Genomic DNA, 124,900 nt, shown 5'->3' on the forward strand with positions numbered 1-124,900 from the left:
AAAATATATCTCTATTAAAAAATACCCAGCCCCAGACTTCCTGGCTGACCCAGTGTAAACCACCTGCTGCTGCACACACATTATTTCCTCTATTTGAAAAAAGCAAAAATACTATCAGGGGTGCTCTGGCAGCACCTTGTTTCCCACTGACTTTGTCTCTCGGGGGTAGCCAGGCTGCGCTTACCAACGTGAAATAGAGACATTAAACAAATAACAAAACCAGGCCCTCAATCTACTGTTGCAGCACACAGAAGTACAACTGGTAGACTTCCTCTCCCCTCAGCCATGGCCTTCTTTGATGGCTGCTCACTAGTTTGAAACAACCTCCTCCCTAACATACATCCAAGTCCACCCATGGCGTCCTTTGGAGGAGGCTGAAAACACTTTTCTTCTTTTTTCCCTATGTATTTGTTACTGGACTGGGCGGAGTGTTGGGAGGGGTAGGGGTGTTCACTAGGATTTTTTTATGCTGGATAGTCAGTGATTGGCTTTCTCCTTGTAATCTGAATGTCATGGGGATAGAGCACTTTCAGAACAGAAACCACTATCATCCTTGTTAGCTGAGAAGGCAGAAGTACTTTCCACAGACAATTTCATTTTCTCTCTACCTCTGTAACTCGGCTCTCCCATTCTCCTCTACCATCCATACCTTTGGCAGTACCCTTCACCCACTCTCCTCCTCCTTCCACATCTTCTATGTCTGTAAATCTGCCATTCATTAACTCAGCAGCACTCCCCATTGCCTCCATCTGTGCTGAAATCCTTATCTGTGCCTCTCAGTTGGTCTCCTGCATCATGATCTCCATAAGTTTTCCCCCCTCCCCACTCCTAGATCATAGCATGTGCAAAACGTTGCTTCCTGTCTTCTCACAGGTATAAAAAAGTCTGCTCAGATCAACCTCCCCCTCAGACAACACCACTAATTTCCCCTGGCATTTTTTGTGTTTTGGTTTTATTGTGTCATGATTTTTTTGAATGCATGGGATTGGCATCGCTGTAATGAAAGAACCATGGCCCACTCCCGGATGATGATACGAGAAGGATTATTGCTGGCTGGAAATGTCATGCTTCAAGATTAATGGTGCATTCTCTTTCGTATCACTTCCTCTTTTCCCTTCTTAGCATCAGCCATTACAAATTCCATTTCTGGTGAAAGAGTTTTAATCATGCGAAGAGTCGCCGAAAGTGAAAGTGCTTGAACGTTTTATTTATACTCCCCTCAGCGCAAAAGCACCGGTCGGTTCAGAGCTTGATTTGAGATCCTAAAAGGCCTTAACATCTGCTTGTACCCAGCTGGAAATGCAGAGAACAAGAGGCTGGCTGTCTACAGTACATCACTCACTATTCTGCACAGGATTAAAAGAACACTCAGTGCCCCTGCCTTTGTGACTCAGTTTAGCAGTAATTCTTCCAGGACTAGGGTCAAGTGGCGCTTGATGGGTGGCTGAAGGTTCTATTAGATAAGACAGTTGGGACTGGACTGTCTTCCACATGCACAATTATTCTTCTGTGCTCTTTAACAAGAGGATGTTCAAAAGATAAGGCCCAGATTGAGGGTGCCTTTGTGTATCATGAGGTAAATACAGTGGTTGTCATAGGAGAGCATCAGTATGCTTGAAAAGATCTTACAATCTGCATGGTGGTTTTAATAAAGGGAAATTCATGGTGAACTTCAAACGTTTGGATTTTTTTTTTTAATTACATTTTTAAATTGTGGTTACGATACAGGAAAAAAAAGGGGTAGGTCTGACCTTCGCATGAACGAATGTGGCAGGGAATGCAAGGAACTTTCCCGCCCGTGCCTGTGTGTCCTGCAGAAGGGCCAGAGGTGACCATAATCACTGTGCTTCAGGGTGCACAGGAACTGCAAACCCCTTGGGGTGGAAATTGTCCTTGCAGCAGACAGCACAGGGCTATGAAAGCACCGTGACCCCTGAAGATAGCCAGTCATAAGGGAGAGCATGCTACACCCTCTAAAAGCATAGCGCAGGGCACCTGCATCACTGATGTTGGATAGCCAAGGAAAGCCCTCTGCTAGGGAGGCACAATCTCTCCTGTGATCCCACCATGGCATTGCTCCCAGCTCACACCAGGGACTAAATGCTACAGTCTGGCCCTCTGTATATTACCTTGCTCACTTCCATTTGTCCCCACATTCCTCCTGCATTACATTCTCCTTCCCAGCCCATCTCTGATGGCTCACAGGGATAATGAGCGAGAGAACTGGAGGCTAAAGCAGATGCTAACAGAGCGATTTCTATCCCTGTATTTGCTTAACGCCCTGCTCTTGCTAATGGGTAAGTAATGCAGGGATCAAGGGGTTACTGAACAGTGGATCTAGGCTCTGTTCTGCTGAGCTGCAATGCACTTCTTCACTCAAAAGCACTGTCAGGTGCTGGGTTTATCAGAGCTGGCAATCTGCCACCACTTTTGTTCCTACAAAAGGGTTTTGCTTTATTGGCTTAAAAAACAAAAGACAAATTTACATTGTCCTTTACAAGTTCTTTTCTGCTTTAGTCTTATTGGTGTATGAGAAAAATCTGGAGTCTGGTTCTCTCAAGTGATCTCTGATAAGCTCCATTTGGAACTCCTGCTACTTTAGGGAGTATGGGAGAAGGAGGGGAATCACATTAGTTCTTCATCTAGACCTTTCCCGTTGCCATGTCCTCTGCTGTTTTCAAACAGGTCTAGTGCTGTATGGTCCTCTCTTGGACGGCTCTCCTGCCGTCTTCACGTTCTCCTCTGAGACCTTATCATCACTAGATTTTTGCTTAAAATTTCCCACTGTAGACATTACAAGTAGAAGCACAAATGTAGACAGGGAACCAGTAGCTGCTGGTGTTTTAACCACTGTATTATCTAGCTCTGCTTTAAACTAGGTGGACACAGTAGGTAATATTCCAGCAGCCGTCTATAATAGGTCTCCCACCATTGCCCATAAGAAGAGCCATACTGGGTCTGACGAATGGTCCATCTAGCCCAGTGTCCTGTTTTCTCACAGTGGCCAATGACAAGTGCTTCAGAGGGAATGAACAGAACAGGTAATCATCAAGTGATCCATTCTGTCGCCCATTCCCAGCTTCTGGCAAACAGCAATCCCTGCCCATCCTGGCGAATAGCCATTGATGGACCTATCCTCCATGAACTTAACTACTTCTTTTTTGAACCCCATTATAGTCTTGGTCTTCACAACATCCTCTGCTAAGGAGTTTCACTGCGTTGTGTGAAGAAATACTTCCTTTTGTTTATTTTAAACCTGCTACCTGTGAATTTCATTTGGTGACACCCTAGTTGTCGTGTTATGAGAAGGAGTAAATAACACTTCCTTATTTACTTTCTCCACACTAGTCATGATTTTATAGACCTCTATCATAACCCCTCTTAGTCGTCTCTTTTCCAAGATGAAAAGTCCTAGTTTTATTAATCTCTCCTCATATGGATTATGGAGAAATTAATACCCCTAGTAATACCCTTAGTACTTATTACTCATACCCCTAGTAATTTTTGTTGCCCTTTTCTGTACCTTTTCCATTTCCAGTGTATCTTTTTTGAGATGGGGTGACCAGATCTGCAGGCTGTATTCAAGATGTGGGCGTACCATGGATTTATAAAGAGGCAATGTGATATTTTCTGTCTTATTATCTATCCCTTTGCTAATGATTCCCAACATTGTATTAGTTTTTTGATTGCCGCTGCACATTGAGTGGATGTTTTCAGAGAACTATCCACAATGACTCCAGTGACCAGGTTACTTTCTGTAGCAGATTTGCAACTGTGGTGACAGTTATAACAGAATTAAGAGTATATGATCACAGTCCTTTGAAGAAAAATTGACACACATGGGACCCAGAGGTGGATGTGAGCAGGTTCAATTTTCTGAAACTTCTCTAAAGGCCCTACTAGTTTCTGCAGAATTTAAGCAGAATACACAAGGCCATGGCAACAGTGTACAGTTAGCATTCAGACTTATGCATTCAGACTTATTCAGTCTTATGCTCAGTCCTCTAGGTCTCTCTTTGTTCTATCTATTGCAGGTGTGTGTGTAAAGGTGTGTATTGAGAGACAAATACACACCCTGCTAGGCCTTGTAACTTTCAAGTGCAACATTTCATACAGCAGTAAAACTGGATAAGTTATTTGTGTGACCTTTATTCTGTTCTGAAATCTTGATTTCCTCAAATGCATATGTAATTTTATCAAATAGTTTTGCTGAACAATTTTCAGCCTGTGTGCTGTTAGTGAACTCTTAGTTTATTTTAATTTATACGAAAGCATATAAGAGCACTTTGCTCTAGCATTCAGTTTAATTATTTACTGCTCTATTTTCAGTGTGTTTTTGATCACTTAAGTGACGTGCTCTATTTTTTGCTCTTGGCTTTTGGATGACTGAAGCTTTTAAAATAGGAGAATAACCATTACTGAATAATAAATACTTTCGTTCAGGTCTAACTAACCTTCCATGAGGTGGAATTGTACAGTGGATAGGGGGTTGGTGTGGAAGCAGGGAGACGTGAGTTCTAGCCCCAGCTCTGCTACTGACCTCTTGTGAAGTAACTTGCCCAAGGTCACACTTTTCTGTGCCTCATTTTTTCCACCTGTAAAATGGGGATAATGGTTTTCTTCCTTTTCTAAAATGGTTTGACATCTACAGATTAAAAATGCTGTGTGTGAACATGAGAGAGACAAGGTGGGTGAGGTATACCTTTTATTGGACCAACTTCTGCTGGTGAGAGAGACAAGCTTTTGAGCTTCCACAGAGCAATTCTTCAGGTCTGGGAAAGCTACTCAGAGTGTCACAGCTAAATACAAGGGGGAACAGATTGTTTAGTATAAGTAATTATCAAATATTTCAAGGGACAATTCAAGGTGAAGTGGCCCATTAACACCCTCCAGTAATAGGAGGGAAAGGAAGGAAGAGAAAGCCAGCTGGGAAGCGAGGTTGTTGGTGGGTTATAGATTGTTGTAATAAATCATAAATCTAGTGTCTCTATTTAGTCAGTGATTTTTAGTGTAGAGCAAAGTTATGAATTTAAGCTGCCAGGCTTGTATTTTGAAAGTGTTGTGCAGGTTTCGTTTGAGGATGAGGACTGATAGGTTAGATATAAAGTTATCACTTTGTGAAAGATGTTTACCCACAGGTGATGGGGAGTTTTTATCTCTTATCATTTTCCTGTGTGAGTTCATCGAGAGTGTAGTGATTGTCTGGTTCACCCACATAGTTGTTGTTGGGGCATTTAGTACACAGAACGAGGTACACCACGTTGTGATAGGCATGTGTAGGACCCATGGATCTTGAAAGGTGTGTGCTGGGGCATGATGATCATTGTAACAATGGCGATATGTCTGCAGGCTTTGCATCTATTGTTCTGGCAGGGTCTGGTGCTGCTTTGAATTGGTGTATCCTGGTCTGTGGAGAGCTTGCATCTGATGATCAACTTGGAGAGGCTGGGGGATTGTTTGAAAGCCAAAGTAGGAGGTTTAGGAGAGATTTCTTTCAGGATGGGGTATCCATATAAAGGACGGCCATTCCCCGAACATTCGTGTGAACAAAAAAAAACCAATCTCATAAAGGTTTGCAAATTAAAAGAGGGTGAGAAAATGGTAGAATTAAGCAAACCCTGCTCTCCACTATCACAAGTAACCCGATCATACAATCCCACTCTTGAATTTGTACAGCTCTCTCTTAAAGCTAATTCATTTGTTTGCCCCCACAACTCCCATTGGGAAGCTGTTTCAGAGCCTCACTTCTCTGATGTTTAGAAACCTTTTTCTAATTTCCAACTTGAATTTGTTCGTGGCCAGTTTATCCCCATTTGTTCTTGTGCCAATATTGTCCTTTAGCTTCAATAGTTATTCCCTCCATGGTGTATTTACAGAGAGCAATCATATCTCTTGCCTTCATTTTGCTAGGATAACAAAACTAGCGCTTCCAGTTTCTTTTCATAAGATAGCCCCAATTTCCCAAATCATCATAGTAGCTCTTCTCTGCACCTGTTCCAGTTTTAATTAATCCTTGAGAAACTCCACTAGTAACCTCCCACTAGCGCGATAGTTCATCTTTCAGCACAACCCATTCCTTTTTGCCCTTTAACTAGTTCCTTACCCACCTAACAACCGAACACTTGATTCCCGTTGGAGGGAGGGGGGTTCCTGACTGTGGATTGCAAGCCCCCTGGAGGGGCGGTGTTTAGGACACGCCACTCTCATTGATAGCATCTTCCTTGGCTAGCTTAGATGGCTTCCTGCCTACTGTGCTGGCTTTTGTATATTCCATTCTAAGGCACCTATCTCCCTCCATTCATTGTATAGGGATCTGAGGCACTTAACTTGGGAGGCGTGGATCACAGTGTTGTTCCCATGCTTTCCTAGGCACCCCCGGGTACATCTGCACTGCAAAAATAAAGCCATGGCAGTGAGTCTCAGAGACCGGATATACAGAATCAGACTCACAGGGCTTGCCCCATGGCGCTAAAAATGACAGCGTAGATATTCCTAATCTGGCTCCAGATCAGGCTCTGTAAGCAGTGAAGGGGGGTGGATCTCAGAGCCCAAGCTACAGATATTTTTAGTGCCATAGCATAAGCCCGAGTCTGTGAACCCAGGCGCTCAGACTGCCTACCACGTTTTGTTTGTTTGTTTTTGCAGCGTAGATGTACTCTTAAAGTCCCGTTGTGGATCTGGGTCTCTTTCCTTACCACATCTGATATGAAAGAAAAATGTAAAACTATCTCCATAAATGGAAAGGGCAAAATCTTAGTGTTTGCAAAAAAAATAAATATTACGTGGAAAAAAAACACCAACTAAAAAAACACCACCATGCAGTGGGATGGCTGAGATCTTAATGACACCCAATAAAGCTTGGGAATTCAGTGTTGGGATTCCCACTGCAGCTATGAGTTGACTCTCTTCCACGTATTTAATATTTTCTGGGACTATGTAACTTTTCTCCTTTAAGACAAAGGACAGGTGCCGTGTAGTGGAGGTGCTACTACAAGAAAAACAAAGAGTGAGTGAAACAGAGGGTTCTGCAATGTGTTGGTGATTCAGTAGGTGTTAGTCTTCTTTCTGACTCACTAGTGAACCACTGCAATAGCATAGCATTAGGCAAAAACCTTGTATGTTCTGCAACAAGCTGTACCTAACTTCTACAGAAAAGTATCTCTGGAGTCTGTTGCACTGACTGACTGAGCAGCTGACTAAAAATGTAATTGCAGTTTCTTTCAAAATTAAAAATGGAGGGATTTAATGTTAAAGAATTGAAAATAAATAATATGCTTGGTACAGTCCCTGTGTTATTGATACTAAATTCAATTAATTTTGATACTCCTACATTTTCAGTTTTCTATATCCTGCAGATTTTTGTATTGACAACTCATAATTGCATCACAGATGTTGTCAAAGGGAAAGCTACAGGTTTTGGCAACTGAAAAGATGTGGGAAGTAGTTAGCAGGGTGCTTCTGCAAAAATCATCCTCAGTGCAATAGTGAACAATGCTGATATTTTAATAGTCATCTTTAAGTTTCACAGTTAACACCCATGGCCCACACCTTTGAGAGCGATTGTTTCAGGCTAGCTATAGACTCTGGTAGGCAACAAGGTATAGCTCTGTGCTCAGTTCACATTTTCAAGGGTGTTGGAGATTTTCTGCAACCATGAGGGCTAGAAATATTTTTAAATGAAAATATAGACCATGAAGCAGAATTCTACGGCAATGAGTAGATGCTTCAGCAAATTCTGCAGCAATAGAACACACAGGCTATGGATTTTGGAGGTGACATCTTTTGAATGTAATGTCCAATTCTGGTCCTAAGTTCTTGTGATCATTAGAAATTCCTTCACACATTTCAAAAGGATAAGGATATTAGCTGGTGTCTCCAGAAAGAGTTTCCTAAACTTTTCTTAGTGTACCCAACCAGTAGTTTATTTGTGAAATATCTATGGGTGGAGGTGCAATGAATGTGTGACAGACTGGTACCAGTAAGAGAGTGATTCTATTTCTTGGCCCAGATCTTATGAGATGGATCTTATGAATCCTTCATGGCCTTTTTAAAAAAAACCAAGTTCTTTGCTATTTATATTGACTTTTCAGGGTGGATTGATTTAAATCAGCAACTGAAATCATGATTTAAATCAGCAAGTGGAAAGCCTCAATTTAAATAATCAATTTTAGTTAACATTTCCATTTGTACTTCAGTTATTGTCTAAAGAAATGTGCATTCTCATTGGTTGATATGACCACTAAAACATGTTGATTTTACCACTAAATAGAGCCTATACTCTGAATTTTGTACATCTTTCTGCTACCTAAGAGGACACGCTATAACTATATATGTTTATTTAAGCAATTATATAGATTAATATTTTCAGATTCTTATTAATTGTACATTTTTAGTATGTTAGAAAATGGTGAATGATATATTGCTTATTTACTAGATAATTAACTTTTTGCTCATGATCTGGGTCAAACTATATTAGGATGGTAACTGGAGTTTAAACAAACACACACACAACAGCATATAAAATGTATTTTTTAAAAACAAACAAACCTTAAATGTTTTGGATACATAAACTTCTCTTATCAAAACATGTTTCCTGATTATAACTAAATTATAATAAGTCTAGGCCTTAACATATTTGCATTAAATTCAGATTTCATTTTAAACAGTTTTATTTTTAAAAAGAAAAACTTATTATAATTTAAATAACAAAATAAAAAAATTGGTTTTAAATAAAACACTGATTTTTTAAAATTAAAAATATAATTGATTTTTTATCCACCCTGCTTTTCTGCTAACCCATTAATTTATGCATTGAAAGGAACTGATATGGTGTGATACATAATTATAAAATGGCCAAAATGAGCCACTTATTAATTATGATGTTCATTAGCTTACCTGGACTCCTATGGTGAGCAAACTGTAATTTATAATGTGCTATTACGTTATTACTCAATATATTGTGCAACAACTCTATTTAAGAAAGCATGAGTAATCCACTAGTAAACAGTAATTATTCTAATTTAATTCAAATAGATCTGGGCCAAACTTGGAACTCAGGTGAGCTCAGATCTCATGTGGTTCCTATTCCTTCTTGTATCTTGTAGTTATTACATACTTTATACCTTAAATTCCATGTCAGTATCCATGCTTAGCCAGAATAGGATGTCTAGGGCTCTGCTAGTGAATCCCTTAGCATGTCTGACCCCTGGTGTATGGCCCTGTGACATAGTGCCGTATCTGCAGGATTCCATTCTATGCAGCAATTTTGTCTCTACAGACAATACATTTTTATGCTTTTTCCATTGGTTATCCATCTAGAACAGGGGTTCTCAAACTTTTTTTGCTGGGACCCCCTTTGAAAATATTTCAGGCTGTGATGACCCACCCCAAAAGTGATGATCCCCCTTCCCCACCCCATGCCATGCCAACCTTACTTCTGTGCTGCTGCTAGGGATGGTGCTGCCTTCAGAGCTGGGCACCCGGCCAGCAACTGCTGCTCTCCAGAGACCCAACTCTGTAGGGCTCGGGCTATCAGTTGGAGCCCCAGCATGTGTGGGGCCCTCCTATAATAACCTCATGTTCCCCTGCGGGTTCATGACCCCCGGTTTGAGAACCCCTGATCTAGAGTTACCCTCTCAATCTTTTGTTGGGTCATTTTATAATTCTTGGCTGAGCTTGTAAAATTTCCTTTCAGAAATGGGCAGCAGCTGAGTCCTATTTAGTTCATATCTCTGACCCCGCAGCTCCATGCTTTTATTATTATAGATACCGTTGAGAGGATGTATAAGCAGCTTCTTTTCAGGTCTGCGCTAACCTTTAATAAGAACTGTTACACTTGCTGAAGCGCAGTCACCATTAAGGCCACAGTGGTTTCTGTAACAAAGATTCCCATGATTTGTTTCTATTTTACAATATATAACCCATAAACATATTGTGATTGAATCCCTTTAGGAATCATATAGTTCGGTCTGACAGCTCCACTAATTAGTGAATATGCAGTTATACTCTTCTCTTGCTCTGCCAGGAGGGGAAAGCGCCTAGGCAGTTGGAAGGACAGGGTGCCGAGGCTCAATGTGGTGCCTGGGAAGAATGGAGCAGTTGGAGGCTTTTCACCATCCCTTTCAACTCCGAGATCAAAGAACTGTTAAAGTAGGTCAGGCAGAGAGGCCCTTGCCCACAGCTTCCTGCTCCTTCAAGCAGTATCTCCTGCTGACTCCCAGATGGACCAGAATGTGCCCAACAGCTGTCCCCACAGCAGGCTCCTGGAAGACTGAGGGATGAGTATTTCCCTGCGTGCTAATGGAAGGGGCCCTAAGTGAGCTGGGGGCACCTGCATCAGTGTTGCAATCCAGTCTCAGGCTATTTCCTCTTAGCCCTAAAGCCCAGCACCTGGAGTCCTGTGGTGATGTGCAAATCCCTGCTTTTGTTCACCCAACATTTACATCTCTAGCCCAGAGAAAAGCTTGAAGCCTGACCCCCGGGGTGGGCAGGCTCCAAAACCAGCGGGACTGGGCTTTTAGTATATCTATATTTCAAAAAGCCTGGGATTTCCAACCCTGATCTCATGGTTTTTTGGAGGCCAGAGCCAGGCTCTGTGAACTCTTGGGGGACTGAAGGCTGCAATAGGATAGGGCCTCTCTCCTCAGAGTCCCAACCCGCCCCAGGGGGAGCTGCCCCACTCGGGGGGTCCCGGCCAGCTCAGCCCCCTGGGGAGTCGCCCCCCACTTGGGGGGTCCCGGCCAGCTCTGCCCCATGGGGAACGAAGGGGAGGGGGTGGCTAGCCTCGCCCCATGCAGAGCCCCCCCCGCCCCGCGGGGTCCCGGCCATGGGACCGAGGGCCGAGCTGGGAAGGGACCAGAGGCGCCTCAGCCGGCCCCGGGGAGGGAGGGAGCCAGCGAGGCTCGGCGAGGCTCGGCTCCCCGCACCGCCGGTAGGTGGCCGGGGCAGGCGGGTCACATGACCCCCGGTCGCTGCTGCTGCTGCTGCTGCTGCTGCTGCCACAGAAGCAGAAGTGGGAGCCTCGGAGAGTCCCAGCCACCGACCGGCCTGGCAGCGCCGGAGGCACCGGCCCCGGCCCCCTTGGCGCTCCCGCCGCCTCCAGCGCAGCGCAGCGCCGCGCACCGGCCGGGGAGGCTCCCGGGGCTGCAGCGCCCCGCGCCCAGGTGAGCCGGGGGGGCGGGCAGGCGCCGCTCGCCGCCGGGGTCGTGGTCGGGGCTGGGGGCTGGAGGTGGGCGCGCTGCTCCGGCCGGCAGCTGTCCGCCGGCCGGCACCTGTCCGTCCCCCCCCCCCCCCCCGGGCGGGGGCCGCGCTGTGGCCGGGGCTGGGCTCGCCAGCCCCTGGCAGCTGGGCTGGGGCCGGAGGCGCGGAGCTCGCTGCTGCGAAAAGAAGGAAGGAAACCCTGCGGGCAGCTCCGGGCGCCTCTCCCAGCCCGCGCTCCGGCTCCTGGCCCGGCCGGCTCCCTGTGTGTCTTCGCCCTGCCTCGTGGTCCTGCGGTTGGTACGGGAAGGGCCTTCGGGGCTGCTCCCCCCCCGTCACCTCTGGCTGGCCTCAGGCTGTCAAGCCCCCCCCCCCCCTCGTCGCCGCTGTGGTCCGCTATAACCTGTGCTGAGAGCGGTGCCCGCTTGTGCTTGGCGCTGTACACACCCAGCTAGGAACAGTTCCAGGCCCAAGGGGCGCGTGCAGTCTTTGCCAAGAAAGACAAAGCAGGGGCGTATAGAGTCTGTGACTGAGCTGGGCATTGAACGCAAGTCTAGTCCCCAATCCACTAGGCTATATCCCTTCCTCTTCCCACAGTGGGATGTGGGCAGACAATTCACATGATGGGGGGTCCTGCACACACCACATCGGGGGACTGGAAATGTACTGTATAACCTCACTAATTTGAACTAAAGGCTAGCAAAACATTGCAAATAACTGAGAACAACCATAATGCAACATAAGATATACAACCTTTATTTATTAGGATAATTACCATTTAATTCAAATTACAATTCAACATAGGGTTAATAGAGATTTTACAAATGGGGACTTCAGGCACACAAATATTAAGTGATGTGCCTGAGGTCATAGATCTCTTGATTGTGCCACCAGACCATCCTTTCTGCCCCACCTAGGATGCCTGGAAAGCTCCTCACATATCATGGGTGCAACTACAAGAAATAATTTTCGGAATAAATGCAGCAGCATCTCAGTAACCTACATGTTATAATTTGTCTTTAGTGCAATTTTTTCTCTCCTCCTGTTTCTCAGCAAAGATCTATTAACAGGTAGGTGTGGAGCGGTCTTGGGATACAACAAAGTTGTCTTTATAAGTTATGAAGCACTATAATGAAGTATAGTAACTAAAGTTACTAACTAAAGTTACAATTGTAAAGTTACAATTGTCCTAATTAATAAATAATTCTCAGAAATTTTAGGAGTGGAAATTTATTAAGACCAATGTACCATATACATTGAAAAGTGTACAAAATGTCACCCTTATTAGCCAACTTCCTGTATTAATAGTCTGTCCCAAAGCATCCCTCAAATGAAATAAATGTAATTCTTTAATTTGTCAGGTTTCACCTTACAGCTAATGTTTGTCCCTCTGAAAGATGGATCAGATCTGTGTTTTGTTAGATTCTCAAGAAAATGATATTCATTTAGATGTCAGGCATTGGCTGTATATAATTCAGTGGAGCATTAAAAAAAACTGAACATCTAAAAGTTATTTTTTAAAGATTCAGTGCTACAGATCTGAATTATGGCCTGATTGATGTTCATGCAATTCTTAATTTTGGGTGGGGGAGGGGGAAGAAGGGAGAGACTGAGAACAGCACTGCATGTTTGAAAGTCAAACTCAGATCAAGGATTTCCTTTGATTTCTTCTCCCCAGGCATTGCCGTTATCTTCTATTATTGGAAGGCATTGTAACAGAAGGGGTTATGGCTAGATGGTTGGATATGAATCCACAATAATTTCATGAATGAATTATGTGATTAGTCCTATAGAGACAAAAAGGTCGATAGCACTTTTGGCTAACCCCTACCCACACAGTGACCTGCATAGGTAATTTGTCATTGTTCCCTGGGGATTGTCCTATACAACTCCCATTAGAGTTAATAGAAGAATTTAATAGGAATAAATGGGTACAGAACACCATAAACTTCCATAGCGCTTTGCAGAACATGGGCTAAGACATGGTTCCTGCTCCAGGGAGCTTAGCATCTAACGTAAAATGGGATAACGGTGCAGGGCAGAGATCATTAGCCTCTTCATCAGTGCACAGTAGGAAGGATTCAGTGAAGAAGTGGAATTTAAGAAGGGATTTGAAAGAGAAGGGTGACGACAGCAGAGAACTCTGAGAAGGTTGGGAGATGTGAAAGGAGTGGATAATGAGATGGTGAAAAGAAAGTAAGTAATGAGAGGGAGGGAGGGAGATCTATTAGTAAAGAGCAGGTCAGGACACAGTGATTGAGGGTAGTTAGGTTAAAGAAGGTTACAGAAGGGAATTGAGAAGCAGGAGAGTCAGACTGGTTATCAACATGGAAACTGAAACTGCTCAAATGAAGGGTGGTGGACTGAGGAGAGAGGAAGAGAACCAGAAGAGATTCTGAAGCTGGTGGTTGAAGCTTCTCCGAAGGGCTTTAAGACCTTCCTGCTCCTGGGTTCTGGTTGAGGGGGATGGTCAAGAAAGCTGTGGTGGTGGCAACCACTGCTCCTTGTGTGAAAATTAAACCACTTCCTCCTTTGCTCGTGGATGAAAGAGTTGGCTCCACAGTGCCCATTGTGTGCAGGGTTCTGCACCAGGGTGAGATGTAACCATGACTATAATTAGTTCACGGCTGCAGTGATGTGCAGGAGACTGAGACATGGAAGCTTGTTGTTATTTATGAGCGTTGTAGCATGTGCATTGGGACTCTTGTGTCTCAGTGATCTCCTCGCTTGATGGCCGTTGTGCACAGAAATGTGTGCCGTCTGTCACCTCAGTACGAGAGGAGGAGACCACGTGGAGATGTAAGTTCCGCGTGGTCTGCTGAGACTACTCAAAGGAGTCCAAATTCTGGTGATTTGACTGAGATTTGGTCCCTTTAGTGATGCTTCTGGAGCACCCTGTAAAGAAAATGATTCGCTGAAGGATTCAAAGCTTATTTCTCATCTTTTGGGATCAATGAGGTGCCCCTTAGTGAAAAAAAAAAAAAAAAAAAAAAAAAAAAAGGACCTGCAGACACTATTATGTGGTGTAGAAGGACCCAGGACACGCTTCTTTTGGAAAAGCTTACTGACAACACAGAAGTGGGCTCCAGTGTTTACAATACAATTAGGCCAAGTCTACACTAGAAACATTTATATGTCTATATGTACTGGTATAGCTATACTGGCAAGCTCTCTTGTTGTTGACACAGCTGGTAAAAAAGTTCTTTTGCTAGGATAGCTTATACTGGTTTGGCTAGTGAAATAAGTTACAGCAACAAAAGCATTTCTGTGCCTGTGTAACTGCATTACACTAGGGCTTTTGTTGGTATAGAAATGTTGCAAACAAATCACACTTCTGACTGACATTCCTATACCAGCAAAAGTTTCTAGTGCATACCTAGACTTAGAATTTAAACAAATAATCCCTTGTATTTAGCTCATTTCTTGATTATTTGTAACAGGTTTCTTTATTATAAGATAGGCACAATCTTCTCTCGTGCACGTGTGCATCTCTTTTTAGTTACAGATGCTTTCTCCTTTTGGTCACAGGCTCTTGGTCTTGGACTTCTCTTATACGGTTTTCTCTCCCACGTCTTCTCTGTTGTTTCTGGGGAGAATCAAATCTTATACTACATAAAATATAATTTTGAGCCTCCTGCATAGTGCTGCAGATAATATTTTAAAGATACATATCCACATGTGTAACTGTGTGGGCATGCAAGTCAAGGATCATGTGGATTTACTCTACCTTTGCCTGCTTGCAATTCTAGCTTTCCTGCATACATCTCAGGGATGGGGAGAGCATTTGTTCACATACTGTTATAAATTTGGGCCAGAATGACCTTAGCTTGCCTTATGCTACTGTGGAACATTAGATAACACTATCTAGGAGGAGGAAGTCATTATCGTTGCATTGTTCATGAAGCGGAGGAGTTTTTGTTTTGTTGTTTAGAATCTGAGATCATATTTCACTGAATGCTAAAGCTGCCCCACCCACCTGATTGTTCTGAGTCTTCTACACTGGGTCACTGATCCCTCCCCCAGCAAAACACATTTCTTCTTGGAAACCTCACAGACTAGGTAGGACTGTTGTCAAGCTTAGCTATGAGACTGTATGCTTGCACGTGAAGGGCAGTGATTTATGTTGATCTTCTTTCAACACGGATCCATTTTTTTGTAAATCAAAGGAAATAACTTTACTTTGTTTTTATTTAAATATTAAATTTGTTCCCTTCTTTCCTTCCCTTTTTCAGCAGATCTGGAACATATCAGTTTGATGAAATTTGATTTAAAAAAATGTCCAGAAAGACCACAGACTATGGAGCGCTGCCGGAATATGAGAGGAGCCAGATCAAAAGGACTCTGGAGCTGGGAACGGTTATGACGGTGTTCAGTCTCAAGAAGTTTACTCCAGAAAGGAGGACCATCCAAGTCATAATGGAAACCAGGCAGGTGGCCTGGAGCAAGACAGCTGACAAGATAGAAGGTTTCTGTGAGTATTATCAAGGCATACCAGAATTCGGAGTTTATTACTGATAAATGTTATTGACAAAGGCTCATTTAAATCAGCATTTGGCAGTTTAATTATGCTCTTGGGTGAAAAGACGCAAACTTTAAAAATTTCATTTTGTGAGCCTTCTCGGTTTACTGTAAGGTAGACCAAATGTCTTCTACAATTCATTAGTTAAGCAGTTTGCGCTGCTGAAGGCTAACTTACTGCTATTGTGAGGCTTTCCTTCCTAGAGGCTTTTTGTCAAAGGCTAAAGATTCAGATCCTGATTTTGCAACCTTACTCATACATAAGAAGGGCTAACTTGCACAAGTAAAAGTTGTAGGATCAGGCTATTAGTACTTACTAAAAAAACCAAACACAACCAAATTTAAAACATACTGTGAAGAAACTTAATGCACAAGGTCTTGGGTTGGGAGTCTGTTTTTTTAGAGAGTCCAGTTTGGATGAACTGGGGAGGCTGGGTTGGGAAAGCCCATTTACAAACTTTGTGGTTGTTTGTCTTTACCTATAACTCATTAACATTTTTAAAAATAAATGTTTGCAGATTATAATTTTATACTAAGAGTCAGCGTCTCAGGTTATTTTCAATTCTGAGCCATTTCACTACGAGAAGGGGGAAAGATTCTGGGTATCAATGGCAAACTGGAATCATCTGTTAATTTGTATGTCTTGCAGTCTCGTTGGAAGGGTATATAGGCCTGAAATGCAACCCTATATTAAATTTTACTAGGTGTGTTAGAGGTATGTTTCCTTAGTATGAAAGCTTTGTTGCCATACTCTGTGTTTAAAAAAAAAAAAAAATTCTCTATACATGGATCTCTTAGTCTTCACAATAAAATCAAATCACAATTAAAAAAATACAAACTGGACAACAAAAATAAAACAAAAAATGAAACTATCCAATAAAACCTATGTAGGGATCTGAAAAAAAAGGACAAAAAAATCATAGAAATGTAGGGCTGGAAGGGGCCTTGAGAAGTCAAGTCTGGCTCCTGAGCTGCGGCAGGACTAAGTATACCTAGACCAGCGGTTCTCAACCGGTGGTACGCCGAAGAAGGCTGGGTGATACGTGAGCCGTACTGCGCCGCCGAATCCGCCGCTGGAAGTGCCCTCCCACCCACCCTCGCGAAACCCTGCCGCCGAAAAGGGGCAAACGGCGGAAGGGTTTCGGCGGAGGGCATTGTTTCCCCCATGTAACCCACTGCCGCCGAAAGTCCCCCGCCACCGCGAAACCCCGCCGCCGCCGCCGCCGAAAGTCCCCCCCCCCTTTTTTTCCCGAGTGGTACTCAGGAAAAAAAGGTTGAGAACCGCTGACATAGACCATCCCTGACAGGTGTATGTGTAACCAGTTCTTATCAACCTGCTTTGGAAACCTACTCCAGAGCTTAACTTCCCTAACAATTAGAAAGTTTTCCTAATATTTTATTGCATCTCTCTTGCTGCAGATTAAGCCCATTACTTCTTGTCTACCTTCAGTGGACATGAAGAATAATTGATCCTTTTTATAACAGCCTTTAACATATTTGAAGGCTTATCAGGTCTCCTCTCAAGTCTTCTTTTCTCAAGACTAAACATGCCCAACTTATAAAATCTTTCTTTGTGTCAGGTTTTGTAATCCTTTTATCACTTTTGTTGCTCATCTCTGGACTCTCCAATTTGTCCACTTTTTTCCTAAGGTGTGGTGCCCAGAATTGGACACAGTACTCCAGCTGAGGTCTCATCAGTGCTAAGTACAGCAGAACAATTGCCTTCCAAGTCTTACGTAGGACACTACTGATAATACACCCCAGAATGATATTAGCCTTTTTTGCAACCACATCACATTGTTGACTTTTATTCAATTTGTGATCCTCTGTGCCTCCCAGGTCCTTTTCAGCAGTACGACCACCTAGCCAGTTATTCCTATTTTGTAGCTATGCATTTGATTTTTCTTTCCGAAGTGAAGTACTTTGTACTTGTCTTTATTGAATTTCATCTTGGTGATTTCAGACCAATTCACTAATTTGTCAAGGTTGTTTTGGATTCTAATCCTGTCCTCCAAAGTAATAGCAACCTCTCACAGGTTGGTATCGTCCATGGATTTTATAAGCATACTCTGTACTCCATTATCCAAGTCATTAATGAAAATGTTGACTTATACCATACCCAAGACTGACCCCTGCGGGACTCAACTAAATACATCCTCTCAGTTTGACAGCAAACCATTGAGCAAACTACTCTTTGAGTATGGTCTTTCAACCAGTTATCCACCCATTTTATAGTAATTTTATCTAGAGCATATTTCCCTAGTTTATTTATGAGAATGTCATGTGGGATTATGGCAAAAGCCTTACTAAAATCAAGCTATATCATGTCTACTGCTTCCTCTCATCCGCTAGGAATGAGTAACCCTATCAAAGAAGGAAATTGTGTTGGTTTGGCACGATTTGTTCTTGACAATTCCATGCTGGCTATTCCTTATAACCCTCTTGTCCTCTAGGTGCTTACAGATTGATATTTGTTCCAATATCTTTCCAGGTATCTAAGTTAGACTGCCTGGTCTGTAATGCTATAGGTCTTGCTTATTTCCCTTTTTAAAGATAGGTAATATGTTTGCCCATATCCAGTCCTCTGGGTCTTCACTTGTCTTCCATGAGTTCTCAAAGATAATTCCTCTTGGAGACCGTTGCGATTGCAGTCATTTCTGGGTAACAGTCTGTCTGTCTTTGAACTGCACTTAATTTCCAGCCTAATGCAAGTGGTTGTTCCTGGATAAATAACTTTGGATGGAGATACTTGTCTGGTTCCAGAAGAAGTGATCTGGGGAAGCCTAGAGACCTTGGGCCTTACAGATGGTAGCAAATGGGTATAGCCAGAGACTAGACAATCTCCATTTTCAAAGTCCTCCACTGCACTGTGGGATTTGCCATCCTGTTTTAAACTTAAAACCCTCCTTTACCAGCATGACTGGACAAGCATTTCATATAGAGAGCATCAACGACTTAAAAGTCACTGTGTACAAAGGAGATTTTTTTTTTTTGACAAAAATAGTCCTCTGTGAAACCTTTCTCTACGTTTCTTTGACTCAGAGTTGCAGATTATTCATATTCTCTTGGAAGGAAGTGCTGTATCAATGAAAGATCACTGGGTTGGATTTACAGATGAAGTAAATCAAGTAAATTCCTTGACTTCAACAGAGCCACACGGATTTAGAGCAGCTGAGAATCTGGCTCTATGTATTTGGCCGATGCATTACCCCCAGTGGAAATGAGACTGCTGCTTCAAATGTCTTTGGGACTAAGAATACTTATTTATTTAGGGCTGGAGCCTGACTTTACAATCCAGCCTGAATAAGGGATAGCAAGTTGAAGTCTTGTTCCTGCTTCCCCTTGCTCGAGGGGGAGGAAGAGGAAGTAATGTGCCCCAGCGCCTCTGACACAATTTACTTCCCACTCTGCCTATCTGTGTTTACACTGCTGAGTGGCTTGTTGACAGAAGAAGCAAACATCAGCCCTGACATGTTTGCTATCAATCCCCTTTTGGACCTGAAGAATGTCTAGCTTTAGCGCTGTGGCATCTGAGGTGAATCTAAGGAAATCTAGATTGTGTAAGAGGATCAAAATAGATTTTACTATGTGTACTAGAAAGTCCAAAACCTTTGGCAAATGCACAGTGGCGGGCATGCGCAGTTTTCCAGCTCTGCCGAAATTGAGATAGCAGCTTGCTTGCTTTCCTTTGTGGCTGCATTTTCTGTTGCAGAGGTGTAAGAGAGCTGTCTTCCAGTTGCAAGGTGAGAGGTTGTTGATAAGGAAACAAGACTCTCCATGTCCCAGGCTGCTTGGCTGATTTTAATGTGTGCCTTAAAGGTTTTTGGTGCTGATTCAAATGCTCACAGACACCTTCTTCGGCAGTGGAAACTGGATTTTCCTGTCTAACAGAGGCAGAGTCAATTCCCACCAGCACATCAGGGTGAGCATCCTGAAAACCTGGGACAGGAGTTTGGGTGTTCTCTGTCACCTCCTCTTTTATACCTGGGGGGACAGTCATGTGTCTGCTCCCTTCCAGGCAAGCCAGCCGCACATTCCCTCTCAAAATCTGAGCATGGGACAGTCCTCCATGCCCTGCAGAGCGAGACTTGTCCCCAGTCCAGCTGCAACCTGCTGGCAGCTCACCTCAGGGACTGCTCTCTTGGTGACAGGGGCCATTCCCTTCCCCTCTGGTGGGCAGGAGCCAGCCTCAGCCCTCCCCCCACCAGGAGACACGCAGGCCTCCTCCACCGTAACTTCTGGGGGGTTCCGCCCCCATCTCCTGGGCTCTCAGCATGGTATTCCTGACCGCTGCAGGTCACCACTCTGATTGCCCATTTTTATGCAGTATTATATTTGATTTGCTCGATATCAGCGATATAAAAACTGCAGTAAATTCACTTCTTCAACTACTACTGTTTTACGATTAAAAGAATCGACCAGTGATTAAGAATTATAGTACTGCGCGATGCCCCAAGACCACACCGTCCCTCTCCTGCCTTTTGGAGCGCTGTGTCTCGTGCACACAGCGCTCCACGCGCTGCCGCCAGAGTACACAGATCTCGTGGCAGCGCGTCAGGCCGTGACATCTCGCGGCGTTGTACTCTCTGGCGGCAGCGCAGAGATCTCGCGGCAGCACGCGAGGCCACCAGAGAGTCCAAGGTCACGAGATCTCGCAGCAGCGCATGCTGCCACCAGGGGCCGGACCAAAAAGGTTGGTGGGCCGTATCTGGCCCGCGGGTTGGATGTTTGATACCCCTCTTCTAAGCCTTCACACTGTATTTGCACGGTAGCGAGGGACACACAGATCTTGCATCCTCCCACTACTTGGATCCATGCTTCCAGGCCATGTAATATGTGTCTCTCTAGGGCCCAGCCTGGCCTAACTAGAGAAAGTTGCGCTCCTGTGTCCCTCCATCCACAGCCTCCCTGCCGTTTATCTTGATATCTCTGAGAAACTCCTTACTACCCCCTGCACCCACAACCGCCACAAAGCTGGTCATGAAAATGGGGGGTGCCTCCTGGGCCTTCGGAGCTAGAATCACTGCATTCACTTGGGCTGGGGGGAGTGAACCCCTTTCAGCCCCCAGGCACTGATTTTTCAAATGCTCAGTGGAGTTGCAATTGTAACACCTTCTTGGACCCTCCTCTTTTATAGTGGAGCTATACTGGGTTTTTCTAGATGAGACAGGGCTCCTGGGGGGGCGATCGCTTGCCTTCCCAGCCCCCCTCCTTCTTCACAGGGATAAAATGAGATCCCCCTTTAGAACTGGGTTTCTGCCTCTCCCCCTGAGGCTTATGGCCCATAGACATCTGTGCCTGCTCAAAGGAATCTGCCATTGCGGCCATTTCTGTTCCCGATTTCAGATTCTTATCCCACAGGCTATTCCTTACATCATCCGTACGCATGCTCAGAAATCGCTCTTGCACTATGAGGTCAAAGAGCTGGTCGTATGTGTCAACCCCCTTTCCCTTGATTCACTTCTTCAATAAATCACATCATTTATAAGCATATTTGCTAAGAGTCATGCCTGTATCCCGCTCAAGATTCCTAAATTTCATTCTGTGCACCTCAGGTGTAATCTGAAATCTTTGCAGGACAGCCCTCTTGAATGCATCATACTTTAAAGCCTCCTCAATTGGCATCTCATTAAACACAGACAAAGCTTTGCCCGACGACTCTGATATGAGAGTGGGAACATTTTTCTGCACTGCATAAAGCTTTTCAAAAGTAGTGGAGTGCTCCTCGATGTAATCTGTCTCTTTGTAAGCAGGACACGGCTTATCAAAGCTGAGTGTTTTAAGTGTGGAAGATGATGCTGGAGACATAGGAACACCTGGGATGCTGCCGTGTCTGTCCATCATCTCCAGCTGGTATTTTCTCTCTCTCTTTGTCCTCCATGATTCTCTGGTGGGTTCTTTCTTCAGCTTCCCTAGTTTTCTGCTCTGCTGCTTTGGTTCTCTCTGTGGCCTCTTTAGCTGCAGCAAAAGTCAATTCTTGCTGTTTTAACTCCAAGGCATGCCTGTGAGCGACTTCCTCAGCTTCCTTGGCTGCAATTGCCTCTTGCTGCTTTGACTCCAAAGCACGGCTGTGTACAGCTTCCTCAGCTTCCTTGGCTGCAATTGCCACTTGCTGCTTTGACTCCAAAGCATGTCTGTGGGTGGCTTCCTCAGTTTCCCTGGCCTCAGCTGCTTCTTTAAGCTTCATTTCTGCTTGCCACTTTTGGATCCCATGTTCTCTCTCTTTCTCTTGAGCTTGTAGCTGAGCCAACTCCAGGTTTGCAGCTGCCTCATTGCCAGACATCTTTGTGTTTCCCTGGGCTTATTTCCCTCTCCTGAAATAAACAAACAGAAAATAACAAACTGGGATCTCCTCCTGACTGTTTTCAGCCATTGCACTTAAGGCTCACTTAAAATCACCAATACCAGCGTTCAAAGTGTGAACCTCTTTCAGAACAACAAGCAATGCATAGACCCTGTGCTCGCTGAGCCACTGTGACGTTCCCCCTGCATTCTGGACTGGTGTGTAGTTGTCACCCCAATTCTTCACTCCTGGGCCCCGACTTACCCCGCTTCACTGTGTGACCCACCCACTCCTGGGTAGGCCCACGCCCAGCCTCCTGCATTCCTCACGTAGCGAAGGAGTGGTCTGGCCAGCCACTCATGGGATAGTCCCCCAGCAAACACCCCAAGTCCCGGATGCAACCCCGGGAACTGCTGTCTTGCAGGGTTCAGTGCTGCACACTTGTTTGTCAATTTATCAAAGAAATTGATATGTCACTTGAAGTGAGGTCTCTGCACACACTCAATCCACACGCACTGTTTTAGATAAAGCAAACAAATAAGTTTATTGACTATAGAAAGATTTTAAGTGAATCTAAATCAGATTATTAATAAGTCAAGGAGTTAATCACAGTCAACTAAAAGATAACTCGCATCTTAACCTAAGATTAATATGTCAGTCTGTATTCAGCTTACCACACAGGCTGGTTGCGATGACCCTAGCAACCAGAGCCCCTCTCCCTGTGGGTAGATTCTCAGTCTTTGGTGTTGATTAGAAGATGGATTCCAGGGGAGACTCAAGAGACAAAGATGCCTCAGCTTTTGACAAGTTTCCCCAGCGCCCCCTGGGGTCAGGTGATCGGCCCTGTCCGACAGTGTGCATGATTTCTCGCACTTGGCCGGAGTGCTGACAGGTGCTTAGGCCAGTCCATTGTTCTTGTATGCATGCTTCTGCGGGGCGCAGAAACACAGCTTTGTGTTCATCTGCATCTGTTCCAACCATGTGAGAGACACAGTTGGGGATGTGACACAGCAGAGTTTCATATCTGTACGTATGTCTGACACTGCAGGAAACATGCTACCGTAACAATCATGTTCAGTGTGCCATGAGCATTCCCAAAACCCCTTTCATGGCATACTGTGCATCAGACGATACACAGTGACACTGCAAGGGAGAACATGAACGATATACAAATCACACCATAAGGGTGTACGTGGGGTACAGCGTGCCGCAGAGAGCTTTGCACAGCAGGTGCTGGGCACAGAGGATTGCATGAACTTATTACACTTAACACCAGCAGCATGTGCATCCGTATGTGGCAACGCAAAGTGTCATGCAAATAGCTGTCTGGGAGAAACAGATCTCACTAGCTGTGTTCACCTATGCTTGGGTTGTTTTTGGCCAGCTTCTACACAGAGAGAGGTTTTTTTATGTTTGTGCAGCACTGAGTTCCCCAAGATACAGAACGATGAGATGACCCTATCTGCAGAAATCGGCTGCACACTGATGGGCCTTCTTACCTAACTTTCAATAATCTCTTCCTTACAGTGCCTCAAATAGTCCTCCTGACACCTTAGAAACTGTAACACCTTCACCCATCTAGAATACCGTATGTGTATTGGTAATAAGCTACCAAACCTCTACGTCACTAATTCTAAACCATCCTACATCAGCAGTAACCAAAAGTTATTTACCCTCAGATGGCTGAAACTTTGCCCTTAAACTTTTTCCCATTGTGCTTAGATACTACACCCCAGCATTTGTAGTATGTGGGATCACCCACTATTCAGAAGCCTTCATGTAATTTTTATTTAACATTTTTGGTGACGCTATGCATATTGGGCTCCATCTTGTGTCCACCGAAGTCACTGGGAATCTTCTCATTGATTTCAGTAGGAGTATTGGTCCCATGTTTCTTCAGTGGGTTTGCACTGATGAGTTTTGCGGAAGAAGTGTGCTTTAAGGATAAATTTGAATGACTGTGTAGTCATTTTGGTGCAAGAGCACTGGACTGATCATCAGGAGGCTTGGGTTGTATTTCTAGCTCTGCCTCTGTGACTCTAGGCATGTTACTTAACCGCTCTGTGCCTCAGTTTCTCCGTCTGTAAAACAGAGATGATAATACGGCTGTTGTAAAGCATTTTGAGAGTAAAAACAGGAAAAGGGGAAGGAATTCTGGGTGTAAGTGACAGCATGTGAGAAGATGGAAAGAAATATTTTTGTGACAAAGATGCACCTTCCCGCTGGAATTTTTACTGGAAGTGCTCACTGGTCCTGAGCTCTGACATGAGCTCTGCTGGTAACACTGTCTTCAAGATAAGGAAGCTGATCTCATAAAGTCTCAATCCTTTAATCACTGCAGCAAAGCTGAAATAATGGTTGCTGTACGGTCTAGTCCAGAGAGGAAGGCTTGAAGTGACTGACATTGGGCTCATTAATTTGTTTCTTTAATTTGCATCAATAGTTTCTGTTTTGCCCATACCGTATTAGAGATGTTGGGGGTGCATCTGCAATGTTCTAACTCATGCAGACTTTGGTTAGCAATGCCTTGTTCATTATGTGGTTTCCTTACACTTCTGCTGTGTATTTGCAATGCCTAACAGGCCTTTAATTTAAGAGTATGTGTCTGGCTACCTTTGGACTGTATGAAAGATTGGAAATCTCTTCCCCCATGACTTTTCTCGTTCAAGTACATTTTTTGCTCCAGTCTCTTATATTGGTATAAAACGAAAACAGCCAGAGAGAGTAGCAGGCAGTTATTGTTGGTCTTCTCTATGCAAAGCCAGGGTTTCCTATGGTAATTATAATATTTTCATCTAAGTCTCTCTGATCAGATTGCAAACCCTATCTAATTTAGCCTCACAAATTTCCTGGTATTCTGATGTCCTTTTTACAGATGAGTAAACTAAGACCCAGAGAAGTTATGACTTGTTCAGTATCATGCAGCAAGCAACTCACAAGATCAGGACATTAAGAAACCAGTCCGTAACAGCCTTTTCATCCCTTAACTACAGTGAGCTGCTTCATGGAAAGCCTTTGAGAGAAAGTTTGTGGTGACTGGGTTCTGTTGGAGTCAGTGGAAGATTTGCAGTTTTCTGCAAACTTTTCTCTGAATTCCCACTGCTTTACTTCCAAATGGATGATTCACAGCCATAAGAACTTACACTCAGATGAGCTAATAGTGTCTCCATTGAATGTGAGAGAGCCTGTGTGTATGTGTGTCTGTGTGTGTGTGTTCAAAGATTTTAAAATAAGCTTCTTGCTGAAGGCAATATGGGGATTCTCTTAACTTTTTTTTATCTACTTGGCCATTTTGAGAGTGCTCCAATCCTCTGTAAAATGACTTCTGCAGTCTTTTTTTTAAAGAAAAAGGAAACTGACCTAGATTTTCAGTGTTTTTGATTTCTTACCATATTGTGGTAAAATCAAGTTAACTTTCAAATATGTGAGAATGTTTATAAAACTCGGACAGATCACACCTGTCTGTCAGGCAGTGGAGGAAAATTTGGGAAGGTTCCTTTTTTGCTAGCCCTTGGCAATAAATGCCAGTAGTTTGGCATTTACATATTATGGACTAATTCCTTCCCAGGTACGTCTGTCCATTTATCCGTCCATGTGTATTTCTCTCTCCCACTTGTCAAATTTGAAAATGACTTTGATTTTAAAGATATGCAAACTAGAGTGGGGGAAAAAAAAGATTAAAAAAAATAAATTGATTTAAAAAAAAATGAACTATTTTGAAGAAATTAACCTATTTAAAATTAAATTTGAAATTGACAAAGTATGTTGAGGCCTAAACTTATTATCATTTATTAAAATAATTTAAGTTAAGTACAAAAATATTAAGCAGCACATGTTTGCTGACAAGTTTTTTAAAAAAACTACTGAACTGGTGGAAGTCACTAGCTAAGCACTTGGAAGGGGCTAAACCAGCTTTTGACAGCAGCAGCCTCTTCTGCAGGTGCAGAGAGAATATTTTCTTCAGTTTGTTCAACTAGTTCAGTTCAATGATTAGTTCATTCAAAGATAGGAAACCAGCTGGCAGTTGAAAAATCACAAAAGCTTGTATTCCGTTTCCAATCTATGAATAAAAACTAGGTGTGAGAGGATGAGACCTTCTAGTTTTTTAAAATCTTAAAAGACATGGTGACCAGAAACAATCCGTTCAATTAATTAACTACAGGTAATACTTCCTTTGTTTAATAAATGCAAAACATGTTTTGATCAACTTTCTAGTCTGATGTATCCAGCACATTTAAGGGAGTTTTATTTAATAATAAAATTAAAATGCTGTTTTTGTGCATTTTAAATTAAATTTGAATTTCCATCCAAACAGAGCTTACAAATAAAAAAGAAATAAGAAAGCGATCAGTCACCATTTTCTGACATAATAAAAAAATGTAAAAATTAAGAGTATAAAGTTAGGCTGTATAATTACTTAAACAAATGTGTATAGATATAGTGTATTCTCCTGGTTAGCAAAAAGCAGCACCAAATTTGACGTAAAGGCTATATTTAATTGCAAATCAACATGTTTTAAAGGTTACCAACCAATGACAATCAACCTTCCTTTAGGAAAATAACTAAAAAGTACAAATGTAAAGCACGATTAAAACTGATAAATTAAATCAAGGTTTCCTGCTTGCTGAATTAAAATCAGTGATTTAAATTGCTTTGATTTAAATCAATCCACCCTGATCCAAATCCACTGAGCTTTCGTTTAGAAGCTGGCATGTCAGTAGCACTAGATACTAACTATTGAAAGAATGGTCCATAGGATCTCATTCTTTGAGAACTCTGAACGCCTGTTGGATCAGTTTAGGAATGGATGGAAGGGACTGAGGTAACAGGAAGGCTGGTTACAGTAGTCAAGGCAAGAGGTGATAAAGATACAGACAAGGATTTAAGAAGGTAGAGGAAGGGATGAAGTTTAAAGGAAGAAGTGATGGGACTTGGTGAGGGTCTGGTTGTGGAGTAGTGGGCAGAGATATCTGATGCACCCATGCATGGCTGAGCATTTCTTTCTGCATAGCCTTCTTCCAACCCTATGAACTGGAAACTGAATTTCTCATCTTCCTTCCAAAATCTCTCCCTTCCATCAATGTCAATAATTCCCTCGCCCTCCCTACAGCCCACGCTCACAATCTGCACATCAGATATCTCTGCCCATAATTGTTAAATTGGTCTCTGTCTCCCTCTGCAAACTTCTGTCACAATATGGCTGCTAGCACCACATCCAGCCCCTGCCAGCCCTCAGGTTCCGTGAGCTTGCCACAGACATGGGGCTTTGTTTTGCTATTGTGCAAATCTAAGCCCTTCATTAGCTAGCTGTCTGTGATCTGCATGAGAACTGGACTGACAGTAGAGCTCGCAAATGTCATTTGGAGTGGTATCTCCAGCTCTTCTTCCTCTTTCTCATAATCATTCTCTCTGTTAGTATCGTAGTAGCAGCTAGGGGCCTGAATCAGGGGCCCATTAGGCTAGGCACTTTACAAACACAAACACTAGAAAGATGGTTCTTGTCCCAAGGAGCTTATAATTGAGGTATAAGGTGGGGGGACCACAAGTCGATAAAACAAACAGATGCGGGGAGGCAAGATAGCAATGGGATGGTTATGAAGAGTCAGAACCTGTGGTCACAGCATGTTAGCTGTCAAACCATTGTCCGCTTTATTTTTTTTTGTAGGCCTCAGATCAGAGGGGAGTTTCAAAGAGAACAATGAAGTGGTTTTGCTAATGGTCTTTATTTTTTCTGCAATTGTTGTTTTTCTTAAAAGATTAAATACTTGTGTTTGTAAGTGGCAGACGTGGACACCCAGAGGTCTCGCACAGATAATGGGCTAGCAGTGCTAAACACTGGAATGCAAACTGTCCGAATTAAGGCTTTTCATTCTGATGGTGTAGATGGCCTCAGAGTAGAGCATAAGAACCATTTCCTCTTTCTTCAGCCCAGCGTTACCTTGATGCACTGTGAGTGTATTGTGCTTGCTGCTGTCTCCTACTTCCATCATTTCTAGTGGAAAGAGGTGAAAAGTGCCACAGCCCAGAGGATATTTATTTTAGTGTAAACTGAAATAAAACACTTATTATTTAGCATAACCTCTCTCTGCTCAGTTTACTTATTTGTAAAAAGATTTTAGTATTCTAGCTAAAAAATCAGTCAGTCTATGGAGAACTCCTTCTACTTAGTTCTCCCCTTTCCAGTAGTGGCATGTAAATATGTCTGTGTAACACATGGCCTGTGTTTTCTGATTGCAGTTACCCTTCTCGCACGTTCAGGTATCAAACAGTTGGGGAAGCATTGTGGCCCAGCAGTTAGAGAACTGCACTAGGATCAGAAGACTTGTGGTCTATTCCTGGCTCTGCCACTGGCCTGCTGGGTGACTTTGGCAGGTGACGGCCCCGTTCTGTGCCTCAGTTTCCCTATTTGTAAGATGGGAATAATGATACTGATCTCCTTTGCAAAGCGCTTTGAGATCTACTGATGGGAATGCTTTATAGAAGGGCTTGGTATTATTATTTGTGCTTGTAAATTGGGTAGCTACATTCCCAGGTATCCGCTCTGCAACCATAAACCATATGGGTTTTTCTGAGAGAACAGACACAGATCTAGAAACTGGATTTTGGAAAATGTGGGCTTACGAGTTTGATTAAGTCACACAACAACCCTGTGAAGTATGTAAATAGGCACTATTCTACCCATGCAGTCCAGGAGCTTTGAGATTCCTCCTGCCTGACAAAGGGAAATCCACTGAATTCTTGTTTAAAACAACACCCCCCCCCCCAACTTCCTTTCTGGAGGATAGGTGGGATTTTCACGCTCCCTTACTGTATTTACAGAGGATGAATTAAGGCAGAGAATTAACCTGGCAAGTCAGTGGCAGAGACAGAAATAGAATCTGGGAGTCCTATTTTGCAGTTTCTGGCTCTGCTCCTTAGATTGCACTGCCTCTGTTCTCAGTCTCAAATTGGATTACATTGTACGGTAGGAAACTCTGCCTGTGAAACTTGTCTCTTGCAGTGTTTCACATCTTTAAGAGGATACTTGATTATCAAGGCTTGTCAGAGCTGGACTACACAGAGGCATTGCAGCTATAGTGTGATTGTCTAGATAGCCGCTGGCAGACTGGGCAGCCATCAGGGTTTGACAAGAGGAGTTTGTGACATAGATGCTGATACAGTCATATCTACAGTGCCAAAGACCGTGCCACTCTGGTTAGCAAGGGAGGTATTTCTTTTAAAGTATGATCTGTATGGCTCTTGAACTTTATGCTGTTGCGCAAAGTGTGTCTCTGAAACTGTAACTGTTTGTTAATTTTAGTTTGAGAATCTTTGTTAATGGCCTTCCAATGAGAGAACAGTTCAGTTTTGCACAACTCCCCAGCCTTCAGAGAGGGGTAAACATTTTTCAAAACACCTGTGAGTGCTATTTTCAAAGTGATGTAGCTGCCTAAGTCTCATTGAAAGTCACTGGGATTTTGCCTCCTCAGCATGTGAGTCGCTTTTGAAAATGTGACTTAGGCACCTAAGTCATTTTGAAAATTTTACTCAAGATCATCTTGCTGAAGGGAACTTGCTGTGTTGGTGGGAAACTCTCATCTTTTCCCCTTCATAAGAACTAATCTAAAGACCAAAAATAACGATTCACGTCACCTACCCTTTATGGAAAAAGTGGTGAATATTTTGCATTTTTTCCTGTTGAGAAGTGAAGGTTTTTATTGTGCTTAAACAATACAAGTGCTTCAGTTGGCTGAATTTTAGAGTTGATTATGTCAGTTTCTAGAAGTAACATTTATTTTCTTGGTCTTCAGAGCCTTGTCACTTTCTTTTAGCTGTCTGAATTTCCTTAGTTAGCATTGTATGCATACATGTGAAGTTTTACCACACTGAGCTCTTTAAAATTGCATTCCACCACTTCCTTTCTCTTGTATATTCTGAATGGCAAATATCGGTTTAACATTAGTCCACCTTAAAAAGTGAATTCACTTTTTGATCTGTATGAAGTTACTTTTCAAAGAGACATTAAAATTCACCTTTCCCCTCCCCTTTTGAAACTGATCTATTTCAGTTCTTACCCAAGGGACTTTTATGTGCTTTGGTGTAAGTATGTATACGTTTTTTCAGCTGGATATTTAGAGCTTGGTTTTTGTGGTAAAATTAACAGATGAACATATGTAGCCTTTAACTGCTCTATGATAATTTCTTCCCTTCAGCAGCTCATGTACTCTGTGTTTAATGCTAACTTACAAAGGCCAGACTTCCTGTTACGACCAGTCAGTGAAACAGGGACAGCGTTAAATGAACTTCAAAGCACTTCTGCACCATAAATGTGCCAGGCATCCACAGCTCCCGTTGACTTCAGTCAATATTTTATTCTCCAAAGCCCAGGATTCAATTTCTGTTAAATGTACATATAATTTATTTTTGTTTCATTGCTTGGGATTTAAATCCCCTCCTCCACCTTTATTTTTTGAGTATGTAAATGTTACAAAGTGGGAGGGAAACCATTATATGATGACGGTGACTTGGCTTTACAGTTTCAAACTCATGCCTTTTCACATTTACTGCTTCCTGATCTAAAAGATCCCAAACTGGAGAGGACTCTAAAAAGTTCAGTAAAATTTTGCTGAGCTGCCTAGTGAGAGGTCTTTAATTTCAAATGTTGTTACAGTTGGTAAAATGGTACTTGTCCTTATCATACGGTATGTGACAACTCCCGTGTGGCCTGAATTTGTTAAACTGTGGGTGTTAGCTATGCACCTCCCACTTGCATCAGTCAGTCACATGGCTCAATTCCCTGTCGTTGCTTTGGAACTTTAGCCCTGTGTGTCTTCTTCACTGAATCGTCTCAAATCCTTAGCCTTTGTAACTGTATTTCAAATAGTTTTGTGCCTTATAATTGTTTGTTAGTCTACTAGAGCATAGTACCTCTTATTACATTTCACTATGCTTGACTCTAGTTGTTTTCTGTACTGCGCGTACACCAAGGTGTGTGCGATTTCTGGAGGGTGTGCTGTCTGTAAGTGGCCGGGCCACCTTACTCTCTGATGAAAAACATTGCTTTGTGTTCACAGCCCTACACCATGTTCATGTTTTGAATAAAACAACAGCTGTACAATGGTGGCACACTTTGTCAGTGGCCATTTGATAGTTAAATCTTGGATTATGTGGAAGTGAGAATGGAGCCATTGTCTCTGTTAACCACAGCGAGGTGCATTTGCAAAAGGAAACGAAAAAGGCTTTTTCTTGTGGTGGGGGTTCATTTGCACACTTTCCTACATTGCAGAGTTCTGTGTGTCTGTCAGGTCAAGTCAGGTCTCTGCCCCCATCAAAGAAGAAACCCTCTCATTTTATAGTGCAAATGGCTGATTATATTTTCTGAAATCCATTTCTCAAATGCATGAGCAAAATTGTGGCTACAGGCAAAACCACCCTCTGTTCGTGGAAAAGAATAAAGATTTCTTGGTTCAAAAGTTAGGGGCTAAATATAGGGCAATGAACTTGAGCCCTGGCGCAGTGCGAGCTCTAGGAGGCATTGTGTATATAATCTGTGCAACACCTCTGTTACAATCCTCTTTACCCACTTCCTAGTGCATGGCCTTAGGCAAGTCTTAATTTCTATGCAACTCTCTGGTAGAGCTGGAACTGGAATTTGAGAGTTCCTGGCTGTCAGCCACATGCCTTGTCCACTGCACAACGAGTCAGCTCAGAGCCTGAAATAGTATGGTAACTGCAGGCGCTTTGGGATGCAGTTCGGACAAGTAGCCACTTGCACAAGTTGTCAGAATCGAGGATGTAACTGACTAGCCTCCCAGGGAAATCCTTTAATTCCCACAGAAATAGCCACCTGATGGAATGGATGACATGTAAACTAGAAGCCTGACATTCTGAAACAGGTTTAGGAGTTTCTGGCTGTTCAAACTGGCATGAGATTTACGAGAATCAAGTCTGAGCTTTTCTCTTTCTCACGTTGCTGGGTTTGAGTCTGTTGCTTTATGTGGTTGATTTTATGGTTATATATTTCCTTGGGATGTGTGCTAGTTGTCTTGTTCTGAGTGCTCATTTATGGACCAACGGGGAACCTGAAACTGAGGATCTAGCCCATGATTTTCAGCATTACAGTGCCCTAGAAAGAGCACTTTTCCCCCAGTGCATTGTCCCTGCTCACAATACAGGCCTTATGGGAAAGCCCTATAGCACTTAATACAAAAGGATAACCCTTCTATAGGGTGGCCTAGTTTTAATCATCAGAGAAAATGTAACAAAGAAAAATGTATCTTTATATAAAATTCAACAAAGTGGTTATAAAAGAGCCCTATGGAATGGTTATCCTTCTCTAGTCTAGAGTTTGTTTAGAATCCTATTGATTTCATCTCTGTTAAGTTCTATAGAATTTTTTTCTAAGAGAAATAAAGTATGATAATTCTAGGAACATGAAAGATACTGGATTTGAACTTTTGATAGGGAAGTTGACTTAAATCGTGCTCATTCTTTCTGTTCTCTCTCCCTCACAACCTCCTCCCCTCATGGTTGAGCTTAGGCCCAGATTTGTAAAGGTATTTAGGCATTGCTGTGCTCACTTAGTGCCTAAATCCCTTTTGAAAATGAGATGTAGACTCCTAAATCTGTTAGGCAGTGCAACAATGAGCAGAATGATGCCTTAATAATTTTTAAAAATCTGGTCCTAACCATTCAGCTACCTGTTCTAACAGGGTAATAAGTTTACTATCTGATTTGTCCTATAAATAAGTGAATTGTAGAGCACATCTGACTAGATCCTGAGGTGCCGCGTGGCTCTTCTTGTCTACACACAAAACTTGTTCCACTTTAACTATACAGATATAGTTAAAGCTGCATAACCCCCGGTAAGGGAAAGGGAATGAGCTATACTAGTGTAGGGCACCTTTATACCAGTATAACTACATTCATGTTAGGGGTTGTACCGGTATAACTATATTAGTAAAAAAAAAGTCACACCCCTAACCAAAATATGTCTCTGATCCCCTCCCCCCCCTCCGAGAGGAGGAGAGCATGAGTGAGGTATCTGGGTTATAATGCAGGGAAAGGAAGTGTGTGTATTCTGTAACGGAGGGAAGAAATTAAGCAAGTTTGTCTCTTTCTATGTCAGAGATCAGTATGGGGTAATAGTCACTCGAAACAGCAATTAGGGTTGGGAAATCTTTGTTTTTATCGCTGGGTTGTGTGTATGGTGATCAGCAGAGTTAAAGGCAAGTCAGAGTTCCCCCGAATCAATGGCTCATCAGGCTGACACGGTTAAGGCACATCCGTTTCATAGCTCACAGTACGCGTGGGAGCGATGTGGCCAGTATTGTGTCAGACTGCCTTTGGCCGCTCTAACCCGGGGGATCAAATACCCATTTGGCAATTGGGTGAATTGGAGGTGGCCTTTCACTGTGAGATCAAGCAAGACTTGAACCCACAACCTTCAAGACTGGAGGTGCGGAGGGGTGGCTGAGTTGTTAAGGCACTCAAGTAGAGTTACTGGGAAGCTGATAAATGTTTCCATGTTGGGTTATACTGTGAATTTAAATTTGATCTCTGCAGCCTGATGTGTCTTTCTCAAACTCCCTTTGAAATGCTTGGTGAGTTACACCAACATTTTCACATGGAGACACCTTAAGATCGTTACCTAAAATGGATCTGTACCTAAGTAAGAATTTCAGAGGGACTGAGCAGTCAGTGGGAGCTCGTCATAACTCAACACCTCTGCTATTCAGGCTACATATCTCAATGCCTAAATGTAGATTTAACTCTATGCACCCACATTTGAAAATTTTGGAAGGAGATTTTTCCCAGACTATTCTTACTGGGAGTCTGGGGATAGGGTCTGGGAGAAGGAGTGGTCACTTTATCTTGCAGATAAATATACGGGGGAAATAAAGCTCCTTACCGCAGGGACTCTTTGTTCCATGTTTGTACAGTACCTAGCACATTGGGGACTTGGTCAATGACTGCAGCTTTTAGATGCTACCTCAATACAAAATAATAATTTTCTTCCCCTCCTCCCTGTCCCCTCCAGTAATTTCATCTCTGGGATAAACAACACCAAATGGAGCAGTAAGTTAGGCCTGGGACAGTTGCTCACAGTAAGAAATTTCCAGGTATATGAATATTTGACCATCCAGGCTTTGCTGATCAACCTCATCCACTAGCTCAAACCAAACCACATCACCTAGAAATGAATCATCCCACAGAGCTTTAGAAAAAAGTGGTCAGCGCCTCCCCTCTTTATTTTTACAGTAACTTTTTCACTACATTTTGTATGTCATGATCTAGTAGCAACGAGGTGCTCTTTTAAAATACATTGTCTGTAACACTGAATTGTGAAAACATACAAACAGAAATCCCCCGTCAATTTCCTCTGACATGTATGGTTTGATAAACACATTTCAATACCAGCAGTGCAACCTTTTTTTTTTTTTTTTTTGGGCCGTCGCTCCTCATCCTGTAACCAGTAACTCTTGACCCATCAAAAGTAGGAAGAGCCATGTGTGCTTTCTGTCCAGTCTACAGGCAGAACGAAACCACTTCCTCAGTTTTCTAATAAATATCTTATCGTAAGAGTGCACATATTCTATTTCAGTGCTGCCTCACAAATGTTGTGCGGACCCATGCTGCAGAGTATGATAAGCAGAGGACTGACTCTAGACCACGTATCAGCACAATGTTCTCATTTCATCATTTTTTAAAGTGTATGTATCTATGCTCCGTGTGAAGGGATAGATCACTCAGCAGTGCTAAAGGTTCTATTAGAAGACAGAGACTTGTTTGGATCTGAGCAGAGGAAGGTTCATAAATATCTTAATAGTTACATTGGGGTTTAGGCAAAGAAAGTCCTGGAAACGTAAGTGTAAAGTTGTAGATTTTCCTGCAAAAACTTCTCAAATTCTGCAGACCAGAAAAGGTTTTAGTTGGTTTAATGGTGCAAAAAAAGTAACCTCAGCCGGTAGTGGAGTGTTGTACCTTCTGAATACCCCCAAACAGTTTGCCAGTCAAAAAGGGAACTCCACTCTCAAAGTAAATGACACTTGCAAAAGTGCACGGACAACTCTTCCTGTCAAGCCTACAGATTTTATACATAACTTGGTCAGTGGAGAGAAAGTGTCATGGTCACACACACGTTTTCACTGCATTCTTTTGCGTTTCTGCATAAAAGTCACCCTCGTCTCTCTCTCCCAATCTCCCCTGCCCCAGCCTTTAGGGCAGAAACACATTTAGGTAGTTCCCATAGCAGCAAGTCCAAGACTTCAGAATCATATACATTAATACATTACTACTACTAATAATTATTTTGACATTTTGTCTTCCTGCATTAGTCTCTGCTGGAATTATGTAAGCACAATTTGTACTGACGCATGTTGTTTTCCTTTCAGTGGATCTGATGGAAATAAAGGAAATTCGCCCTGGGAAAAATGCAAAGGATTTTGAACGCGGGAAAGCAACACAGAGTAAAGAGCATTGCTTCACTATTTTGTACGGTACCCAGTTTGTTCTCAACACCTTAAGTTTAGCAGGTACTTCTTTTCTTTTTCTTTCTTCTTTAAACCTTAAACAGTAAACCCTCCAGACTAGGAATCTATAGCATTGTCAGAGCAGTAACGCAAAGCTTTAGGCTGTTTTCTTTTTCCCTGGCCCTCGTAACACACCCCAAGCATTTAAAACCAAAAGGGGGGGGGGGGCAAGAGAGTGAGCTTTTAGCCTTACTGCTCTTAATGCCTTTGAATTGTGGCATTGTAATTTTTGCTTTAAAATAACTTACTAGGTGAGATTCTTTTTTTCCTTGTGTTGTTTAAAATGATTATTTTCATGGCTTATTAGTGGGTCATTTTAGGTGTCTGAATTGTTACAAGCAGACTTGTGTCCTCCTTGACACCAGCTCTTTGTGTTTTAGGAAGATGAAATGCCTGTCACTTACTGCAAGGCACAGATCTGTAGGTGAGGTGCAGACAGCAAATACATAGTAAATCCCTACGTGAATGGTTCTGTTGATCCATTTCTTTATACCCTTCAGCTCCCTGACGCCTCTTTACAAGGAACATTATGGAGAGTCTTTTTTTATAAAGAACATATCTTTGATTCATTCACTCACATATAGCAGTGTAGAGCCTTTCCAGTTAAATATCTCAGGTGAGACTTTTTAACATCTGAGACCTGGGTGCGATCCTGGGCCCGTTGAAGTCAATGGAGGTTTTGCCATTGGCTTCACTGGGGCCGATATTTCACTCCTGGGCCACTGAAACCTGCCTGCGGTCACAAGTAAAAGTGAATGTAGGATCCGTAGCCTACCTCTTAGTGACCACATCAGAAAAAGCTATCACACAACTGGCAGGGTCAGTTTACTTAGGCCATGTCTACACTACAAAATTAAGTAACTTACGTTGGCATACGGCCGCCGCAGTAATTACATCGCTTGTACATGTCTGCACTTGGCTCCTTGTGTCGGCGGTGTGTGTCCTCGTCAGAAGTGCTTGTGTTGATTATACTGTCAATGTGGGGCACTGTGGGATGGCTTCTGAAAGCCAGTAACAGTTGATGTAAGCAACGCAGTGTCTACACTGAAGTTGTGTCATCCTAACTACATCTACCTTGACTCTACACTGCTCATGGAGGTGGGGTTAAGTCAGCGTAGTGGGAGCGAAATTTAAGTGTAGACACCTCCATGGTTAGGTCGACGCAAACCAGCTTATGTCGACCTAACTCTGTAGTGTAGACCAGATCCTAAGAGAGGCTCAGGACTGGAATAGGAGGTGAATTGCAGGCTCAAGTGCATTGTTTAGAGCTGTGCATGTTTAGATGATAAGGGGACATTAATTTAACTGAAAGGCAAGGAATAGAAAACTAATACAAGGAAATACTTTTATGCACAACACAATATTATGCTGTGAATCTCTTTAACACAAGATATCACTGAAGGCAAAAGCTTAGAAAGATTAAAAAATTGATATTTTTATGGAAAATGAGATAATCAAATTATTTTTAAAAAAGATTTAAAAAAACAGAGTCCTAACTAGAGTTTTGGATGTGATATAAACCCTCACGCTTCAGGGCATAAGACAGTTTCTAACCAATAGATATTACAAATAAAATTTTCTTTAAGAAGGGGATAACTACCTACTGAAGAGGTATTGAATCTTCCTTGGTACAGGAATACATGGACAGCTGGTTTCATATCGTATGGGAATTCCCTGGCCCTATGTTTAATCAAGCCAACATTGTCAGTTTCATGAGCATTAAATCTGCTTGCAAAGTTGTAATAAAAATTGAAGTAGTTTTTAAGATGTTCCTAGCAGAGTAGAGAAGTGACCAGTGTGTTGTAAGCATTATAACCCTAACAGCCAGAGAGATTTTTTTAAAATGTGGAAGTGATGTGCTCCCTAGCTGAGGTACTTTCCCAAGTGTGTAAGCAAACCCCATATTTATGCTTGTGAAATAATATGCAGTTAACTCTACAGAGGATTGGTGCACTCAAATGTGGGTTTTGCATGTGAAGGGGTATGCAAAATTTTGTGTGCTGAAAATTAATGGCAGCTGGTGAAAATTTGGAGATTTTAATTTAGAATAAACCCATAATGTCCCTGAAATTTCTGACTCTGCAGCATCACTTTAAATATAATTGTGTACTGAGCACTGTTGGCTGGTTTTTTTCCTTGCTTTTTTTCCTCAAAATCTAGCCTCTGCAGGTACTTGGAGAACACTGAGTACCAGGAGGTATGTTGCCATAACATTGAATCTCAGAACAACATGACTGGTATTTTCAATATCAGGAAAATCCTTTTCTTTGTTAAAGCACTTTTTCTTGTTTTGTGTGAACAATACAAAGTAACTGTTACTTAAGGGGGAATGGCAGCTTTCTTTATGGGCAGAATCGCTTTGGGATATTAGTTAGACTGGCAGTGGGTGGTGTCTGTCCTTCCCGAAAATGTAACCAATTGAAAAAGATTTCCACAGGGATCGGAAGCTGGGCTCTGGCTTCAGTTTTGGAAAATACAGCATTGTTTGAAGTATATTTTTTTAAAATAATCTGTATCTTTTGAAAGACTGTTTTTGTTTTAAAGGATATTGCAGAAACTGCTCAGGTTGGAGATACTAGCTGGAAAGAATTCTGCAGGAGTACAGTTTGGGTGGAAGGAAGCTCTGATGAATTTCTGAATTGGAATGTTATAATGCAGGGCTGTGCAAATTCTGCCCAACTGAGGGACAGCAAAGGCTGCACCTAATCTTCAGCATAAAAGAATAATTGTAGCCCACCTGCACCTTTAATAATACAAACCTGTGTCCCACAGGGATTGTAGCTCCCAGCATGCACTGCATGAACTTGATCTGACTAGTAGGCACTGAGATGATGTTGGATCATTACCAAAGTTGGCCTTTGGGCACCATGATGGGCAACCCCACAGCCCCTTCTGGTTTGTGGGTACTAGGAGTGTAAAGGCAAATTCATTTTGGAAAGAAATAAAATTTCTAGACATTGCCCTTCTTGAAAGTAGACTTGAAAATGTAAAGCATTTAGTAGGGATGAAAAGAACAGGCATCTGAGTTCTAATTCTTCCGCAGGAGTCTGAGGGAATTTAAAGACTCTTCCCCCAAATAGACCTTCTATGCAAGATAAATCAGTGAAGTTGACTTTCCTCCAAATCTGTAGTCTGGCATGGACTATGCATGGTGGTGTGGTTATGGCAGCTAGGATGAAGGATTTGTTTTGTAGGCCACTCAGAAACGTTAAGGGTTAGGGTTAGAGTGTTGCATGCTGGGATCTGTAGCATCCACAGGCCACATGTTCATTTTAAAGGAGAGGGTGGCTACAGCGTCTTCTAGTGTCCAACTCTGGGCTACATTCAGCCCATCACCTGCACTTTGGCAAACAGAAAGTGAAAAAGCAAAAATTCTACTGCATCACAGTGAGAACCTAGTTGTAGGTTTGCAGTATTTCTGCTGCAGCTTTGAAGCTTCTTATGTTCTGATGACCAAAGATTTGAAAGGAGATGTTTGGATAGGTTTAGTAGTTGTTCTTTTAAAATCCTTAAGAACGAGCATAGATTCTTTCCTTCGAACGTGGTGGATTGGCAGTGTAAAGCTCTGCCATGAGAGTATCAAAGAGAACGGGTAACCAACCCACTTCACACACACATCATAGATTGTGTCTGTTTTTTATTAATGTTTCTCACATTGTGTTAATCTTTGCAGCTGATTCCAAAGATGATGCTGATAAATGGCTGTGTGGCTTGAATATCTTGCATCAAGAGGTTATGAATGCTCCCACGCCTGCAATCACAGAGAGGTACGTGGAATTTTCCCCCTTTGTTTATGAGAGAGACTTACAACAGCTTGACGCTTCTTTGCAATTTGACAGAGAAAAACTGAAAAGACGTTTTCAAGGATAAAACAAATGGTGTCTGCCAATTACCTTAAGAGCAACCACTCTACAGACAACATGCTTTACTTAAAAAGTATGATCCAAATTCAGATCTTATAGAAGCATTTGCTACTTGATAGTCTTCTATGGGGTTATAGCTGCTTACACAGCAATGGATAAGGCTCTATGATTTGTTTTTGTTTGTTTGTTATATAAACTTACCTGATTCCAGATTTGGGTGCCAAAGAAAGTCTTTAAGAACCTCCTGGGAATGTCTGGTCTGTGTGTGTGTTGGCCTCTCAGAGGATTCAAGGGACCCAGAGTTTCTCAGGATCTCACATCTAGAACCTCTCCTTCCTTCTGTCCACCCAGCCCTGTACAGAGAATCCCCCTCTTCTCAACAGGCCCTGAGCTCCCTCCCAGACTCGACTTTTTCTCATCCCATTCACCTTTAGTTCATGGTGGTGGAAAGTCATGGCCTGCTACCCTGTCTTTCTTCACCTATTGTTTGTCCAAATTGCAGCTCAGGCATTGATGCCCTACCTATCTAAATTCAGTTTCAACTGGGAAAAAGTATTCTGCACTTCCTGTCTTTAGCTTTTGTGTGGTGTTGCTCTGTGCTGTTATACAGTTGCTGTGCATCATTCTAGAGGTGGCTGCATTTCAGCAAAGAAAAAGTGATTCCTGTGTAGACAGCGTATATGAGTTTTTTAATGAAATACTATGATTATTCTTTGGGATGAAAGATGCCTATATAAATAGATCTTCACTGTCAATATTGCTGACATCATTAAAGGGATGCTGACCCTAAAGTTGACATCTGTCAGATTTATGTTTTTTAATTTAAGATTGGTAAAAGATGAAAGAGATTAAGCGGATTTTCTTTTTCATTTTTACTTTATGCATTTGACCGTATTTGGGACCAGATCCTCAACTAGCGTCAATCAGTGTAACTCCATTGACTTAGTGGAACTATGCCAGTTTATGCCAGCTGAGAATCTTATTCTTTTGTGTCCAGTTATTTTCACTGTTTCCCCATATGTGTTGTTAGTCATTTCCCCTTGTTTAGATGGGCCTGTCACACAACAACAAGGGGAGAAAAACGTTTTTGTTCAGGAATAGGAAAATACTATTGTAAAACCACAAATATTAACAGGGGCAGATGCAGCACCTGAAAATACATGTTGTTCCTTTTTTAGAATGCGCTAGGTATCCAGTTTAAATGTTTCTGCTTACCTTACATCACTGATATTGTCATATTGAACAGGCTCCGTTTGTTTGTCCTTAATACTTAAAAAAAACTTCTCTGTTTTTTTTTAAAGCTGGCTGAGAAAGCAGATCTACTCTGTTGATCAGACTAGAAGGAACAGGTATGAATCTCACCCTTAAGTTTTGCTTAGTTTTCACGGTCCATTTTTCTACATTAAGTATTGGAGTGGAATTTAAAGTAACAAACGTTTCTTTGCATAAGAAAGGTGTGACCTACGTGAACATGTGAGTGTCCAGGACGCTGCACCTGCTCTTTTGTTGGGAATTTGTCTTCTCTTTTGTTATGGGGACATCAGGCATATGAAATTCACTGATGCATGTACATAGTGTAACAGAGAAGGAAATAACCAACATCATTTTGCTTTCAGCCCTTTCTTCATAACTAAATTATGATGGGTGTAGTTTTAGATGGGGCGAGAGAGGAGATACCTTCCCCCTTCCGCTTTCCAGCTTTCAGCTTCCCTCTCCCAGCAGCTCCTAGCTGCTTCCTTTGTAGAGGCTGTTGCCCCTTTGCTGATCAGTCCCAGAGGGTGGGACTCTGCTTTCCTGCCTAGGCTATGCCTCCAGCACTGCCTGAGAGGGCAAAGAAAGTGAGCTGGGGCACAGGCGGAATTGGCCAGGCAGCAGCAGTAACAATAGCCCTTCCTTCCCACAGTGAGTCAGAGCCTGGAGGAGGGGAGCATGACTAGGTGAGGGGACAGGAATCCTTGTAGGGTGAGGCAGGAACAAGGAAATCCATGGGGACAGTGTGAGGAGGGACAGAGAGACCAGTGGAGGGGGAGCATTGTGGAGATCCTGGGAGTGGGGTAGGCTGGGCATGGTGAACACAAGACAGTCCTTGGAAACAGAGGTGAGAGGAAGCCAGGGATCTTAGTTCAGAATTATTGAGGACTCTGGCACTGTCCCAGAGAGTTTGCAGTTATCACTTGCAAGGACTTGCTTTGATAAATGTAACTTGGTGAAACTGGCCTGGTTGTTTGCGATTGTCGTTCTGTTATGTGTCGGGGAGACCTAGGCTGATGAGTTATCTCAGGGTTCATGCTTCTCAACTGAGGAAGCTGCAGCATATTGTGACTATTGAGGTGACATATTTGGGTTCCTGTGAGAAATGGGAGCTACTCACTGCAGGCCAGTGTACAAAATGGCGTAGATTTTAGTCTTCAAAATCTCCCTTTATGGTGAGTGAGAGTGAAAGAGAATCCTTGCTTGTCTAGCCGAGGTGCTGTATAGCCTGTTGCTGTGCAGAGGATGCTGTCTTGCAATTCAGCTGCAAATTTCTCATTGGAGTTGATGTAAGTTGTACGATGCAATGAGAAGGAAATTAACCCACGGGTGCGAGGCATTGTAATGCAGCTCAGCTACCCTCCTTCTCCCAGCAGCATTCATGTTTGTACTTCCAGTTCAGTGCAGAAAATAACATTCATTTCCTCTCATTTATCCTTTTCCTAAGAGAAAAATAAAACATGTTCTCATTGTGTGAATGAAAACATGTTATTGCAGGAAACACCATTCTCCAAGCAATCTGTGGCACTGGGCAGCTGATTACGATACAAACCGAGAGACGGAAGGGTACGAACAGAATCGGGTTCCCAAGCACATGGGCTGAGAGATTTTAGATATCAGAGGCTGACTCGTTTAGGCTGGAGGGGAAAGATGAAGTGCCAACTGCACCATTCTTTACTGGATGCCAGCTCACGTCATTACACTTGGCACCTGCTCTGCTGCTGATGTGTTTCGATAAGAAAGCACCACAGCAGGGGAGAACCAGGAAAAAACGGAAAACCCTAAGGCAGAGAAGCGTTAGCGTATGCTACATCTGGTTAAGTGTTATGTTAGTTTCCATAGTTGTTTTAGCATTACAAGGTAACACAACTGATCCCCCTTGGATGATCTGTGCTGTACTGGGAGGTGATGGTGTTTTCACTTTACTCAGAGATGATTCTCACCTTTGGAAAACTCCAGCAAACAGATGAATGCTGCAGTTGATATTTTTTTAATTTATAATTTTTAATGAGTTAATTATAAAGCTGAGACTTCCAAGCTAGCCCAGCAGTGAAGCTTTGCTGTGTGTTTAGGGCCCTGGTTTAGGCCTTCACTTGTCTATCCAGAAGGAGCTGTTGGCAGGCAGTGTACTCAGCCCGTTGGGGTGCAAAGGGAGAAGTGCATGTTCTTAAAGGTCTGACAACAGGGCCAGGACCTTCCTGAGTTCTGATCTTCGCTCTGACACTGGCTCCCTCTTTGGCTTTGGCCAAATCTCTTAATTGTTCTCCTCAGTTTCCGTGTCTGCAAAATGATGCTGATGATGGGATGATGATACCTCACAGGGCAGCCTGTGCGGATGTATGTTTGTAAAACATTTTGAAGAGCAAAAGGGTTTCTTACAAGTGTTAATTGTTGTTTTTGCTCTCAGGTGACCATTTCTGGCCAGTGCTTGGAGTAACATTGGCATCTAAAAGGTCACAACAAAGGCCTAGAACATGAGGCCTTGGTACCCGTCTCTGCTCTGCCAGAGACACCTGTGTGACTATTTAGTCTCTGTGTGCCTCAGTATCTGCATCTGTAAATGGGGTTAACAGCACTGTTGTGAGGATCCATAAATTAAAGATTTTGAGGTGCTCTGATAATGTGGTAATGGGGCCATATAAGAGCCTAAGATACAAACAAAGGCTGAGATTGATGAGGGAAGTGGGAGATGTGAAACCCAACAGGAGGAGAAGGGAGTTATGCTTTTAAAAATGAATATTTACCCAGGTATGTGATGTTTATAAATCCCACACAATGCCTGCCTTTATGAGAGGAAGGGGATGCCAGCGCTAAGCATTTAGCCTTTGGGTATGTAGTGTTGTCTCAAGCATATAATAAATGTGTCTTGTTTAAAGAATCTCAGACAAGTGTTTTATTTCTCTCTCTTTCTGACGTTTATACCAGTGGTTCCCACCCTTTTGGAGTGAAAGCCCCACTAAGTTGACACTAGGTAAAACACACGCCCCACCCCTCTGCCCTGCCCCCTCACTGGCCATAAACACATATAACTCCTATAAACACATATAATGATAATAATAAAAACACTAAATTATATAAATAATAATAATACATTTCTCTTACCTGAGTAAGAAGCTAAGCCCCAGGCCCCATGTGGCCCCATCTCTCATGGACTGAGGGGGTGGCTGGCACGGAGCTCAGGGCGGGCTACTCCTCCACTTGGACTGGCATGGAACTCAAGAGGCTAAATGACCTCAATATGACTGATGCCTCACTGACCCCCTGTACTCTTTGGCATCCCGTCCCCCCAACGGGTCGTGCACCCCAGGTTGGGAACCATTGGTTTATACCATATTATGCCCACTCTATTTTATGACTTGACTCTCTGAGATACAGTTCATAGAGTCCAAGGTGAATATCACTTGGTAAGTTGATTCAGTGGTTAATTATCATTACTGTTGAAAATTTACGTCTTTTTTCCTGTCTGAATTTGTCTCCATTCAACTTCCGGCCCTTGGATCGTGTTGTACCTTTGCCTGTTAGACTGAAGAGCTTATTGTCAAATATTTGTTCCCCACTTGTAAGCAGTGATCAAGTCAGCCTTTAAACATCTCTTTGTTAAGCTATATAGATTGAGCTTCTTGAGCCTTTTATTGTGAGGAATATTTTCGCATCCTTTAATCATCCTTGAGGCTCTTCTGTAAACCCTCTCCGATTTATCCAGTTGTGAATTTTGAACACTAGAGCTGGACAGTGGGCATGGATGATGTTGTGTCTTCAAAGAAACTCCTCTTGAGTTACTCACATGGAAATTTTGTTTGAGTAGAGGAGCATGTCCAAGGGTTGCATAGCAGTCTTTCACCATTAAAAACCCACTATAATACCTTAATGAAGAGCAGTTGGAATTGAGATCTGAAGTTATCAAATGCTCTCCTAGATTGCACATTCCTAAAAATGTGTGTACAAATATTTGTTCCTGCATAATTGCAGAAATGCCTGCTTTGCACATGGAGAAGGACAGCTGTGCATACAAATTGGGCAAGTGCCAACTACCCATTTGTTTGTGTGTGCACAAACAGGTGCAGGCTGAGTTTTATGGGCTCCGGAACGGATATGCTAATTTTTTCTGATCACAAAAGTGGAGACTGGTTTAAGGCCAATTGAAAATTTGATCTTTTAGTTTTCAAAGCTTTGGGTTAAAGTCCAGCCCCCAGCCTCAGATAGTTATTGTAGTTTTTTTGTATCTTTAACTTTTACATTTGCCACCTACATGTCTTTAAAAGGATATTTATTTTTTTATAACAAGCTCAGAATGATTGTCAAACTCCCAAAGAAGTCAGTAGAAGGGTTTCCATAGACTTCTGTAACAGTTGGTTTGGAACTATGGACAGCGAATGTTTTAAAAATGTACCAATAATTTAACTTTTGTGTTTTTGAAAATATATGCTACTGGATAGTTGTTGATTGCATGGATACTAATAGAATGCAGTTTTTGCCTTCTTGTTTTTCAGTATCAGCCTTAGAGAACTGAAGACCATACTTCCCTTAGTAAACTTCAAAGTAGGCAGCATGAAGTTCTTGAAGGATAAATATGCGGTAATTATCCAAAGCACCTGATGTCCAATATTTGGTGAAATTTTGCATTGACACTTGCATACAGCATCTTGCCTGTGGCTTTTGCTTCTTATCATGTGAATTAATCTGATTTATCTCAGTTAATATCGGAGTTTAGGTTTGAATGTAATGTGGAAGAGTTTTTTAATTATCTTTATTACTGGTATTAATATTGCCCTATTGCCCAAAGTCAGTAATAGGCAGCTTGCCCTCTTGTCAACAGATGCATAGGAAGATCTGGTCCCTGCCTGTTTTAAAGCTAGAATTTGCATTCTGAATGAAGTGATACTTTCCGTTTCTAGTTAATGTGAACTACTGTTAATAACTTATGAGGCCCCTTTGCATTCCTGCAGGAAAGTTAAAGATCCTCTTATTTTTCCTGCTTTATACATCGCTATTCTCAAAGTCCCAAATTATAGTTACTGGTACTCTGGCTAATGAGGACTGAATGAGACATTCTTCAGAGTCTGCCAGCTGTCCTCTTAATTAACTAGATGAAAGTGGACAACTAGCTAACTGTCTGCTGGTACTGTGAGCCTGGGTAGTGGCCAGAGATGAAGGGCAGGAACAGTGTATTACAAACCAAGGTCCTATTGGTTCAATTAGTATGTTAATTTTTTCTTAAGAATTTAAGTAACCATCATGTCAAAGCAGTTGAAGTAGGAGTATGGTAGCCATATATGCCTTGGAAGAATATACCACCTGGAAAGGGACTGTCATGTTTGTTGCTGTACAAATGTAACCTAAGATAGTCCAAATACACTGTTTAATACCTTTCCCTCACAGGAAATAGGAGCTCCCAAGGAAGAACTTAGCTTTGAACAATTTCACGTGTTCTACAAGAAAATTATGTTTGAACAACAAAAATCGGTAAGCCCATTCATAGACAGCCAATCTACGTACTGTTATCCTGCTTAGCCAAAGGTGAATGCTGATCTCTCCCCACCGTCACCACCATAGAAAAACTCTCACTTGCAGTATTGTACTTGATGTGTCTGTGACAACCAGTGCCAATAACTGGATTCATAAAATAAGTAGATAAGACATTCGTGTTGCTTTTTGGGTGTTAAAAGGTGAAAGTGTCCATAGATGTAATGGGACTTTGTTTGTCATGTGAGTCTTTCTATCTGGTTTGTTGGATGTCCTTAGGTCCTGTGTGATGAATAAATATAAAGTGAAAAAGGATTTTATTTTTGCACAATTTCCTGATTTAATTTATCCCATATACCAAAAGATGTGCTTTAAATTATGTCAATGACATGTCATGATCACCAAATAATAACCACTGCCATTGTCACTCATGTCTGGTGATGATACGTGAATATGATTGGTGCACTGCATGACATGCTTGTGCCAGTCACTGGGATGTGTAAATGCCCTGGAATTATGCTAATGATTTATTTGATTAACTATTGGATCACTACTTCCAAATGTTCATTCCATCCAGGTTTCTGAAGTCAGTGGGACCTGTATGTGTTCAGCATCTCTGAAAATCAGGGCAGTTATTTAGGTTCCTCACTTTAAACACCCAAGTATGAAAATGTTGGCATAAATATCTGAATGCTAGTGTTTACACCCTGTTAATTGTGCCTGCCAATATATAGGACATTGTTAAAACTGAGGCTTTCTATCTTCAGTTGTACACCAGCATGGTTTGTTAGTAATTCCCTTTTTTTATCTTTACCATGATTATGCTTAATCTGCAATGTAGATCTATATGATGCTATTAAAAAGAACTACACGACTGAAGTAAGACTTCTTTGTTTAGCTAACCTTGATGGTATATTTTTTCATGATACTTCATTTAATCAGCTTAAACAGAAAAAAGTTACTTAAAAGGAAGACTGTAGCACAGTATAGTGAGGTTATCTGATTTCCTAGTTATCTGTCCACACCATGGGTGCGTCATTTAATGAAACTCCTCATCTTGCTTAACAACTGTTTATAGCTAGATTTCTCAAATGGTGCACTCTGCTGGTCCAACCTGGAGGCCATTTATTAGATTTTGTACCCAGGTGAATAAATATGATACAAGATAGGTATTTCCAGTTTTTCCAGACTATCTAGCAGGAAACTTGACTGCTTGTGTTAATTATGTGCATTAACAAAAAACAAATCTGGCTGTGAATTGTGTGCTTTACATGGAGAAGGCCTGAAGTGTAATTGCCACACATGACAGACTGTAGTTTCTTACCTTTCATTTTCTCTTGTTAACATAGCTTGTATAAAATGCACAAAGACATTTCTGTCCCTGCCAAAAGTTACCGATATTTCTGATGACTGTGTCTTTCTTTTTTTCTCCCCTCTTAAGATTCTTGATGAATTCAAAAAGGATTCTTCTGTGTTCATTCTTGGGTGAGATTTCCCGTTACTATAATTTTGTGCATGTGTGTTGTTTCTAATGCTGCATGACTTTGCATACCCAAATATTTCATGGAATCTGTCTATTAATATTTTAAATGATGTCACTGTTCTCTGTTATGATATTGTCCTTAGTGATGAGAGGTGGCATATCTTGTTGCTATGGTATTTGTTAAGGTGAATGAAAATTTTTCATATACCGTTTTATATGAATTTTAACATCTCACATTTTAAGACACTCTTCCTAAAATTCTGACTTCAGTGGAAGATTTCCTGAGTAAGGACAGAGTAAAAGTGGCATAAGGAAGCTGTTGGTAGTAGCCAAACCTTGCCCACAGATGGATGTCAGTCGGAGCTGCTCATGCTTAGTAGAGGACAGAAGTTGTTTCTGTGTCTTTTGATGGAGAAGTTTAATTTTCAACTGAAGAGGTGTGTGGTGCAGGGATTAGACAGGAGCAGGGAAGAATTCTGATCGCAAGTCATGTAATGTCATTGCATCTCAGTTTCCCTGTCTGTAAAATGGGTATAATATTTACTTAGAGGAGCTGAAAATTAACTGTACAGCATGTTGAAGAAGTACGGTGCTGCAGCGTAAAAGTGACAAGCATTGCTGCTATTATGTTTTTCTGACTGAAACTAGTTTATCATAACTTTGAATATTACATCTACAATTGTTTAAAACTTTTGAGAAGTTCCTTTAGAAATGGTCGCCTGTAATATAGGGCCAAATTATTTAGCTATATTGAGTAGAATTTATTGAACTCATTGGGACTGGTGGCATGACGTTTTGGTTTTCCATGTGAGATCATCCAATAAACATCCAGACGAAATGGCTTTTTTTTATGGCTATGCAAATAATTTACAATAATAATATTTCTGTAGTGCCATAATTAAGCCCCACAACATCCTTGTGAGGCAAGTCAGTATTGTTCCCACTTTACAAAAGGGTAAACAGAGAGAGGTTAAGTAACTTCCCCAGGGCTATATAGTGAGTCATGAAAGCTGGGAAAGAGAGCCCAGGAACTCTGATTCAGAGGCTTCTGATCCAGACATTAGTCAGCTGCTTGTGGGGCCTGATCAAAAGCCCATTAAAGATAATGGAAAGATCCGTCTCCCTCCCCCAACTTCAGTGGTCTTTGGATGAGGTCGTAAATCCATGTTCTGATTTATTCAGTTCTCTACCATGGTCCCGCTATGAGCCTGACTTAAATGGTATTTGATCTATATATATATTTTTTTTAATGCAACATTTCTTCTAAAATTTTTCCTTTTCCTCTGGTCTAGAAATACTGACCGTCCAGATGCTTCAGCAGTTCATTTGCATGACTTCCAGAGATTTCTGTTACACGAGCAGCAGGTGAGAAGCTTCTGAAACTCAGAATTCTTCCTCATCAAGGTTCACAGCATTATGTATTTTTCAGAGAATCACAGCCTGACATAAAGGATGACTAACGATAACTGGTATTGAACCTTGTAGGCTAAATCTGAGCATTGGCCTTAATTATTAAAGCGTGACCTTTTATTGAGCCACTGTTTTTCAACTGTGCAAAGAACAAAAAGGTGTGCAAATGGATTTTTCTGGCCTCTGCTGAGCTGCTAAGAAACAGAGATGGTTAGTGATGGACACCATGTAAATGTCAAGGATGACATCCTGGCCCCCTTGTGGCTAGCCACCATGTAAACGTGGGATGAAAACCTGGCTCTAGCCCCATTGTGGCTGGCCCAATGTAAATGTTTAGAGTGGTGTGCCAGCCCCATTGAAATCAAAGGGAGTTTTGCCATTGACTTGAAAAAGGCCAGAATTTCACTCGTGATGGATGCTCTCTTTGAAGAAGATGCCCTGTACTTGCAGGCAGTTGGGTTCAGTGATCTGGGGAGGAGCTCATCTTCATCTGTCACAGCTCTGATCTTGTTTCAGAGATAACATGGTTTAGTTTGACTGATAAGGTAATGAATGAATTCATTTAAAAAAGAAAAGAATTGTCAGGCCAAAGATGCACTAAGGAAAGAAAGCAGTTCATTTTTGAAACTGTCTGCTGTATAATATTGTGGATATTCTAATTCTTTGGAAAGCCTGGAGTCTTCTGTACGTTTAAGCTTTATGATGGTCCACAGTCACTACTGAACTCCAGGTTTGCAAATTTGTTTGAACATTCAAATCAAACACAGAAGTTTCTTGTTCCCATGCATTCCCTGCTTTGGAATACCTAATACCTTTTCTCCCTACAAAATGATGTTGAAAGAACATGAAGGTTGCAAAGTCAAGCACTGAAAAGATAGGAAAGACCAAAATGAAGATCACCTCTGTCTAAAGTAGGGCCAGGATTTCACCCATATGCTGAGTCCTCACCTGTGACAGCCTAACATTCAGACAGAGGGCATCTTTGATCCCTAAAACATCACACAGGCTTTTCTTCAGCTGGGAGAGACATTATCTTTTATTTTTAAATGATCATTTATTATTTGTATTTCTCTAGCTCCTACAAGCCCTAGTCCTGGACCAGGACTCTATTGTGCTTGACCTTGGACAACCACTTAATAAAAAGACATTCCTGAATATCCCTTGGGGAAAAAAACATGAGCCTAAATTACACTAGAAAAATTCAGTGAACTTAAACAGCTGGAGAGGTTTGTAAAACCTCCAAATGTGCTGGTTTCACCCACTGATAAGTATTGGTATTTGATCTTAGACACTGTAGTTTTAAATTCAGCAATAGCCTGAACCACCAATAGTCTTTCTTACTAGATGGGTTCATAAAAGCTGCAATCAGTTAACTGTAGCCAGTTAAGAATGGATTTAGTAAATCATCGCTGTGGGTGTTTGTCTTTCTCGTATTATATAATATATAATTTCATTCACAAAGCCTTATTACCCTTTTTGGTAATAAAGTAAAACAACTTAAATGATTAGCTTTTCTTATTTTGAAGGAGCCTTGGGCACAGGATCTCAGTAAAGTCCGAGAACGAATGACAAAATTTATAGATGACACTATGAGAGAAACTGCTGAGCCCTTCCTCTATGTGGATGAGGTGAGATATAATACTTTCTTATAGTTCTATATATTTCTAACTTTTTCTTCTAATTCCTTGACATTTAGTTTGCTGGCCAATCATGGGTTGTATCATGGGCTGGTCCACCTCCATTAGCAAGAGGGCAGTTCCTCTGAGTTCTGTGGTTACTGTTATATTCGTTTCTCTCTTCTGATCGCGTGCATTTAAATCCATTCTCCTTTTTTTATGTTTTAGTTTCTCACTTATCTTTTCTCAAAAGAAAACAGTGTTTGGGACGATAAATATGATGCAGTAGATGCTCAGGATATGAATAACCCTTTGTCCCATTACTGGATTTCTTCCTCTCACAACACGTAAGTTTCCAAAATCTTGATCCTCTCTTTCTGATCAGACAGACCTGGTGTATGTGAAGAGGAGAAAGTATTAGTTTAAGTTACTCAGATTGGATCCGTGAAGGCTTCCTGTGAAGTTACATCTGACAGGGCTTTTTAAAAAAGGCTTTAGAATGTTTTGGGGAGCACTGAGTTACAGTGTCAGAAAGCACAACCCCTTCCCTCTGCCCCCTCAACCCCGACCCCCGAAAAAAGAGCACAGGAAACTTTGTTGAAAGAATGTAGGCCAGAGGCTGAGTTCAGACTGCCGCAGTGAGCTTCCTGTAACTCCTTAATGCCAGAAGATGGGGTTTAAATGACTGAGGGTGCAAAATTGAAATGATTTCATGTTAATGAAGGAGTTTCCACCTCTCCCCGCACCAACAGTCCTGTTCAGTTAGCCTCATTGTGCCTGGGCAGTACAATGCCTAAAGGGTCAAATCCTGCCAGCCACATGTAATGGGACGTTGGCCTGAGACGGGGCTGCAGAATTTGGGTCCAAGTCCTCTGTCAGGAAATCCCCGTGGCATGTGTTATTTATCACTCCATTTCACTGTGGTCGATTGTATATAGAGATAGATAGTGATACTTTGACCATTCCTTGTACTATAGCATTTTAATCAGTTGGGCGTGCATCTGTGATAATAAACATCTAGAGAAGGTTGATGATAGTATTTTGAGCTTCTGTATTATCTACAGTTACAAAAGAAGCGTGTGGCAGTGCCTGGAATAGAACCCAGGCATCCTGGCTTCTAGGCTGCTTCTCAAACCAAGATAATATGTAACATAACTTGAACATGGTTGGATCATCTTGGCCTTGGGGAAACTGTCGTCCTCCTTTATGTGACCTGAAATGTACCGGAACTGCAGTGGTTGCGCTGAGCGAGGTGGGGAAAGAGCAGGCTGCTGGTGGGGGTGTGGATTCTGGTACAGATGAGAGCTCAGTAACTGTTCACACTGCGGAAAGGTGTGGTTCTGGGAAGAGTAAGCATGTAGCTAGCGCGTCTTGGATCAATACATTTCCACTGGTTAGGAACTAGCCTTTACCTGGTCTTTGTATGGGAGTCAAAGATTCCAGCAGTGGAGAGGGACCAGATGTGCTGCTACACATAGGCACATGGGAGCAGAATTAAGAGTAGCAACGTTCACTTTGATCTTCCTTATTCTGGGTTTATTGTACAACCAAAATGTAGCTTTTAAAGTGTTCTCTGTTTAATAACGTGGCTAAGCAATTACATTCTGGGGCCTGGCTTCCTGTTAGCCATTTTATTATTAAGAATCATGTTTGTTATGATAGTGCCTAAGGACCAAGCAAGAACGGGGCCCCATTGTGTTAGGTGCTGTACAGAGTATTAGATGATCTCTCTGTCCTGGACAGCTTACAGTCTGAATAGACAAGACACACACATGGTAAAGGAAGGAGTATAACACCAGTAGAGTGAGCAGTTTGACGGCAGCAAATGTCATGTTAGTGCCATGATTAATTTTTGGGGGGTGGGTTTACTTGGGGATCAGCTAGATGGAAACTGGCGTGAGAAGGTACAGGTCAAAGGAGAAGAGGGTAAGGGGGGCAGGTGTGGAGTGAAACTGAGGTGAAGAGACTGCTAAGGAGGGGTAAGGAAAGGGAGAGGACTGGAGCAAACAGCCAGTCAGCACAAGGCAGAGAAAGTCCGGTCAAAACTGTAGAAATTCTCTGCGTTGTAGTAAGGCTGTCAGTATTTGTCTTCTCTGAACTGTGGCATGGAAACTGTTAGGCCAGATACAAATCTGCCTGGTGGTTAATTTTCATACTTAAACAGTATGAAATGGTACAGGGTGCAACAGCAACATAACAGATTGGAACAGTCATTCACATGAATGGGAATGTTTATCATCTAACATTATTTTTTTTTAAAAGAAAAGAAGTGGAGAAAATATCCCAAGGAATTTAAATAACATAAACCATGGGGGGAAAATGGCTTGTGGAGTGTATGCAGACTTTCCCTTTCACTAGGCAGGTGCGCTGTTTGACCTGGCCTCGAGTTGGCGTTTGGAGAAGTTGTAGAGATGATGTTCTGCTCTCCAGAAAGCTGGCAAGGGGCAAGGAATGAACATGGCTTCTGGAACCTCTTGCTAACTGATCCATGCAGAGATGCTTTAGCATCTGGCTCAGAGGCGTCCACTCGCTTCGTAGAGAGTCAAAAATTCAACATTCAAAACTCCACAATAGAAAAAGATTCAACATTCAGAAGCTCTGCAATAGAATATATCGGACACATTTTAGAATTGTTGCCTTCCTTCTGAGGGTCTCTTTTTACTGTTCAGATACCTCACAGGAGACCAGCTTCGAAGTGAATCTTCCACGGAAGCTTATATCAGGTGCCTTCGAATGGGATGTCGATGTATAGAGCGTGAGTAACAAGCTTGTGGAATGGTTTGTGACAGGAACGCTTTTATTCACCTTTGCATAGCTTCTTCTGGTTGCTAGGCACAGCAAAACCAAAAATTGCTGTATTGTTTTTAACACAAGATTATTCCTCTCTTTTTGTTAAATAATATGCCAACTCCTAGAACCAGCATTCCTCAGAATTTCATTATTTTCCTGCTCACTTGCTCTTTTATTCATCTGCAGCACAAAATTCAAGCCGCTCTTTTAAGACCTGGTCCAGTGTGTACACCAGAAATGAAATGACCAGAGTTACCAAATTGTTTAAGTGTGCACCATAGTCCATCTATGATTGGGCTTTGCAGCAGATTGATTTAATTACACTGATGCATATGTTCTTTATGTAGACAAACCCACAATCCCGCTGGATTTTTATGTTTTGGTGTCACTTACATGATCTTTATCGGCCCAACTAACTTTTTTTTTTTTTAAAGTTAATTTCTCCATTACTGCGAGAAAGTGGCTTCTTCCGTTCTGCTCTTCTGCATCTTACAGTAGAGTTTGGCCAAAAACTCATGATAAGTTCAGTCTGGCCAAGCACTGCTCACTGATTCTTTGTGAGATTTGTTGCTATTGCCTTTCAAGCCTAATTACAGGAGCCCCTACTCTGCAGTTGTTTACTCTGGTAATTGGGAGTTTATCTTGAATAAGGACTTCAGGATTGGGATCAAGAAGACTTAACTGGACAAACTTTCAAAATCTCTCTTGGAGCAGCATGTTTACCATTTTGAACATTGCTAGAAACCAGTAAACCCAGAGTTCGACTGCCTAAAATCCTCCTTTTCTGTTCCTAGATGTGCAAGCTTTTAGAACTTCATATTGTACTTTTTATCACCATTACTTAAGGCAAACTTAATCCCCTCGGTGAGGGATGTAAATCTATCTAGCGGATCATTTTAATAGAACATAAAAGTATATGACTCGTATGAAATATTGGCGTGCTGGATGTGTGTTGTTTTCTGTATGTTGGAGTGATTTAAATGGCCTCTTATTTCTTCCATTGTCTGCACTAGTGGATTGCTGGGATGGTCCTGATGGGAAGCCGATCATTTATCACGGATGGACACGGACAACAAAAATCAAATTCGATGATGTGGTGCAGGCAATCAAGGATCACGCGTTTGTCAAATCTGAGTGGGTTTCGTTAATTTATAAACCTGGTTTAGAGGATTTTAGAGCTTTCCTTAGGAGAAAAGGAACCTTTCGGGTTTGGTTAATTGAAAAGGCCAAGATGCCTCTCTTTTCCCTAATGTGTTTTTGGTAAATCTCCAGGAGTTTTAGATCTTAATAAATCCTGTTTTCAAGAAAAGGTGCACAAATTGTCAGGATGCTGCTGGGACAGGCAGGAAATGCCCCAAGGGGCTCCTCATCTTCCTGCTTGAGACCTTGTCTGTAAAGATGAGTTTGGGGTGGTAAAACTTCAATAAATGTGATTTTTAAAGTATTAGAAGTGGAGAGCAAAGCCTCAGTGAAAGGGAAGCTCACCACCACTGTAGATGAGGTTGCAGCAGGGGAGATGAGGATCTCCTGGTCATGCTTCCTGCAGTGATAACATGGGCTGCAGCCGTGAGTCAGCTCTCCTAGTCTGGTCTTTCACTGAAACACCTTTAAAAGGAAAAGAGTTACCCGTTGGCAGGGAAGGGATAAGAAGCAGATGGGGCTGCAGTCTCCTTTACTCCTCACCATGCAAAGTAACTGGCTTTCCATCGAGGGGAGAACATATTGCATCCTCTTGAGGGTGGGACAGTGTAGGAGACCTAAGGGATGACATGGCTCCCAAAGCTCCCACAGGGGTTGTTGCTGTCTACGCGAGTCTGAGCCTGTACCCAGTTGCCACAATCTGGCACAGAGCCGTAGTTATTTTGATTGGAAACACTTGATGGAGCGGATGGGATTTGTGGAGCTCGATAAAAAAGACAAAGCATGCCTTAATATTCAGGTGTTCCAAGCCTGTTTGCTGCGATTGGCTTACTGAGCTGCATGCAGAGGCAATGCATGGGGGGACATGTGGGGTTATGTGCCCCCTGCCCCGATTTGCTGCTTGGCTTGTACTGAGCATGCTCGCACGAACTAAGCATGCTCAGTAACACCGCAGAAGCCAGCTGCTCTCACTCTGCCCCCTACTGTTGGCAGGCACAGGTTGTCTCTGGCTGCGTGGGTATCCTTTCAATAATTAGACATTCAGATAAGCATGTGTGGTATGCATAGGGGTCCCGGTGCTTCAGGGGGATCAAAACATCAGCCTGGTGAACGCCCGAGGAACGTACTGACACGTCATCAAGCTGCTCGTGAGTTTTTTGGTGGTGCCATCCAATCTGTGGACTTGCCTCAGAACTGCTCAGTCCTCCGTTTGCTTTGGATATTCCTCTCCCCTCTCCCCCTTTCCCTGTCTTTTTCAGAAGTAGATATTGAAGGCTGCCTTTGCCTTTCTGTTCTCTTCACCCAAGGTTCCCAGTGATCCTGTCAATTGAAGAGCACTGCAATGTGGAACAGCAGCGCTACATGGCCAAAGTATTCAAGGAGGTGTTTGGGAACCAGCTCCTAATGAAGCCCGTCGAAGTCAGTGCAGACCAGCTGCCGTCGCCAACCCAGCTGAAAGAAAAAATCATCATCAAGGCATGTTTCATTTCCTAAGAGTCCGCAGTGTGTTCTGGTAGTTAGAACTGGAGAGTGGGAGCCAGGACTCATAGAATCATAGAGTTGGAAGGGACCTCAGCAGGTCATCTAGTCCAACCCCCTGCTCAAAGCAGGACTAACCTCAGTTAAATAATCCCAGCGAGGGTTTTGTCAAGCCACAGCTTAAAAACCTCTAAAGATGGAGATTCCACCACCTCCCTAGGTAACCCATTCCAGTGCTTCACCACCCTCCTAGTGACAAACTTTTTCCTAATGTCCAACCTAGACCTCCCCCCCCTGCAACTTGACACCATTGTTCCTTGTTCTGTCATCTGCCACCACTGAGAACAGCCTAGCTCCATTCTCCCTTTAGGTAGTTGAAGGCCGCTATCAAATCCCCCCTCACTCATCTCTTCTGCAGACTAAAGAAGCCCAGTTCTCTCAGCCTCTCCTCATAAGTCATGTGCCCCAGAACACTTTTTTATTGCCCTCCCCTGGACTCTGTCCAGTTTGACCACATCCTTCCAAATGTGGCCTCACCAATACCTCACCAATTCCATCTTCATTCCTTCCTTGCCACATAAAAGTCATTTAATATTCTGTCTCATCTAATGAATTGCAGGCTCCTATCAGAGTAATTGCTTTTCCGTCTCCCTCCATTTGGTGCTTGCTGTCAGGTAGTTGGAGGAGCACTAGGCTTGTCTATATGGCGAGCTACTGCAAGGGTGTAAATCTATGGCACACCAGCATGCTGCACAGTCCTGGCCATGTGTGGACATTGCTACGGTGTAAGGTCAGGCCAGTGTGTGGTTCTCCTTGCATTATACCAGTGTCCAATGTGTGAGAAGCTGGTGCACTGTAGGTTCACACCCTGGCTTGCCGCGCACTAACTCACCACGTAGACAAACACTCAGGCTAAATTTGCAGTCAGTGCAGAAAACTCTGCCTAATGTTTAAGGCCGCATTTAGCCTTCACTCTCAAAGTACCAAACAAGGGAGGGACGCTCAAAAGGAGGGGTGCTTCAGATATTGGCAAGATGTGCCAAAGTGATGTGACCAGGCTTACATGTGATTTTTATTTCATGTTTTTAGCATAAAAAACTGGGACCAAAGGGAGACGTAGATGTGAACCCAGAAGAGAAGAAAGAGGAGAAAAAGCAACAGGGAGAACTCTACATGTGGGACACCATAGAGCAGGTATTATTTCCTGGATGTTTGTTACCAGGTTTGTTAATTGCTTTGGCCTCTGAGATTTAACTGAGCGTTCTCAACAGCAATAGGGAAAAATATTTGGTCCTCGCTGACCTGATATGAGTATGGAAAAGCCACTGCGTAAGGTGTTACATTGTTACATTCCTGTTTAATATTACAATTTATTGGTGGGGGTTAGTAGGTTTTATTTTTATCTCTTTAATTTCATGGGTTGGGCTGTCGTTTTATCTTGTTAAGCGTTCTAACACTTGCCTTACGTTCTAGAAATGGACTCGGCACTATTGTGCTATAGCGGATGAAAAGCTCTCATTTGGGGATGATATCGAACAGAGCACTGATGACAGTCCATTAAAGGTGATTATTGGTCTTTTTCTTGTTCATCAAGTTTATTCCTTTTACTGTAGCCTCTTAGTAAAAAGCTAGCTAAATGTATCTTAGTGTCATCATTAGGCTGGAGAAATTAAAATTCATCTAATTTGTTATCCTAAACTTATCCCAGAAATGAACACGTTTCCATCTTCCTCACTCCTGCTTTAAGCTAAATAGGGAATTCTGCCACTGTGGGTTTCTGAATAAAAAAGAAGAGGTGCAGTAAGGTTCTTTTCTGCTTACATGGAATAAGTTTAAAAGGAACTGTAATACAGAATGAAGTGGGGTTACTCACTTCACAGTTCAGTACTGTATTAAATACAACTCCGGTCTGGTTCGACTACTTTGTCATATACAATCTAAGGGAGTGTAATTCTTTTTTTTTATCTGCTGGCTAATGGGAATTACATGCTCACATCAAAAGAATAATAGAAGATTCTTCTCTCCCTTTAAATAAAACCAAAGGGAGGTGAGTTTTACATGAAGCTTTTTTAATGTTTAAGGTCAAATGCAACCTCTTAGGCTGCCTTTGCAATGTTTACAGATGCATTTGATTGCACTCACAAATCATTTGCACATACAATTGTTCAGTGGGGGAGGGATTGTCTGTACCAAATACTTGGGTGTACCTGCAAATGTCACTTACTGAAAATTTGAGTCTTTAATAAGCACCTTGATAATCCAGTTTTCAGCAAAACAAAGAGCAGATAAATTTAGGGTTAATGTTCAGTGTAGAGTTGTGTACAAGTCAGTGAAATGGCACGTGGGCAGTTATGTGCTGAAACAGGTGTGTGTAACAGCAATCAAATGCTGTATTGTGGGTATATACCTGTGCCAGAATATTGGTCCTCTTCTAGTACTAGACAAAAGATGATTCATCAAGTAATAATACATAACACAGCACACATTGGTTTTCTCTTTTTATGTGTGTTTATTTAGGAAGCATTTACAGGTTTAAAAATCCTTGTTATGTAAATATCAGAACTGAAATAGTCATCATTACAACAGCGACCTTTTGTTTATAGAGACATTACATAGGAATATAGTCATCAGATCTCCCTAACAGGGTGTTACCATAGTACAGAATGAGCATCATTATAACACCTTTGTCATGTAGTTTCTAGTGATTTTATTAAACTGAGTGAAATTTCTGTTTATGAATATTTAACGGACTACCAAATGCCTACCAAATGTTAATATTTTAGAAAATTAGACAGGTGTAATGCTTTGTTTGCTGGTGAATCTATTTTGCCGTGGTATTGAATAAAAAATAACCAAATATATTAAGTATTTTGTTTATTTTTCTGGGTATATAATTGGTTTGTTAATTTTTCCATAGCAACAACCTCTCATATTTTTTTATCCATTTCTCTATGGTTGGGCTGTCTTTTTTTCTTCCTAGTGAGAGATTACCAATAGCTATAAAGCTACTAGCAAATGAAAGGTTAATTCTTCATTTCCTTATGTGTGACCATTTCCACTAGAAAATCCCAGGAGAATTACCAAAGGATCATTTGGGAGTAAATATCCAACAGTGTGTGATATCTGGTTATGGATTGCATCCCAATACACTCTAGTGATTGGAGATATCCACCATATATGCATAAAATCTCGTTCTTCATCATACCTACTCCAGCATGTATCCCTATTCAACATTTGTTAACCTGACTGGTGTGAGGTACCATTGAAACAGTATCTTAAAGAAATTTTCTTTTATTGGTTGCTGGTCTTCTTTTACAGATCAAATCTCATTCCTCTGGGGTAATTTGTCTATCCAGATCCTTTTCCCAGTGTGTCACATATGGACATATTTTGGTTAGGAAAATTGTCTGCAAAGATTTATATGAATTCATTATAATTTTTTTTGACCAGATGTCATTGCTTCTATTTAAGTTACCTCTCTATATAAAAGAGTTTTTCTGGAAAGTTGAGAAGCATAATGCCTAACTTGAAAGTGTTGGTGCCTTGGGAGAGTGGACCATTAAAGTTAGCTTTGATCTCCAAATAAATTAGAAAAGTTTCTTACTGAACAGCTGGCCCAACTGTATGTATTCCATGGCTCTCCCAATCTTTAAAGCTTCTCTGATTTGACAACACGCCTCTGTCTGTAGCACTTGTCATCCAAAGGTCCCAAAGTGCTTTTCAGAGATGAGCAATTATTATTCCCATTTTACAGATGTGAAAGCTGAGGCACAGGGCTCAGTAATGCCTCAACCTGGCTTCCGCCTGTCAACATGCACTCTTTCACTACTAACATCTATATGCACAGTTCAGGCAGTCTGTTAACGGCACATGCAAGCCCCATCACCTCTTCTTGCAGGTTTTAATGCTGGGAGGGCATCATATGATTACTCAGGGCTGTATTTGCTAAAATCCTCTTGTCATAAAATGCTAAAGTAGAAGATGCTCTGATCTATAATGTTTTCTTTAAATTTCTGGCCTTAGAGCATAACTGCTTGCACAAGTCTAGGAAGGTGAAAAACTTTTGAACCCAAGTAACTTGAAAAGTGATCTGATTTACCTCAGTGCATGTTACAACCATCATAAAACCTCTCCATGCTGCGGAAGGGGCTGTCTGAAAAATGCTGACACAGAACTCTTTGAGGAGTATGAAGAATAGATGCACTACTGCCGTAACCTCCCACAGCTCATGCCCAATAGTTTGTTTGTAATTTGATAGCACGTTACACTCCAGATTTTAGACAAAAATTCCCCTTTTTTTTTAGGGTATTGAAAGTTCAAAGACGCTAGCACATTGACTTACCATTGTAGAAGTCCTTTTAACCGAGACAGAACCATGTGTTGTCATGGTAAAATAAAAGTTGTAAGCGGAAATTCTTCTTTTGTGATGTAGGAGGTGAAACGTACTGAGCTCCACTGTAATGAGAAATGGTTCCATGGGAAAATGAAAGAGGGGAGGACAACTGCTGAGAAACTTCTCCAGGAATATTGTGCTGAAATGGGTGGCAAGGATGGGACATTCCTAGTTAGGGAAAGTGAAACTTTCCCTAATGATTACACCCTGTCATTCTGGTATGGCTGGTTTTTTTGATACTGGTGTTGTTTATTTTCTTTACTACATTGCATAAGAATATATTTGTTAAAAAATACGATTTTACAGCTGCTCTGGGAGGAAATAGGAGCTGGGGTTTAGTGCAGTTGTGGAAAGATCACACTTTTTTGATTAAGGTGCAATTTAGTCTAACATTGCCAAGCATGACTGGGTTCCATTTGGAGTAATGTTCATTGATTAGAGTAGCTAATAGAAGTCTGATTGGTCTACTCTTCCATTCCTCTAAAGCTATATAGGAGCATGAAGGGTTTGTTACAATATTTCTTCAGTATGTGGGTGAAAATTGGATCTAATTTGCACTGGTGTAAATCATCAGTTTCCAATCTGAGCAGGTAGTTTTTTGAGTTCATTTGCCCTATCAGAGTTTGATCTTGTTGATAAATGAGGATGTACCTGGAGGGGAAAGAAAAAAAGATTTTGCCTAATTTCTCCCACCTTGGAGTATAAGTAACAGTATATCAGATCCATCTACTGGTGAGAGAACGGTCTGTGCTAATTCTACAGTGGTGCATATTGCTACATTTAAAACTTTGTGGGTTGAAAAGAACAACTCCCAACCATCTTTATTATTGTTTTCTAAAGAAACAACATGATTTGCTGCTTCTTTACAAATTCAAAAACTAGAGCTAACTAGGAACAGGTTAGAAAACATCCTAAACGTTCATCTTTATTAACAGTTGGGGTTTTTTTTATCCCTTTTTTGTCTCTTAAGGCGGTCAGGTAGGGTCCAGCATTGCCGTATCCGTTCTTACAGTGATGGAGATACCATGAAATATTACCTGACCGACAACCTCACCTTTGATAGCATCTATGATCTCATTCAACACTACAAGGAAGCCCACTTGCGATGTGCTGAGTTTGAACTGCGTCTGACGGATGCTGTGCCTAACCCCAAACCTCATGAAACTAAAGAGTAGGTACAGATGAAGGGAAGTGCTCAGGTCGTTATGTTAAAGGATGCTGTTTTTTGTTGTCATACATGGCCATGGATTTCATGCATTCAGGGACACGATGGTAGCAACTGTCATAGGAACAAACTTCATTGATTTCTAAGAACCTTAAAAGATTCAGGTTAGACTCTGGGCTTCATGGGGGTCTAATGGTAAAGCAGGTGCACGCTGGCAACTATATGAAATTCAAAGAAACAGTGAAAGCTATAATTCGCACAGAGGGTACCAAATCCTCCCTCTCCCTGTTCCCTTTCTCTGCTCATTGATTTAAAAAACTCAGCAAGTTGGGTTACGTGTTGAGTTGTTGATGATGGTCTGGCAACTAATATGCGTTATTTAGAATGTACTGCTCATGCACCACATGAACTGTTGGTCCATTGTTTGCTCTACTGATAGAAAAAGAAAGATTACTTTGTGTGCAAAGCTTATGTCCATGACTTTAGGTGATTCTGTGAGGTACTGCATACGCTTGGATACCTGTTGAAGTTAGTGTGAGTTGAGGGTTCCTTGTGGGATTCACTTGTTTTGTTTTTACACCAGTGGGTGCAGATCTGCAACTAGTGTAGATTGTCCTAGCTCCATTAGGGCAATTTACATCAGCTGTAGATTTGCCCTTGGTGTTCATGAAGAGCCAGATTCTAACATCATTACTCCCCTTGAGAGAGACAGAGGCTTGGTCTACAGAGTTAGGCGCATGAGGTATAAGGCAGCTTACGTCGACCTAATTATGTCAGTGTCTACGCTAGTATGCTGCTTCCGCCAAAGTAAGTGGCCTGCTGCACTGACATAACTCCACCTCCACAAGAGGCGCAGTGCTTGTGTCGGTGTAGTTAGGGTGACGTAGTGTCAGGGACTTACGTTGGCTGTTGGCTGTCATTCTTGTTAGTTTCACGGCTGTTGTTGTCTCTACTCCTCAGCCCCAGGCTGACAGCGAGAGCCATCCTGTTGTGAAATTGAGCCCGGCACCAGGCTCACAGCTAGCTCCCTGCCAGCTATCAGCTGCATGCCGGGCTCACAGCTGGAGTCCCCACCCTCCACCCCGGGGTGACAGGCTGAGCTCTGAGCCTCGCCCGGGGCTCAGTTTCACAGTGTGGAGCCTAAGGCTCCAGGTGTGAGCCCATGATTGTTACTATGAGCAGGAGGCAGCCATAAAATTGACAAAGTCAGTTTCACGACTGATAGGCCCTGAGCTGTGAAATTGGGCCTGCGTTGGGCTCATAGCTCGGGCTGTCGCCCCAGGGTGGGTTGGAGGCTCCAGCTGCGAGTCCCATGCAGCCATTGGTGCCCCATGCTTGGCTGTCAGTGACCCGCAGTGCCCATTTCAGTCGGCCAAAGCACTTCTGGTGAGGACGTGCACCACCAGCAGAAGGAGGGTTGTGTGGACTCCAACAGCCGATTCCATTACTGTGGTGGCTGTAGGTCGACCTGAATTAAGTCAACCTAATTTTGTAGCGTAGACAAGTCCAGAATTTGGTCCTAAGAAAATATTCCAATGTCTGCTGTTTTCCCCTAGCCCATATCTGGGCTCTTCCTTAAAATCTTCCTCTAAACTATGCTTCCAGTCTGACATTTGGTTATGAATAGATAAAGCAGCAGTCTCTGCCTCTGGTCTATGGAGACAAGTTGATTTATGTTATATTACTGTAAGCAGACAAGGTGTTCTGATGTTTTGCTGACGGTTTTACCCCAAAGAAGCTGATGTGTTACAGTGTTTTGCTTTAAGATGCTGTCGTGTGTGCCAGGATGAGGAAAATCTAATGTATAATTTATCTTGTAATGTCTGAGGCTATCATTCTAGTAACACCGCTAGTTATTCTTACCGAGTGACACTTTGACAAGCTTTGTAATCACTTGTCCATTTTCTTTCCCTCTGTTGTAGTTGGTACTACCGTAACCTGAGTCGAGGAGAAGCAGAAGATATGTTGATGCGAATTCCTCGGGATGGAGCCTTTCTTATTAGAAAGAGAGATGAGCCTGATTCATTTGCCATGACGTTCAGGTAAGAAAAGACAAACTTGGCTGTGCAACATGTAGAGCCATTCATGCTCTCTGGCTTTGAACATGAAAAACTTCCTGTTGTAGCTCTTTGCATGAATAAAACCTGAGTTTGCAGTTTAGGTAGTTAGCCATGCAGTTTCCTGATCTGCACACATAAGTGGATGCATGTGCAAAATATATGTGCATGTATTTAGTAGGTAATTTTGAGTGTGGCAAAAACCTTGGCCCAGGATATCTCATACGTAGTGACAAATATGCAGGCACTACTCCTGTGTGGACCCCTCTTGACTTTTGTGAAGCTGCATGCCAATACAGTGGTCTGCTTGGCAGTTCTCTGTGCCGGATTGGCACCATAGATCCCAGGTTGCTGGCCAGAGGAAACCTAGTTAAATTGCATAATAATCTGAGGTTCATTCATTCAGCATCTGTTACATTGTGCATCTTACTAAAAATGAAGCTGCCATCTATCTCCTGTTAAGTATCACTTGCCAGCAGTAGTTGCTTTATAACTACAGTTTCTCTTATTTAAATTAATGCGTGTTTATAAGAACTGTAATGTTCTCTATTGCAATTTTGAATCATACTAAGCTTCTTTAATCAAGCCAGTTAATGCTGTATACAACATTGCCTTGGAGAGCAGATATTTGCTGTCTTTTATTTATATACTTTGCATTGAAGATTTTCAGACTTCTCTAAGGCCAGAGTTAGCTCTGATTTCAATTTTTTCCTGTTGGGAGATAAGGTATTAAAGTCCATTGTGGATTCTGTATGGTAGTGTCCTTATGAAAACACTTCATAGGCAGAAAAGGTTGTAGGTTTGAAGAGTTTGTAGATATCCTCCAGGTATAGACAGGTGGTTGCATGGTGGTTTTTACAGTGGTTACCAAAAATTCAAAACTTGTGTTCAAGTGGATAAGAATTTTTCCTTTCAAAGTAGATTGCAGTGGCTATCAGGAGCCACTGTTTCTGGGGAGACTGCTTCTTGTCACTTCATAGTGATTAACGGTGACAGGCTTCCAAAGAGAATCTTAGTCCAGACAAATCCTTCTTGGCTAGAGCACTGGTGAAGTTGAGAGGAGTCTTGAATGAGCGAGTTAATGGGGAAATGAGAGCAGGAATAAATGAGGGTATTTCCAAGACTCCATAAATGGGAGATGGGTGAGACAATTCCTGAATATGTTCTATTTGTGAATTCAATGGGGGAGTCTGAAATTAATTTGGAGAAATGAGGCTATGGAAAAGTGGAGAACTTTTTTATGCATTTAATATGCATCGTGGGTAATGATTCAGTTCTCGGTAAGTGAGGTTTTTACTATGTTAGGCCCCAACGACTTTTAAAGTATCACAGCACCTGTACTAATTCCACAGAGCCGAGGGGAAAGTGAAGCACTTCCGAATTAAACAAGATGGCCGCCACTTTGTGCTGGGAACCTCTGCCTATTTTGAAAGCTTAATCGAACTGGTGACCTACTACGAAAAGCATCCGCTATATAGGAAAATGAAACTGCGTTACCCCGTGACTGAAGAACTGCTAGAGCGCTACAGCACGGCAAGTGATTACCTTTGCAATGAAGTGATGTAGTGAAAGATAAGCACCATTCTCCTCCATTGCAGGAGGAGAAGGAAGATAAAATGCCAAACCCTTTAAAAAAAAAAAAAAAAGTAACCACGTACATGAAAGCAGCTTTTAGCAGCTTAGTTTTCTTGTCTATTAAAGAAAACCATTGCTATAAACTAGGAGACCTGCACTAATTATGGAAGCAAAGCCATAGCACCGTAGTTCTAATACATGAACTTTAATTGCAGATGCTAGTTTTGTCAGTTCCACATAATAATTGCACTCAGCCTCTCAAAGTTCTTCACAAGCATTTAAGGAATTAAGTGACACTTCTCTGAGGTCTTATGGTCATTATGCTGTTTGAGCCAAAATAGGCACAAGCAGGTTAAATGACTTTTCCCAAGGCTACACAGTGAGTTCGTGATAGAAATGGGCATATCACAGGCATCTGGGTTACCAGCTCTGGTCAACCCCACACCTTTTGAATTGCTATTGTAGCAGCACATAAGGGTCCCTTGCTCTGCTAGAAACAGTCCTGTTGTAGATTTAAAATATAACTCTGTTTTTTCTTCCCCATTTTAGGAGAAAGATATTAATTCGCTCTATGATGTCAAGATGTATGTGGAGCCTAACGAAATAACCCCATCAGTGGTATGTTTATGTTCAAGTGATTTTTCAAACTAAACTTTCCTGTAGGTGCCTGACAAGATTTCAGAACATTTGTGTTGATTTTCCTGTTACAAATATTGAAAAGTGTGATTGAAAGTATTAATGTGGCTTGTGGGGGGAGGTAAAAATGCTAGAAGGGTGTAATTTTTCAGCCCATCCTCCAAAATTACAGCTGCACATTTTCTACGTACAAACCTGGTATTTACTCATGCAGATGTGAAATCGGGCACCTAGCTACTCACTATGGATAGCTGATCCTGATTTTGCAGGCATGTTTGTGTGGATGTGCCTGGAAACTTAGGGGCCCAACTGAAAATTCAACTCGAAAAGGCCAAAACTGCATGCAAATAAAACCCCACATACAAATCCAAAAATATGTGTGCAATTTTACACCTACATTTATGCACACAGTAATCATGGTTATACTTGCAAATCAAGGTTTTGCATGCATAGAAAGGTGGACAGTCTTGCACACTTTTTATACAGCAGTGAATTTTTTAAATCACTTTTATTCTGCCTTTTTTGAATATGCATTTGTTTACCATTTAAAACAAATGGCATGGTAAATATGTATTTAGCTGTAATTCTCACAAATGCCATTTAGGCTGTAAATGCACATTCAGCTCTTGTCTCCGTGACTAATGATTTTGTATTACCGTGAAAGAATTCAGTGGAAGTAAATTCAAGATAAGGAAATTGCTTGTCCTGATAGAAATTTGGGTTTCCTAGAGGAAATGTATTCTGTAGCATTGTTGATGAGGTTTTCAAGGGGATGTTATGGTGGATGTAAACCCTGAGAGAGAGCCTGCATCCAACCCTTGAGGCTCAGATTGTATCTGGGGTGTGTGTAAGCAGGGATGATAACTCACTGTTCTCTGTGTTGCATAACCATGGTGCAGCACCCACAAAGAAAATACTCTTTAGTGTAGCAATGGCTGGTGTTTGAAAAATACTGGTTAAACAGTGCCGCTCCCGTACGCCAGTAGATGTCACTCTGGAACCTTAGAGGTGAGCTTACCAAGCGTAATAAAGAAAAAGAGATGTCATTTTTTTTTTCTTCTGAGATGGATTTATTGATAATTTTGTGACCTGTCCCATTCTCTGACCCCCTTTTTTGTGTCTTTGAAAGCCTCAGAGAACAGTGAAAGCCATATATGACTATAAAGCTAAAAGAAGTGATGAACTGAGCTTCTGCAGAGGGGCCCTAATTCATAACGTCACAAAGGAAACGGGAGGCTGGTAAGGAGTGTTTCCTTGTAGAAGAGCTGCATGCGAGGGGGAAACGAATTCAGCTTTGTGCAGCGCCTCTTAAAATCTCTGCTTCTGACTCTGCTGCTGTTCCTGAGCCTTGTCTTTATACAACCACAAAGCCGATGAAGAGAGAAAATCCCCTTTTACTTTTCTCAGCTTCCCCCCCTTGACACACGTTCTTCCTGTCTGGCTTGTCAATGAGAAGCAGTGTAAGGTGTTTGGTAACCATCAAAGAGCTTTCGAGAGGAGTGACTCTCTACTGCTATGTGGCATCCAGAATTGAGTTCTAGGTCCAGTCTTTTGCTGTCTGGGCTGGCAGGGGCAGAGATCACTGCCTTTATCAGGAGGGAGTGACTTGCATTGCTTGGTAACTGCATTGTGGACGAGCCTGTAGTGGGGTTGATGGATATCTGAAAGGAGTCTCATCTGTCCCTAGGTAGTGGCGTTGCTATCCCTCGAGGGAAAGGGGTTTCTTTGTAGAGAAATGGACAGGAGAAAAATATTCCACTGGGAACAGTAAAACCTTTGATCTGTAGGAAGCCAGTGCTGCTCTCTGGATCGGCTAGCAGTGGTGGTTTGAAGTATGGCATGGCTTGATTTTTTGCTGCTGCCCACATTCTTTTGATGATCACCTTTTATTGCAGCCTCAGCACTCCCTTCACTGCCTTCTCCCACTCTCCTATCTGCACCTTCAGCCTGTGCTTGGTACAGCCTCCTTATCCCCAGTGTCTTGCCTCTTCCCTCTCCCCATTTACATCCCCCCTGAAAACCCTGCAGAAGTTAACCCTGTACCAACAATGTAACATCCCTTCTCTGCTTTGCACAACGCCCCTTGAAAACAAAAATGCTTTTAGATTATCTCCATCCTCTGAGTCTCCTCCCACAAGTGATTTTATTTCCTAGCTGGTTTATAAACTGAATGGAATACATAGGACTCTCGGTTTTTTTTAATGTCCTCTAGTTGTTTCCACAAGGCAATCAACCACGTAATAATGTTTAGTGCTGGAGGGGAAGCCTCTTAAGTCATTAACTGCAGTTTGCAATAGCTGCAATCCCTTTGAAATCACCTGTTACCACAGTTAATGATCTCTTTGTTAGAGCTTTTAGCTACTTCATCTCTTTGATTTTGGCAATAGCCAACTAGCAAACTGGTCTTGGGTATTAATGTCCCATTTCTTGAGGATCATTGCTTAATTAATGGTCTGTGTTTGAAGGTCTTCAGTTGTCTCTTCTTTTAATTTCAGGTGGCAAGGAGACTATGGAGAAAAAGTCCAACACTATTTTCCATCTAATTACGTTGAAGACATGTCAATTGTTAATTCTGCAGACCTTGAAAGCCAGGTGAGGAGTTCAGGGTTTAGCTGATGTCTTCCATTAGCATGACGCGCGCCTGTGTATACTGAGCCAGTTTCTCTCATTCCTGGGATTATAACGATATGTTGTGCATGATGCAGCCTTAGCATGGAGTAGAAAATTACAGGCCGTGTTCGCTGTCCTTGGGGCTGTTGCAGGCACAATTCTCTTCTGTCCTTGATGCCACTAGTGACGTTTTGCAGGGTTTCCATTATGGAACCGTATTTGGGAAGAATTGTTCACTGGGTGGGTTATGACGAGGCCATAGCAATTTCCTGCAGGCTCAAGATGAGCATGCATGGTCAGATTTTCAGATAGATGTGTGGAACAATTATGTACCCCACATATACCCCTAGCTTGCTTACATAGTTACTGCAGTGGTTTTTGCAAATGGGAAAACGGGGTGCACAAGTGCATCTAATTAGCTTTTTCACACCCTGTTACCCAGTGTTTGTACGCAACTGAGCCAGTTGGGCCTGCCAAAAGTGTGTGAAAATCTGTTTCAGAGTCTTGGACAAAGAGCAATTTAATTTAACAAAGGAAAGCAAAAGTCTGAGTAGGCAGTTATTTAATTGCATGAATCCTTTTGGGTTTTTAAAATAAAATGGTCACTGAACCTTCAGATCCATGTTGCCTTTGGGATGTATGTGGGGAAATGTATATGAACACGTTGGTCTTTCTGGTATTGTAAAGGGAAGCTTAAAAAATGAGCAATTACACCAGGGCAGTTGCTTTGGCCTCACAATTTCACAGTTTTAAACAAAATCGATTAATATAATGTAATATTATTTCTGAATTCAAGTGGCAAAAGTTTGCAAGTTGGAAAACAGTGAATTGGTTGAGCTGAAGACCCACAGATGAACAAGTTATTCCCAACCTCACTAGTCATCTTTCATCTGTAATGAGAGATTCTCGCACTAAAAATGTGTTTTTTAAACAGTGCCACTGGCAACTATTCAGTGAAATTGCGGGCAGGTATCAGTGGTTTGCTTTGTGCTTCATTTTTGTTATGCATCCTGTGACAACTCATTAAAACGGAAAAGAGTAAGCGAGTCAAATTAAACCCATTGTTTCTTCGCAGATTATTGAGGACAACCCTTTAGGATCTCTGTGTCGTGGCATACTGGTCCTCAATACTTACAATGTTGGTACGTAGCCTCTGGAGCTTGTAGCAGGATTCCTAGGTTTTCCTAGGTTATTAGGGCTGTTCTCCCTTGAGCAGGAAGAATTTGTGAAACTTCCTTATGTGGTCTATAGTGCAGCCTCATGATGCTGTCTATTCAGCCTGATAAGAGAATTTATCATAGTGGAAACCTGTATGGTTGGCTGCTACATTGAACCAACCAACCGAACAGCATTCAGTAAGACTAAAAATGTTGATAGAGTCTAGTGTAAGTCTCTGTTGTTATTGTGCTGTCCAATAGTGAAAATGCCTCAAGGGAAGCATGACAAGGCTTTTGTCTTCATCCTGGAACCCAAGAATCCAGAGGATCCTCCTGTAGAATTCGCAACTGATACAGTGGAAGAGATGTTTGAATGGTACCAAAGCATCAGGGAAATCACATGGAAAACTGCAGAAGAGGTACCAATAGAAAAGAAAATGTTTGTTTTGTTTTGCAATGGATAGTTATAAAATTAGGAAATAATGAGTCTTCAGCCATCTGAGAACCACCTGTAAGTTCCCCGAGCCTCACTAAAATCTGAACCCATGATCCCTCTTGCATATTTATTGTATAGGAGTTGGTTCAGCAGTGTGACTTCAAAGGGACTATTTACATGCTTATAACGAGGCACTTTGCTAATTTGGGCCTTGTTTCCTAAACTTTCAGGCCCATTGGGATAGTTTGCAGAGCACCACCCATCAAAGAGAGTTTTAACTCTCGGCAGAGTTCTCTGTCAAGTTGATAGCTTGAAAGCGTCTCTTGTGCCTTATACCTTGTGTTGTTGCATGCATCTATGCCAAGCAGATAGGAAATACTAAAGAATTACAGTGATGGCATGCCTCCTGCAAGGCAGTGGAGAATCAAGCTCAAAAAGTATACGATCATGAGTAGCAAATCCACTAATGCATGTGCTTTCTGAGCTGTGCCTAAACTCCCCTTCATAATCCTCTCTTCACTGGGTGTTTTCCACATCTCTCAGAACAACCTAAAGATTTTCCCCCACTTCAGGTTCTCCATCCTCAAGGCGTCAGTGTCATTTCAGCGGGACAAGGACAGGACGTTCTGCAGAGCCTGCCTTTGCGACTCCTTAACCCTTACATTTGGGTGTTCTCTTTTTCTTTCCTCTACCCTTTATCTTTCTGGTATTTAAAAAGCCTGACAGAGAATACCTGAAGGGGCAACTTTACTTAGATATCCTGTTTTCTGCCTTCCTCTTCCTCTCTTTTTATGATTACTTGTCTGATTTGAATGACAAAATCATCTGTGTTTCTTAACATCTCATCCGCACCTGCTGCTTATCCCTCATCTGAAGTCTTAATTCTCTGCTTTATGTCAACAGAATTGTATCTACAGCAAACATACTTGATGTCACAAGCAGAGGATTGTAACTTCAGCTGGGGATGAAGCAGCAGGAGCTGTTGAACTGTTATGAAAGAAGGACCCTGTTTTCATGCCTGTGGCATTAGCTTAGTAATAAAAATGAGGGAAAGGAAAACATGATTCAGTAGAAATGTCTCTTAATAGAATATTTTTCATGATGTATCAGCTGCCCTTTAAGGGTTTGTCAGCTTTCTCCCCCTTTCACAGTCAGAGGGGTACTTAACAGCTCTGCAGTTCAAAAGTCCTCTGAAACCCTCTCCTGCCAGTGGGGAGAGTCATGCTTTGTCCCTCTATTACCACTTTAAAGCTCATGGAGTAGACGGCCTTGAGGTGAACATGCTTTGAGGGGGATGAGATGTACAAGAGGGACAACATAATGGTATGATGTGATATAAAGGTTTTATCAATATGAGTTTGGGCTGTGTGTGTCACACATAAGTAGTGAAGCTATGAGACTTCAGCTTGGGGCTTTATCCACTCGGTCATTCCTTTTTTAATCGGCACTAACCACGTCCCCAGAAATAGTCTGCTCCTGTTGATATTCATTCCTGGTGAGCTATCTTTAGAAGTGTCCTTCTAAGAAAGAGCATACCTGGAAATGCTCCTTTTGCTAGTGAAAGCATTGCTTTCTGAAGCTTGGATGTCTGTTACACAATGACCCACTACAGTGGAACATCTTATTACAAAGAGGTAATAGTTTATATCTGCACTTCTCCAAGGCTATGTCAATTCATAATCCTAAATTCCTCTTTGCTTTTCTTAGACCACAGCACACGCTCTCTGGTCTGATGACTGCTTCTGGAAAAACGCGTCTCTGCAGCTCCTGTTTTCCTTCCTCCTCCTGCTGTTGTGAGAATTTCTTTTGGAGATTTCTTATTTTCTGCTTTTTGTACTGAAGCTAGGAACTGTTCAGTATGTCTCCATTTACACCTCCTATCCTGCAATCACTTCTTGTATCTTTTTGTAATTTTGACCACCTCCTGCCAAATTCTACCTTCCCTTGATGCAGGCTCTCATTGACTTCAATGGCTTCTAATCTCCATCAGCAATGGCCATGAACAGCTGCTGCCTGCCAAAGTGAGGAGCAGCGTGGCTTCCCCAATCCCATTTGAATGGGTTGCAGGTATCCTCATTCAGCTCCCACAGCACCAAAAATGTAAACCATCTAGCGTTGCAGTAGATTATGGGCTTTTCAATAATAATGCCTGTTTGATCATAAATTATTTTTCATTGCTGGAAATGCTGGCTTGCTTTGCAAAAAGTGAACTGCTGAAACAGTGTGCTTTGCATTTGGAGGCAGCTGGAATTCAGTCTTGTGGGAGTCACAAGAGATATTTAATCCTGATCGAGATCATAAATTAGTGGAGAGAAACTTCATTATGCTTTGCATTTTTTGTCTGTGCATTTACATGAAGTGTTGAGTCAAGAACTTAGCTAGATTGATATGGATCTACATAAAAACAGTAATTCAGCTGCCAGGCTTCTTTATGTGATTCTGATTCAGGAAAGCAATTAGGCCCTGATTTTTAAAGGGATTGAGGCATTGCTACACTCAACTTTGCAATGCCTCAATCTCATTTTGAAAAGTAATTTAGGTACTTAGGAGCCAAAATCTTATTGACTGTCAATGGGATTTTGGCTTCTAAGTGCCTAAATTCCTTCTGAAAATGAGACTTAAACGGCTAACTCTATTAGATGATTTAGTGCAGCAGCGGTTAAATGCTTTTACAAATCTGGGCTTTAAGCACATGCTTAACTACTTTCTTGAATTGGGGCTTAAATGTGTATAGGTCCTCTGGTTTTATACATTATTCATTACAATATAAAAGACCTGAAAACCCCCCGTTATTGGACATCTACGTAAAACTCAAAAATTGCTAAAAACAAACACCCAACATTATATTAATAAACCCTGAAAAACAGAAGCCCTAAATATGTATCACATCCAAGTAGGTTTGTGAAGTGTTAAATATGGAATCAGGGAGCAGGGAATGTTTTAACATCATCATCATCATCTCTTTAGAATACATCCTAATTTATTTGTGCCATAACGTTTTACCTATGTGCAATCTAAAAATATTTTTTAAATCTTACACAGGAGAATAGGAGGAAGTACTGGGAAAAGAATCAATTAATTGCCATTGAATTATCTGATTTGGTAATCTACTGCAAACCTACAAGCAAATCCAAGGACAATTTAGGTGATTTTTTTTAATAATACATTTTACCTTGCCGGCTTGCATGCTAATCCTGTTCAAAGAAACATTAGCTGAAATTTTAGAATTGAAAATAAAATACCTCCTTTCTGCACTGGGACAGCTCAGCCTCATGCATGCAAGGGCTTCCTTCAGTGGCAAATTGGTGGTGTACACTGGAGGGAGTTTTACAGTACTCAAATTATAAAATGTCAGGTAAATTCTGGTGAGCTATCAGATTTGTTTTGAGCATACATCTCAACCTCTCAAGGCTCAAGTGTGGGACTAAATGTGGAACAAATTACTGAAATGAGAGAGAGAAGAGATCATTAAGGAGGAGGAGGAGGAAAAGCTCTGAGGAGACTAGAAGAACTTGAAAATGATTTATTCAGGTTTTCCTTCTCCATAGTGCTGCATTTCTGAAGTTAATAAAATGACAGTGACAAGGGGTGGGAAGCTATGCTGCCTGTTGTTGGGGTGGGGATGTGACATTGTCCCTCATGATGGAAGATATAGGAGAAGATATGCTTTGGTGCTGTGGCAAATTTCCATCTGGCCTATCCAAGCCACCCTTCCAGTATAACACTAGTAATGAAGCTCACCAGAAATCAATGTGCACTTGGCTTCTTTTGTTTTAAGAGATGAGAAAAAGCTCGGGATGAATGCTTTTGTGATTTGCGGAAATAAAATCTTAAAACAGATTTGCTCTACATTATGTAATATTTTACTGCAAGAGCCTGATTGTCATTTACAATAAGGCCCCTTGAAGGTACCGGAGTGATAGGAAGATGTCTTGGTGTAAATGAGAATTACGCACAATATCAAGTAGAGATTCCTGGATTGATGCTGAAATTGATTACTTGCTGAGTTTGTGCCATGGAGTAGCCAACAAATAGCCCCTTCCTGCTTAAGATTATTTGCAAATGCTTGCAGTAAGCTATCAATGTAGATAGACATTATAATTGCAGTCATTGTTTGAGGCATTGTTAACTGTGGCCTGCCCTCCATTCCCCCACTTACACACGGAAAGGATGTCTTATTTAAAGATGGGCTGTGGTGCTCAAAGGAGCATTGTTAGCAGTGATGGGATGAGAACAACACTATAGCCTTCATCCAGTCCCACCGCAGTGAGCGATTAGGGGACTTGTCAGGCAGACAGGTTATTTTAATTTTCAGGCTTGATGTTCAGCCAATTTGCAATGTGTGCATGAATAAGCAGTCAATTGTTCTGTTAAAGGATGAGGACAAGGTAAAGCAAGGCTACAGTGGAAATGAAGAATAAATGGTGGTTTCTTTTTTCTTTTTTTACTTCCTGCCCCTCCGCACCCCTGCGTAGAAAATCCTGATTTCAGAGAAATCCGTTCTTTTGTGGAAACCAAGGCTGAAAGTGTTCTCAAGCAGAAGCCTGGTGAGCTGTTGAAATACAACCAAAAGGGACTGACCCGGGTTTACCCTAAAGGACAGAGGGTTGACTCATCCAATTATGACCCGCTTCGCCTCTGGCTTTGTGGCGCCCAGATGGTCGCTCTTAATTTCCAGACCCCAGGTAACACTGTCTTAAAGAAGATCTTAATTGTCTTTCATTTTTTCCAGTGACCATTAACAGGTTCCCCCTCTAGTCCCTTCACCACCTTGGTTACTGTGGTTGTCCTTGCTAAAGGGAAGAAGGAATGTGAGAGCCTGAGAGGATTGAAACTAAGAGTTATTTGCTTGTGACTCTGTGGGTTGGCTACTAGGGCAGATCCCAGAAAATTAATCCCCATACACCCTGCAAAGTTCACTTGTGGGACCTGATCCAACTCCCTCGAAATCCACAGGATTTCACAGGAGTCTATCTCTTAACTTTAATAGGTGTTGGACCGGGCATGTACGGCCCCAACATCAGCTGGTGTAAATCAGCATAGCTCCACTGTCAGTAGTGACTCTGATTAACACTAGCTGAGGATCAGACCCTCCTACATCACATTTTACAGAATTGTATTAACTGAGTAATTCCATGTAGTGATCAAGAGATAATAGAAGAGCTCGTTGGAAAAACTTTGGTGGAACCCCATTCCATCAGAGCATGCAATTCCATTCAAATGGAAGCATTTCCTGAAATCATGTCAGTTGCACCAGAATTTCATTTCCTGTTTCAACATTTTTGGATATGAAATGTGTAGAGTTTTCATTTTGAGATCACTTTTCATTTTGATTCTTAATTTTGTATGACGATAAACAATTTTTTAACAAGGCAGAATCTAAATAAAATATTTCAATTTTTGTCAAAATGAAATGTTTTCATCAACCTGGAAAAAAAATCCAGAATTTTCCTTTGTGGGGAATTTTGAAATGTTCAGTTTTTGTTCCTTTTAAAACCTCAAAATGTTTTGTGAAAGAAGCTTCTTCCTTCTGCACAGCTCTAAATATCAACTTGTATTTGAGCACAGACAAATGAAAATGCGTTTGAATTGAAAATTCACAACATTACTCGTTTGCCAGTATTTTCTCTTGGCTTTGATATGAAGTTGAGTGTGAATGCAAGCCTGTCTTTCAGATTTCTAATCAGTGGACCAGGGACAATCAATTTCAATTATTATTATTAGTCATCACCTAGTTTTTTTGTTGGTGAAAGTGGCAACCAATGGGAATGGCACTAAGAAGCCATCAAACTGATACTTTGTCATCCTTTTGGATTTAATAAAATAGGGAACTCTACTGTCATGGCTATTTCATTCTCTCCCTAGATAAATACATGCAAATAAACCATGCCTTGTTTTCACTTAATGGACGGACTGGATACATTCTGCAGCCAGAATGCATGCGAAATGAGGACTATGACCCAATGCCAAATGAATCGAAGAGGAAATTGCAGATGATTTTGACAGTGAGGGTAAATCTTTTCTTTTGTAAATATATTCTTACAAGCAGTAAATGTCTATATGACTAAAAATAAAACTATTATATTAGCAGAGCAAGAGCTGTGACAAATTGCCAAAATATACTTTATTTAAATGTCAGTGTTTAAGAATAAAACTAATTCTGCCATCTTCTCTGAAATAAAATATGTTTCTCTCTGTCATGTCAATTAAGTTCACATTATAGAGCAGAAAAAATGGAATTTATATGGTGAGTATTAAAAATCAAATCAACTTACATTGAACTTCACCTTAGTTCTCATTAGACAGATCCAATTAGGGACTGGTTAGCAACAGATTTATTAGTTCAGAGGTTTCCAATTTGACAGAAATAGGTTTTTATAATGAAAAAAAAGAAAAAAAGCAACTAAGCTAGAAAAAAGTTATCTTTAACACAATAGGGGAAAATGCAGCTATTTTGCTATACTCCATCATGTCAGAATCTCATTTTTCACGAAGAGAAAGTGTTTATTGTTTGAAAATTACATTACAGTGGGTTCTGGCATCAACTGTAAATTGAACTTGTTTGTGTTCTGAGCTGCTATTCAGTAAGAGAGATGTCTTCCAAAATAGCATGTGTTTTATGAGAAATGATGGTAAGGAACAAACACATTGTAACCACTTCTCACTGCCGTTTGGATTCAGACGTTCGCTGTGAAAGTAAAGCAAAAGAACAAATGCTTTTAAAAAATTGTAACAAGGGTTAAGAGTACAGAACCTCACTGTTATCGGGTCATCTTGAGAGTGGAACTGTGGCAGCGGGAGTGAGGCTTCTTTTGTATGCTCTGTGTGTGTGTGTGTGTGTGTGTGTGTGTGTGTGTGTGTGTGTGCGCGCGCGCGCAGAGGTGAATTTTTCAGTCACTGTCCTTCATTTTTAAGGACGCATTTTTGCACCCATAATTATTTATGTTTATGATTTAGGTCACTTAGATGTTTATCATTGATTTACAAGTGCATTCATTGACCAGTATGTGCAAACTGTGGGTACAAATCTGTTCATGCCAGATTACACCTGCAATTATTCATACTTGCAAGAATGGAGGTCCCCTTTAAAATTGGGCTGAAAATTTGCCCCAGACTCTTGAATGCCTATGAACAAGTGAGAGAGAAAGATATAAAAGGGGCTGTGTGTGTATCTGTATATTGCATCCAAAAAAATCTACCTTGAAAGATGTTCATGTTGCAAAGTCAAGCCTACCAAAATCAGGAAATACCAGAATTAAGTTTACCTGTGCAACTCTTAATTCAGCTCCCTGGTGTGTAAACATTGTGGTACAGTCTTTAATTATATAGTCACATACTATGTTTTCCACAAGATCCCACCTCATTCCGTAAATGAGTAGGTATTCAATATTCATTTTCCCTTCTTCGTTCAGTATGTGGCCCCAGGCCGTATTTACCACAAACCCTATACTGAATACAGAATTATTAATTTCCTTATGGGTATTTCTAGGTTCTCTCACCATAGTATCTGAGTGCTCCACAAACATGAATGAATGAATTTATCCTCTCAATTCCCCTGTGAAATTAGGTAGGGAAACTGAGGCACAGAGCGATTAAGGTCAACATTTGTCAAAAAGGGTCCACTGAGTTGGGTGTCAATCTTGGGACATCTAGGGCCTGATTTTTTCAGAATATTTCGCATTTTTATGGCACTTCATATGTCCATAGCACAGCTACAATCAACTAAAGTGGCAGTCACGAGCACTCAGCACTTTTGCAAATCAGATCAGGTGTCTCATGCTGGGCATGCAGAAAATAAAACACACACGATTAGCGGCCAGCTGTGATGATTTTTGACTTGCTTAGCATCATGTAGGCATTCAGTGACGCAGGCAGGTAAAGAATCCAGTTAGCGAGGGGTGGCGCTCAGTTTCCTTAACCTTGAGATCCTCCTTTCACTTCTGGCAATCCCCCGCCTCATTCCTTCCCATGTCTGTAACAAAGGAGGCAGGCATGCTACTGACAGCAGCCTCCTTGGCTTCAGATCCTGACTCATTCCCAGAACAACGTCCACCCTCCGCCATCTCTTTCCCCTTGTCCATTTTTCACTCCTCTGCCTCTGAGTCATGCAACTTCCTCCATCTACTCCATAATGCCTGGAAGCCTGTAGGGGAACATTGAGAGCGCAGGAGGGACCGTCTCTCTGCTCTCAGTGTCTGTGTTGGGTTCCTTCAGTAGCTGGAGGAGCAACTGAAAGCAAAGTCCTGCTCAGCCCCCTTGCGACCTCTTACCCTCTGTAGGGAGGGCACACGTACAGTCTGGTTGGCACATAGGAGCTGTGAGGGGATGGAGCATACCCAATACAGACAGAATCACTGGAGGATTTAGCTGCTAAACTTTCACAAGTCTCTTCTGAGCATGTGTGATTTTTTTCAGAGGCTTATAACTTGGCCAAATTTGGGAATATTTTCACAGGAGTGTCAATGGGCACCTCCCTGACACCAGGGGAAACCCCTGGCCAAATTTCAAGTCCCTGCTCCAAAGCATGGAGGTGCTAGAGTGCCTTAATGAAATGATTATAAGAGGGTTTTTTTTTTTAAACATAGAGAAAACATCATATTTTCCCCATATCTCAGCTTGGAAATGCCTGAATCATTTTAGCTGAATATTAAAAACAAACACGCAACCCCTCCCCATCAGCCTGAGGCAGAAACTCAGCATGGAACATTTCAGCTTGAATGGTTTAAGTTTGGAGTTATGCAATGTTACAAGCCACTGAAAACATGGTTTTACAATGGAAAGTGTAGGACAGCCTTAACTATAAGTGTTGTTACCTGTGCCAGTAATGCTAATGTGTGTGTTTGTAAAATAATACATATGTATATGTGTGTATATATATATATAGAGAGAGAGAGAGAGTGCATACATGTGTGCTTTCTTAAGGACTATTAGATAAGAAAAGAGTTGGCTTTTTTCAGTGGCACAGTTTAATAGTTCTGGAGACCACTAACGGTACATAAATTACGTTGTCAAGTTTCTTTTTGAAATAGTGGTATAACCGATTGTCCCTTTATAGGTTTTAGGCGCTCGCCATCTGCCTAAACCTGGCAGAAGCATTGCCTGTCCGTTTGTAGAGGTGGAAATTTGTGGAGCCGAATGTGATAATAGCAAATTCAAGACAACTGTTGTGAGTGAGTATCTGCACAAACTTTTGGGTGGGAGTGCAGTTATACTTCCAGGGCACTAAATAACATTGGTAGAGGATGTTCATCGTGCGTGATATCTGTATAATTTACCAACATCATATACTGGAAGGATGAGGTGACTTTATTGCTCTTAACTGATGATTCATGTATTAGTACTCTAGTGCTTGCTTCAGAACCAATTAATTTTAGAACCTTCACTGTGTGTCAGATTCAGGCAGAGAAACATGCAAGTGTTAGAAACCTAGAAGGTGAGGGTTGGAAGGGACCTCAGTAGGTCATCTAGTCCAACCCCCTGCTCAAAGCAGGACCAACCCCAACTAAATCAAATCAATAAACCATGTTAGGTTCATAATAAGCTGCATTTCTGTTACGTTTCTGGCTATTATAATTTCCATATTTTTAAATTGCTCGATAAGTCGAAAGTGTCTCTGAAGATGCTGTATGAAGTTTTCAGAGCTCTATGTAGTTCAAAAGCTTCTCTCTCTCACCAACAGAAGTTGATCCAATAAAAAATATTACCTCACCCACCTTGTCTCTCTGAAGATGCTAGTCAGTTTCTGAAGGTGCACTCCAAACTGCAAGATTCTAAGGTCCTGGGACTGTCCCACATAGGTTTGGGTTCAAAGATAGATAATTTCTTTGGAGATACCTTGGACAGGAAGGGCAGCAGTACAGCAATGGAGCATGCAGAGCGTGATGGCCTTGACCCAGAACCCTACAAAGTCAAGGAAATACTCCCACTGACCTCAGAGAGCTTTGGATAAGAGCCTGTGTGTGCAAATACGGTTCATTTAATAAATGTACATGAGTGGGCCAGAGTTACACCAAAGGCCAAACAAGGGTAAAGATTTTAAATGTGAGGGTCCTTTCCCACCATTTTTCTTACTTTAAGCTTTCTGATTGGCTGCCTATTTTAGTGCCTGATTTGGCATTTTTAGGGGCACTGCTGCTTCTCTGTGGCAGATGAGGTTGTTTTTAGTGTAGAACTCTGTGACATAGATATCAATGGAAAATCTGTGTGTGGAATGAGTAGAGAGCGGCACTATTAGGGGAATCACAGTGTTCCCCAGAGAAGAGTATTTTGACCTGTATGTTTTGCGTTGATGATCAACCTTCAGAGCCAGATTTTCAGCCTCTAGAACACATGCAGATGACCCCACAAAACTCCACCAATGACTACTTCGTATGTTTGACATATCTGGCTATGTAGTATATTTCGTGCTAACGTCTGTTTTTAAACTCAGACCTGGGCCTTGTATTTCACCTTTTAAAGATTCACCTTTTAAAAATAGGGAGGTTTGTTTATATAAATAAATGTTTTTAAATTTAGATTTTTTTTCCTTTATAGATTCCCCCCCCCCCCCAAAAAAAAAAAAACAAAAACAAAAACAAAAACAAACTTCTTGAGTAGGCAAACTAAAAGAAGTGGGATAGGAAATTTCAGACTTTCATGTATAATCCCAGCACGTGACCTCAGGTATACACTTGTATGTGCATTAACGGAAATGATTGCGTCATATCACAAAAGTTTTCCTTTTGTTTCAGATGACAATGGCCTTAACCCAGTGTGGGCACCCTGTCCAGAGCAAGTGAAATTTGAAATTTATGATCCTAACTTAGCGTTTCTGTGCTTCATTGTTTATGAGGAGGATATGTTCAGTGACCCCAACTTCTTAGCACATGCCACTTTTCCCATCAAAGGAATCAAACCAGGTAAAGATCAACAGGATGTCATAAAGTGTTAAGTAAGAAGTATGGTCTTCAAAACTGTTAGTACCAAGCATATGATCTCAAAACTTAGGTGTAAAAGGCTTGTCCAGTTGACACACACCTTGGGAGATAGCTCCTTTAAACTGAACATACCACATTGTCACTCTCAACTAGGATATCATTTGTGTTGGAAATAATCTTTTAAATGAATCTCCCACTACCAGATTCTTTTTCATTCTTTCTGCAAGAGGAAAGAGTTAAATAGAACGAGCTGTATCAGCAATGAGAAAACCAGTATGGAACTATCTTCTACTGCAGTGTGGTCAGTTTCACAGTGGGAAGTAAAGGCAGCTCCGGCATTCTTGGACCCACTAGTTTGAGACTGATGGATTTAAATCTGACCTCATGGATTAGGAAAGCCCAAATGTGAAAAAAGGATCAATGTTCTCCCACCTTCTTCAACACCCAATTATTGGTTTATTCTGGAGAGGTAACAGTATCAATGCTGCAGTGCTTGTGTCTACCGTCTAGTGATTTGATTATGGAATGATTACTGTGATTTAGTTCATTTTGCCACGGTCTCCATTTCATTAATGTGATTGTGTGCCCAGAGTGAGTTCTGGAGAGATGACTGCTTAAGATTCTTTTGCTATCTTGGGTTCTTTGCTTTTTTAGCTCATCCATATGTGGGCATCTCTTGAGTTAATTTCTGATTTCTCCAGATCTGGTCTGATTTGCAGAGCTGTGGGTAAATTTCATGTCATCCCATCCCTGTCTGCTGCCTTCCCTGTAAATTTCAAAGCTCTGCCTGCTCCCAGGAATGGAGCAGCTGAGCAGAGTGGAAGGATCCACCCAGTCCCATGCATGGTTGCCCTCAACTGCAACCAGATCTTCCTCCTTTAATTACCTCTGTGTCCCCTCTCCCCAGGGTTTAGGTCAGTTCCTCTCAAAAATGGTTACAGTGAAGATATAGAGCTGGCTTCTCTTCTGGTTTACTGTGAAATGCAGCAAGTTCTGGTAAGTGCAAAGCCACTTCCTGTGTGTTACACATCACTTCCTCTATATCCAGGGCATGTGTCAGTGAGTTCTTTGTGTTAACTAAGAGGGGACAATTCAGCTCATTGTCCTGTGCCTGATACTGTCTGACCCTAAAGACTGTCACACCAATTCCAGAGTATTCATTAACCTGAATTCAGTTGCTTTCTGTCTGGGCAGAGAGATGTCTCACTCTTTTTAAGATCGTTCTGATCATGGAGCAGCATTGCTGCTGGCCTCCTGGATTGGAATGAAACCTGCAAGAATTTAATTCTCCGGCAGTAGGAAAGAGCCCTTCTCAAGCTTGTATGCCCCTCTTGGAGGTGAGACTCAGTAATATGGAAGCTTCCCATGGCAGTAGATAGTCAGGACAGAATGATTCTGGAGGCTGGAGAAGGAATATTTTCTCTGTAGAGAACCTGGAAAAAAACAGAAGGCTTTGCCAAAGAGCAAAAATAAAGACAGTAATTGCCAGTATTTCATAAAAATCAGAGACCCCGCACTGGATCCCAGTGCAGATATACCTGCCTTCACAGAACATTGGTTTGAACCACTAAAATTTTGTGAGCACACAATCCTTTTGGAAAAAAGTGTACCCATCTCCAGTCACAGAATCAGCCAGGCAGGTGGGTGAGCCACATGCAATTATTACTGATACCTAAAAGTGCTGCATGCAGGACCTTACACCAGAGCCAGTCTGTCTAGTCAGCACTCTCTCCACCTTCCAAATTCTCAAGCCACAATTCTCCAGGCTTGATAGACACTCTGTGAAACAAGTGAGATGCTAGGGTCTCAAGGTGATCTCCCACATACTGTGAATTTCAGAGGAGAAAATACTGTTTCTGCTTTTACGTTGATGTAAGTCAATTGGAGTTGATGAAGCGACTCCAAACATGCTGCTATATCTGACACCAGAATCTAGCCATTGCATTTCTTACAGCAAAACATGATGTGTTTCTCGACAGTAAGTCATTGGGTCTCTGGTGGGATTTAGTCCTGCAGCAACATAGACATTGAAATGGAAGATATTGCATTCACAGTCATGCTCAGTTCAATAGGCGAAGCAGTAGCTTTGGAAGAGCTGGGAAACTCCCTTTTCCAAGTTGAGTGCAAAGCAGTCTTATAAGACTCCCTATGAAATGGTTGTATGTAATCCTGTGACACCTTCTTGACAGCCATTGTAGCTTTCCATTACCCACTGGAGAAAAGAGGGGAAAGAGATGTTGCAATGAGGGGGTCTGTTGGGAAATAAGAGCTCAGGAATGCAGGTCATGAGGGGGGGAAAAGGATCCTGAGGAATAAAGGGGTCATAGGCGAGGAGACGCAAGAGGGGGAGAGGGTCATAATATGAGGCTTATGTATATAAATATAATGTATATCCTTTAAAAAAGAGTTTTAAACTGTGTAAGGTCTCAAATCCCCTGGGGATGAGCCTGGCATAGAAGGCTAGACAGACAGCTTTGTATTGCTATGTTCGACAGAACCCCCACGGATAGTGACTCGGTGTCCTCACCATTGCCTTACAAAGTGATGTCCAGGCTCACTGTGTAAGAAGACTGAGAATCCCTTGTGTCTGGGATCTTCTTCAAAAATCCAACTCATTTGCTTGGGGTAGCGGTGTCCTTTAAAATGGTGCTCATAGCAGCAGCGCACCTCCCAACCTGTCAGCAGCAAGCCCGTTGACAACGGCACAACTCACAGTCTCAGTCCCCTTTCTTCCAGCTTGTTAAGCCAAAAGGAAGATGCAGCGCAAATGTATGTTTACAATGATGACGCCTCAGTTGCTGCGGCAGTAGTGGGAGAAATTTCAAAGATTTGTTGACATCTGTCGCAAACAAAGACTTGCCATGGTCATTAAACTTTTAGAACCGTTGCCAAACCAATCTGGAAGCATCATAAAAAGATCAAGGCCGTGTCTATCTGTTGTGCTGCTTTTTAAAAAAAATTCCTCCAAAAATAATAACAGCTCTGTTTATAGAGAGAGCCCATCTGCATCTACTTGGAGAGGAAATCTAAAATTATTAAAGGGCTTGCAGATGGTTGTGAAATTTGTTGAGACCTAGAGATGCAAAAATGTTGCAACAGTGTGTAAATTATCATGTTGGCCCTTATCCAGTTCCTATTGAAGTTAACTGGAATCTTTCCATATAGTGTAGAAATGTAAGTGTATTAAGCAAGTTGTTAAATTTAGAAGCATGTCTTATTTGCTTGCAAATTTGATTTACTTGCTGTGAAAGTATGAATGTTTTGGAAGCATTCTTGGATTAAAATCAGCTTAGCTGGTGGTTGGGTTTTTAACACTGAGATCAAAGTGGACACTTTGGGAATGATTTTGAAAATCCAGTGCTGGTGGATACAGTTGTTTAGGAGAGTAAATGAGGGCCTGTAGATGTCTAAGTGATCAACAATTGGCCATTTGAATGCCCTCATTTATGACTGAAGGAGGCGAGGTTGGTCCCCTTTAAAAATCAGGCCCTTTATTCCATATTTGTAAAATGCAGAGCAGAGAGGCTGTGCCTCAGCTCCTTGACATCCCCAGAGAGGGCGCTGCAGCAGGGTTTTAGCCATAGTGCAGGGCGTGGGGTCCTTGATTTTAGAGTTTCTTAACCTGATGAGCATGTTGCGAAGGCCATCTATTTTCTTAGGCATCTAGGGAGTCATATCTAAGGGTATGTTCATGCTGTTGCTGGGACCGAGGCTCTCTGCCTGGTAGACAGACCCACTCTAGCCAGGCTCAAGCTAGTGTGCTAAAAATAGCAATGTGGACTGAGTGCCTTGAATGGCAGCTCGAGGTCTCAAGCCCGCCTGACCCCCTGGATCTGAATTTGGGTGGCTAGCCCAGGCCTCTGCCAGAGCTCCAACCTCCACCACTCAAGTCCCGCTAGCCAAGTCTGCCTGCTCGAATTGGGAGGCTCATTCCTGGCTGCAATGTAGGCATACGCTCAGGGGCAGATGCTCCGCTGGCGTAAACTGTCATAGCTGCAGGGAAGTCCACAGAGGATGACAGTTTACATCAGTGAAGGTTCTGCCCACTCTCGCCATAGTAGTTATGACCATGAATGGTCCTATTTACTGCTCGGTGTTTTCAGAATCTGATGTTTCCTTTGCAGGTTAATAAGAAACACGGTTGGAAGCAATGAGGCTTAGTAGTAAGCACCATCCCGGGTAGTGTTTGCATATTGGGCTCTATCAAATGTCACGGTCAAAAATTAAAATTTCTTTCCAGTGTTTCCAGACTATTGTAAAATAACTGCAGTCCTAATACACGGTTCCTCCCCTTCTTCCCTCAATATACCTGCATACTTAATGAAATACTTTCTCTCTAATCCATTTATTTCTCACTGATCACCATGGTGGGTGAGCACCTTACAGGGCTGATTTTTTTAAAAAGGTTTTTATGAGCATATTTTTTTCAGTATTTTCTCAGTGGTTTGTTTTGTTTCCAGATGTGTTTTATAAAAATGAATTTACGAACAACCTCTTAGAAAAATTAAGGGAGAATAGCTTGTGTAAAACCCTGAATTGATTTCTGATGTTCTTTTCCTCCTGAAGGAAAGCGAAGAAGAACTTTACTCATCGTGTCGGCAGCTTCGGAAGCGCCAAGCGGAACTGAACAACCAGCTGTTCCTGTATGATACCCATCAGAATTTAAGGAATCCGAACAGAGATGCTTTACTAAAAGAATTCAATGTGAATGAGAACCAGTTACAAATGTACCAAGAGACATGCAACAGGAAGTAGGTTGATCCTCTTTATCCTGCCAAGGGGCTTCTCACATCTAAGGGTCCTGTATGGCACAAAGGCTTCAGCTTTATTAAGATAGTTTCTGGCCCACTTGGCTTGGATTAGAAGCTACGCTTCAGCCTGTGAAGGGAGTTTTGAGTCACCATTGAACCAGACTCCCAAGTCAATGAGTCTCTTGGTCCCAGTGACACACAAAATGCCATAATCCTTGGAGCTTAGACTCTTTCCTACTGTCCAGCTCAAACAGCCAAATAAATTACCCACCCTAAAGACTACGTGCCCCCACAATTGTGACGTAAACATACTGGAACGTGTGGGCCCAGAATGCAGTTTTGTTTTGACCCAAAAACAAATGAAAACGCAATGGTTAGTCTTTGCAAAAATTGCCTGTTAAATACCAGGACACTATCCTGAGGGAAAAAGACGCCTTGCCCCAGCTCCTGGCTGGGTGGCAGGGAGACAGGACCTTCCTGTATCAGGAGGAGATCCTGAATGGCTCTTTTCTCCTCCCCCAGCCTAAAGGAAGGGGGCGGGGGTGTCAAATCCTTTCCTCCCAGCCAATCAGAGGCCAGCCTTTCAGGTCTCTTTAGAACCAGCTCTAGTGCCACAGCTCAATGCAGAGCTAGGCCGTGATTGGTCTGTAGGAGCAAGGTGCCCCTGGCATTCATCTAGGGAAAACTCAGTTGTCAACTACCCTAGCACCCTGTGAGTCTGTGGTGGAGCTAAGGGTGGGTAGCTAAGTTAACATTATGGACGAGTGGTAGGAGCAAAGGACTGGGAGTTGAGATTCCTGAGTTCTACTCTTGGCTCTCCCAAATAACTTCTGTGCGTTGGTGTCTCTCTGTATCCAGTAGGGATGATAATATTTACTCACCTCTCTGGTTGTGGTACATTACATGTTATAGTAAATTACATGTTGTTATAATTATAAGCAACCCCCTCCAAAACACTCCGCTTGTAGCAAACCCTGTGAAATTGGAATATTTGGGGACTAAACGTTTAAAAATGGGGAAAATGGATGTTCCTACATGCACCAGCATTTCAGCATGCGAATGTAGTGTGTTGAAAGTAGTTCCTGTGTGCACTTTTGTGGGAATGTCCATTCTATTGTTCTTTTAATTTTCTGGCTTTTCGTTAATGTGTATACAGAGTTTTGAAGATATGAAGTGCTGTATATATATGCTAAGTGTTACTGTGTTCACATTTTAATTTACGAAAAACCCCACAGAGTTGCTGATGCACTAGTTGCTGTACTTCGCGAAGTGAGTTGACCTTTGTAATTTTTTTCCCTAGAATAGCGAGCAGAATTACTGACTTTAAATTTCTTTTTCCTTAAGATTAAGGGAGAAGAAAGTCAACAACAGTAAATTCTACTCCTAGAGAAGCTATTCCCTTTTAGAAAGCCACTCAGGAAGAGACATTAATTTGTCGTGATCATCCTACTCAATGAAGAAATTTACTAAGAAGAGGAAAGAATGGGTTTCCTTAATAATTTCTTTCTATAGGAGGAACTGTTTTCATTGTTGTTTAATTTATATCCTGTACAAAGCATACACACAGTGCAGGCTAGACTTTCTGCATATTCAAGTTACTATTTGCCTCCAAACCTCAGAGTAAGAAGGAAACTAAGGATCAGCTTTTCAAAGTTACGGGATATGCAGACAACTTGCATGCATTTGTGCAGATCTAACTTGCCCTTATAAATACCCAAAGTTCAAGTACAAATCATTTACAGTATTTGTGTACACAGGACAGACGTTAGGCATTCACAACCATTTGCACGCAGACATTAATCATCTGACTCCTTGTAATTGACAGATAATGGGTTTAATTTATTAAATGCTGTAAAAGCACTTTTACAAGATGATTGTGACATCAGATACAGCAAATTGCTATGTCCACATATAAAATATTCTGGGCAACCTATGGTTGAGGCTGTATTTTCTTTTGATAGATATTTCTTGTTACATTTTTAGTATCAGTGAATGAGTTAATTTCCTAAAACTAAATGTACTCCCAAGATTGTAGATGGGTTATTTGTTGGATTCTGTGAAGAGCTTTAAAAAAGAGAAATACGACATTATTTTGTGTCATGTAAATTAGCTCCCTCAAGCAGTGCAAGAAAATATTTTTAATAGGTAAGATAGGAATTATCCTTTGTTCCTAGAAAGAAAAGGTATTTTAAACTCCAGTTGGCTAATTTACTTTGGTGTAGCATCGTTTCTCAAATCCCTTTCAGCTGCTAATCTGCATACAAATGAATTGTTTGCAAACTGTGCATCGATAGTCTTGCAGACCTTCTTAGAAAATAATGTCAAACAGTACTGTTTTCCCAAAATATATTTAATCCATAACATGACTGTGCAGAAATACAGACCAGATACATTGTCCTTATGGCTTTAGTCACTAGTAGGAACATAGAAATTATAGATGGAAAAAACCTATTATATCAGCAAGTTTGTTTCCCTGCAAGAGCAGAACAGTCTTTGGATGATGTATCACAGACCAGACACCTTAATTTTTGTATGCATTGATTCTTCGTGTGAGCAGCACATTATTCATTAGTAAGGAAGTACAATATCCCTAGGTGGGTGGAGTTTTGCAGTCTCTATGCGTGATAGTGCATTTTAAATAAGTGCAGAAGAGATTTTCTTCTGTCTAAATAATTGCCCAAGGCTTAAAGTGATACATGGGTAGTGCTGTATCTCCCAGCCCTGCCTGCATGGCTTTGGGATTCACTGCATGGTGAACTGTCTCCACGGTTTTCAGTTCCTCTTGCTCCCCATGCTGCCACTTCTGCTGATCTGCTGTCTCAAGATTCATTAAATTGATTCTACTAAGCAGCCACAGATGATAGTTCAAGGAACACCCTTGAGGTTTTAGTTATTCCAGAAGACAGTCCTGTCTCATTTAACTTCAGATGAAAGTGCTATAGCAAGAAGTCAGGAAATACTAGGGGTGGGCTTTGAATTTCCCTCTGCATACAAACTCCCTGAGTATGGGGGCTTCTCTTGCACATTTTTTGGAAATTAAATACCAGGTACCAATCCAAAAGATGAGAGAGGAGTGGTAGGTCAAAGGCAGCTCTGTACTCTTCCTCCTTCCTGAAAAACTCTTCTGTCCCCAAATAGACTTGAGATGCATAGCCTGGGTCTAAAAGGAAAAAGCCTTATTGCTTGTGGGTTCAGATTTCTTCCCTATCTTGCTTCCTGCCAAATCACCACCACAGACAGTATTGTCTTGCATCGCGTAGGGGCTGCTACGGGGAGTTTGTTAGGATGCCAGGCAGCCAGTTAACAGACAGGAGGGGAAGGAGAAAATTCCAGAAACCCTTGCATGCCAGACCACTCGGTGCCCGCAAACTTCTTACTTACAGGAAATCCACCTTCCTTAAAAAAAAGCAGGCTCCTGGAGCCTGATGTGTAAGGTAACACTTAGGTATGGCTGGTGGACAACAATGTTCTCATTTCTCAGTGAAGTATTTGGGATGTAGTGTTTTGACTGCTAGAGCCCCCCTCTTGTCTGTCCTTCGACAAGAGTCCAAGAATTTTGGACCAAAACTAAATAGAAACATTAGCTGTGGTTTCTGGACATAAAAATGTCCATGAGGCAAAATTGTCCTGGTCTCTCTCATTGCTACATGCATTCCTGTCACAGAGCAGTATGTGTGTGATGAATCAGACCGCTCTCTACTACTGCTGTGCAAATGTCTAAGAATTAGCACATTACGCCACACTTCCAAGTGTCCCATGCAGATTATCTGCACGTGTGCTATGTTAAAACTGGTTGTGAGAAGAGCCCTTAAATGTACGCGTAAGTTCATCTCGTTTTACAGCGAGCTACTTTTCCAGAATCACTCACCCTAAATATTGTGTTATACCTGCAAGGAAAAGAGTTGAATTACCAATTTTGCTGGCATGCAAGGGCTGGTCAGGATTGTGCAATAATTCTTTCTACCCTAATTTCCTGTGTTCTGTGTTTGAACACTTACCCAAAAAACCTCTGGATTCCTTGCTGGGATAAACTCCAGGTCAATTCTCTCATCGCTTTGAGACTGTTACGATACTGTTAATATTGACTTATGTCAAATGTTATTCACCCTAAAGATGAAGTCTGAGCAAGATAAAACTGAAGGCTGTATCTACTTGGAAGGGCAGTAATCTTGATGGTCACCAAAACATTAGAGAACAAATTTCTGCACATGCAGTTCCCTTAAATGCCCTTTTTCGTGAGCAAACACAGTTATCTGTTCATGGGGTCAATTTTCTATCACTTGGGGTCCTTCAATCAAGCTGGAAGTTTTTCTAACAGATCAGTTCTAGTTCAGCTACACGTTGGGTGTGATGCAGGAATCACTGGGTAAAATCTGTAGCCTGTGTCGTGCAGGAGGTCACACTAGACTAGATGATCTTAATGGTCTCTGCTGGCCTTTAAATCTATGAATATTTGTATGTGCCAAATTAGAGGCCAGGTTGAGGTTAGCTGAAAATTTGCCTCTGTGTCTTGTTACATACATTCTGAATGTTTCCATCAGACACATCTGGAAATGTCTCCATTTTGACCATGATTCTTATTCTTAAACGTCACAATTTCTTCTAACTAACTTTCCAAATGAGAGATGAATTCAGAGGTCCAGAAAAGACCCTGAATCAATCAGGAGGCAGTGGTCTGACTGAATGTAGCATGAGTTGAGGGAGAAAGTGTTATTGACCTCAGCTGATCGAGTCAGGATGTAGGTATTTCCATGTGTGATCTTACTGGTTGACTTAATTCCAGACTGGAATTTCCTTCTCAGAAATAGCAGAGATTTACAGTGTCTCATCAATCAGGAGTCAATCAGGAGCCAAGATTTTCTTCTCCTATATAATAATGTTTATGGGTATGTCTACACAGCATCTGGGCCCAAGCCCAGGTCCACAGACTCATGTTGGGGGGGCTTGTGCTAGCTGTCTACAAGTAGATGTTGTGGCTTGGATTGCACCTCGGAGCAACTGCAGCTTGTTCTGGAGCAGCGTCAAATCACTGTCTACACAGCTCTTTTTAGAATGCTACCGTGAGCCCCGCTAGCACAAGTCTGTGGTCCTGGATTGGGAAGCTCGCTGTCGGATTCAGTGTAGACTTGCCCTATGTGCAACTTTAGCTGTTAGAATTGGAGCTGGAACTCATCAAAACCAAAGTGTCTAGTGCTAATCCACATTCTTAGGTCCTAAGCGCATGCTTAACTAAAGCATGACTTATCCCGTTGATTTAATGGAAGTGCTTTTCTGCATTGGGATCTTAGTCCTTGGAACCAAACAAACCTCTCAGAATTACTAGAGATAAGGACTTTGGCCATAGGTGTAAACCACCAACGCGTAGAACGATTGTTCTCGAGGATCATGTTATATACTGTTATATTAACCAATCCAGGGCATTGTTGAAAATGTGGGGACTTTTTCAGTAATTAGAAATTAATGACATTTTTGAAGAAAAGTGCCTTTTTTTTTTTTTTCTTTTTCTTGTTTTTTAAAGGAGCAGAGGCTGTAAAAACCCTGTCAGTTCTCTGGGACGTGGGGTGGAGATAATTGAAGTTTAATTTATTTTTTAAATACATAAATAAATATGTGCATTAAAAGTGTGTGTTTGTGTGTGGTGTTGTGTGCGCGCACGCACGCGTGCCCCACACTAACATTGGACGTACATTGGTATGTTACTTTTATGACAGGTTAAACAGCTGCCAAAAATTCTAAATGACTCCCTTGTGCGTTAGTTTTTTTTTATCGATAAATATCCGCTTCAGTGCTTCATCCCTTTAAAGATGTTTTGAGAAGGAAAGGAGGGACACATGCCATGTGTGATGTAGTTTGAGGACTAGCTATTTTAATTGCCACTCTTCTAGAATTTCAATGGATACTTTTTCGATTTCTAGCTGTACTTCTGATAATTCACATTCAGGGACACAAATAATGTACTAAATTTTGGAAACATTGTGGCACCGCCTGGGAGTTAAAGTAATTACCTTAATTATCTTTGCCCAGCTGCACAAGGAAAAAAGAATGTGGAGCTGAAACACTTGAAATGGAACATCTGCAGCTGATTTTTGGGGGTGTAATTTTCAAGTGTGTTTAAAAGGATTTTTCTTCATAAGACGCAGGTTTCCTGTTTTGATTTTGAAAAGTGAAAGAGGCAGGATGTCCCTCACTCTTTTCTGTCGCCAGTCCTTTGCTCTATTTACTAAGAAGAGCTGAAAGACAAGGGAATTAGTGACAATACCAAATGCTGATCTAGTCCGGGCTAGCTTACACAGTACTTTTCATCCATTGATCTCAAAGCACTGTACAAAGGGAGATGGCATCATTATCCCCATGTTACTCACATACAGTTAAATGGTTGTGCGAGTGGGTGAACAGGCAGTTTTGGGGGGTGGGGGGCAGGGAAGGTGTGTTCCTCCTTGCACATGCTGTGCCAGGAAAAGGGTCTGTGGGGACAGAGCTAAAGGATCTGCCATTCTGTGGATCCACGTCCTTCCACCTGCAGGGAAAAGGAGGGAGTAGTGGCTGTGGACCAGCTCTGTGGGCAAGCAGTGAATGAGTCCTCCTCCACCCTGCTTGTTTCTGTGCAGTTCTGCTTGTTTCTGTCCGGCTGAGCTCCACAGGCTGGTCAGGCAGTGGGGAGAGGCTCCTGGAGCATTTCATATGCTTCGGTTTTGGGTGCATTTTTGTGTGTCATTTTGTCTCACTGCATGAAAAGACTGCCTTCCTCCCTCCATCCCGGACCTGATCCCAGAGACCTAACTCTTGTAAATAATCTAGTTTAAGTGAGCCAGGCCTGATCACATAAGTAGTGGCTACAACCAATCCAGTCCCGTACATCCAGTCCTTTATCTAGACAGCCATCCAGGCCTTTCATCCCAATCAGAAATAATGTCACCGGTTAATCTTCCCACTCAAGATGTTGGCACATCTCCGTGGGGTTCCCAGCAAAGTTGTTGTGGATGGGTTTATAAACACACCTTGTGAGGGGCTTGCAAAGCCATCGTGAAGCGGTGAAAAAGCTTGCACAAGACAGCAGGAATTTTGGTCACATCTTTTAAAAAGATTTTCACCGTCTGCCTTCATGCCAAGGTCCTCAGACACTGGACACGACTTATTTTGCTGCTCTGGCCTCAGTCCCGCCTTCTGTCATGGACCCAAGACTGGCATCTCCTTAATCTTGTACTAGGATGACTCCCTTCTCTGGTATTGCCTGGGACTGGTTAAATCAAAAGCAGCAGTGAAGAAAAAACCCTTGGTGACAATGCAGGAAGAATCCACCTCCGTGCCTACTCTTCATTTGGCATAGTAACCACTGGCACCAATTCCAGATCTATCCTCTGCCATCAATGGCTCCCTCTTGGCACAGCAAGTTCTCACAGATGCCCGCCAAGGTAAAAGTAAGAAGAGAGCCCATCTCTCCATAAGAGGGGCATAAGAAAAAAGAGGAAGTGCCATTCTTCTCCTTTGTACTCTCTGACCCATGAAGGTCATGGATTAGGTAGGAGACGTATCGAACATTGCGGCATCTTAGCTAGGAAACCAGCACCTCCAGGTTTAAACACCCATTCCATGGAAGCTATCGCTGCCTCAGTGGCCTGGCTGAGGCAGGTTCCCCTGGTGGACATAAGCAGAGCAGCAACTTAAGAGTTTGCTGCACACTTTCATCATGCTGCTCCTTAGATTTAGCATTGTGTTCCAAAGCCCAGTCTGGAAGAGCAGTGCTACAGCCCATATTTAGCTAAGGACTCAGCCGCCATCCCCCAGGTGGAGCAGAGCACTGACTGTAATCTCCCATAAGCAAGAATGCACAAAGGCTCTTGAAGAAGAGAGTTTATGGACTATAATGGTTGTTCAAGAGTTGCCTCTTGTGTATTCACATTACCTCCCCCTCAGAGTCAGACTTCTACATAAGCGCAGGACGCTGCGGTCTGAGTCGGGTGATGACACAACTGAAATTGCTGGGGAATTTGTTTTAAAACGTAAGCATTAGGGTGGCTCCCATTTGTCAGCTGGAGACTATTTAAAATTTAGATAAAAAGCCAAGTGTGAATTTGACTTAACACAAAAGGCAGGAACAAAACTGTTGTTCTCTAAATTATGGATGTTAAAACAGGTCAGTATTTCCCTCATGTATTAAACTGAAAAATAGTCTACTCAAAAGTGCTGCTCTGAGTGGAATTCCAAGTTTCATAATATAAAATGTTTATAATTCCCCATCTAAAACCAAAGTCTCTTTGAGGTGATATTGCGTGTTAAGGAAATAATTTTCAAGCTTCTAAAAAACATATTGGAAACAGTGGAACACGAAAATAATTAAGTTAGCCGAAAGCAGTTGGTGGAATGGTGTTTAATTGTCTGATAAGACTGAGGCCTTCAGCTGAGAAAATTATTTTTACTTATTCTTTAACACTTCAATCAACTCATTCATTTTAAATAAACACATTTTATAGATGGGGAAAACTCTACAAACCTGTTTCTTCAAGCATTTTGCTACAGTAATTGCTACAGATTAGCCCACTGTATAGATGTGTGTTCCAGAATAAGCCATTACAGAACTACTACATTTAACCCATAAAAACACCCCAAAAACTCAGTTTTTATTTCCTGTGTAAGCATACTGCTTATTGGTTAATAGCAAACCCACCCAGAGTCAAATCCTTCCATAAAGTAACTCCACTTATACCAGAGATGAATTTAGCACCTGAATGAAAAGATTGCTGCAAATCACCAAGCCTTCTGTAAGAGCTGCAGAACCTGAAGACTAGTTGTAAGGATAAGAACTAATGGATTTCCTAGATAACTGCATGCTCACTTTCTGTTTAACACCAGTGTGTCGGATCATTATGAGAGGACCAAAATGAATTTGTTAAGGACAAACTCTTAAGCAAGATCTTGACACCATCTGGTAGCTTGTACTCACAAGCATGTTTTCAGACAATCTGCCAACAGTCAGAGAAGCCATTTGAAAATTATAAAAAGTTTATCTTGTCACGCTACCTAATACACTCCTCTTGTGACGGTAAGGACTATTACAGTAGGTGACTGCCTTTTTCGCACTAAAGCAAGGGGAACAATGGATTTTATCTAGTAAAATAAAAGTGATTAATGTGCAGGGATTAACCATTTAGGCATCTCTTTACCTTTCTGATGTTAATCCTAATGGAAAAATTCCCTGTGTGAACTGGAATGAGAATGAATTTATCCGCGCATGTACATGAGGAAGCTATAAAGAAAAGGTACGTCTCTCTATCTTAAATCTTAGATCACAGCTTTTGGTCCTGTCTGTGTTCATCCAAGGTTGGGAGCGGGCAACGCGTGAACTTGTCAGAATACAATTCCTTTAGTCGGACTCCTCTGGGCCATGTAATGTACACTTGAGAAGAAAGAATCAATAGGGATCGGGGTATAATCCCTTCAATATGAAAAAGGTCAAATTAAGATAACTGGTTATACACCTTGCAGCATGCTGCTATGACTGAAAACAAAATGCCATTTGCAATCATACTGAACTTCATACCCTCTGTGTGACTAGCTGCTAAAGGAATGTGCAGGGACTGTACAAGAATGTTACATTCTTATTCAGCAGTTCCATTCCCTTAGTGTATTCACCGATCACACCTCTTTGCCCTAGTGCCACAAATCGATTTTTTACTCCTGTTTGTCCGGCAGAGTCAACACAGCTCAAAGCATGTAAACTGGATTCTGCTCTTACGCATCACCAACCAAATCAGCATCACCCAGTTCCAATCAGTTTACTTGTGCAAGCCCCTGAAGGCACTAATGACATAAGTGGAATATAATGGGATTGCAGATATCTCTGAGGATCTAATTTGGCCTGTAGGAATTTTATTACTTGTGATGCTATGCAAGACGGAAGGACCCCAATTTAACACTCAGAGTGAAGGCTGAGAATGTAAAGGGCTAAGTTAAAAAGAAAACCTCGCATTTGATAGGGAAGTCACTGAGACACATACATGTAGAAACCTGCAATGCCATTACATGCCTGTGGTGCCTCACTTCAATGTACAATGGATTGTATTATAAATATATACACAGTTTTGTTATAAAAGACACAGTGATACTGTTAATCCATTTAACCTAAACAGGCCCTTCAGGAGACAAAACAAACCTATTTCCCTCCAGCGCTAAAATGTTCTGGTATGCATTATTACATTGTTCTGGGATGCCAAAACATTTGAAAGTGACCCACAGTTATTTTCATCACTGATAATGTAGGCAATTTTTCAGACAACACAGTGAGATCTCATTTTATTTTAATTTCCAAGTACTTTGCACATTTTAGCACCCTATAAAGAGCCCAGGCTCAATGTTCAACATCTTTCAAACAGAGAGTGTTACTGCGGCTGGAAACCATGAGAGCAACACTGCGGCCAACAGCAAAAGCAACGCTCCATCCCTCATCAGATGTTTTACAGTATAGATCCTGAGCTTTCTCCCATGTCCCCGGGATTTAAACCACTCCACTACTTCAGTCAGGCTAAACTGCTTAGGTTCGTACCCGAGCTCTTTCCTAGCCTTTTCTATGCTGAAATAATGCGTGACGCCTGTTTTGTAAACCTCGGTGCGAGTGAGGAGAGGCTGAAAATTATAAAGCCGGCCGACAAGAAAATGGACCATTTCAGTTAGAAATGCAGAAAAATAGACAAGGGAGAGAGGCAGACAAACGGTTGGGAATTGGTAACCCAAGCCTTCAACTAAAGGTCGGAAAAATTCAAAGTTGTTTATTGGCCTGCCATCTGAAATGAAATAAGCTTGGCCAGCGGCTATGTGCTGTTTGGTGGCTTTGAGTGCCTCTGAAGCAAGAATATGAGCCTGGACTAGATTATCTACATTGACAAATTCCACTAAACTCAGAGGGTCCCCATATACAAATTTAAACCATCCCCTTTCAATGTAGCTAACAATTCTTGGAAGATGCCTTTGCTCTCCGGGCCCATAAATGCCTGCTGGTCGGAGAGCGCAGGTCCTTAACACATCTTTCCTTTCTACAAGCTCAGTACCATTTGCCTGCAGCACTTTCATCTCAGCTAAAGACTTGGTCCGGGAATAGTGATCAGGATGAAGGTGAAGTGGTAGATAAGGCAGAGATTCATCCCCATTTTCTATAACTTGGCCCCCAAATACTACATTGTATGTACTTGTATAAACCAGACTTGGCACTCCTGCTTTCCTGCAAGCCTGGATGATGTTTTCTGTTCCTCTCACATTAACATCTTCTATAAGTTTTCGGTTCAACTGCTCCCTGCCAGACATTCCATAGGAAGCAATGTGGAATACACAGATTACATCTCTGAGTGCTTTTTCCACTTCAGAGAGACAGCAAACATCCCCCTCTATGAACTTCACTCCCTCCGGCACAGCTTGGACCGGCTTCACGACATCAAACAGAATCACGTCAACTCCCTTTTTGTGTAGGGCACAACCTAAACTAAAACATGACAAAGACCATATGTTACTATTATACATAGCATAATGATGCATGAAACATTTCACTTATGGGTCGGAGAAACGTGTTAACTATTTGAATGCTGAATTCTTGCTGGTCAGAGTTGTCTGAGGGCTGATCTATACTGAATACTTACAATGGCATAGCTATGTCTAAGGGATGTGTGAAAAATCCACGCCCCTGAGAGACGTAGCTATACTGACCTCACCCGAGGTGTAGAGCGTGTTAGATCAACGAAAGAATTCTTCTGTCGATGTAGCTACCACCTCTTGGGAAGGTGGATTAACTACAACAATGGGAGAATCCTTCCTGTCGCAAGTATCTCCATGGAAGTGCTTTAGCTGCACTGGTTTCAGTGTAGATATACCCCAAGAATCAGTGGTACCTATCCAGGGGTGTTAAAGTACAGCAGCTTCATAGCTAATGGTACACACACGAGCGATGTGGTCGGCACCACAACTGACCACCTTTGACCGCCCTAACCCAATTGATAAAGGTACTCCTTTTGCAGCTAGGTGACCTGGAGGTAGCCTTTCAATTTAAGAGCAAGCGAGACTCAAACACATGATATTTAGCATTGTAGTTGATTTCCTTAACCACTCAGGCTCTGGAATCACTAAGAGACATGAAACACAGAACCCTGGGATACCATTTTTATGGAGTGTCTTCATTCAGAAGATCTGTAAAGTGCGTCCTACTGTATTTAGTGTAAAATAGAGTTAATATTTTAGGCACTAACCGGAAACCAAAGTAACCACCTCCTCCTGTAATAAGGACAGTTTCCTTGGTCACGTTTTCTGCATCCATCCCCTTTCCTTCGGCACTACTTTATTTGAGCAAACTGACCTGTGAATTAAAAAATAAAAAAGAGACAAAACTGCATAATTAAAAGTCATTTTCACATCTCCACATATTTAGCCATTGTAAATCATATTTTATGTGCTTTAATTTTAGGAGACTGACTACACCGTCTGCTAAGTAATGCAGGACTCGATCCAGTCCCATTATTCTTCTAAAGGCATATACAAACAAACAACAAAAAGACCACCGTTGTGAATATGACAATTACTAATATATTAATTACTAATAGCCAAATAAGCAAGAGCTATTTCCATTAATCAGACTACATTCTGGTGTTACACAGGTGTGCATGGAATAATGCAATTAAACTCACTACAAAACTACACTGTGCGATAGAAATGCCACTCGTTTATAAACAGAATATTTTGCACAATTATCTGAGTATAACAATTCTGTATCAAATATCCATGTACCTGAAGTCTAATCAGCGTGCTGTGATAATACACCACGTACGAATATTTCTTCTTCAAGTGATGGTCCCTATACGGATTCCAGATGTGGCGGGCATGTATGCCATTTGCTGGAGCTGTCTGTAATAGTGTCAGTTGACCTTTACGTGTGTCAGCCGTGTGGTGTGTCTGAGGCTTTAAGAGGCTATGCAGGTCAACGCCGTGCCAGTTTCCTTTTACCGTTGCATGGCCAGCCTCAGAACCCCTGTTTCCTGGGTGCTCTTAGCTTTAGCTGTCTCTGTTTCCAACCATTGTATGTAATTTTATAGCCTCTCTAGTTTTCCGTAGTGAGTTAGTTGGTTAGGTCTGCTGTCCTGTTGGACTTTATTCCCATGGGGTGACCCCACCCCTCTCGCTGCCATCCTCCTCTGGAACTGGTGCCTCAGGCATGGGGTCACGCCCCACGCTGTGCACCTCCCAGGCACCAGCAATTCTCTGGTGGACACGCTCAGCAGGTACTTCTTTGTGAATCACAAGTGGGAGCTCCACGATGCCATGCTCTGCTCAGTCTTTCGCCAGCGGGGCACGCTGCGCAGGGACCCCTTTGCAACTGCTGTGAACCACAAACTTCTCCTTTCTGCTCCACAGGAACCCTTGGGCCGGGCTCACAGGGCAACAACCTTCTCCTCCCCTGGACCTCCAACTTCCACTGTGCCTCCCCGCCCATGCCTCTGCTTCCACAAGTCCTGCGCAAGGTGTGGCAGGATCACGGGACGCTTGTTCTGATAGCCCCCTCCTGGCTTTGCCAATACTGGTTCACCAATGTCCTCCACCTCTCCACTTGCCCCCAATCCGTCTTCCCATGTGCAGGATCTCCTCATACAGTCGCACAGCCATCTGAAGTACCCCAACCCAGGGCCGCTTCACCTCACAGCCTGGTATTTGGATGGAGCTCTTGCATGAAGACAGGGTATGCTTCGCCCTCCCGTTCGTGACATCCTCACACACAACAGACAACCATCTACCAGAGCCTGCTACCAAGCTAAATGTCAATGCTTCACCGCGTGGGCGCACCATCACCAATGCTCTCTGGACTTCATCTCCATTCCATTTTCCTGGACTATCTTCTCCATGTCCATTTCTTGGGCCTTGCTTACTTCTCCATCCATGTCTGCCTGGCGGCGCTCAGTGCTTTCCTCCCCCCGATGGTTCTTCCGTCTTCACTCATCTGACCACCTCCCGCTTCCTTCTCGGCCTCCTCAATACCTTTCCATCAGTATGGAAGCCTAACTTTAATATATATATGTATATTCCCTACCTAAACCTTTATACCTGTCAAAGTAGTGTGTATATTTCACCTGTTTTCATACTTACCAGTAAATATTCCTAAAACACACAGTGGGGAAACAAAGAACCTGCCTTAGACAGTATGCGTCCGAGGCCCCAGTCCTGCAATGATTTCACTACAGCATAGATTTATGCACCTTCCCACTGATGGTCACAGGCCTGCTCATGCACCTCACCCTAAACACATGCTTAGATCTATACAGCAGTGTTCCCCCAAACTGTTTTAGCTGCGCCCCACCCCAGGAGTGGGGCTGTGGCCAGGAGAGCCGCAGTTGGGACTGGGGCTGCTGCTGCTGGGGCCCCGGTTGGGGCACTTGGAGTGGGGGCTGGGAGCAGAATGGGCCGGGGGGAGGGGCCTTCCCTCTCCATGGGGGCTGGCCTGGCTCCATAGCCCCCCCAAACATTCCTCTGCACCCCCTTAGCCCCACAGTTTGGGGACCACTGCTATAGAGATCTACAGGCCTTTTTATTGGCTGGGACACAAGGTTAACAGATGTGTATCCAGATCTATAAGCATACATCCACTACACCTGAACTGGTGAATGCAGAGCATTCAGTGGGATGGCACAGGAGAGCGGTGGCTAACACTAACTTTACCTGTTGGAAATTTGAGAGACAAGGGGAGGGGGGGATGAGGTAGTAGCTTTTATTGGACCGACTTCTGCTGGTAAACGAGACCAGCTTTCAAAATCGGTCACAGGTTGGAAGGCTGCTCTGCAAGGGCCATGCCCTGATCGCGTCCCTGGATTATCCCAGGGAGTCCGGAGGAGGGAGAACAGGTCAGCTCTGACAGGCAGCGACTTGCCCCGGGCGTGGCCGTAATGACAGGGAGCCGCCTTCTAAAACCAGCGCTCCTGTTCAACACCAGCCCCCACCTTCCCAGGGGAGCGCAGTTTGCAAAGCACCCTGAGCCCCCCCGGTCCCCCACTCCGGATCGGTGCAGCGGGGATCCGGAGCAGGGCGCACCAGCCATGCACAGAGCTGCGTAACGCGGGGAGCCCGGGGTGCGGGAACTAAACCCTGTAGAGAATGGGAAACCCCTTCAAGCCAAGGGGCGCAGCAACGCCCCCTGCACCCCTTCTTCCAGCCCCGATGCTGGGAGCAGACACGCCCCTCCTGCAGGGGCTCCCCCGGCCTGCGGACGGACCCCGTAAGACACTTGGCACCAGCTTGCACCGCCGGGGGCGGCACACGCCCCCCAACGGGGACGCTAAGGAGGATGCAGCCCCCCCTTGAGTCCCTGCACCCCCCTTACTTCCCAAGTTCTAGGCACCTCCAGCGGCTCCGGGCTCGCCCCGTCCCGCCGAGTGAGCTGCTTGCGGAGGCTGCCTGGGGCGACTCTCCAGACCCGCAGCCCTTGCAGCGGGACAGGCGCGCGGTGCAATAGCGCGCGCCCGGGCTAGCCACCGCTGCCAGGCAAGCGCGAGCAGCGTGGGCCGTATTGAACTCTATGAGCTGCCGTAGGGCAGGGGACGAAAGCATCTGAACGGGAGTCCGTACAACAAAATGGCGGCGTCCAGGTGGTCATCCCAGGGCCACCGGCCAGAAGGTGGCCCCCTTGAAGCGAGGCCGTAGATAGGTTTCTTCCGTACAACAAGATGGCGGCGCCCAGCATGCCCTGAGCGGGAATTGCGGCAGCTATGGCGGGCAATCTGAAGGCGAGCGAGCTGCGCTCTGTGCTGCGGAGGTTGGATTCGGCCAACCAGGCTCTGGGTAAGGCTCTGGCCCTGCCTTCGTCCCCTCACAGCCCCCGGGCCGCCCCCGTCCTGTCCCGCCTCCTGGCGGAGCCCCAGACCCCAGCGCCCTGAGGTACCCACGCTGCGCCGGGCCCGGGTCGTGCCAGCCAGGCTTAGCCCAGCGCGGGGCCGAGGCCAGGGCCGGGGCGAGGCCGGCTTAGGCCTAGTTTCCGCGCCTCGCCCAGTCCCCCTGCTGCCAGTTACCGGGGGTCCGCCTGCGCTGGCCTCGGCCTGGTCTCCGCTCCGCCGCCGCGGCTGTGACTCTGCCTGCGCTGGAGAGCTGGGCCTGGGGGACCTGGCCTGGGGTTGGGGCCTGTTGTAACCCTGGGCCCTAACCCCTCCACACTGCAGCATGCCGCCTTTCCTAGGGGGCTCTGCGGCGGGAGCTGTGTCCACACGGCGAACAACAGGCCAGGGGCCAGAGAGTCACAACGGGGGTTTGGCCTCCCCTAACCCCCCTTCCCCCGGTGCAGGCCAAGGGGCCAGGGCCTGTGCTCGCCGCTCTGCCCCGCCTCAGTCTGATCTGCGTGTGGATGGAGTGGCTCAAAGCTGGGCAGGGCCCGGGCTTACGGCCCAGTGGAGGCATGTCGTGTGAGGCTTCGCTCTCTGAGAGTCTTACCTTAGGAAGTCTGGGTCTGTGGGGTTGGCTGGTGGTGGTGGTCAGAGCCTGCAGCCTGCTCCCCGCAGCCTGCCCCAGTGTCTGGGGTTGCCGCTGAACTGTACCCAGGTAAGGGCGTGTTCCATTTTCATGATGCCCACGCTCTGTTGTGGTGCTCACCCTGACCCCTCTGTACCCCAGCCTGGGATTGCTGTAACTTGGATGCAGATCCCAGTGCAATTTATAGTTTATGTGATTGAATGGATGTAGAGGATGGCCGTGCTGAGTGAGTAAGTCTGCAGGGGAAACCTTGCTCACCAGTGTCACAAAGCCGAATCCTGTATCAGTGCTGGTACAAGCAATGACTTCAGGCAGCTAACAGAGTTGGGATAGCTTTGTGGTGAAGGCCCTACATTTGGACTCAGGAGATCTAGCTTTATGCGTATATTTTGAAGTGACTAGTGATTTTGGATGCCCACTCTGAGGTCCCTTTAAAGAGGCCTGATTTTCAGGGGGTGGGTGCTCAGCAGAAAATCAGATAAATGTTTCAAGTTGGGTATCCAAAGTCTGAAGAATTTAGACTTACCCCAACTGCCACAGCCTGCCAGTGTGACCTTGATCTCTGTGCCTTAATTCCTAATCTATACAATGAGTAATAATATTTCCTCCCTACTGTCTATTTAGACTGTAAGCTCCTTGGGGTGGGGATTGTCTCTTACTGTGTGTGTGTGCGTGTGTGTGTGCGCGCGCGCAGTGCCTCGCCTCACACAATGGAGCCCTGCAATTGCTTAGGGTCTTTAGGTACTACTGTAAAACAAAAAATATTAAATGAAATAATGGCCCAACTATGAAGCCTGTCCTAAATGCCAATTCCACAATGGGAAATTTAAAAACTTGACATTTCATTTTCTGTGGCACTCTGAACCCTCCCTTTTTCTTTCTTCCACTTGCAAGAGAAAATTTAATCTGAAATAACTGAATATTTTAAAAAAATGTCAGGTGGTACTTTAGAATTCAAAACCTGTCATCTTTGGAGTTTGTCTGGCCATGATCTATACCTCTGTTCTTCTCTTTTGTTCATCCAGTTTTTACAAGTGTGATACCTTTAGTGCCCCCTTTGAATTGCTGAACGGTCTGAGATGTTTGAGACGGTCATCTTTGCAGTTGTCTGGCCAGGATCTGTGTGTCTGTTCTACTATTTTATTCATTCAGTACCCTTGGAATCACTTTCTATATCTAGAGCAAGTTGCCAGATTCTGATCTTCGTTACATTGTTCTAAATCTGGAAGAACTTTGCCATCTTCTGAGTTGTCTACACTGGGAAGTTACATTGTGTAGGAATGCAACCATGATGAGTTGGGGTAACTAACACAATATTAGACATGGCTTAGCCTCTGTGTAGGCAAGGGCTCATATGACAATGTTAAATGCAACAGATTCTTATCCTTTACCTGTATATGTAAAGTTACGTTCCACCATGATGTAACTTCCCAGTGTAAGTGAGTCCTTTGTGTCTTGTACAGTGCTAACACGGGTTTGGTACTAAGCAAACAATGCATAATGGTAACAGAGTACAATAGAATCACTCCAGCTTTACACCAGTGTACTTTATATCAGAATCTGTCCCAAGGAGCCTAAAACTTAGAACAGTAACAAGAAAACAATGTAAAATTGCATTACCAATTCTTTTCTTTCTTTCAGAGACATGTATTCAGTCACTTGGGGAATGTGAGAAAACACTCCAAAAATCAATTCAGTGTCAGAACTACTTAAATCACGTAAGCCTATTTATAGTTTCTAGTTTTCAAAAATCTTAAGAGAAAAGTAGTAAAAATATGCTACTTTTGGGTTTTTTGATTGATGACTAGTAAAAAGAGTAAAGCCAAGATCTGTGGAAAGCTAAAAATAAATTCATTGTTGACAGTGTACCTTATTTAACTTTTTAAATAATGTTCACATCTTATCAACAATGTGTTTCAAAGTAAAAGTTATACATAACACCAGAAATAAGACATTATATATTTCTTTTAGCCCTTGGATTTAAAACTTATCTTGGCTTTTAACTATTTGTGTATATCATGGGCATACTCTTGTGAACATTTATTCACTTATATGCTTAACTATTTGCTGGATTGGTCCCTAAACATGTAAACATTTGAAAAGTAAGATACCAAGCCCTGAATCTGCATTGAGATTTGCTAGCATGGTCCCATAGATTCTGATGCAAGATTGGTACTTAGTACTGTTTAAACAGATTGCCCTTCCACCTGAATATATTCAGACACACTTCTAGTGCACTATGGAGCAATATTATCTGATCCTGCACAATGCTCTGTATGAGCAGGGCCTCGGACTTGCATGGAGTCCTACTGATCTCATTGGTACTCTGGGTTGGCTCATACATCTGTCCATGCAGAGCAATTTGTTGGGTCAGAACCTTTCTCTTTTGTAAGTAATGGTTTTATGAACTTTCATTCCTCTCTTTTTCTTCCCTTCAGCATGTTAACTGTGTTATATGGAGTGTTAAGAAATTAGTTCAGATTATTTGATACCTATTAGCAGATCTGATACATATAAGAAGCTGTAATGAAGACAAATATTAGGCTTTTGTTCTTAAAATTGCCAGTGGTGTATTTTTCATAATATTAACCCTACAAATCATCAAAGCACTCTGTGTATGTGCATGTATGCAGTGGAGAAATTAACTCATTAAACCTCACAACATCTGTGTGAGAGAAGAGGACAAATATTATTCTCACTTTATGGTGGTAGAGCTGGGTTTAGAACTCAGATGTGTATGGAGGAACAGGGGGAAGGTTCCTGGATCTGTTCCACAGGGACAGTCAACTAGCCCATATTGCATCATATTTTAATATAAGAAAACCTCTGGTTTTCTTAAGACTATAAGGATGCTTACTTATGTCATATAACCTTACAAGTAGACTTCTAATTCTAGTTTCCTTGTTTTTACACAGTATTACACGTGCCTTTGAAATCTCGTATACATTTTAATTCTGGTTGGCTGAGGTGGGGTGAAGTTTACTGCTTCAAACATAGGCCTTCTTCTACACTTTTACTTTTTTACAATTTTTTACAATTTTTTACAATTTTACTTTGTTTTTTAAGTACTAAACATTTCAGAGACCCAACCATATTATAACATGGCTTGGTCTTGCCCATGTGGAGAAGATCAAATTATTATAACTCTTTTACGGAATTGCTTTTTAGTCTGGAATCCTTAAGGCACCATTTACATAACACATTTTACCATTTATTTGTCAAGGCTTTAAATGAACCTGAACTTGCGTGCAGAGAGGCATAGGAATCCTTAAATCAGCAGCTAAATGGAGCAAAGTAAGCAGCTGTAGTGAACTGCATAAACTAGAAAGAATGAGTAGCAAGCTCATTAATACCCCGATTTTTAGCATGCTGCTTTGGCTGGTTCTCTGTGCTATTTAAAATGCTTAATTAGTAAAATGATTTTGCCATCAAATCAAAAGGTGTGCCAACCCTACTGTATTGGAGGGCAAGACCATATATTCCTATGAGACTGTACCTTACTGGTTTTACTTTAATTGGGAGAATAAACTTTAATCATGCTATTTTACATGATATAAACTGATTATGTTTATTTTCCTTGGCTGTTCAGTTGGAGGGAAAAGGGAAACGAGGCTTGTAAATGTGTTAACCCCAGGAGAGGCCAAAACACCCAAATGGACTTGCAAATAGAGTAAAAATGTTTGATTCAAATTATACAAAAATGGGTGGAAACAATTCAGTATATTGTGGAAGGAGAGAGAGAGAGATTGGTAATGTCTGAAATAGAAATAAATCTTGACTCTTGTTAAAAAGGAAGATTTTTAGAAGGGAAGGATGGTCCTATGGATAAAACAGTTGGGCAACTTGGGTTCTGTTCTTGATTCTGCTGTATACTTTGTGTGACCTAGAGCAAATCAGTTTCCTCATCTATAAAATGCAAGTGATATTGCATTTATCTGCTGCTATGAAGCTAAATTCATTAACGTCTACAAGCACTGGGAGTTCCTCAGATAGATGCTATATAAATATAATAGGACTGCTCCCAGACAGCAGGGACCTGGTGCTGGGAGCCATCACAGCCTGGCCTCATCCCCTCAGCACCCATGGGGACGGTGATTGGGGAGCTCTGCCTGGTCAGGGGCCCAGACAGCAGGTACTCAGCATTGGAAACTTCAGTTCTTCAGCACTTCTGTGGCTTGTATGTGGGTTTTTGTTGTAACCTTCTCCATCTGCCTCTCACTCCTGGCTCTTACTATGCCCCTTCTTTGCATCATCGCATCAGTCCTCCTTCCTGCCTTCCTTGTTATTCATGTCCCTCTACAGTTTCCACCACCTCTGCCTACTCTACTTCCCCTCCACACCCTGGCCCGCCTTCCTCCCACCAGCACAAATCTAGATCCTGCATCCTACTCCTCACCTCTGGTGACACTTGCCCCAGTCCTGGCCTTCCTTTCATCCCAACATTCTTTGCCTCTCACAGCCATCCCTGATGTCACCTCCTCTCCTCTCCTGTCACCATTCCTACCCTCACCCCATGCTTCTCCTTCCCCCAACCCTCCTCTTCTCCTGTGGTCTCCGAAATCCCCACTCTAGCTCTAAAAATATCACAACCATTCACAATCTCTTCATATCTCGCTCCCACAGAGGTCTGGATCCCTTTGTCTGACACTGCCTCTGCAGCTGCCTTCTTTTAAGGAGGCCTCTTCTTCTCACACATCCCTACCCTGGATCACACTGTTGTGGGTCGTTGGGCTTCCTCTCCCATTCCTGCTGCTTCCATCCAACCCCTTCCTCCTTGCCACACTTTCTCCTCTTTTGAACAATGGTATATCCAGCTGTTCTCCATTGATGTCATCTGAACAATCCCTCTCACCATCAGCCTTTCTTTCTGATGTGGACTCCTGGCTCTTTCTTCCTCCCTATCTCCTGAATGCCTTGTTGGTGACTTCAGATTCCACACTGCTGACACATCTGACCACTTAACTGCACATTTCATCATCCTCACCTCTTCTTTTGACCTGAAGCTTTGGTTCAGCTCTCCCACTCACCAGAAGGATCATTCCCTTGACTTGGTCTTCACCAGGCACTGCTCTCTCTCTGATATGTTGCTGGTCCATAACAGAGGCGCCTGAATGTTATGGTAGTAGTATTTATTAATAAACACTAAATCAATTATGTGGCTTACAGATTTTTGGCATGTAAGCAAATCTGACATTGAAAATGGAGACCGTGCCTTTGCCTAAGAGTCGTTATGGTTGGTAACATGGTAATGCTCTTGGAAATTCTCCTACATTTAGACATACAGAAAAACCCCCATATATAATGTACTTATCTCAGCATAGAAAGAATCCAACAGGAATAAGTCCTTCCATTACTGGAACTATTTGTTCCACAGTAGAAAAAGAAAATGATTTACGTTAATGGCATTTGCTATTTCCACAACACTAATTCAAATAGCTTGATATTTGTCCATCTTAACAATTCTCTCATCATTTTTTTTCTGTCCTACCTTTCTGTACAGTGTGTGTGATAGGGGTATCAATTCATTGCAAATGATACTTCAAGCACTGACTGGAAGAAAGTGGGAACTGATTAGTGCAGAGGATTCCCAGTCAAAATGGCAAGTACCATCATCAACTTTGAAATCCCTCTCTTTTCTTACTGTGGAAGAACTTATCCCTGGGATAAGTCAGCCAAACTTTATTTGCCTCAATTTACCCATCAGTAAAATGGTTGGAGGGGTAATCTTTTTTTTACAGAAATCTTGTGAGGCTGCAAGTGCTTTGTGAAGGTTTTTGAGATCCTTGGATGAAAAGTGATGTGTAATAATTTGCATTATGATGGTTAAAATTACATAGCTGTGTGTGAGATTTCTTGTATATTTCTTCCAGTGCATATCGAACATGACATACCACAGCAGTGCCAGTCCTGTCTTAGGCTTCTGATATTCTCATCAAGTTTTTGGATGACTGTTCACTGGAGGCTACCAAAATCCTTTTTATGTTGACCGGAAGTCAAGTCAGGCAGACTCCATAGTACAACCTAGTCAACCACGCACCCGGGCTTTGCTTTTCACCGGCAGAGTGTTGGTTTTAATATTTGCATAGTTCCCTCTGCAACTATTGTATTTTTCACGCTGACCTGACAGAGGGTGCTGTTGTACCACACACCCGATTTAACACCTTTCAGAGATGTTTTGCATAATTATAATAAATTATACCATCGGTACTATAGCATCAGTACTTGCAGTTTAACTACCAGCTAGGGGCAGCACATTCCATAGCATACTGGCAAAAAAAGGAAGGTCAACTATTTTCTTCTGAATACGAAGTTCCAGAATCAGTATAGTTTATGGTAGATAGTCGCTCCTGACTATATCAGGATGTACAGCAGGCTTTCAGTGTGCTGTTATATGGTATATACTGCTAGAAAAATCAGTGTTTTGGCATCTTCTGTAACAGTTTTAAAAACATTTCACAAGGATTTTTAGCACATGAACTTGGTTCTGAGTGTTCTGGCTTGATAAGAAATGTTGTATATGTTTTATTCTGGTGAAACAAAAACAAATTCCCCCTCCCAAAGTCCTCCTTTAAAAATGTAGGTTTACATAAATTCAAGGCTAGAGTTTTGTTATCTGTTAGTTTTTTAAAAAAATAAAAAAACCCTATGTATTTTGGGGCAATTTAATGGCTAGAAGACATAGCCAAAAGTCAGAACTCTTGGTTTCTCTCTCTTTTTTTTTTTTTTAAATAGTTTTGGCATCTGTTCACTGAGTGACTTTAAACAAATCGATTTAACCAAACTTTTGAAAAATGACTGCTCCTATTATGTGTCTCAGTGTTTGGGTGCCCTACTAGGAGCATTCAGGACCTAATTTTCAGAGATGCTGGTTACTAACTCCAGCTGAAGTGAATGGACTCTTAGGAACTCTTAAAATGTTTCTGTGTGTCGCAGACTGGCCACCTGAAATTATTGAACAACTTAAAAATGTTGACCTTAATTTTTTTTGGCTCTAGCGTCTTCATTTTTAACAGGGTACTATACTTCTTGGTTCACGGGGTGTTGTGAGGCTCAAATAACTACACTTCCCAATCAATGTATTTACAAACAGTAAAGTACTCTTATTGCTGTTATGTCTTGCGGATGAGGGAAGCTTCATTTCATACTTATATAAATTTAAGTACAAAGGACCTAGTCCTGCAGCGTTTACTTGGTGAACAGTTCCAGTAATTCAGCATCCAAGAGGCTAAAACCATTCGAAAGTAAACATATACAGAACTTCTATAAAAGACTTGAAAAATATTGTTGCAGCGAGAAACTTAAATGCAAGATTCTCATAGCTGTCTCTCTCTGTTCTCAGAAATAAGGACAGAATCTGAGCTGCAATTTTGAATCTCTTGGCTGTAGTTGCTTCAAACTGGACTCCCAGTTATTTAAATACGACTTTATAATTCTGAGAATATATATTAAGTTTAATGAGAAATTGAGTTCCCATTGTGGTTACTGTTCATCCAACTGCACTGATCTATAAAACGGACAACAGAGAAGGTTCCCCACATGCTAGTAATTCATACAGCAATCTATGAAACCATAGGTCTCCACCGATAAGACTGACAACATCACTTTCTCGTCTTGTAAGAGCTGTGTCAGAGCAGCCTGCCAGGAATCCTCAACTCTAATTATTGAAGGTGGGAGATGTGCTTCCTTTGATCACTTGGAAGAAATTAAAATCTCTCATCTGCATAAACTTCAGGTTGCATGTAAGTTACAACATGTGCAGCTATCTTAGGCAAAATTTCTCTTTGAACTGTACATCATACTGCATTAAGTGTGTACCAACAATGAATCTAGGTACAAGCATCAGTGATGTGGGTAGCAATAACAAGTGTGACGTGGTTACTAAAAAGCATGAGTACCCCTGGTTATGTTTTTGAAGCCCTCCCCACCACAACTTTTGGATTCTTTTTCCCTCCCGCAACCCTCAAAAAATATGTATGGAAACTCTGCATTTGTATTGAAAAAGAAAATAGCCAAATGGCATCTGCTTATATGATCTCTAATTTTTTTCAGAAGAATCCATCAGTAGTTTGCTGTTGAACTGGGAGAAGGTATCTAGCATGGTCACATGGGTCTGTGCTGGGCCTGTTACTATTCAATATTTTGGATAACGGAGTGGAGAGTCTGCTTATAAAGCTTGTGGATGATCTCAAACTGGGAGAGGTTACAAGCACTTTGAAAGACAGGATTAGAATTCAAAAGGACCTTGACCATAGATAATTGGTCTGAAATTGACCAGATGAAGTTATATAAAGACAAATGCAAAATACTGCATTTAAGTAGGAAAATTTAAACGTACGACTAAAAAATGGGGAATAACAGTAGCAATGCTGAGCAGGATCTGGGGGTTATAGTGGATCAGAAATTGAGTATGCGCCAACAATATGATGCAGCTGCAAAACAGGCTAATACTTTGGGATGTATTAACAGGAGTGTCCTATCTAAGGATAAGATTATGTCACGGAAGTCATGGATTCCATGACTTTCAGAGTCCTCAGCAACTTTTTCTGCTTTAGTTGCAGGGCCGGAGCTGTCAGCCAGCAGGGGGCCCCACAGCTCCAGGCTGCTGCTGTGCTGGGAGCTGGATCCTATGGGAGGGTTCTATGCATCTCCCAAGCGTGCTTAGGTTCTGGCTGTAAATATGAAGTTTTACTCCATATTTTTGCTACTTTGGGGAAAGAGGGAGAAATGAATAGTTGTAGAATTTGAATATATGACCTGTAGCAGTGAGTTTTGGTCTAGTTCACACAGTAGAATCATGATGACTGAATCTTGCATTTAAACACCTTTCTTACTTCCTTCCCCCCACCCCTTTTATCTTTTACAGAGTATCCAGCCTATCAAAGCAGGATTTGTACCAAATGAAAAAGCTAGAACTCTTTCAGGGCATGCCGCAGTTTAACTCTTCATCTGTCACAGAAATATGCAGGAGTCAAATTACAAGCATACTTCTATTGTGTATAATTACATCAAACATGCAATGGACTAATTGAAACTGCAAATTTTTTCTCAAATTCTGAATGACATTGTGTAGATGAGAATCTTTTAATTGTAAAAGAGCTATGAATTGTACTAATTGAATTTCCTGATGCTGTGTACTAGTACTGTTCTCAATTCTAAGCTCTAACTTCCATAGTTAAAAAATAATTAAATGGTACAGATCTATTATATTCCAAACAATTCTTGGTATACAATATTTGAATAAAGTTACAGAGGGAAAAGTTATCAACTTAGTTACTTTGTACATTGTGCTTTTAACAAGCCACAGGATTTTTTCTCTAATTGATACTGTAGCAGTATGATCTAATATGGCCAAGGCTTTCTTCTATTCCTAGTTCTGCCAATGATGCATTATAGTGTTGTGCGAGTCATTTTAACCTTTTTGCACCTCTTCCTGCTCAGCTTTAAAATAATGCCCTCCTTATGTAAAGCATTTTGAACTCTACAGAACACAATCCCTGTATAACTGTGAAGTATTATTATTAATATTATAGCCAAACTCAGTTATAAACTCCCATCCTCCTATAATATCTTGTCTGGTTTTGAAACCTTATTCTCAGGAAATCTGTGCTTTATTTGTGCTAGGAGCAGGCATCTCCCAACTCACCTAGTGTAGCTCCATTCATTCATAATATGGCTGCAACTTCTGAGAGGACCATTTTTTATTTATTTTAATGGATTTTTAAAAAAATAACTTGCAAGCTGTGGATACCTTACTGTTCAATGAAAATGCAGGTCAGCATATAACAGTCAGCAAACATGCATTACCCAACTAAAATCCCCACCCTTCCAGTCTGCAAAACAAACTCACTGCTCTAGCTGTCTTGATCTTCTGTAGCCACCTGTTTTTGTTTTTTAAAAAAAGAAAGGTTTTGTAGCATGCCCTGAAAGTCAACAAATGTGAGAGTGAATTCTAAAATTGGGAGCCCTTCACAAAAAATCTACCACTCGTCCTTCTCCTACATACAAAAGGAACTTCAGTGCAAGAGTTCCCCTAGTTACATTTGTGGCGGGATTACATAAAGAGAGAGGCAGTCTCTTCCTGTAGATTATTAAATGTATAAAGAAAGGTTCTTGGGTTAAGAACAAGAATGTTTGTTAAGCTCTTAGCACAGTCCAACAGTCCTCTGGCGAGAATAGTCTTACCACAAGAAGACAGAACCCCTTAGGTATTTTAAGCTGAGCCATCAAAAAGTGGGGCTTGCAAAATTAATGGACTTTAAAACATTTTGGCCACCAGACCACTAGTCTTGTAAGTGTTTTTGGAATTGAAGCTATGAAAAAGAAACTCCCTTTTTAATAGAATGAGGGAGAAAATTTTAGTACAAAAAATGAAGCATACCACTATGAACACTACAAACTACACCACATATGAAGGGGGAACAGCCTCTTTCCTGCACCAAGCCAGAGTAAAAGGGCTTTGGAGGGGAGGGCGGGGGTGAGAAATGTAATCCTGCCTTTGTCCTCCCAAAGTTGTGCTGCGTGGCCACTTCTGTAGCCCTAGAGTTGCAGTAGCCATGGCACCAGCTGTGCTATTCCCAGCCCCTAGCACTCTCTCCAAGACACAGAACGGGTTGAGTACTGGAGCTGGATCATTTCAGTTTTGCTAGTTATCAGATTGTGTGCACCTGCTGGTAGGGGAGGCTTTACCCCTTAAATATTGTTCAAACCAGTCCTCATTATCTTACCATAAAATAGCTACATGGTGTATTTTTTCTATTAAATTGAAGCCAGAGGATTTTATGTAATCCCTCCCTGCTTTTTTTTTTTTTAAAAAAGCTTCTATTTCCCAGTAAGCTGTTGTATTTCCCACCCAGTCTATGAAAGCTCAATTTGATAAAAGTTTGTGTGTTCCCTGGGACTTTAGTAAAATTGAGATTGACCTGCCTGTACTAAGCAGCACAAAACTATCTAAAATATAGTGTTTGCACTTAATTAGCTACTAAAATAGCATCGTTGCTAACTGATGTTTTTATTGCCAGTCTCACAATATTTGGTAGTTTTCTTAAAATCCCATTTCTTGCAGTCATGAGAACCTGAGATTTTATTTAAAAAAAAAAAAATGTTCTACCCCTTATGTTAGGGCCCTGTGTAAATCACAATTTGTTTTAGAAAATGTAGGACAGTGTAAATAGCAAAGTATTGAATTTCACAGAGTTGGCACTGAATGAAGTTTACAAGAAACCTTGGTCAATTTCAAGGATGGAATGAATTTTACAAGTAATTATTTGTCCTAAAACAGACTAAATTGAGGTGTAAAATTCATTTTGTCCTTGGAATTGACTAGCTAAGCTAATTGTTTGTATTAAAGACTTTGTGGTAAACATATTCCTTTTTAAAAGAAAATATTTAAAAGATCAGGATTTGGGGACACTTTTATGATTTTTGTGCTCTCTCTGAATCTATGATTTACGTAGAGCCCTACTCGGGTTTGTGAAGAAGAGCTTGACAATGTAAATCCTAAAGACTTAAAAACGAGATAAGAAATAAAGAGCATCTCAAATGTATTTATTTTAAAAATGTTTCATGATCTTTAAACCAATTTCATGCTTTTTTGGCTAGATGCATGATTTTTGAATATTTGTGGTTGGCGGTATTAAAATGGAGATACTTGAGTTTGTGATAGTAAATAAGTAATGCCCTAACAAGTTCACAGCTGTGAAAAATGTGTCAGACTGAAATCCAGTCTTCCCCATGAAATCTGGTATTGTAGGGGGGGTTTCAGTATTGCTTTCAGAGCTGGGTGGCTAGAGAATGGCAGCTGCTGGCCAGGTACCCAGCTCTGAAGGCGGAAGTGAGGATGGCGTGGTATTGGGAGAGGGGGGACGTCATTTTTGGGGGAGGACACGGCCAACCTTACGGGTGGGTGACTGCTTAGGGGGCCATGGTCAGGGGTGGTACGGTGGTCACCCACACACAGCCAGCCAAAGGCCCCTTTAACCATTGAGTGTTGGGCCTGGAGGCAGGAAGGGGCAAGGTGGGGGATACCCCAGCTGGGAGCTCCTACCATGTGTTGGGCTTCAGCTGCTAGTCCCAGCCAGGCTGGGGAGGGATGGGAGTTCCTCTTTCCCTGCATGGGCCTAGGGTGACCAGATGTCCTGATTTTATAGGGACAGTCCTGATATTCGGGGCTTTTCTTATAGAAGTGCCTATTACCCCGCCATCCTCTGTCCTGATTTTTCACACTTGCTATCTAGTCACCCTACCCGAGCTGTGTCAGACTCCCCTCCAGCCCCTCCCCCCATATGTAGGAAGCTCCATGGCTTCCAGCGGAGAGTCCATCTCTGAAGGCAATGGTGTCTCCAGCAGGAGCGCAGATGTAAGGATGGCAATACCATGCCCCCCCCCCCCTCCCCAAGAGCCTTGCAACCCTCTCATGACCCCATTGTGGGTCAGCACTCCACTGCTACATCACCATGCAATGTCAGATTTAAATATCTGAAACTGAAATTTAAGATTTTTTTTGAAATTCTAAGACTGAAGTTTACCAAAATGGACCATGAATTTGGTTCAGCCTTACAAATAAGTAATGCAAGTGAATTGAATGTGAATGAAGGCTTAAGAGACAGTAGACAGAAGAGGAATATAAGTTATATATTCTTCCTTAAAATGGAAGCTGCAGCATGTTTCTGAGATGCCCATCACTCTAGTAGGTGTGTGGTAAGTAGTAATTGCCTAAGGCAGTATCACCACAGATTATTTTTGCACATGAGGAAGTGTAAAGGTGTGGGAAAGGAGTGGAGGTGGTGTTTGTCTAGTTGACAGCATGGAATTGAGAGCCATGAATCCTGGGTTTTGTTGCTGGCTTGCTGTGTGACCCTCCATGGCCTATTTTACCCATCTGTACAATGGGGGGTAATAATTCGAAACCTACCTTAATGGAGTTTGTGAAGATTCAGTCACTGATGGTTGTAAAATGCTTTGACGTTTCTGAATGAAAGAAAGACATTTAAATGAAAACTAATTAGGATAACTGGCCACGTAGTTTCCCTTCTCAAAAGCTTTTTCATATATATGAACTATATTTATAAAAAACACCTTTTTTTGGTAGGGGTTGTCTTTCAAAGGTGCAAAGGATACAAAGGGAAGTCAGTGGGAGTTGGATGCTTTACTCCCGTTTATGCCTTTGGTAATCTTCCCCTGTAGGGAGATAAGCATAATTATATCCATTTAGCAGCACTTAAACATGGTACTGAGATTATGCTCTTGGATACATGAGAACAATGTGGGTATCCGGGGGTAAAATTTAGCCGGTTGTGCTTTTCCAGTACCAGCTAAATTCCATGAGTGTTCATTTGGCAGAGTTATGGCATCATTGTGAGACTTTGCTTTACAGCCACTTTACACCATTCTCTTGTATGCGACTGAGTGGCCTTTCCTAGGTCTTACCCTCCATCACCAGGCTGTCAAGATATGGTGAATTCTTGTCATATTTTGAAAATAATTCAAAATACAGCTGACTGTTTAAAACTGCGCATCATTAAATCTTCTTTGTAATTAGATGTAATAATAAGAATTTTTAAAACGACTTTTATGACACTGCAGTTTTGTTTTAACAACTGAAAATAAACATAATTTTAATGGAAACTTTGCTTAAATGAAAAATTGCTCCTAGGTGGAGACAGTGGATGCCAAGTTTCAGCCCAGAATAAATGTTTAATAGATGAGTTAGAAAGCCCTGAAATAACAGAGGTTTTTTAATGGGAAACACTTAACCGTAACAATTGTAGTTGTAATCTCTGCTTTAAAATTTATAATTTGCCTTAGAGTGTGTTTGGATCGAGGAAAAATGAAAACAGCTAGGATCTCATTATTGATAGCAATTTAGGGCTAAACTCTGTCCCAGGATGTATATGTTGCTCCCACTGAAGTTCATAGTTTGTTTCTGAGGTCAGAACTTTTGTCTAAAACAATTTGTCTTAAATAGTTGTTTGAATTCATTTACTATATCTTGGAGCTTAGTATTTGGTATATAACTTCTAGGATGATTACATGATTCAGGGGACTGGTAACCAGTAAAAATCCTGTTCGGTAATGAGCAAAAGTGTTGCCTGCTTTTGCTTACTTGTTGGCCTACGTGAAATGAGTCAAGCTAGTCTGAGTCCTGTTCTACAGGGATATTTGTTATCAGTACAGTTGATGCCCTTGTTTGCAGTCTCAGAGGAGCCAAAGGATTGACCTAGTCATGGAGAATGAACTACGTTAAAGTTACTCCCCCATGGCACTTTTCAGGCAAGGTTGTCACTAGTGTTAAAATTCACTAAATGTATCAAGAAGCATCTACTGATGTTCCTGCAGGAAGTTGTAGATGTAGATGATGAGTGTGTCAGGACCACTTAAACTTTACTCTGCCCACAGGAAATCTGGATCTGAAACTTCACCTATTTTCGCTTCTTTGGGCTAAACTACAGTGAATGGAGGAGTTCCTAAAACATGTCAGCACACGAGAGCCTGCACACAACTGCAGAACAGAGCCGCAGTCTGGCATCGCTTTCATGGGTTAATTCAGCCACTTGTAAGAGAGCTTCTCCATGTTTTAAAAAAGCAGCATGGAGACAAGACACAGAACTTATATATCATCTGACATGCCTGACAACTGCTTTAGAATTAATCTGTCTGGGAGTTTAATTATGGAAAGGCTGCATCTGTGTTCAAAGCAATTGAGAAAAAGAAGAAAGTAAAAGGTCTGTTTGATTAGCTGCTTTCAGCCTGATGAATAAAGACAGATGGTTACTATATTTTTTTTAATGGTTCATGGAGCTGTATTCTGTGAGTAAATTAAAGCTAAAAGGTCAGACTCTGATTTTGAAGATGCATGTGTGCAACTCTCATTGACTCTAGTAAGAGTTATATGGAAGCATCCTGGGGCAGATTCAGGTCCTGAGGCTGAAGTACACTGTGTTAAAGTGCAATTTTGAAATGAAACTTAAAAGGCAAGTGATATTTTACAGTATTGGTAAAACTGTTCATGGATCCTGTTCATTCACAGTTCAGGAAGCCTCATCCATGAATGGTTTGTTAGAAGTATATATCCATGCAGTCAGATTTCTTCTCTCTGCCCACACAAATAGGACACCCTCCCACGCTTTGCAATATTTCAGTCCTTACCATATAAACATGTAAAGCCTCATAAAAGTTAGCCTCAGTTTTTTGTGCTGAAGATCATTTCACGTAGATATCTAAGTGCCTGATATGGTTGTAACTGAGTTCCGAGACATGAATTTTTTATATGGGTTTAATAAGGTGAATGCGTTATGGGAGAGAGAAACACTTAGAACGTGAAAAAATCAAATTCAGGCAGGAGTTTTCTTCTCTCAGGTCGCAATCCTGCAAGCACACACACACGTACCACCAAGCTTTTGAGCAATCCCACTGAAGTCAATGGGACTATTTAACACATCTAGTTAAGTACATATGTGCTTGCAGGATCAAGGGCTTAGTGTGTATTTAATTTGTGGTGCTTGGTCGCTTAGAGTACTTCTACTGCAGAAGGAAAACAAAGAAAACCAGCAGCAAGTCATAAAGTCCAGGTCAACTGACTCAGGTTCCAGCTACTGGGCTAAAAACAGCAGTCTAGACATTCCCATTTGAACTCTGAAACCCAGAGGAGAGGTTGAGGGGTTTCAGAGCTCTACCAGGAATGTCTACACTGCTATTTTTAGCTCTGTGTCGGTGGACCCAGGCTCCGAGACTCAGGGCAGTGTGGATGTAACCCTAGGCCCCAATTCAGCAATGTACTTAAAGTTACACACAGGCTTGGGAGTAGTTCTGTTGATTTCAGTGGGACTACTCATCTTATAGCTAGATCCCTTCTGAATCAGGGCCTTAGATGAGGTCATAATATGCAAGAACTAAAATGAACAGTATGATAAAGGAACACAGAAGTATTATTAAAACCTCCCCCCACAACCCTCGATGTCTAAAAATGACACTTTCTAACATTCAGCTTATACATAAACCCACAAAATGAATGTGCACAAATCACTACCCTTGCAAAAATGTGTTTATTTCTGCAAATTTTAACTGGGAACGTTAATATTTTCTACAGCTAGTGCATTTTCCTATTGAAAAATGGTATTTAGCTAAAACTCTACTTATCATTGACAGAATTAGAATGAGATTAAAATAGTTCAGCAGCAGCACAAACTAGTGTTAAAAATCAAATCAAATCATTAGCATTAAAGGATAGTGGGTGACGCTCTGTTTGTAGCACTCTGTATTTAATACAGATAATAAGATAAGTCACTGAATACACACAGGGTGTAGTCATGACTATTTAACAGGTTATGTACCTTGGCTTACTTCCCAATTCAGAACCAAGTGACTTGTTTTTCAAGTGAAAGGAAACAGATTGTGTGGCAGATAACTTCCATTTTGTCCCAGTTGATCACTTAATCCTAGATCCCAATAGGGGCCCTTCAGTTGAAAGAGGAATAATGGTTCACTGTTTAGGATGCTGCTCCTGGGAGTCATGTAAGTTAGTTTTGATTCCCTACGCCATCACAGACTTTGTGTGATATCTTTGGGCCTACGAAACTTTCAGGGTCTACGAAAAAAAATTTTATATATAATTTTTTATTTTTATTTTAAAAAACTATTTATTAATAGCTTAAAATCAAATTAGTTATTTCGGTCGGGGGCCTATGAAGGCAAGTGTGCCTAGGGCCTACGAAGGTCTTAAAACGGCCCTGCGGGGCTTGTATTGGATTGGCCGTCTGGCATAATGACATCTCTCTCAAGGTGCTATCTTGTTCTCCAAATTCCCAGCTTTCATTAAAAAAAAAATTAAAAAAAAAATCCTTCACTAAAAATGTAACCTGGCATAGGACAGAAGTGTGAAAAAAACCAACACTGCTGCCTGACATAGCTACACAGCCAAAACCTCCCTTTAGCTGCAGCTATGCCAACATACGAGTGCTTCTGTTGGCACAGCTAGTGTTTGGGGGAGGTGGAGGTTCCTAGACTGTCAGAAAAACTCTTTCTGTCGGTGCATGCTGCATCTGCATTAGGGGCTACACACACTGTGTAGTGTAGACCGCAGGCTCTCAACTTTCCAGACTACTGTCCCCCTTTAAGGAGTCCGATTTCTCATGCGTACCCCAAGTTTCACCTCACTTAAAAACTACTTGCTTGCAAAATCAGACATTAACATGCAAAAGTGTTGCAAAAGTATCACAGCACGTTACTGGAAAATGGCTCACTTTCTCATTTCTACCACATAATTATAAAATGAATCCATTGGAATATAAATAGTGTCCTCAGTCTATAGTGTCTAGAGCAGTATAAACAGGTCATTGTCTGGATGAAATTTTAGTTTGTACTGACGTCGTTAGTGCTTTTTATGTAGCCTGTTCTAAACCTAGGCAAATATCTAGCTGAGTTTAGGTACCCCACTGGAAGACCTCTGTGTACCCCCAGGGGTACGCGTAAGCCTAGTTGAGAACCACTGATTTAGACATAGCTTTGGTGTCTAGCTGTCATGGTTGTGAGGACAATCTAAAACAATGGCATTGTGTTTATTGGAGGAGAGTTGTGTGAGAGTCTGCAGAGGGCCTGGAACGATAAGGCTGTGAGGTGTGGTATTACCCCATTCCTCTCAGTGAGCTGTGAATTGAGATACCCAGTGATTATTACTGAGATGTCAGGGGTAACTCTGTCATTCTCCATTTTAAGATAGAGGAAGGGTGATAGATCTGCACAGTTTACTGTGAGTGGCAGCTCTTGATAATACAAAAGGATGTTGGGTGATGCCAACCCTCAGAAGCCCAGTACAGTCCACGGACATTGAAATCACACTGAGGAGGACCCAACGCAAAGAGCTGCATGATTGTATTTTGGACATCTGAGCTATCTACTATGAGTGACGTGTCATTTTACTTCCTCAGGGAGGAGCGCTGGGAAGAGTAGCACTTGTCCCCTGCCCCCAAATCCAACTCTTTCCTGGAGCAAGTCACTTAGGAAGTGATGCTAGCTGTAAAATGGAGTGCATAGTATTCCCCTACCACAACATTCCTGTTGGGAGGATGAATACATCAAAGAGTGTAAGACACTCAGATACCGTAGTGAGTGGGGGCCAGATAAGTACCTAAGATAGCTAGAAAGATCTCTTGTTTACACTTGGGTAAAAGGCTGAATGTGCAACAGGAATTGGATCTATTTTGTTGTCATCCAAGCTTCCGTACTTGAAAGAGATAAGAAAGAGTTAAAGGAATAAGATCTTAAGGAGTGCCTCAGCTGATTTGGCCATGATCTGTACAAGGCAGTTTAGTTTGGAGAAATAGGATGAAAGTAAGAAAAGGAACTGGAAGGTGAATTTCAGAACATATCTACAACTTGCACTAATTACACTGCCGAATAGGGACATGGCAGGATTCCAATTGTTTGGGACATTTAAACACTACCCTTGACTTCAACGGGGCAAGATTTCACCCCACATGTACAAAGTGCTAGAAAGGTATTTTGGGGGCGCAATCGGCCATTGTCGGGAAGTGGACTAAGATGAGCTAATATGTTCTTTTCTTTCTCCAACTTTGACAATGCTGTGAGAGCCGTTTCACGTTGACAGGAAAGAGGCAGGACAATGTAATTTCTCATGGGGATGATCCAGGGCTGATTCTTGGCCAGCCTCTTAAGATGTGCCTAATTGCCACTGACATTCTTGATTCTAACCCCTTGTTGCTGGAAGATAACGACAGTTGAGCTGATAAAAACGAATCTTTCATAAAAGACTGCAACACATTTTGAACTGTTCTCTTGTGCCCTGAGAGGCAGTTATCTGTGGAGTTAGAGAGGAAAGCCTCTTTTGGAACTGTGAAGGAGTTTTCATATCACCAGAGGTTTTACTGCTTCAGAATGTCTTGTCAGTTGCAAAAAAAAAAAGAAAAGAAATTGCAAAGGGTTCATTTATAGTTAAGCTGGCAAAAAGCTTAGTTTGGCTGGGCCTGAAATGGGAGGGAGATTTTTCTCTTTTGAGGTATTAGATCTTATAATATCAAAAGTGCTTATTCACTGTAAATCAAATCCAGTTTATTAATATAGCGCCTTAGCCTTAAGCCATAATGCATATAAGAGAAACACATGTTTTAAAATCAACATAGCTCAATACAATTGATACATATTTTAATATACAAAAATTAAAGAAAACACACAAATTAATCCATCATTCTCACCAGCATAATCTACAAAAATAAAATAACAAGGTTTAAAATACATAATTTCATCTAGATCGTAAAGAGCCTCTCTTTCAGTTACTTTTACTTGTTTTTGTTGCCAATCAAGTAAATAGCGTGACAGCCTATGTCATTAAGACATTTTCACTGCATAACAAGTATTTTTGTTTTTAGCTGCTGTGGTAAAAGGCATTTGAGCCAGAAATGGGGCTGAGCATTTATTTCAAAAATGACAATTTAGGTTACAGGAAAATGGACAGTGTGCTACATCTTTGAGCTGGCTGGAGCAATATAGGAACCGATGATTATGTCTCTCAATACCAGCACACCTCCCTTTCAGATAGACTGAGCACATAGTTTGAAAATGGAGAACTGCAAAAGCTCTCCTTAAAATAGCATTGTTAAAAATGTCCAAATATTTCTCAAAACTGAATATTCTTTTAAATGAAAAACCCAAGGGGATATTTGTTGTAAGGTTTCATATCCAGTTGCCTGCAAATATCTTCTACTCTAAACATGTTTAAAGACTTTCACACTCTTGTCTAGGGTCTAGCCAGGTCAAGTTCCAAGAAATCCAAAGTAAAGAGAGAAGAGGGGACTTGCAAAAGGCAGGGAAACTGTAGGGTATGTGTCTTATTAAGCTGTTCCTTCAGACCGGGCCTTGGAAGGTGCTGTGGAGTCATAAGCTGAATACACAGCCAGTAGTTAATATAACATCATTGAGCTTTAGTCAAAATAGCACACTCCCCTCCCTCTGCTTTAAATAAAGCAGCTGGTGTGTAATTTGTTAGGCTGGACATTCTCCTTAACTTGTTTTGCTCAAACTCTATGACTCTCAGGGCTTTCCAGCCCCAGATTTCCACACCACGTAATACTTGGTCATGGAGTTTAACCTTGAATACGCTAAGAGGAAAAGTGATTAAATTGCCCCCTGGACCCGGGTGACATGAAGCACTGCTTGCATAGAGCTTAAGGCTTTCCTTTTTTACTTCCTCCAGATGTTTATCATGTTGGCTATTATATGTAAAACAAATACCTAAATAGGGGGAAAACATGACCTGTTAAATGTAGTGGCCATCAATCATCCACTAATGCAGCCTTGCTCTGCGGTCAAAGGAAATTACTTTAGTTTTCTGATAATTTGTGGTCAAGCACTCCTGGCAAAAAGAATCAAAATCCTTTAACATACACTTCAAGCCCAGAGGAGCTTGAGACAGCAAAATCACGTTGTGTACATAAAGAAGGACTGATACACATCAGTTCACAATTTTGGAAGGAAAATGTTGCACCCCTTCTAAAACCACCATAGCCTCATGGATGTAAAATTTAAAGAGGAAGGTGCTAATAAACAACCCTGATGCACATTCTTTGGAATGGAAATAGGATCAGTTAGCTTCCCTTGCCACTCTACCCTAACAGCTGCTCTTTGGCTATGAAGGGCTCTGGAAAGTAGCTGAGAATCTGGACGCACAAACTTTAAGGTCAGAGGGGACCATCATGATCATCTAGTCTGACCTCCTGCACATTGCAGGCCACAGAACCTCACCCGCCCACTCCTGTAATAGACTCCGAACCTCTGGGTGAATTACTGAAGTCCTCAAATCATGGTTTAAAGAGAATCCACCATGTACACTAGGTTAAAGCTGCAAAGGACCCGTGCCCCAAATCTAGACTAGTCCTTGCAACTTCCTCCCAGAGGTGACCCCTGTCAATGGAGTCAAAAGGCAATTTCAGGTCAGCAAAGGCTGTGTAAAATTTTACCTCCACGAGGGAGCAATATTTATGAATCAAATGAGAAAAGACCAAACAGTTATCAATGGTTGAGTGACCATTCCTGAAACTGGCTTGTTCCTTAGGAAATAAATGACAGTTCTTCCCCCAATCCTCTAATCTCCCCAGATATAGATTTCATAACCACATCTAAGAAGCTAATTGGCCAATAATCCCCAGGATCATTTGTCGCCTTTTTTATAAAGAGAAACAATAATACTGGTGGATCAACCTGCTGGAAAAATTCCTGTATTATTTATATTATTAAATAAATTTGCTAACAATGGGGGTCCACCAATCAAAATTGTCTCCGTAAACTTCTGCTGAGGTAAAATCCTCCCCAGGAGCTTTATTATGATGTTGTTGGGTTTATCAAAACACTAACGTGCCTGGGGGCCTTTCTGGAAAGGGACAACAGGTGAGGTCCATGAAGATAGACTGTACCATATTGTTGACAGATGGGGTATCATGAAAGGCAGAAAAATGTCTCTCTCAAGCATGTTTGAGAATAAGAGCTTCATTAGTTACCGTAATCTTATCACAGCCAGTTGCCACCAACATCCAAAACACACATGAATTTTTTTCTGTGGCCACAACTTCAAAAGGCTCTTTGATTATCCAACTTTTTCTGATTCAGCAATTTTTTTATATTCCCAACTAAGGAGAACTAATTTCTTAATAGAATTAGGGGAACCGTTATTTCTGACAGCCCTTGCTATTATCTGAAGGTGTTTCTTATGACCGAAGCAATCTGAATAATACGGGATTTTTAAAATCTTTTAAAGGATGAAGATATCCCTTTGGGGTGGTAAAATCATCCTGTTTTTTAAATGATCTCTGTCAATACTCTGGTCTTGTGCTGGATCACGAAGGTGCAAAAGCTGGTTCTTCAAAACTAACAAATCCCTGGATGTAAGTCTTTCTGATTTTAGACCATTTGTGGATTCCTCTCAATTTGCCTCAAATTTATAGCTTCAAAAATCAGGAGTTTAGACACAATGTGCCAAAATTCATCTGGGGAAAAAGTGGTCAGAGGGCAGACATTTACTTGGAAGGTATTGATGATTGCTGTCTGGTTTAAAAGCCACTAAAACAAGACCAGTTTAAAATTGCAACTGTGATATAATAAATCCCACAGCTCCTCTGAACAGCTTTAAAATGACCCTCCAAATCATCACCATCTCTACCATTCAAAATTCCAGCCAAAATCAAGTTAAAATGACAGATTTATAACCTGAGGGATTTCTTACTTTGTCCTTAGAATATCTAAGGGGAAGTGAAGGTGATATCCCAAATACTCAGTTGGAGGAAAAACTAAAGATGCTTTTATTCTCAGAACCCAGTTGGGCATTAATCTCCCAGAAGAACAAAAATAAGAGATTCAGGCTCTGTTTATAAAGACTCCTCATAAAAAGAGGAATGCAGAGAGGGCAAACAAACATTCAGAGCTAATAGAATAGATCTATCTCAGAAAATAATAATGTAGGCCTGAAAACAGGGGATACTAGCAGTTACGCTGTTATTACATTTAATTTGGTAGAAAGGGACAGTGTCCGAGCATGTGCCGCTGCCAGTCAACCCGCATTGCATGCCTAACAACCTCTTGAAAAAGGAGTCAAAGCCTGGTAAATAAAGAGACTCATCCTTAGAAAGCAAGTTTCTTGGAGGAAAACGAACTCAAATTGAAATAAATAATTCCTCAAATCCAAATCCAGGGATTTACTTTTAAGACCAGCAGTATTCCATG

At 42.0% G+C, this 124,900-nt stretch overlaps 2 protein-coding genes across 4 annotated transcripts; one reads left to right on the top strand and one right to left on the bottom strand.

The window, feature by feature from the left end:
* Nucleotides 1-11,069: 11,069 nt before the first annotated feature.
* PLCG2 (phospholipase C gamma 2) lies at nucleotides 11,070-91,721 on the top strand. Of its 3 annotated transcripts, none has more exons than XM_067540154.1 (33): nucleotides 11,070-11,162; nucleotides 15,432-15,667; nucleotides 35,371-35,511; nucleotides 39,182-39,275; nucleotides 40,673-40,720; nucleotides 45,113-45,197; nucleotides 46,002-46,085; nucleotides 47,527-47,570; nucleotides 48,861-48,933; nucleotides 50,505-50,606; nucleotides 50,823-50,941; nucleotides 53,264-53,349; nucleotides 54,398-54,518; nucleotides 55,832-56,000; nucleotides 57,093-57,197; nucleotides 57,477-57,566; nucleotides 60,436-60,614; nucleotides 61,367-61,567; nucleotides 63,484-63,603; nucleotides 64,971-65,151; nucleotides 65,743-65,811; nucleotides 66,959-67,068; nucleotides 68,325-68,421; nucleotides 69,515-69,581; nucleotides 69,858-70,015; nucleotides 73,075-73,177; nucleotides 74,508-74,717; nucleotides 75,898-76,043; nucleotides 79,088-79,202; nucleotides 80,763-80,930; nucleotides 81,856-81,944; nucleotides 85,515-85,699; nucleotides 87,044-91,720. In XM_067540154.1, exons 2-33 carry the CDS (start codon nucleotides 15,472-15,474, stop codon nucleotides 87,084-87,086), a joined length of 3,798 nt encoding a protein of 1,265 aa, XP_067396255.1. In that variant the 5' UTR covers nucleotides 11,070-11,162; nucleotides 15,432-15,471; the 3' UTR covers nucleotides 87,087-91,720. The 3 variants fall into 3 exon arrangements, with proteins under 3 accessions (XP_067396255.1, XP_067396256.1, XP_067396254.1); XM_067540155.1 differs by lacking the exon at nucleotides 11,070-11,162 and adding an exon at nucleotides 15,244-15,255 and having other exon boundaries at nucleotides 15,429-15,667; nucleotides 75,898-76,037; nucleotides 87,044-91,721; XM_067540153.1 differs by lacking the exon at nucleotides 11,070-11,162 and adding an exon at nucleotides 15,244-15,255 and having other exon boundaries at nucleotides 15,429-15,667.
* Nucleotides 91,722-95,595: 3,874 nt separating this feature from the next.
* On the bottom strand, nucleotides 95,596-101,192 carry SDR42E1 (short chain dehydrogenase/reductase family 42E, member 1). Its single transcript, XM_067540156.1, has 3 exons — nucleotides 101,058-101,192; nucleotides 97,927-98,033; nucleotides 95,596-97,169 (listed from the first exon to the last, which is right to left on the bottom strand). Exons 2-3 carry the CDS (start codon nucleotides 97,992-97,994, stop codon nucleotides 96,062-96,064), a joined length of 1,176 nt encoding a protein of 391 aa, XP_067396257.1. The 5' UTR covers nucleotides 97,995-98,033; nucleotides 101,058-101,192; the 3' UTR covers nucleotides 95,596-96,061.
* Nucleotides 101,193-124,900: the final 23,708 nt, after the last annotated feature.

The sequence above is a fragment of the Emydura macquarii genome, unplaced genomic scaffold (assembly GCF_026122565.2).
Source record: "Emydura macquarii macquarii isolate MOO-44397 ecotype Brisbane River unplaced genomic scaffold, CSIRO-AGI_Emac_v2 contig_561, whole genome shotgun sequence".
Taxonomy (NCBI): domain Eukaryota; kingdom Metazoa; phylum Chordata; order Testudines; family Chelidae; genus Emydura; species Emydura macquarii.

Bases quoted from the DNA above. Each gene is read 5' to 3' on its own strand.
- SDR42E1 (XM_067540156.1), bottom strand. From the start codon at position 97,994: ATGGATGCAGAAAACGTGACCAAGGAAACTGTCCTTATTACAGGAGGA. The intron at 97,170-97,926 runs GTTAGTGCCTAA...GTCATGTTTTAG, and splicing joins GGTGGTTACTTTGGTTTCCG to TTTAGGTTGTGCCCTACACA.
- PLCG2 (XM_067540154.1), top strand. From the start codon at position 15,472: ATGTCCAGAAAGACCACAGACTATGGAGCGCTGCCGGAATATGAGAGG. The intron at 35,512-39,181 runs GTACTTCTTTTC...TAATCTTTGCAG, and splicing joins CAACACCTTAAGTTTAGCAG to CTGATTCCAAAGATGATGCT. The intron at 81,945-85,514 runs GTAAGTGCAAAG...TTCCTCCTGAAG, and splicing joins GTGAAATGCAGCAAGTTCTG to GAAAGCGAAGAAGAACTTTA.